General features: G+C 44.9%; 21 protein-coding genes across 21 annotated transcripts; 12 read left to right on the plus strand and 9 right to left on the minus strand.

Annotated features, from left to right (window-relative positions):
- Positions 1 to 27747: 27747 nt before the first annotated feature.
- HRG_09548 (uncharacterized protein) lies at positions 27748 to 28086 on the plus strand (the record flags this gene model as incomplete). Its single annotated transcript, XM_044868019.1, has 1 exon — positions 27748 to 28086. The coding sequence occupies one exon, from the start codon at positions 27748 to 27750 to the stop codon at positions 28084 to 28086; it is 339 nt and encodes a 112-aa protein (XP_044716600.1).
- Positions 28087 to 28765: 679 nt separating this feature from the next.
- Positions 28766 to 30909, minus strand: HRG_09549 (KRI1-like family domain-containing protein; the record flags this gene model as incomplete). Its single annotated transcript, XM_044868020.1, has 2 exons — positions 28766 to 30654; positions 30708 to 30909. The coding sequence occupies 2 exons, from the start codon at positions 30907 to 30909 to the stop codon at positions 28766 to 28768; spliced, it is 2091 nt and encodes a 696-aa protein (XP_044716601.1).
- Positions 30910 to 31446: 537 nt separating this feature from the next.
- HRG_09550 (ras family domain-containing protein) lies at positions 31447 to 32276 on the plus strand (the record flags this gene model as incomplete). The annotated part of the gene is made up of 4 exons (XM_044868021.1): positions 31447 to 31521; positions 31591 to 31654; positions 31714 to 31965; positions 32011 to 32276. The coding sequence occupies 4 exons, from the start codon at positions 31447 to 31449 to the stop codon at positions 32274 to 32276; spliced, it is 657 nt and encodes a 218-aa protein (XP_044716602.1).
- A 617-nt stretch (positions 32277 to 32893) lies between these two features.
- HRG_09551 (pre-mRNA-splicing factor 38B) lies at positions 32894 to 35810 on the plus strand (the record flags this gene model as incomplete). The annotated part of the gene is made up of 6 exons (XM_044868022.1): positions 32894 to 32934; positions 32993 to 33102; positions 33163 to 33840; positions 33901 to 34503; positions 34603 to 35104; positions 35165 to 35810. 6 exons carry the CDS (start codon positions 32894 to 32896, stop codon positions 35808 to 35810), a joined length of 2580 nt encoding a protein of 859 aa, XP_044716603.1.
- Positions 35811 to 36694: 884 nt separating this feature from the next.
- On the minus strand, positions 36695 to 38454 carry HRG_09552 (major facilitator superfamily domain-containing protein; the record flags this gene model as incomplete). Its single annotated transcript, XM_044868023.1, has 4 exons — positions 36695 to 37709; positions 37769 to 37975; positions 38053 to 38092; positions 38145 to 38454. The coding sequence occupies 4 exons, from the start codon at positions 38452 to 38454 to the stop codon at positions 36695 to 36697; spliced, it is 1572 nt and encodes a 523-aa protein (XP_044716604.1).
- A 1905-nt stretch (positions 38455 to 40359) lies between these two features.
- Positions 40360 to 41660, plus strand: HRG_09553 (glycosyl hydrolases family 18 domain-containing protein; the record flags this gene model as incomplete). The annotated part of the gene is made up of 4 exons (XM_044868024.1): positions 40360 to 40439; positions 40511 to 40797; positions 40864 to 41087; positions 41148 to 41660. 4 exons carry the CDS (start codon positions 40360 to 40362, stop codon positions 41658 to 41660), a joined length of 1104 nt encoding a protein of 367 aa, XP_044716605.1.
- Positions 41661 to 42074: 414 nt separating this feature from the next.
- HRG_09554 (3' exoribonuclease family protein) lies at positions 42075 to 43060 on the plus strand (the record flags this gene model as incomplete). Its single annotated transcript, XM_044868025.1, has 2 exons — positions 42075 to 42241; positions 42343 to 43060. 2 exons carry the CDS (start codon positions 42075 to 42077, stop codon positions 43058 to 43060), a joined length of 885 nt encoding a protein of 294 aa, XP_044716606.1.
- A 272-nt stretch (positions 43061 to 43332) lies between these two features.
- HRG_09555 (ADP-ribosylation factor family domain-containing protein) lies at positions 43333 to 44039 on the minus strand (the record flags this gene model as incomplete). Its single annotated transcript, XM_044868026.1, has 2 exons — positions 43333 to 43922; positions 43991 to 44039. The coding sequence occupies 2 exons, from the start codon at positions 44037 to 44039 to the stop codon at positions 43333 to 43335; spliced, it is 639 nt and encodes a 212-aa protein (XP_044716607.1).
- A 1015-nt stretch (positions 44040 to 45054) lies between these two features.
- HRG_09556 (sodium/hydrogen exchanger family domain-containing protein) lies at positions 45055 to 47331 on the plus strand (the record flags this gene model as incomplete). The annotated part of the gene is made up of 5 exons (XM_044868027.1): positions 45055 to 45100; positions 45166 to 45195; positions 45290 to 45436; positions 45509 to 46165; positions 46226 to 47331. 5 exons carry the CDS (start codon positions 45055 to 45057, stop codon positions 47329 to 47331), a joined length of 1986 nt encoding a protein of 661 aa, XP_044716608.1.
- Positions 47332 to 47948: 617 nt separating this feature from the next.
- Positions 47949 to 52752, minus strand: HRG_09557 (myb-like DNA-binding domain-containing protein; the record flags this gene model as incomplete). The annotated part of the gene is made up of 9 exons (XM_044868028.1): positions 47949 to 48155; positions 48201 to 48746; positions 48822 to 48961; positions 49004 to 51008; positions 51078 to 51169; positions 51221 to 51451; positions 51536 to 52350; positions 52461 to 52613; positions 52691 to 52752. The coding sequence occupies 9 exons, from the start codon at positions 52750 to 52752 to the stop codon at positions 47949 to 47951; spliced, it is 4251 nt and encodes a 1416-aa protein (XP_044716609.1).
- A 1304-nt stretch (positions 52753 to 54056) lies between these two features.
- HRG_09558 (g-patch domain-containing protein) lies at positions 54057 to 55091 on the plus strand (the record flags this gene model as incomplete). Its single annotated transcript, XM_044868029.1, has 1 exon — positions 54057 to 55091. One exon carries the CDS (start codon positions 54057 to 54059, stop codon positions 55089 to 55091), a length of 1035 nt encoding a protein of 344 aa, XP_044716610.1.
- Positions 55092 to 55412: 321 nt separating this feature from the next.
- On the minus strand, positions 55413 to 58439 carry HRG_09559 (UDP-glucoronosyl and UDP-glucosyl transferase domain-containing protein; the record flags this gene model as incomplete). The annotated part of the gene is made up of 1 exon (XM_044868030.1): positions 55413 to 58439. One exon carries the CDS (start codon positions 58437 to 58439, stop codon positions 55413 to 55415), a length of 3027 nt encoding a protein of 1008 aa, XP_044716611.1.
- Positions 58440 to 59275: 836 nt separating this feature from the next.
- On the minus strand, positions 59276 to 61142 carry HRG_09560 (yap-binding protein; the record flags this gene model as incomplete). Its single annotated transcript, XM_044868031.1, has 2 exons — positions 59276 to 60271; positions 60321 to 61142. 2 exons carry the CDS (start codon positions 61140 to 61142, stop codon positions 59276 to 59278), a joined length of 1818 nt encoding a protein of 605 aa, XP_044716612.1.
- A 1074-nt stretch (positions 61143 to 62216) lies between these two features.
- On the minus strand, positions 62217 to 65705 carry HRG_09561 (DNA polymerase family A domain-containing protein; the record flags this gene model as incomplete). The annotated part of the gene is made up of 3 exons (XM_044868032.1): positions 62217 to 63750; positions 63808 to 65473; positions 65537 to 65705. 3 exons carry the CDS (start codon positions 65703 to 65705, stop codon positions 62217 to 62219), a joined length of 3369 nt encoding a protein of 1122 aa, XP_044716613.1.
- Positions 65706 to 66926: 1221 nt separating this feature from the next.
- Positions 66927 to 68214, plus strand: HRG_09562 (zinc finger, c3HC4 type (RING finger) domain-containing protein; the record flags this gene model as incomplete). The annotated part of the gene is made up of 2 exons (XM_044868033.1): positions 66927 to 67956; positions 68015 to 68214. 2 exons carry the CDS (start codon positions 66927 to 66929, stop codon positions 68212 to 68214), a joined length of 1230 nt encoding a protein of 409 aa, XP_044716614.1.
- A 422-nt stretch (positions 68215 to 68636) lies between these two features.
- On the minus strand, positions 68637 to 73928 carry HRG_09563 (nuclear pore complex scaffold nucleoporin; the record flags this gene model as incomplete). Its single annotated transcript, XM_044868034.1, has 6 exons — positions 68637 to 68693; positions 68761 to 69182; positions 69241 to 72714; positions 72765 to 73004; positions 73071 to 73682; positions 73739 to 73928. The coding sequence occupies 6 exons, from the start codon at positions 73926 to 73928 to the stop codon at positions 68637 to 68639; spliced, it is 4995 nt and encodes a 1664-aa protein (XP_044716615.1).
- A 606-nt stretch (positions 73929 to 74534) lies between these two features.
- On the plus strand, positions 74535 to 86875 carry HRG_09564 (cullin family domain-containing protein; the record flags this gene model as incomplete). Its single annotated transcript, XM_044868035.1, has 15 exons — positions 74535 to 74574; positions 74629 to 74676; positions 74734 to 74770; positions 74834 to 76225; positions 76276 to 76304; positions 76413 to 76613; positions 76667 to 81131; positions 81188 to 82589; positions 82647 to 83634; positions 83700 to 83709; positions 84161 to 84368; positions 84420 to 84617; positions 84711 to 84785; positions 84845 to 86754; positions 86818 to 86875. The coding sequence occupies 15 exons, from the start codon at positions 74535 to 74537 to the stop codon at positions 86873 to 86875; spliced, it is 11061 nt and encodes a 3686-aa protein (XP_044716616.1).
- Positions 86876 to 89161: 2286 nt separating this feature from the next.
- HRG_09565 (uncharacterized protein) lies at positions 89162 to 90967 on the plus strand (the record flags this gene model as incomplete). Its single annotated transcript, XM_044868036.1, has 1 exon — positions 89162 to 90967. One exon carries the CDS (start codon positions 89162 to 89164, stop codon positions 90965 to 90967), a length of 1806 nt encoding a protein of 601 aa, XP_044716617.1.
- Positions 90968 to 105974: 15007 nt separating this feature from the next.
- HRG_09566 (PIF1-like helicase domain-containing protein) lies at positions 105975 to 108514 on the plus strand (the record flags this gene model as incomplete). Its single annotated transcript, XM_044868037.1, has 3 exons — positions 105975 to 106639; positions 106736 to 107103; positions 107187 to 108514. The coding sequence occupies 3 exons, from the start codon at positions 105975 to 105977 to the stop codon at positions 108512 to 108514; spliced, it is 2361 nt and encodes a 786-aa protein (XP_044716618.1).
- Positions 108515 to 109480: 966 nt separating this feature from the next.
- HRG_09567 (FDF domain-containing protein) lies at positions 109481 to 111753 on the plus strand (the record flags this gene model as incomplete). Its single annotated transcript, XM_044868038.1, has 4 exons — positions 109481 to 109598; positions 109667 to 110628; positions 110674 to 110730; positions 110803 to 111753. 4 exons carry the CDS (start codon positions 109481 to 109483, stop codon positions 111751 to 111753), a joined length of 2088 nt encoding a protein of 695 aa, XP_044716619.1.
- Positions 111754 to 112158: 405 nt separating this feature from the next.
- Positions 112159 to 113741, minus strand: HRG_09568 (FAD binding domain-containing protein; the record flags this gene model as incomplete). The annotated part of the gene is made up of 2 exons (XM_044868039.1): positions 112159 to 113380; positions 113467 to 113741. The coding sequence occupies 2 exons, from the start codon at positions 113739 to 113741 to the stop codon at positions 112159 to 112161; spliced, it is 1497 nt and encodes a 498-aa protein (XP_044716620.1).
- Positions 113742 to 140576: the final 26835 nt, after the last annotated feature.

A 140576-nucleotide genomic window follows, 5' to 3' on the forward strand; every position in this document is an offset into this window, starting at 1 on the left:
TAAGCTACTAGTAAAAAAGAATCTAGTTTCTTAGACTAGTTTTAGAAATATAAAAGCCTATATAAGTATAAGCTAAGGAGTTTAAAAGTAAGCGATATAAGAAAAGAAGTAAGAAGGATATTAGTTATTATAATTATAGAAAATATATAATAAAGTAATATATATAATTAGATAATCTATATAACTATAATAGGGATTAATACTTATAAGGGGAAAAGATAAAGAGTTAAAGAGGATATAGAGGAAATTAAGATAATAAGAATAGTAAAAACTAGCTTAAAGATTATTCTTATATATTATAAATATAAAGTAGATTTAAATAAGAAGTTTAATAGACTTATAAATAAAATTATTAAAGAAATTATATATAAAAGAATCCTAATCCTTTTAAACTACCTAATTAACCTTATTCCTTAACTAAGTAAGAGACTTAGTATAAGATATATAGATATAGCTTAAGGTATAAGAAATACTAAATTCTAGACCTTAAAGAAAGTATAGAGTAATATAAGACCTTATAAAGCTATAATAATAGTTATAAAAGTAGCTAAAGATAATATAAAGAATAATTTACTCCTCTTTAAATATTTATAAGGAAAACTTATAGTAGCTTTAATATAAGTTAAAGAATAAGATAAAGAATGCTAAGTTAAACTAATTAATCTTACTTACTTTACTTATAAAGAATCGGATTATAAGTACCTTAAAGTCTAATAAGTATTAAAAGAAGTTAGGTTTATAACTAATATAATTAGCGTAACGTAACTAGCTTAAGGACTATTTAATTAATAAACTTTAGAGGTAATAAGACTAAGGAAAGACGAATTTATTATATAAAAAGTAGTACTCTTCATAAGATACTAAAAGATAACTTTAAAGGACCTTATAGCGATTTCTATAATATATATAAATATAGTCCTTATACCCTTTTATATACTTAAGTATATATAAGACCTACCTTATATTTAAGTATATCTTAGTAGCTAGAAAGCTAAAGTTCTAAGCGCCTTAATTAGTACTAAACTTAAAGGAAACCTTATTACTAAAAGATATATAAATATATATAAGCTTAAAATCCTATTTATAAGAGTATTAACGATAGTATATACTAGGTCCCTTATAAATATAGTTAGGGAGGTAGATATTAATCTCTATCTAAGTATAGCTTAAATACTAATCTATTTTTATATTAAACTAGATAGAGTCTTAGTCCCCTTTATCCTAGGCATACTATTTATTAAAGCCGCGCGTATATTATTTAATTAATTTTTAAATAACGGCAATATATAAGTTAAATATTAAATTAGTACTATCTAAGTAATTATATTAGCTATAGGAGCTATTAAATAAGAGCTCTTAGATAAGGTCGATATTATTATAAAAAAGATATAGCCGCTTATTAAATATAAGCGATAGCATTAATTAATATATATAAAGTACGCGATATACCCCCTTAAGGAGGCTAGGTTAATCTATCTTAGGATACCTAGACTACTCCTCTCTTATAAAGGGATAATAAGTTCCTATACTAAAACCGCGCTTAATTATACTAGCGGGACTCGAACTATAAGCCTTTAGGTAATACGCGTTAAGGTAGCTAGAAGAAGTACCTATATAGTTACTAAGAAGTTCTTAAAGGGGTAACGCCTCCGCCTAAGCTTATAACTATTATAAAAAAGATATAGCCGCTTATTAAATATAAGCGATAACGTATATAAAGTATATAATAGATATAGTAAAATCCTTTTAGATTATAACCTTAATAGTTAATAAAATTATATATAAAAGACTAAGGCTTAAGGAGACTATATAGGAAATAGCGACTTAGCTCCTAAGAAAAAAGGTTTAAGCTTTAGTAATAAAAGTTAAAGAAGATAACCTAGGAGCTACTTAATAATTATAAAGAAACCCCTTTTTAGATATCTTAATAGCTAAAATTCTCTTACTAAGAGGTAAGATCCTTAGTTATAAAAGGGGCGCTAACTAAGTCCTTAACCTAGCCTATACTAGTATAAATAAGCCCTTAATAGTATTAGTATAATAGTAATTAATTATAGATAAAGGAGATAAAGCGATTCTAGCTATTAGATTTAAAATAATAAAAGAGATTATTAAAGTTATAATTATAAAGGCTATAAGAGAATTTAAGAAAAGTATTATTAAAGCTAGAAAGAAGTTTAAAAAGATCTAAAAGGTTAAAGTTAAGATAGGGAGGAAACGACCTATAAGATTATATAATCTAAGAGTTAATAATTTCTTTAAAAAAAGTAAATAAGATTAACTATATTAATAATACTTAATTAAACGGCTTAATATTAAAAGGGGACCCTAATTAAAAGAAAACTATAAAATACTATTAAAGATAAGATATAGCTTAGACCTTACTTAGAATACTTAATAGGAAAATACTTAAGTATATAAAAAGGAAAGCGGCTAATATAAAAGAGACTTAAAGTAACTTACGAATAATCTAAGGGCTTTCTTATAAAGGTAGAAATCCGGATCTTTAATAGTATTTTTTTTAATAAGAAAGTAGCGTTATCCTAGGACTTTATAAAAAGAAGTAATATTAACTTAGCTATAGCCCCCTTATAAGTTATTAAGATAATAGAATATAAGGTATAGTAAGTAGCTTTAATTTTAATCTTAAAAGTAATAAAGTAGAAAGTTATTAATATCCTTAAAATTAAACTAGAAATAAGAGTCCTTAAAAAAGGTATAGGCCTTATAAGAACCCCTTTTTCCTTATAATAAAGAAAGATAAAGGACTACGCTTAATTAGTTTTACGATATATATAAATACTATTATAATAAGAGATATAAACCTACTATTAAATATAAATAGGTTTAGTAACTACTTCTTAGTATATAAGATCCTTTCCCTCCTAGACCTTTTTTTAGGCTATAATTAGATCTCTCTTAATATTAAAAGCTAAAACTTAACGATATTCGCGATACTTATTAGCTTCTTATATATATATATATTCCGTTAAGGGGCTATAAACTTAGTTAGCTAATTTATAAGAATAATATAAAGATTCCTATAAGACGTTATATTAAATATCTATAAGAATTTCCTTAATAATATAGGTATTAAGGGGCCTAATATAATATATAATAATAAAGAGGTAGCGCTAAGAGTAAGGAGATTTATCTTTAAATACTTTATTAACCTCGATAAAATCTTATATAACGTTAAACTTTCTAGCTATATTATTATAATAGCTAAATTAAAATTCTACTAGTAAGTAATTAAAGCTATTAGTTATATCTATAAAATAAATAAAAGGTGCCTTATAAATTATAAAGTTATTAAGATTAAAGAATAGATAAGATACCTAAATAAAATATATATTAAAGCTTTCCTTAGTATTATAAGATACTATTAAATCTAGATTAAATAGTTTACTATCTTAGTAAAACCCTTTATAGACCTATTAAAGAAAGAAGTTTATTAAGAGTAAGGAGATAAATAAGTAAAAGTAATAGCTACCTTTAAGAAAGCTATTATTAATTAAGTCTTTTTAGTATCCCTTAATATTAGCCTAGGAAGAAGAGATATTATTTTAATATATATAAAAAGGTATAAGCAATAAGCGTAGAATCGGGTAATCGATAACGTAAGCGGAAAGATTAGTCGAAGGAGTATAGGGTAGGATTTCGTCCGGAATTTATAACGAGTATATAAGGGGCTAAATAATATATTAAAAGAATAGCGTTATAAAGGATGCTTATAAAATTTACTTATTCTATCTACTACTCCTAGGGAAATCCTTTATCTTTTATAGACTATTGCTCGCCTACTAGTAGACTAATTAGTTAGCTTTCTAGTATTTTCTATAGTGCTTAAAAAGCTCTATCTATAGTATGTCTTCCTAACTTAGTAGGTAGTCTAATTATAACGTAATAGTTAACGTAAGACTATAGGTTCTAGTATAAGTAGTAGATTTAACTAGAATATTCTATACCCTACCTATTCTCGTATCGCGGATATCTTTAGAACCGCTAAGCTAAAATAGGCAATATAGTATCCGTTCTACTCGTAATTAACTTATATATTCTTTGTATATTTTATTTTATTAGGATAGGCTTATCGTTACCCGCTTTTCCTAAAGGAAGGTATAGATATCTAGTAGAGGTCTTTATCTTTAAGGGTTATTCCCTTAGACTATATTATAGAGCCTCTTTTTACTAGCTTATTTTATAGAGCCTCCCTATACCTATTATTTCTTTATAACTATAAAATAGGAATATAAGGGTATATTCTTATAATATATAATACTAGTTTACTTAGCTAAGAAGTAGTCTTAATATAAATTATTAATAGAAAGAAACGCCTTATAAGGTTTAAAAGTAAAACGTAGTTACTAATAGAAAATAAATATAATATAATAAAGAGGGAGTATAAGGCTATATTAAGTATACTTAAGAGACTAAGAATATACTTATATAATATATATTTTATCTTAGAAACTAATATATAAGTCTTAGTTAATTAACTAAAAGGTACCCTTAAAGATATCTTTAAAGCTATAGTAACTTACTAGATAAGCTATATTTTCCTCTTTAACTTTACTATATAATATATCGAAGGTAAGAAGAACAGTATAGTTAATAGACTCTTAAGAAAGCTTAAAGGACCTTTTAATATATTAAATAAGGAAATAAAACGCGATATTAAAGGGTTTATAGACTTTTACTTAAATATAGTATAAGGGACTAAGCTATAAGGGGACTACTTAAAGGAATCGAGGATAATTATAGACTTCCTTTAAATATTAAAACGGCCGGAGGGCCTTTTTAAATAAGATTATAAGAAGCTATACTTAAAGAGTTTAAATTTCTATATTAAAGATTAAAAGCTTTAGTAACTCCTTAAAAAAGAAGAAAGAGGACCTATATTAGTTATAGACGACCTAAAAGAATAAAAAAGGTTTATTATAAAGTACTACGTATAAATAAGATATAAAGGATAATAAGATATATATATATTTATAAAGAATAAGTATTAGTAGGCTAGCCTTTAAAACGAAATTTATAATATAATCTCTTTTTATAAAGAATACTAATACTTTATAACTAAGAGACCTTAAGAAGTTATAACTATAATTATACTTAACTATCTTATAAGTAAAGTTTACTTTAATAGCTAATATATACTATTTAATTATAGGTATTTATATATTATAAAAGTATAAGATAACCTTACTAAATAAGTAAAAGTAACCTTAGTTAAAGAAATTACTATAGGAGCTATAATTAAATTTATACTCTTTATTATTTATAGGTATAGTATAATACTATATACTATAATCGATAGAGGGCCTAAAATAAAGGAAGACTTTAAGTATATCTTTAAGGATATAGGTATTAAAGTTATTTAAACTTTAGTATATAATTTAAAAGTAAACGTAGTAGTAAAATAAAGGTACTAAAGGTTAATAATAGTACTTATAAAATAAGTAAAGAAAAAGGGTAAGTAGATTAAATATATTAACTAAGTAATCTTTATAGACTAAATAGTAGTTAAAGAGTCTTATAAAATATTAGCTTTCTACCTATTATATAAATAAGAACTAGTACTACCTCTTAAGGTAAAATACCTAACTTAGCGACTAATTAATTAAGATAAAGTAAAGATAATAAAGTAAAGATATAAGAAGAATTATTTAAAGTATATATATAAGTTTTAGAAAGGAAAGAAAAAGATATAAAAGAAGCTAAGAAAAACGTAATAAGATACTAAAATCGATTAGTAAAGAGGATAGATAAAGCTAATAAGTTTATAATAAGGAAAGAAAGCCTATAACTTAAAGACTTTATCTTACTATTTAATATAAGATAATTAAATAATCTAAGGAGGTAAGCTAAGTATTAAATAAAGTAGAACGGTCCCTTTTAATTAGTATTACGCTTAAAGTAGTTTAAGGTATATAAGATTAAGACTTTAAATAGAATCGTACCTAATAAGATAATCCTAAGAGAGTATTTAAATAAGTTTAAAAAAGATAAAGAAGGTTAGTAGTACTTTACTAAGGATAATTAGTTACTCTAGGATAAGATTACTCTTAATAAGAGAAGGAAGGAAGAAATAATAAATAAAGTAGATACTTTACTACTCTTATTAAGTAAAGAAGCCTTAGATTAAATAGTACTATAGTTATAATAACTCCTTAATAAACCTTAAAAGGATTAAAGCTAGGAAGAGGAAGAAGAGTAACTATAAATACTTAAGAAAGGCCTAAGGTATATAATTAAGGTTTAGCTACTATAACTTAAGAAAGTAAAAACGGATCTCTATATATAAGCCCTTACTACGCTAATTTAATAAGAAAAGAAAGAGGTAAAAAAGAGCTAGGAAGGAAAAGGTAGTAAAAATAAAAATCTATAACTATTATAAGAAGTATACTAGAACCTAACTAGTAACTAAGGTACTATCTAAATATCTAATCGAAGGATAACTATAGTAGCTAAGATATTTATAAGCGCTATACTTATTATTTTACTTTTTTAAATTTTCTACTTAAAGTTCCTTAAGTAAATAGAGATAATATTTCCTACCCTTCCTTAGTAATAACCTACCCTTTACTATATTAAAGAAAACGAATAAAGATATAATTAAAAAATAAAGTAAGAAAATAAATATTCTTACTACCTACCTCCTTTAAGAATAGGATTTTTTACTTTATAGATAAGGATGTTTATTCTTTATTATAGAAAGGGAGACTAATTATAGCGAAAATAAACGCGCTTATAAAATAAATTTTAATATACTTTTAACTTACTAAATTAAATATATATAACCTTAAGAGAAAAGAACTTTTACTATTAAAGATAGTAACTAAATAAAGCTACTTACTTTTAGTAAACCTATTATAGACTATTATAAAGTAAATTTAAAGACTATTTAATTATTACTTAAGAGAGAGCTCGTTAAACCTATATAATCTCTTTTAAGTAAAATAAGTATAAGGTTAATTTCCTCCCTTTCCTTTAAATCCTTAGTAAGACTAAAAGGATTAAGGATATTATAAAAAAGATAAAGGGCGGTCTTATTACTAATATACTTATCGTAAAATTTATTAGTCTTATAGTTAGTATAGAAATTATAACTATATATATAGTTAGCGAATCTATTATAATTATAAGTAGCCCTATAATATTTAAGGAAGTACTACTATTTATAAATAAGCGCCTTAGTTAAATCTTAGATATAGTTAGTATAAGAGCTATTAATAGTACTTAGATAAGAGATATACTTATTAAAAGGGAATATAATATACTTATAAGCGGAAGTTATAGTTATTTAATAAGTTTAAATATATCCTTAATAAAGGCAAAGGTTATAAGTTTTATATAAAGTAATTAAGACTACTTAAGAGTACTCTTACTACCTTAAACTAAGCTAAGAAAAGAAGTATTTATATAAATAAGTAGTTTTTATAGGGATATAGGTTACTAGCTAATATTTATATTAAAGGATATAAAAGACGATTTAATTATACCGAGCTAGTATACTTTTAAGAAATTAAGAGAAAAGAGAGCGATTATATACTTTAATCCTAATAATATTAAGAGCTTTTAATAGAACCTATAATAAAAAGGCATTTTCTATATAAATTAAAAACCCTTAGTAACTAATATTATTTCTATTATAGACCTAGGTCTTAAAGTAACTATAGATCTATAAAAGAAAACGATTAAAACGAGCTAAGCGAGATTAAATAAGTTAGATAGTTATTACTTAAAAGTACTTTATATAAAAAGGAAAGACCTTAGTATAATAATTTTAAGTAAGAAGAGTAATAGTAATAATAGAAGGTTATAAAAGAGTAGTTAAAGAGAGGTTAATAATATCTTATAGCTTTTTAGTTCTAAGAATAGCGGTCTTATAAGATATAATAAAAAAGAAGAAGTAGTTATAAAAAGAAAAGATAAAAGGTAGTAGTATAGAAAAATAAAGAAGATAAAGAAAAGAAAAGAAAGAAGAGGAATAAAAAGAGTAAAGAAAGGAAGAAAAAGGTAGAGAGTAAATAGCTCGTTAATTAATAACTAGTAAAAGAAGCTATTTAAGCGTAACCCTTAAATATACCTAAGATATTACTATTATAAAGGCCGGCTAAAGTAACTAATAACCGTATGCTTTAATAACTATTTATTCCTCTTACTATACCCTCCTTCTTCCTTTTTTCTTCTTCCTTCTATATATATATACTCTATATACTTCCCTACTTATAATAATCCCCTCTATTAATATAACTCTTATATATATATATATAACCCTCTTAGCCTCTTAGCGTTATAACTTAAAACTACTTACCTTAACTATTTAATCTTAACTTCTCTTTCTTTTTTACTTACTCTACCCTTTCTTAAGATATAGTAGCGAACCTAAATAGTATCCTAAGCCTAGCTATAAACCTCCTTAAGAATACTACTATTTTCTTTAGCGTATTACTATTTAAGAGTAAGAGCTTTATTTTACTTACTTATTATAGTAAAGTTAAAGTAAAAGGTAGTAAAGAGCGCTTATATACTAAAGATAAGGAAAGGTTTATAAACTAAGACTAATAAGACGTTTATAAGTAAAAGTAACCTCCTTAGTATATTTATAGAGATCGTTAGTACCTAATACTAATAGGCCCTATTAAATAATAAGATAATACCTTTAAAAACGCTCGGATATTATATAAGGGCGTTAAAAAGATAAATAGATTTACTAGGAATAAGGCCTATTAAAAAGAGTATATCGTAGATATATATAACTTTCTTTATAGAGCTATTAATAAATAATAAGCTATAAGCTTTAGCCTTAATATAATAATTAAGATATTAATATAATATATTAAGAATATATTATACCTCTTACCTTACTTACTATTAGTTTATACTAACTATTAAGGGGAATCTATTAAAGATATAAAAGATAAATATATAAAGTACTTTAAATACTTAAATAATAAAGAGTATTTAATTAAGTTTACTACTCTTACCTTTAACCTTAGTTGCTTTATATATAAATAAAGGTATATAACTAAAGTTATTAACTTTTTAGTAAGACTAAATAAAAAGGGACTTTATTAAGGAGCCTTCTTTTAAAACTATAAGGAAGGAAACTTAATTATTTTTAATACTTAGAAAGAGGGATAGTATACTAAACTCTATATATTCTTAGAAGTATAGTAGTAGTTTCTTTATATCCTTTAAGTTCCTTATAACTCTACTTATATACTAGTCTTTTATACTACTTAGTAAGAAGGGTAAGAATATAGCTACTTATTCTTAATAATAATTTAATACTAGGTTAAAAGTATAGTTAGGCTATACTTTAAGATAATTAAGTAGCGATACTTAAAGGTTAAAGTAATTTTAAAGTAAAGGTATAAAGTAATATAAGAAGCCCTATAAATAAATAAAATCTTATACTAAGACTAGTATTTCTTTAAGCTAGATAAGAAGATAAGTATAAAAAGCTATATTAATTAGCTAATATATAGAATCTAAGCTATTATAGTAAATAAACTTAATTATATATAAGTAATATTATAGAGTAATAGAGTTTCTTAGTAGTTTAATAGCGGGGTTAAATAACTATAAAGGATATTATTTAGTTAAGGTTTAATAACTTTTAGTAGAGTTTTTCCTATAAGGATTTATAAGTATAAATTAATTTATTAATATAACTATATTATCTAAGGAGATTAAGAAGAATAAGACCTTTAAGAAGTCTTATAGGCAGTTAACCTCTTAGCAAACTAACTTAATTACTTAGGCTATATATAGTTTCTTTATAAAACTCCTCCTTAAAAGGACCCTTAACTATCTAATTACGTTAATAGGAATTAAGAATAAGCCTAGACCTTTATTACCTTAAGTATTAACTAAATTAAGCTCTTTATTTAAACTAAGTAGCCTTTCCCTAAGTAACCTTAAGATAGGATCCTTATTATAGAGTCTATAAAAGAGAGAGCTAAGCGCCCTTATTAGTCCCTTTATCTATATAGAAATAACGCCTTTATTCTCCCCCTTAAATATATAGCTAATTAAGCTTACTCCTTAGCTATTACTAATAACTCCTTTAAATATATAAAGAAGTAAAAGACTTATAACTATACCCCCGCCGATAGCTTAATAAGAAGCTAGTAAGGAAGAAAGGTAGATAGCGCGGCTATTAACTCGCCTTAGGACTCTAAAAGTACTAGGCGCTTAGTTAATTACTTTAAGGCTAAAGACTTTAGTAACGCTTATAGCGCGCCCTATTACTTCTTAGAAATAAAGTATAGTAATAGCCTCTTTAGCTATAGTCCTTATAAGGTTTATACTAGGCTTTAAACCCTCTTAGGTTAAAGGAGTTAAAAACTTAGGAATATATTAAAATTACTACTAGGATTTTAACGACTATAATTCTATATATTTATATAGGACTACTAGTAATACGATAATAATTAGTCTATAAGACTTTATAGTTTATTTAATTTAGCTATACTTAATACTATAAACTAGTAAAGACGCTAACTACTTTATTTCCTAAACGCCCTTAAGAATAATAAGTATAAATACTTAAGAGCGTATATAAGAAGTAGTAGATAATTATCTAAGGAAAGAAATATATAAGTAAAGATAGGAAAAAGCTAAATAAGTAGCTTATAGGTAAAGGGAGAAATAAATAATATAAAGGGAAGGGATTATAATAAAAGAAAAAAGTTCTATTAACGGTTTATTTACTTACTTATATACTTAGAAAAAGAGCCTTACTTATTATTATTACGCCCTTCCTATTAGTATCTTAGGTTAAAAAGTCGCTAAAAAGGAGTATAATAAGTAAGATCGTACCTTTATAGATATTAGCCCGTTAAAGGGATAAGACCCTTAGCGCTCCTTATTTAACTTCCTTTTAAGTATACTTAAAAGCTTTATAAAGGCCTAAATTACTTAATTAAGTATCTTTCTTAAATATAATTAATTTAAATTTTTATTTTTCCCTTTTAAAGTAAAGGCCGCTAGTTATATAACTTTAATAAAGATAAAGAGGTATAAAGTAAAGAAATCTTTAAGACTTATATTAATAACCTAAGACCCTTAAAGCTATATATAAGACTAGTAATTAAATAATTATATAGTTAATTACTTTATTAATCCTTAGCTATATACTATATATACTTTAAATATATACCTTTATCCTTATTAAACTATATAAAATATACTTATAATAGCCTATACCCTTACTATCTATACTTTATTTATCTAAGCTATATCTTTTATATAAAAGGTATATATTTAAATATTAAAGGTATAATTTATAGCTAGCGCGACTATTACTTTAAAAGGTTATCTTAATACCCTTAGTAATAATATATTTAACCTTCTTAAGCTTATAGTAGCGCTAAGAATTTTAGTAGCTGATTTTATTATATATTACTAGAATTATAGCTTACTATCTATAAAAACTCTAAGAATTATAGTACTCTCCTTAAGTTAGATCTCTTAGCCTTTAATTAAAAACAGCCTATTATTATTATATATAATAGCTTATATAGAATAAATAATAATTATATTATTTACTTTAAAGGTTATACTACTATATACCTCTTACTTAAGTATATTATTAATAGCTACTTAAATACTATCTTAGTTTACTTCTATAGTAAGCTTAGTTACTTAAGCTAAGTAATTATTTATAAATATAATCGAGCTAGGTTTTACTTTAATTCTTCTTTAAACTAGGTCTATATTAAAGAAAAGGAATAAATTTAGTAATAGTAGTAATCTTTAAAGGAGGCCTACTTAAGGTAGCTCCTATTATTCTAATATATACTTATTAACTATAAATAAGACTATTTACTTAAAATAAAAAGTATTTATCTATCTTACTAGTTTAGCTAATATCCTTTTTAATTTTATCCTCTTAAGTAGTCTTTCCTTATAAAATCTATTATAAGCGCTTATAACGTTAAAACTAATTAAGCTAAGTACTTTATAGTTATACTAAGCCTTATAAACTTATTCTTATAGTAGTAGTAGTATATACTTAGTAAATTATTACTTTCTTACTTTAAAGTAATTTATAGGTAAAAGACTATAAGTTTTTACTATATATAAGATATACTTAGCTATAACCGCTTTAAGTATTTTACTAAGCGTCGATAAAAGTAAGATTAGTCGCTATACCTTAACTATTATATAGTTATCTTTATCTAGCTTCTTTAATAGGATAAATTTTAAATTTTTCTATTAATAAGGTACTATACTATCTTAAAGAGATATATTAAAGGGAGTAAATATTTAATCCTTTACTACTAGCTAAAGTTACCTTTATACTACTATTAGAAGTTTATTTTCTTTAAGTACTTTTTATAGTTTCGCTATTATAACCTTTTCCTTAACCCCTCTTAAATTTAACTTAAGTATAGGTATTACTTTATACTATAGTCGCACCCCTTTATCTTTAACTCTTATAAGTAAAGGTAGAAAGAAGGTACTAAGTAGCTTATTTACTTAGTTTACTTTATCTTTAGTTATCGATCTATCCCCTTTCTTTAAAGGTAGTACTTTATTACCTATAATTATTATAAAGCGTAGCTTAATTTCGTAGTTCTCGGAGATATCCCTTAGTATAAGGGACCTAGGAAGCTAAAAAACAGATTTTAAGGAAGGAGCTAAAAGGAGGTGCAGAGAGGAGGTAGGGGCAAGAGGGGAAGCAGAAGTAGCGATAGCTTCCTATAGAGGTAGCGAGAGATAAGACGGATATGCCGGCAACGGCTAGAAAGGAGGGGAAAAACCGGTAAATAGCTCGGTAGTTAAAAGGATATTAGTAGCTTCTTTAAGTAGGATCTTCTTTATTAATTAAGATACTAGATAGGTATAAAGAGGGGCGTTAGATAGGGGAAAGAAGGATAATTAAGGTAATATAATAATTACTCCCCTACCGTAATTACTGCTCCCGTAAGAATTAAATCTCTCTACCCTACCTATCCGACCCCTTACTTTTAATTTTACCTTCGTGCATTTTTATATACTTCTTATATCTCTCTTCGCGAGAGTTATAAGCCTAGGAGGAATAGTATTCCTATACCTTTCGGCTGCTATAAAAGGCACCCTTCTTATATCCCTCGTAGCTCCCTTTTACCCCTCTTACTAGAAAAGCCGATTTTTAACCGACTTTTCTACCCCCTCTCTCCGCAACGATAATAAAATTCGACTCCTCTACCGTCCCTACGGTCTATAGGACGATTCTTATAGAGCCCTAAGATTAGGATAAGTAGGTAAAGGAGCTACGGGCTCGTATAGATAGAACTATTTATAATTTAGTCTTCTCTAATAAGTAGGACCCTCTCGAGCCCCCTCTTCGTCCTAGGGTAACGGAATTTATAGAGGGAGCATCCCTCTTCTCCGAGCTAACCTCCGTATAATAGAGAACTTTTTCTGCTGCCTTAGGTAACTACGAGAGTCACCGTAAGGAATACCTTTACGAGATAAAGCTACTAACTACCGTACGTATAGTAATAACGGAATCCGTTAGTGCCGTAAAGCTAATTACTCTTTAAGAGGAAGAGACTCCTAAGTAGTAGCTTTTAAAGCTCGAGACCTTAATAGCTCCCTCGAGAGGTTATATAACTAACCGTATTAGGAAGACCTATACGGCCTACTTAAGAGCTTTTTCTCCTAGGAACCTACTAGCTTCTTCGTAGCTAGCTAAGTAGGAAGAAATCCTTAAGGAAGCTAACTAATACTTCCTTATAGAAGCTCTTTCCGGCTAGTAGCTATAGGATATATCTCTGCTAATAAAGCCTATTAGTAACGGTTACTCGACTATCTTTCGAGAAGCTAGCCGGGAACTAGATAAAGAAGCTACTAGAGTATAATAGCAAGCAGTCTTATTCCTTCGTAGCTAGCACTCGACCTAGACGGCTCGACCTATAGCTGCTGCAGCCCCTATTACTGCGGCCCCCGCTGCTGCTGTTACGGCTGTTGCTCCTTCGGCTCCTCCTTCCTTAAGAGCCTTAACACCGTTATTAACGGCTGCCCCGGTCCCGGCCCTGGCTCCGCCTCTTACTCCGGGCCCTGCCCCGGTCCCGTTAGTTAGACAGGCCCGACTAGTCCCCTAATAGACCTTTTAGTCCGTTAGTCGAAAAATTAGGGAACTAGTCGAAATCGAACCTCTTCGTTAAAATTAGTAATAAGGGGTAAAAAGGGGAGGTTTTTAAGTAGACCTTCCGGATTAGGACGAGGATTCCTCGAAGAAATAAAAGACTAGACGACGAAACGGCTGCCTAGTATATAAATCCCTAGGTCATCGATTATTATAATACTAGTAGGTCTTTAAGGAAAACCGACCTAAAGGATTTAACCCTTTAAAGAGGCTATAAGAAACGATATAATAGTCTCTTAAGGAGGACCCCTCGCTATAGAAGAAGATAGACGAGATTTAGGTTACTAAGAAATAGCAGCTAACGCCGCTGCCCTTATTTAAGCCGTAAATTCGAGGAAAAATCGTTAGTATAGCAAATCTAGTATTCGTCTTCCCTAAGGATTAGTAAGACTAACCGTTAGGACCCTCCGACTATCCCCTACGAAAATTAGCTATCCTTAACTCCGGTGCTTCCCTTAATATCTATAATATACTCTTACGATTCCGGTCCTTTAAGAAGGCATAGAGGGAATACCTTATTACCGGGGAATTAACCGTACGGATAGAGGGGTATAGAAGGGTAAATTTTACGATAAAATTGCCTAATAGGTCTATACGAATTCTTCGACGAAAAAGGGTAGCTTTTTGCCCTCGATTTTTAACGAGCCTAATTTCCTTCCGCTTTCTTTAAAAGGAAGGGATCTTCTAGGATACGACGTCTAAGCCTATAAGGCTAGTCTAGAAGAATTAGACTATCGGGCTTATCGAGGAAAATTTTTATTAATTTATTCTCGAATTCCGACCTATCCTTAGGAAGGAATCTCTCGAGAAGTTAGCTTTCCCTACTTAAAGGAGGGTAGGTTTAAAGGACCCTCTTCTAGCAGCCTAAGGAAACGGTCTTCTTTAGCACGCACGACTTAGTTACCCGGGCCCCCTAGCTTTATATAAACTAGGATAATAATAGGGCGTACGAATAAGGGGCCTAAAGACTATCGAATGCGAATACTACGGCTAAGGGAAGACTAGGAGACGAATTTCTAAACGAACGCCTTTACGGCCGGACCAGCCGTATAAGGAAATTTAGGTCGACTAAACTAACGTCTCTAGGGATTAAGAAAGCTTCGTTAGGGTAATGTTTTTTATAGACGCCTTTTTAGGGATGGTTTTCCCCTATTTCTTATAGACCTACCTAAGTAAGTATAACTAGTCTACCCTCCGGGACTTCGTTAACTAGATAAAATCCTACTTTAGCTATAAGGTAAAGAAGATATAGTCTAACGGAGAGCTATTTACGAAGGATATCTTAAATTAGCTTCGAAAAAGGGCATTTTACCCCTCCTATTAGCACCGAATACCTAGGCCTAGAACGGAGGGGTAGAAATATTAGGGGGTGCTATAATAGAAAGGGCCTATACGATAAGACTTACTATAAGGCTTCTATACGACCTTTAGAGGGAAGTCGTTAAGACCGCTTATTACCTTTAGAACCGGACCCCTAGAAGGACTACCTAAGGAATAGACTAGAAATCCCCCCTTAAGCTCTTTATAAAGAAGAGGGCCTCGCTAGCCTACCTTCGTGCCTATACCTATAAGGCATACGTAATAACTACTAATATATAGCTAAAAAGGAAGAAGAAAAGAAAGCTTAATCCGAGAGCCTTTATTAGTTACCTCGTTAGTTATAATTCTACGAATATCTTCTAGATCTAGATTCCTCTTCTATAGAAGGTTATTTCGACTAGGGATATAATTTTCGACGAATCTAGCTTCTTTAACGGAAAGAGGGATTAATAGCCCCTCTTACTCTCTTAACGTTAGCTAATTTAGAAGATCTAAATTCCCCCTTCCTAATAGTCTTAAGAAGAGGTCCTAGATAAGGAAATAGAAGAAGAAACCGACGTTAAAGTAGTCGAGGATAACGCCGACTTTAAAGAGGAAGCTACTAGATTAGATAATCTAAACAAAGAAGGAGACTATAGGAAAGCGGTAGAGCTAGAATACGCCTACCTCCCTATGCCTCCTCTTACGGAATAAGAAGAAGATCTAAAAGTAGCTTTTTTAGTTAGTCTTCCTATCTCGACCCCTAAGGGGGTAGGAAAGGCACCTCTCTTAAAGGATTACTTAGCTGCCTTTTTATCCCTGCTTCGAGAAGTAAAGGAAGGTATAGGGCCCGATATAAAAAAAGACTAAGCTTTCCCTTATTTCGATCGTTTTTCCGACTTCTACTTAACGCTAATAAAAGACGGTTCCTACGGAGCGTTTATAGCAGGCCGGCTCTTTAAGCTATAGTTATTAGCAAGGAAGGTATATAAAAGAGACCTCCCGGACCTACTAGTAAACTAAAAGTAGCTAGAAAAACACCCCTTTAAAGACTAGTTTTTCTAGGCCTAGAAAGACTACCTAGCCTTATACGAGGAGATAGGGTCTTTTAAAGAGGTCCTTAAGGAAAAGGCAAGAGGAAAATAGGTCCTTAGCTATAAGTAGGTCTTTATCTATAAGACTAATAAATATAGCTTCCTTTAAAAGTATAAAGCCCGGCTAGTTATTTATAGGAATTAATAGGAAAAGGGGGATTTACCTACTAGGGCAACTACCCTAGTAGGGATGTCTTTTCGGACCCTTATAGCTATAGTAGTAGAGTTTAACCTCGAGCTCGATTAGATAGATATAGTTAACGCCTTTATTAACTACCTTCTTAAGGAAGAAGAAGTTATCTATATACGACTTCCTCCTAGTTTCTAATAACTAGGAAAGGTTCTACGGCTTAGGAAAGCTTTATATAGACTATAAAGATCACGCCTTCTTTAGCAATAGCATTTAATAGGTTCCCTCGAAGCCCTAGGCTTTACGAAAGTCCCTTAGGAACCGTATATAATATAGAAGGGTAAAATTATAGTCTTCTTCTACGTCGACGATATTATTTAAGCGTACCTAAAAGAGGAAGAGGCTACTACTAAGGAGGCTATACGAGGCCTATAATAAAAGTATAAGATAACTAAGCTAAGGGAGCTAAAGTAGTTCCTAGGGATATAAATCCTTCGGAATAAGTCCTAATAGACTATCTAGCTTACCTAAGACGCCTATATCGATAAGGTCGCTTATAAATTCCTCCTTAATTCCCTCGATAAGAAGCTTCCCCCTATACCTATATTAGACGAAGAGCTTTTACTTAATCTATCTTTTTAAGCTAGGGAGTAAGAGAAACTCTAATATTAATAGAAGGTAGGCTCCTTGCTTTTTTTAGCTATTTCTACTAGACCGGATATCTCTTTATAGTCTCCTAGCTAGTTAGGCATAACTAGAATCCTAGCCCTAGGCATTAAGAAGTAGTAGATAGAGCTATCCTTTATCTCTATTTAACGAGATTATATAGTCTACGCCTAGGAGGGCTAGAAGGGAAGAAATAAGCTATAGAAATCTTCCTTTATTCGAGCGATTCGTCCTTTATAAATAATTCCTTAGATAGAAAGAGCTTATAAGCGTATATTATATCCCTTTTTAGAGGAACTATTGCTTAGAGAGCTTCGAAGTAAGCTACCGTTACGACTTCTAGTATAGAGGCAGAGCTACTAGCTCTCTTAGAAGCGTTAAAAGAAGCGATTTTCCTTAGCCGGCTACTAATATCTCTATAACTCTAAATTCCGACCCCGTTAGCTATAGAATACGATAATATATAGACTATATAAATTCTTACGGAAAATAATAAGTTATTGACCTAGCTACGGTATATCGATATTTACTAGTATTAGTTATACTAAGAGGTCTAAAGGGGACTTATTTCCGTCCGTTAGGTTCTAACGGTATTAATAAAAGCCAACGGTCTTACGAAGCCCTTACCTAAGTAGAAGCTAGCTGTCTTTTTATAGTAAATTAAGCTAGAAGACGTTTAAGAGAAGCTATCCTTAAAAGCCCGCTTTAAGAGTCTATAAGAGGAGCTAATAGCACGTAGGAGGAAGGAGATATCTATAGCCGAAGAGAGGAATTAGGACTTATCTTAAAGGAGGGCCCCTAGCTTAATTAGGACTTATTCTTTTTAAAGGCCCCCTTTTTAGGGACTTATTCTTAGAGAAGCCCCCCTTTCTTATAGGACTTAATTTCCTCCTTAAGGCCCCTTTTCCTAAAGTAAGTCTAAAAGAGCCTAGGGCTAAAACCCGGATTTCTTAAGTAAGGGATAAGTATAGACTAAGACCTCCTCTATACGCTTACCGGCCTAGGTATTTAGCTTTACCCTTTATATAAGGGCAGGCTATAGCTAAGGGGTATATCGTAAAGCGTAGCCTAATTTCGTAGTTCTTAGAGATATCCCTTAGTACGAGGGACCTAGGAAGCTAAAAAATAGATTTTAAGGAAGGAGCTAAAAGGAGGTATAGAGAGGAGGGTAGGGGTAAGAGGGGAAGTAGAAGTAGCGATAGCTTCCTATAGAGGTAGCGAGAGATAAGACGGATATACCGGTAACGGCTAGAAAGGAGGGGAAAAACCGGTAAATAGCTCGGTAGTCGAAAGGATATTAATAGCTTCTTTAAGTAGGATCTTCTTTATTAATTAAGATGCTAGATAGGTATAAAGAAGGGCGTTAGATAGAGGAAAGAAGGATAATTAAGGCAATATAATAATTACTCCCTTACTATAATTACTGCTCCCGTAAGAATTAAATCTCTCTACCTTACCTATCCGACCCCTTATATTTAATTTTACCTTTATGCATTTTTATGCACTTCTTATATCTCTCTTTACGAGAATAATACTCTTATTAGCTTTAAGATATTTAGTTGCCTATTAAATATTAGTATTATTAAAAGGAAAGTTATCTTAATATACTTTCCTTTAATATCGAATAGTATTATAAAACTCCTTTACTACTTCTTTAATATACTATTTAAGGTCTAGTCGCGCTTAGCTTTCTCGCTATTATATCCTTACTTAGTTTTACTAAAACGTATATATCCGCTAAAGTTATATAAGATCCTTAGTTTACTAACGTTTTATAAATAGTAACGGCTATACCTAAAGGGTTAGTTTATAGATAGCCCTTAAGATAACTTATATTAGTTAATCTATCTTAGTTTAAACGTCGATAGCCTAAGTTAATAGTTATAGATTATCTTTTACCTAGGCTTATATAATATTCTAAAGGGCGTTCTTTAATAAGAGTCTTAGCTTTATACTCCTCTTAAGTATTAAAATAATAAAAGTTATTTAAATAGCTTTATAGATTAAGCTATAATTAGTTAGATATAAAGTATATATTATTACTTTATCTACTAACTTTAATATTATTAATATTAAGTTAATAATACTCTCTTAATCCTTACCTTACTATACTTAATACGTTTTAAGAGTAAGCTCTTAAAACTATACTTATTTATTAGATTAATAATTAGCTTTACTTATTATAAGATACCTTATAATTAATAATCTAAGTACTTATAATAATATCTACTTCCTTTTAGGAAGTTACCCTTAACTCTTTAAGGGTCTTAGTAAAAGAAAGAACCTAGAAGCTACTAAGTAAACTCTAGGAAATTACCTAGAAATCCTAGAAATTATAACTAAGCGGATTATATAAATAATTTATAGATATTTCCTATAGATATATTATATAGGGAATATACTATAATTTCCTAAGTAATAATAGCTTGTTAGGGATTATATTAATATTTCCCTAAGAAGTTACTATAAGATTATAGTAAGGATATTATAAAGACATACCTATACTTAGCTCGGGAGTATACTAGGAAATACTACTAATACGCTATAATACTATTATATAATTATAAGGTTAAGATATAACTCGGTTAAAGCCCTAAGTAAGGTCTTATACTTATTATAATATATATAAAGGATAGAAAACCTATTAGATCCTAAGTAAGTAAAAAAGAATATAAATAGTTATTACTACTCTTAATTTAACTTATAAGACTAATAGCTAGTTTATATTTAATATATATAATAAGGTATAATAGCTAGTCTATATAATAGGTTTAATTATATATAGTTATTATAAAGTATAGCTTAATTTTATAGTTCTTAGAGATATCCCTTAGTACGAGGGACCTAGGAAGCTAAAAAATAGGTTTTAAGGAAGGAGCTAAAAGGAGGTATAAAGAGGAGGGTAAGGGTAAGAGGGGAAGTAAAAGTAGCGATAGCTTCCTATAAAGGTAGTAAAAGATAAAACGGATTAACTAGTAACAGCTAAAAAGAAAGGGAAAAAACTAGTAAAAAGCTTAGTATTTAAGAGGATATTAATTCTCGTAAAAAGAGATATAAGAAATATATATAAAATATATAAAGGTAAAAGTAAAAGTAAGGGGCCGGATAGGTAGGGCGGAGATATTTAAATCTTACGGGGGCAGTAATTATAGTAATAGAGTAATTATTATATTACCTTAATTATCCTTCTTTCCTCTATCTAACGCCCTATTTTATACCTATTTAGTATCTTAATTAATAAAAAAGATCTTAGTTAAAGAGACTATTAATATCCTTTCGACTACTAAGCTTTTTACTAGTTTTTTTCCCTCTTTTTAAGCCGTTACTAGTATATCCGTCTTATCTCTAGCTACTTATACTTCCCCTTATACTCCTACCTATCTTTCTATACCTCTTTTTAGCTCCTTCTTCCTTCTTTTATACTAAGTGTTTTTAGCTACCTTAGTCCCTTATAATAAGGGATATCTCTAAGAACTATAAAATTAAGCTATACTTTACGATATACCCCCTTAGCTATAGCCTGCCCTTTAAGGGTATAGTTAATATAGCTTCAAGCTAGTAAGCGTATAGAAGAGGTTCTTAGCTCTATACTTCTCCCTTTACTTAAGGAAAGTAAGGGCCCTTTTAGGTCCCTAGGCTCTTTTAGACCTACTTAAGAAATAGGGGCCTAAAGAGGGGAAAGTCCTATAAGAAAGGGCGCCTTCTTAAAAGGGAAAGACTTAATTAAATAGGGGGCCCTTTAAAGGGAAAAACCTCTTATTTTTCTTTAGCTATAGATATTACCTTTTTATACGTACTATTAACTCCTCTTAAAGACTCTTAAGGCGGGCCTCTAAGGATAGCTTTTCTAAAACGTCTTCTAGCTTAATTTACTATAAAAAGATAGCTAGCTTCTACTTTATTAAGGGCTTTATAAGACCGTTAGCTTTTATTAATATAGTTAGAACCTAATAAATAGATATTAGTCCCTTTTAGACCTCTTAATATAACTAATACTAGTAAATATTAATATATTATAGCTAGGTTAATAACTTACTATTTTTTATAAGAATTTATATAGTCTATATATTATTATATTTTATAGCTAATAAGGTCGGAATTTATAGTTATAGAGATATTAATAGCCGGCTAAGGAAAATCGCTTCTTTTAACGCTTTTAAAAGAGCTAGTAGCTCTACCTCTATACTTAAAGTTATAATAGTAGTTTACTTTAAAGCTCTCTAAGTAATAATTCCTTTAAAAAGGGATATAATATACCCTTATAAGCTCTTTTTATCTAAGGAATTATCCGTAAAGGACGAATCGCTTAAATAAAGGAAGATTTCGGTAGCTAATTTCTTTCTTTCCTACCCTCTTAAGTATAGACTATATAATCTCGTTAAATAAAGATAAAGGATAGCTCTATTTACTACTTCTTAATGCCTAGGGCTAGGATTCTAATTATACCTAGCTAGCTAGGAGACTATAAAAAAGATATCCGGTTTAGTAGAAATAGCTAAAAAAAGCAAGGAGCTTACCTTCTATTAATATTAGTATTTTACTTACTCCCTAGCTTAAAAGGATAGATTAAGTAAAAGCTCTTTATTTAATATAGGTATAGAGGGAAGCTTCTTATCGAGGGAATTAAGGAGGAATTTATAAGCGACCTTATTAATATAAGCGTCCTAAGTAAGTTAGATAGTCTATTAAGACCTATTTTAAAGGATTTATATCCCTAGGAACTACTTTAGCTCCTATAGCTTAGTTATCTTATACTTTTATTATAGGTCTTTTATAGCCTCCTTAGTATTTACTTCTTCCTCTTTTAAGTAGGCCTAGATAATATCGTTAATATAAAAGAAGACTATAATTTTACCCTTCTATATTATATATAGTTCTTAATAGACTTTCTTAAAGCCTAGGGCTTTAAGGGAACCTATTAAATACTATTACTATAGAAGGGGTAATCTTTATAGTCTATATAGAGATTTCCTAAGCTATAGAACCTTTCCTAGCTATTAAAAGCTTAGTAGAAAGTATTTATAGATAACTTCTTCTTCCTTAAGTAGGTAGATAACGAAGGCGTTAACTATATCTATCTAATCGAGCTTAAGGTCGAATTCTACTACTATAGCTATAAGGGTCTAAAAAGATATCCTTACTAAGGTAGTTACCTTAGTAAGAAGATCCCCTTTTTCTTACTAGTTCCTATAAATAACTAGCTAGGCTTTATACTTTTAAAGGAAGCTATATTTGTTAGTCTTATAAATAAAGACCTACTTATAGCTAAGGACCTATTTTCCTCTTACCTTTTACTTAAGGACCTCTTTATAAGACCTTATCTCCTTATATAAGGCTAGGTAGTCTTTCTAGGCCTAGAAAAACTAGTCTTTAAAGAGGTGTTTTTCTAGCTGCTATTAGTATACTAGTAGGTCTATAAGGTCTCTTTTATATACCTTCCTTACTAATAGTAGCTTAAAAAGCCGGCTTACTATAAATGCTTTATAAGAACCGTCTTTTATTAGCGTTAGATAGAAGTCTAAAAAACGATTTAAATAAAAGAGAGGTTAGTCTTCTTTAGTATTAGGCCCTATACCTTCCTTTACGTCTTAAAGTAGGAATAAAAAAGCAGCTAGGTAATCTTTTAAGAGAGGTGCCTTTCCTACCCCTTTAAAGGTCGAGATAGGAAGACTAACTAAAAAAGCTACTTTTAGATCTTCTTTTTATTCTATAAGAGGAGGCGTAGGAAGGTAAGCGTATTCTAGCTCTACCGCTTTCCTATAGTCTCCTTCTTTATTTATATTATTTAATCTAGTAGCTTCCTCTTTTTCTTTAAAGTTAGCGTTATCCTCGACTACTTTAATATTAGTTTCTTTTTTTATTTCCTTATCTAAGGCCTCTTCTTAAGACTATTAAGAAGGGGGAATTTAGATCTTTTAAATTAAATAACGTTATAAGAGTAAGAAGGGCTATTAATCCCTCTTTCTATTAAAGAAGGTAGATTTATCGAAAATTATATCCCTAGTTAAAATAACCTTCTATAATAGAGGAATCTAGATCTAAAAGATAATTATAGAATTATAACTAACGAGGTAACTAATAAAGGCTCTAAGATTAAGCTTTCTTTTCTTCTTTCTTTTTAGCTATATATTAATAGTTATAGTATATACCTTATAGCTATAGGTATAAAGGTAGGCTAGTTAGGCCCTCTTCTTTATAAAGAGCTTAAGGGGTAATTTCTAGTTTACTTCTTAAGTCTTAATAAGGGTCTCTAAGTCCCTATAGTCCCTTAGGCCCCTAGGGTCCCTTAGGGTCTAGTTTTAATAGTAATAGGCGGTCTTAATAACTTCCCTTTAAAGGTTATATAGAAGCCTTATAGTAAGTCTTATTATCTAGGCCCTTTTTATTATAGCACCCCTTAATCTTTCTACCCCTTTATTTTAAGCCTAGGTATTTAGTGCTAATAGGATAGGTAAAATGCCCCTTTTTTAAAGCTAATTTAGGATATAAATAGCTCTCTATTAGACTATATCTTCTTTACCTTATAGCTAAAGTAGAATTTTATTTAGTTAATAAAGTCTTAAAAGGTAGACTAGTTATACTTACTTAGGTAGGTCTATAAGAAATAAAGGAAAACTATCCTTAAAAAAGTATCTATAAAAAATATTACCTTAATAAAGCTTTCTTAATCCCTAGAAACGTTAGTCTAGTTAACCTAAACTTCCTTATATAGCTAGTCCGGCTATAAAGGGGTTTATCTAGAAATTCGTTTCTTAGTCTTTCCTTAGCTATAGTATTTATATTCGATAGTATTTAGGCCCCTTATTTATACGCCCTATTATTATCCTAGCTTATATAATACTAAGGGGCCTAGGTAACTAAGTTATATATACTAAAAAAGACCGTCTCCTTAAGCTATTAAAAAAGGGTCCTTTATAGTAAATCTATTCCTCTTAGTAAGGAAAGCTAACTTCTTAAGTAATTCCTTCTTAAGGATAGGTCGGAATTTAAGAATAAATTAACCGAATTTTTCCTTAATAATCCTAATAGTCTAATTCTCCTAGACTAGCCTTATAGGCTTAGACGTCGTATCCTAAAAGATTCCTTCCTTTTAAAGAAAGCGGAAGGAAATTAAGCTCGTTAAAAATTAAGGGTAAAAAGCTACCCTTTTTTATCGAAGAATTTATATAAACCTATTAAGTAATTTTATTATAAAATTTACCTTTTTATATACCTCTATCTATATAGTTAATTCCCTAGTAATAAGATATTCTCTTTATACCTTTTTAAAGGACCGGAATTATAAGAGTATATTATAGATATCGAGGGAAGTACTAAAGTTAAGGATAGCTGATTTTTATAGGGGATAGTCGCAGGGTTCTAACGGTTAGTCTTACTAATTTATAAGGAAGACGAATACTAGATTTACTATACTAACGAAATTTCCTCGAATTTATAATAGCGGCGTTAGTTACTATTTCCTAGTAATCTAAATCTTATCTATCTTTTTTTATAATAAGGGGTCCTCCTTAAGAGACTATTATACTATTTCTTATAGCCTCTTTAAAGGGTTAATCTCTTTAAGTCGGTTTTCCTTAAAGGCCTATTAGTAGTCTTTTAGCTAATAAGGCTTTTTATATACTTAGTAGGTAGGTCGATTCCTCCTTATACGTTATCTCTTTAAGGAATCCTCGTCCTTTTTTAAAAGGTCTACTTAAAAACCCCCCCTTTTTATACCTTATTATTAATATTAATAAGGTTCGATTTCGACTAGTTCCTTAATTTTTCGACTAACGGACTAAAAGGTCTATTAGGGGACTAGTTAGGCCGGTTTAACTAACGGGACCGGGCCTAGAGTAGTAAGCGGAGCTAGGGCTAGGACTAGGGCAGCCGTTAAAGATAAGGTTAAGGCTCTTAAAAGAGGAGGAGCTAAAGGAGTAATAGCTATAATAGCGGGGGCTATATTAATAAGGGCTATAGTAGCTATAGGTCGAGCTATCTAGGTTAATTACTAGCTATAAAGGAATAAGACTACTTATTATTATACTTTAGTAGCTTCTTTATTTAGTTCTTAGCTAGCCTCTTAAAAAATAGTTAAGTAATTATTATTAATAAGCTATATTTATAGAGATATATCGTATAGTTATTAGCTAGAAAGAGCTTTTATAAGGATATATTAGTTAGCTTCCTTAAGGATTTCTTCTTACTTAGCTAGCTACGATAAAGCTAGTAGGTTCCTAGTAGAAAAGGCTCTTAGGTAGGCCGTATAAGTCTTTTTAATATAGTTAGTTATATAGCCCCTTAAGGAGGCTATTAAGGCCTTAAGCTTTAAAAGCTACTACTTAAGAGTCTCTTTTTCTTAAAGAGAGATTAGCTTTATAGTACTAACGGATTCCGTTATCGATATATATATAGTAGTTAGAAGCTTTATCTTATAAAGGTACTACTTTTAGTAACTCTTATAGTCGCCTAAGGTAGTAGAAAAAGCTCTTTACTATATAGAGGTTAGCTCGGAAAAGAAGGTAGCTCCCTCTATAAATTCTATTACCCTAAGAGAAAGAGGGGGCTTAAGAGGGTCCTACTTATTAAAGAAGACTAAATTATAAATAGTCCTATCTATATAATAAAATCCTACTTTAGCTATAAGGTAAAGAAGATACGGTTTAACGGAGAGCTATTTATATAGGATATCTTAAATTAGCTTCGAAAAAGGGGCATTTTACCCTTCTTATTAGTACTAAATACCTAGGCCTAAAATAGAGAGGTAGAAAGATTAAGGGGTGCTATAATAAAAAGGGCCTATATAATGAGACTTATTATAAAGCTTCCCTATAACCTTTAGAAGGAAGTAGTTAAGACCGCTTATTACCTTTAGAACCGGACCCCTAGGGACCTTAAGGACCCTAGGGAACTAAACTAAGGAATAGACTAAAAATCCCCTTTTAAGCTCTTTATAAATAAGAGGGCCTCTCTAGCTTACCTTTATACTTATAGCTATAAGGTATACGCTATAACTACCGATATATAGCTAAAAAGAAAGAAGAAAAGAAAGCTTAATCTTAGAGCCTTTATTAGTTACCTTATTAGTTATAATTCTATAAATATCCTTTAGATCTAGATTCCTCTTTTATAAAAAGTTATTTTAACTAAGGATATAATTTTCGACGAATCTAGCTTCTTTAATAAAAAGAGGGATTAATAGCCCCTCTTACCTTTATAACGTTAGCTAATTTAAAAGATTTAAATCTCCCCTTCTTAATAGTCTTAAAAAGAGGTCCTAGATAAGGAAATAAAAGAAGAAATAAACGTTAAAGTAGTTAACGATAACGCTATCTTTAAAGAAGAATAAGAAGAGGAAGCTATTAGATTAAATAATCTAAATAAAGAAGAAGACTATAGGAAAGCGGTAGAGCTAAAATACGCTTACCTTCCTATACCTCCTCTTATAGAATAAGAAGAAGATTTTAAAGTAGCTTTTTTAGTTAGTCTTCCTATCTTAACCGCTAAGGGGGTAGGAAAGGCACCTTTCTTTAAGGATTACTTAGCTACCTTTTTATCCTTACTTTAAGAAGCAAAGGAAGGTATAAGGCTTAATATAAAAAAAGACTAACCTCTCCTATATTTTAATTGTTTTTCTAACTTTTATTTAATACTTATAGAAGATAGTTCCTATAAAGTATTTATAGTAGGCCGGCCCTTTAAGCTATAGCTATTAGTAAGGAAGGTATATAAAAGAAACCTCTTAGACCTACTAGTAAACTAAAAGCAGCTAGAAAAACACCTCTTTAAAGACTAGTTTTTCTAGGCCTAGAAAGACTACCTAGCCTTATATAAAGAGATAGGGTCTTTTAAAGAGGTCCTTAAGGAAAAGGTAAGAGGAAATTAGGTCCTTAGCTATAAGTAGGTCTTTATCTATAAAGCTAATAAATATAGCTTCCTTTAAATATAAGGAACGGTATTCCTACTATAAATAAAGCAGCTATTATATACTCTCTTAATTATATAAGCTAATAAGTTATATATTAATTATAGATAAAACCCTATATTATAGAGTAAGAATCGCTCGTTATTTTATATATTATTATATATTAAACGGGTTACTAGTTATTATATAATCGGGAATCGAAGAAATAGAGCTAGCTTAGAATACTAGCTAAGACCTCTTAAGAATACTAGCACGACTAACCTCCTTTAAATATAAATATTAATAGATCTAAGATACTTCTTAATATACTTAAGGTATTACTAAATTCCTTAGTCTTAGGGCTATATAGTAGCCTAAATCTAGTCCTAAAAGGATCTTTTATTTACTTATAATTATCTCGTCCATGTCGCCCATAAGCGCCGCCACAGTGCACCACTTCACACAGCAACAGCAACAGCAGCAACAGCCGCCGCCATCTAGCCAGCATCCCTTCTTCTCCGCCGACATGCTGCCGATGGACATGCCGCAGCAGCAGCACCGGTTGGCCAACGGCTTCGCCCCGCCCCTTAGTCGGCAGCTCTCCTATAGCGCATTCTCTGTGGACTCGCCCGACAGCGGCGGCCTGGCAGACGGGTGCAATCACCACGCAGGCCAACACCCACTTACGCCGGGCGCGATGAGCGGCTTCGGGGGGCAGGACGCCTCGGGCTGGTTCGTTCCGCTCACCATGAATGGTCCCGACGCGAACCAGAGCATGGGCATGGGGGGAAACGCCGTCGATCCCTTCATCAACATGTTCGGCATCACGCCCAACCAGCTGGATGCCCTCCAGTACACTCTATAGGCGACGTCGTGTCCTCGGATCCTCGGGCAGTGGTTGACTGACCTGGCCGTGGACCGGCAAGTAGACAAGGGGGATGAGTGGGAACAGGAGAGGAGAGCGCCATGCCGCCATCTCCTCTCGCTTCCTTCATTTTGACTCCCCCCTTTCCCCCTTTTTTTGGAGTAAATTTGTTTGCGCCGCGCATCGAGCGAGATTTAGAGTCGAGTTAAAAAGCAGAGTTGAGGGGCATCTTGTTTACCACATCGCCGAGTTCAGCGCGTGTACAGAAATAAGGACGTTGGGTGCATTTTTACGAGCCAAGGATGGAATTTGAGAAGACAATACCCAGGGAGAAACATTGATCTTGATATCTGGAACGGGGGCGAATTTGGGGACTGCGCAAAAGTTGAGACCGTGTACATGGTGTTTGTGCCATCTTGGGGGCAGGGCGTGTATATAGACGAGCCCGATGGATGGGCGATAGGGACAGATGTGTGCGTACAATTCTCTGCTTGGTCTAATCTCTGCCTGATCAAAGTTATATGTATGTCTGCCTGGTCAAAACTATATGTATGCGACGAGTACTGAGACTGGGCAAACCGAGAGGACGCGGGGTTAGGAAAAGTCGCCCCTGAGCGCCGTGCCATGGGCGCTGCTCAATTTCCTCAACAGTACCTTGGAGTAGGGAGGTAGGCGACGGCTAAGCATCCTCAGCCGCCACACCGCCCTTGCCCTTGGACCGCTTTCTCTTCTTCTTGCGCGCGCCGCCGACATCGCCCACGACGTTGCCCTGCCCTTGGCCTGCGTCCCCCCTCTTCGACTCCTTGGCGGTGCCCTTGCTCCTGCTAGCGCCGCCGTCGCCGCCGCCGTCGCGCTGCTGCGACATCTCGGCGCCCGCGTCGTCGGCGTCGGCGGCCACGCGCTCAAAGCCGTACGTCGGGCCGGCGGCCTCAAACTCGCGGCCAAACGTGCCGCGGCGCCACTCGCGGAGCCGGGCCTTTTTGCCGAGGCGCTTGCGGTCGCGCCGCTTCTTCTGCTCGTCGCGGAACGACGCGAGCTTCTTGAGGCCGGCAAAGTCGTTGAGCGCCTGGTCCGACGGCGCCAGCAAGATGTCGCGCGCCGTCAGGCCAAACGATTGCGGCGACGTCTCGCGGTACCGGAACGCCGTGGCCGCCGGGGCCGCCGACGACGCCGACGCCGACGCCTTGCTCAGCAGCTCGTGGTTGGTGAGCTCGAGCTTGGAGTCGACGAGCGCCTCGAGCCGGCTGCGCTCCCGGCGGGCTGCCTGCTGCGTCTCGAGCCGGGCGCGCTTGTGGTCTGTCGTCTTGCGCTTCTTGGGCGGACGGTCTTGGTCGTCTCCGCTGTCATCGTCCCCTTCCGCGTGCTCGCCCGCGTTGTCGTCGTCGCTGAGGGCTATCGGCGGCCTGGCCTCGTCGTCCTCAAAGTCGGGGATAATGTCTTTGATGTCAATGTCGTCGTCCCACTTGGGCTTCTTGGGGCCCTTCTTCTTCCTGCTCGCGCCGGATTCGGCCTCGTCATCCGACTTGGCCGCTCTGTCCTCCATGGCGTAGTAGTCGTCGCCGAACCGCCTCTTCATCTCCTCCTCCCACTTGTCGTTGTCCCAGGCGTCGTCGAGAAACTGCATCCACTCCTCCTCCCGGAGTTGCTTTCCTACCGCGCCGGCAGCCTGCTTGACCATGCGCAGCTTCTCCCCGGTCTCCTCGAGCTTCAGCTTTCGGAGCCTGGCCTTTTCCTCGCGCCTCTGCCGTTTCCCCTCCTCCTTCTTTTCGCGTTCGAGTTCACGTTGACGCTTTCTGCCGGTCTTCTCTTCACGCCTCACGGATCGTGCGGCCGCAAAGTCTCGGGCGTAGGATTTCAGAACCTCGTTGCTCTTGGCGGGATCTTCGAACCGCATGTTGTATGCCTGCTCCCATTCATCGGCCATGTCGTTGTCGTCATCGTCGTCTGACTCGAATGCCTTCCATTTACCGCCCTCCTCGGGAATCCAGGCCCGCGAAGCCAAGAAATTAGACAAGAAGGTCTCTGGGTTCTTGTTGGCGTTGGCGACGTCCAGTTCAGACATCTTCAGCGTCGTGGCCCTCGAGGGATGGACCCCGTTGGAATTGGCTTTTGCCGACTCCTTTTTCTTCATGAAGCCATCGTCGTCGGAGCTCTCGTCCTCTTCTCCATGTGTGGCATGGATTTCGGACACGATTGATTTCCTCAAGGCATCTTGCTCCTCCGCGTACGTCCGTGGGGAGTCTTCCTCGTCGTCAGAAGCACCGACGTCGCCGCGCAGGATTTTTTCTCTTTGGTAGTCGCGCAGGTACACGGGCTTCTCCTTCTTCTCCTTTCCTGCGGCCAGAGCCTCTTCGTCGGGTAGCTTGACAAATGTGACGTTCTTATCGTAGACCCGGGGGTCCTTGTTTCGAATCGCGTGCAGAGTAGCGGAGATCTGGGCGTCCAAGTCTTCGGTCGCCAAGAAGCCCTCCTCGTCCTCGGTTTCGTTTGATGAAGACGACTCGTCGCCATCGCTGTCGGCGCCGTCTTTGGCGGCACGGCGTGGGTCTTTCTTGTACTTTTCTTCCACTTTGCGGCCGTCAGAGGATAGTAGTCAGGCAGATGAGACTTGTGAAACTTACGTCTGTGCTGCTCCTCGCGCTTCTTGTTGTGTTCGAATCGCCGAGCGTACTCTTCATTCACCTTGAAGCCGCCCGCTTCTTCAATCTGTGCCCCGCCATCCGAGTCGGAGTCGCTGTCCTCCAGGAGAGTAAGCTTGGGATGCTTCGACCCTGCAGCTCCTGATTCGGAGGCGGGGCGTGATTTGAGAGCACTCGGAGCCATAATTCTGGCCTGGACGTCAGAGGCTTCGATCTGGCAAACACCTGGTGGCGAAGAAGACGGTGCTCGAGACTTGCTTCTCGAGAATTTTTGGCGGTGTGTTTTTTTCTGCCGCCTGTTACTGCGGAGGGATCGTCGGCCAAGGCGCAACTTTTCGCCGTTGGCGTGGCTGGCGGGGGCGCAGTCTGGAGTACCCAGTACTTGCCATTTCGTGGATCAGTTACAGGCTACGCGCCTCAAATGGGAGACCCGCTAGCGCCGAGCCCGTAGAGCAGTGCCTGTAGTAAGCCTTGGACTCGAAGTAGACTCTACTTGAGGTTGCAGGCGTTGAGAACCTCGTCATCGTTGCGCCTCTCCTCCGCGTCTCAAAGGTGACTTCTTACTCAAGCCAGCCTTGCCATCCGCGAGCGTCGTTACCAGCCAGCCAGCGAGACCGCAGCAAGGCCATCGCCGAAATCCCTACCCCTGAGCTCTCTGCCTGGGCCTCGACCCTTTTATCAGCGCGCAGAGTCGCAACTCGATCCGGCCGGCGTTGCAGAGATGGCGGATACGAATGCTCCCAAGCCGAGCAGCAGCGTCAAGCTGGTGCTCTTGGGCGAGGCTGCCGTTGGAAAGGTAGCGTTGCTATGAGCCCTGCCATGCTCGACCCCGAGATTTCGCAGTGCTGATGAACGTTGCATGCAGTCATCGCTGGTCCTGCGGTTCGTCAATAACGACTTCCAGGAGAACAAGGAGCCTACTATTGGTGGTGAGTCCCGCCCATGGCCTCGCATTTAATGCCTGATATGCTGACTGGAACGTGCTCAGCGGCCTTTTTGACCCAAAAATGCAACCTGCCCACCCGGACAATCAAATTCGAGATCTGGGACACGGCGGGCCAGGAGAGGTTCGCCTCACTTGCGCCCATGTACTACCGAAATGCCCAGGCCGCCCTCGTCGTCTACGACCTCACTAAGCCAACCTCTCTCGTCAAGGCCAAACACTGGGTCGCCGAACTGCAGAGACAAGCCTCGCCGGGAATCGTCATAGCCCTGGTGGGAAACAAGCTCGATCTGGCTGGCGAGTCGGCCCCCCCCGAGGGAGAGGATGCCGATGATGGCCAAGGTTCTGGTGACGCTCGCAAGGTCTCGACGGAGGAGGCCCAAGCCTACGCCGAGGAGGAGAGCCTGCTATTCTTCGAGACGAGCGCCAAGACGGGCCACAATGTATCCGAGGTCTTCACGGCGATTGCAAACGCAATTCCTGAGACGTCCCTGAAGTCGGCGAGGGCGGCCGGCGCTAGTGCGGCCGCCACCAGGGCAGGCGAGGAGCAGAGAGTCAACTTGGGAGGGCCCCGGGACGCGGGAGCCAAGGACGGCTGCGCCTGCTAGGGCCACCGCTTTCTTTATACTATGGACCAGGTGCGGCTGTTTTCTTCCTCGACCCCTGTTTGCCCTGGCAAGTAGTCGATGGCGTCCAGCGCCGAATCGGGGATTTCGGAGTCAAGCTTGCGTTTTGGGAGTCATCAAGTCATTGTTTGCTCTTTTAATGTCGTTCGTCTCGTTAGATATGCAGCTGTTTGGCCCTGATGGCTGGGCTTGAAATGTGACACGGGACACGCAATGAACGCATCTGTGTTCAGTCAGTGTTGATGACAATAGCCAGCCAGTGATTCAACGTCTGTTGGTGCCCGTCACTGCTCTTCCTGCCTGGCAGACTTGCCGAGGACGCAGATGGCGCTCACGTGACCCCACCCGAGCTCCCTCTAGACAGGCCCGCTTTTCATCGAGCGCGTCAAAACTCCTCACCTCAGACATCCTCAGCCTTCTCTCTCTCCCAGCAAATTCGCCCGTCGCCAATCACTCGCATGCTCTCCAGTGCCACAAATCATTACCGGTCACGTTTGTGACGTGGCCAAACCTGTCACTCCGAACCGAACCCCCAACAAACATCGCGCCTCCACCCATGCAGTCGAGGTAGCGGGCCCGAAAACCCGGCTGCCGACGACATGGCTTCGTCCATTTCAGACGCTCAGGCCGAGCTCATCAGGTGCGCTTCTCGGTGCCGACAGACTTGGAGCTTGCATAATGGCTGACAGTCCCTCCAGCTCGCTCTCGCCCGACGACATTCCCATTAAGCTTCGATGCGCCATCTGCAGCAAGCTTGCCGTCAACGCCTTTCGCCTTCCCTGCTGCGAACAGGCTATTTGCGAGACGTGTACGACTAACGAGAAGCTTTGGTACCCCCAGCACTTTTCTTTTTCTAACACCTCGCTAGGTCAATCCAACCTCCCACCTTCATGCCCAGTCTGCGAACATTCCCCTCTGGCTGCCGAGGATTGCAACCCAAACAAGTCGCTGCGCACTACGATCCGAGTCTTTCTTCGCACGGCCGAGAAGAAGAGGGAAGCAAATCGTCCCAAAGAACCCAAGGCTTCTGCCCCAGCCACCCCCGTTGATGCCGCGAAAACGTCTCTGCCAGTCGCAGAACCGAGTGCCAAAGAAGCAGCTGCTAAAGACGACGCCAATGGAACTGCACCTGCCCAAGAAGCACCTGCAGCCTCTTCTGTGCCAGATGCGACTCAGGGCGCTGACAAGGCAGCTGCCACGCGGCCTGATACTGAGACCTCGTCGGGCCTGCCAAGCCAAAAGGAGCAAGAGTCTGGTGACGCTCAAGTCCCACAGCAAGGGGATCGTCATGGTCCATCGGGCTCTGCAGCTGAAGAAGCCCTCGAAGCTCGTGTTACCAATGGCCCCGTGGATCCGAAGCAAGCTGCAACAGACGAGGCCAAAGTCCCCGAGGGTGAGGGCACCGACCACAACAACTACGGCATGGACAGCGGCTTCTCCAACAGCATGGTGTTTCCCGGGTCCGGCGACTTCAACCAGATGCAAATGATGATGTCCATGCAAAACGGGATGGGCGGCAACTCGTTTGGCGGCTTTCCCATGATGGGTACGGCGCCTCCTCCTTGGCGCCTCGACCGCCTTCGCGCAAGAGCTAACGCATTTGCAGGCATGGGCATGGACCCGATGACGATGCAAAGCATGTACATGAACGGTGGCTTTCAAGGCATGGGCATGAACGGCATGAACGGCATGAACGGCATGAACGGCATGGGAGGCTACGGAGGGGGTTTCGGACAAGGCTCCAATAATAACTGGAACGGTTCACAGTCGTGGAGTTTCGACCAGAATAATTACAATCAAAGTGGTCTCGGCATGGGCACCGGTGATTATGGGAGCTTTAACGCAGGATTCCAGACAGGATACAATCAAGGCAATTACGGTCAGTTCAATGACTATCGCCGCAACAACTTCGGGCGTGGTCGAGGCCGCGGCCGCGGCTACTATAGCGGACACAGCCGAGGCGGATACCACCAGGACGGCGGCATGGCGAACCCCCAGGACCAAGGTTACCAGTCACAGCATGGACCCGGCCACTCTACTCAAGGACAGCTCGTTTCAGACGCAAAGGGAGACGGCGAACCGGCAGGCGAGCACGCTGTCGGCCTTGCCAGACAGATTGGCGACGAAGGAAGCCAGGGCACGGGACAAAAGCCTGGACAAGGCGGTGATGCAGACGTGGCACACGGGGACATGAGCCAACCTGCATCCCGTGAGAACCTAGGCAATGAGACTGCCGGAACCATGTCCCATAACAAGGGGACCGCCACCAGCGAGCGTGGAACCATCCGCTCAGTCTTATCTACGCCAGACGTGCCCATCAACGCCCCGACTGGCCCCAAAGCCATGAGACAGGGCCTGCCGAACACCAGCCTCCACCATCTCCGAGCTCGGGGCTACCAAGTGGACGCCGCGCCGGCCTCGGCGAGCACGGTAGGAGCCGAGGAGCAGGCGGCCGCCGATGGCACTTCTCGTCCAAGGAGTAGATCCCCTGACCGTGAGAATGAAAAGACCACTGGCTCTTCGCGTGACCTCAGTCGAGGACGATCCGTGGGCCATGACGTGCCTGACCTGGGCAGTCGCGACGTCCTGCCCCAAAGCCGAGACCGCTCGCGCTCAGGGTCACGCAAAGGTAACAGGGCCCAGAGTCGCAGCCGCAGCCGCAGCCGCAGCCGCAAGAGCTCTCACCGGGAAAGGCGTCGCCGTTCCCCTTCGGCAGACGTCGGCGAAATGGACGACAGCCACCGCCGCAAGAAGGCGCGAAGCAGCCGACGACACCATGACGACGAGCACCGCAACCCAAGGGAGGACAAGTATGCCGAGAAGTCGCGGTCCGCGTCCCCTGACGAGTCTAGGAAACCAGTCCATCGCAGCCACAAGGACCGGGAGCACGACAGTCGGAGAGATCGAGACAGACATCGTGAAGATGACCGCCAGAAGTCGGGCCACCGATCTCGCCGCTCCCATGATCGCGACCGCGAGCGTGATCGTGATCGTGACTATGAGCACTCACGACGTCGTGACAGGGACGGCGACCGCGACAAGGATCGGAAGGAGCGCAGGGAGCGACAGAAGGGAAAGGACCGCGAGAGGGATCTTCGACATGGCAGCAGCACCGCGCGTCCTTCGGTCAGCCGCAGATCGTCGTCGCCGGACAAGGCGCTCGACGCTCCGAGCGGCCCACGCGGCCAGGGCGGCCGGGCCTCGGGCTCTCGCGCATCGCATGACCACCGCGCCGACCGCGACCAGCACGACTCCCACGGAGGCGCCGGCAAGGTCGGCACGGCCAAGGACGCGCACACGCTGGAGCGCGAGGCGCGCAATCGGGAGCGGCTGCTCAAGGAGGCCCAGCGGATGGCAGGCTTCGCGGGGCTGGCCGGGTCGAAGCGCGGGCGCGACAGTGGCGACGACGGCGGGCGCAAGGCGCGGCGGCCCAGCAGGCGCAGCGAGGCGCGGGACGGGGACGAGGAGCGCATGCGGCGTCTCGAGGCCGAGCGCGAGGGCGGGCGGTGGGACTAGTACGACCATCGTGAGGGTCGCTCGCGGGGGCATCGCGTGGGTCGGCCCTAAAACAGCAGCAACAGCCACCTACCACTCGGCAGTTTGCGCGCACTCTTCGGTTTTTTCCTCCTCTTCGTTCACATCTTGTCTCTCGCATAAAAGGAACAAGGGAGAGGTGGCTTGCGCGCTCGCGTGCGCTTTCGAGTGTAACTATAATCGTCATCTGTCTTCACGACTTCGGAAAGGTGGGGGCGGTTGTCTGAAAGGGGAGAAGAAGCCTGGTTTGATGGCGGGTACCGCGGATGATTTGGGAGGTGAGGGGAACCCTGGACGTGACGCTGTCTGTCCCCCCCTTTCCCCGGGTGTCAGTAAGAGGAAGAAAACCGAGGACCGGTGGAGCTCACCCCGTCTACGGTCAGCAGATCAGTGGAAACGCAGGGTATGCAACAATGGCCATGGTCTCGATTGGCCGGCGAAAACAACGGAAACAAAAAGAGAGAACGACAAAAAAAAAGACGATACCCCGGAGCAATCTCTACCCCTGATGAAGCCCAAGGGAGTCGAGGCCACAGGACGGGACGGTTCGAGAGGAGGGGTTGCTGAAGACGGCTACGGGGTGCCACGTGGCGCGGGAGACACACGAGGTTGGCCATCAAAAGTGTGCCAGCCTATAGTAGCCCTATGCTGTACCTGGTCCTGAGAGGAAGATGTAGCCCTTGTAGGAATAAAGAGAAATACAAGACAAGAAAGGAGAATAAATGGCGTCGAGGACTAGAAAAGCCATCCTGAAGTTTGTACTTTGTTCAACGAAGATTATGCAGCCGACAAGGGTATGGGAGGAATTTCCAACACAAGAGAAAGAAAAGAGATGTCGAGTGACTAGCACGTGTAAGCGGCTTGTTTCAAGCCGCAGAGCCAAAGGGTGCATGTCCAGGGCAGTGAGATCCCAAGGGGCAGCCTCCGTCCAGACCCCGCGCGCAAGCAAACGCGGGGTCGGTGTCGTCATCGGAGGCCTGGGCTGTCAGCCCTGCAGGGAAACGTACAAAGAAAAGAGGTAGCAGGGTGGTTAGGGAGAGAAAGGCGGCCAGGCCAAGATATGGCAGCCCCATCCAAGCGCCCTCGCTCTTCATGCCGGCAGAGAGCATGCCGGCCAGGGCAGGGCCAGCGAAGAGCGAGCCTAGCGCCTCGGTCATGCCGATCAGGGTCTGCAGCTTAGCCGTGTGGTGGGCGCTGACGAGGTAGGCGGCCAAGGACCTGCACACGGCCGCTAGTCCGGCGCCAAGCGTGTTGACGACTAGGCCGGTGACGACGACGTAGATGCGGTCGCTGGCCATGAGCAGACAGCCAAGCGTGAGGGCGACGGCGGAGGACTGGGCGAGGACGCGGTCCTTGGCGGCTCCAGACCGTCCCTTGGCCGTGGCTCGCGACAGGAGCATCGTGGAGAGGCCCGGCAGGATGACGAGCAGAAGCAGCATGTTGACGGTCCCGCGGAGAGAGAGCAGGTAGCCGGCGGCAGCGAGCGACCATTCGAAGCGCTTGCTGACGTACTGGACAAAAAACTGACTTGTTGCCGCCATCATGGGCATGGGGGCAAGGAAGGTGACGAGGAGGACGGCCAAGGCGGGCTGCCTCAGCAAGTCGAGCGACTCCTTGAGCTGTGCGACACAACGTCGAAGGTGCCAGTTGAGCATGGACCTGGTTGTGTCGTCGATGGGCTCTTGCTTGTCCGCATCTAGCTTTCTCGGGGACAACGTCTCGGGAATCAGCAGCAGCATGGCCGCTCCAAGAAGCATGATGCCGAAGCTAATGAGGTATGGAACCCATGGAGAGGTGATTTGCATGAGACCCGACGATACGACAGGTCCAATAAAGGACCCCGCCAGGGTCCCAAACATGATGGCGAGAAACCCCGATGCCCTAAAACAACGCGTCGAGTTAGCTTCCGGGCGGCCATGATCGGGGAGATGGAGACATGCCTGTGGTCATCAGTCGTCACATCGGATACGGCGGAGTGGAGGGCAGAGATGACGACGCATCTCCCGCCACCTATGAGAAAGAATGCCGGCGAAAAGAGGACGGTATGGGGGAGCAGCGTCTCTGAGCGGTAAATGACAAGGGCGTTCCATGCCGAGGAGAGGAAGTAGCCGGTAATGAAGAGTAGCAAGATGGGTTTTCGTCCGATCCTGCCGAGGCCCGAGTCAGCTCTTGCTCATGTTCCCAGCGACGAGTGAGGGATTGGAAGAAAGGAGGAGATGGTTACTTGTCGGAAAGGGCGGCGTATGGGAAGGCAACCAGCAGACCTGGCGGGTGTTAGTGGACGCGTGCTGATGGCGAGAGAGGAAGACGACGAACCAATGGCGGCCTCGAGGGTGTCCATGAGGCCTTTCAAATAGGCAAGCTCGGACTGGACTGAGTCTGCCTTGCATGATTGCTCGTCGATGGGAGCTTCCGTGGCATTGCGGACGGTGTAGCGACGACAAATGGCGTCCTCGAGTAGCCTGGTCGAGGGGACAGCGCTCAGAGAGTCGGAGCAGGACAGGAAAAGGACGAGGAGGGACAAGAGAAGCACAATAGTCTGTGGTTTCCGTCCTCGACATGATGGCGGCACTCGGGCATCATTAGGCGGCGACTGGCTGCCGAGGAGGGCGGTGGTCTCGTCCATGGCGAGCGTGGTGGATCTATGATGCAAGGAGAGAGCTCAAGTACTGGGGCCGAGCGGGATGCAGACGGTAGGACGAGCATTGAGGACTCTTTAGTCAGATGGGTTTGGTATAAAAGCGCATGCTTGAATGTCTTGCACGGCAAACGCGCGCCGCCGTAGAAACGGCCTCCATGCCAGCGACAAAGAGGCCTGTCTCAGGTTGGTTTCTGGCTGGTCGGGACATGCTCAGCAGCAGTGCCGAAGAGGTTGCAGGCCAGGGTCATTGGGCACAGGGCGCCTCTCATGTCCTTGCGGGCAGAGACGGCTATTCAATCGAGAAGGTAGAGCGAAGACAGGGCGAAAGGGCTCGTGGCCTTCCATTTTTGACAACGGGCGTTGTGTTCTCTCTCTCTGTGGCTTGCGGCCGCAGCCAACCACGGCGACCCTTGCTAGAGGGCGGGCGAGCTCGAGGGGCTGAAAGATGTTGGATGAAACGGTGGTTTCCAAAGATAGGTCCTGCACGTAAAGGGTGCGAGGTGAGACAAGTGGTCAGGCCGACGACGACGCGGGCCGTCCCCCGTTGTCATCCGCCGACGAGGATGCAAGATAGACGTGACACATGACACCCGTCACTCGAGCTTTGCATCATGGCATGACTGCATGGAAAACGACAGGACGGCACGGCAGCGGTTCCATCGTCTCGGGGACCTGGGGCGCTGTTGATGCGGGCCCAAGACGCTGCGTGTACAGAGCCTAGTGGTGGTTGCAGTCCGTTGACATTGCCGATGCGAGGATGATTGGCCGACGCTTCGAAAAGGGCGGAGAATGACGAGTGGTGATAATGGCCGAGTTGCTTGTTGGCCGTAGGGACGGGCGGTGAGAAAGCGAGGTGAGCTGGCCCGTACTGTGCCACACTGTACATAGCACTGTATCAGCGTGGGGGTTGGAGGAAGGCGCCGAGGAACGCTCTCTCCCCCTCTCCCCCCCGTCCTCGGCTTGGCAAAAAGGGATTGTGCGTCCGAGGCGCACATGCAGGCGGTTTGACGACATAAGTTAAGTACCTACTGTACTGTACTGTACTTTTCTTGTTTCACAGACACGTCTTGCCTCTCGTATTTCGGGGCCGTTATTGGAAGCAAATAACCCGGTCAGAACAATGATGCCGGGTTGGGACTGCGGAATATCAATTCCATTTCGAATACTTGGTGGTTGAGGGCTTGAGGCTGAAGACGAAAGCCCAAAAGTCTAGACGCCGCCGTTGGTCAGTGATGGGCTAGAGTAAGCGGCCGCGGTCTCGATATGGTTCGTCCGCGAGAGAGAGAGGGATCGCCCCGGGAACTTGTTAGTGCAGTTCAACTTCAGAAGTTCAGGCCATCCCACAGCTGCCACAGCATCCAGCAAACAGGGGAAAAGCTGGTAGGTAAGCATGCCGCGGGGGCGACTCTAAACCCTCGACTTCCTCTAAGAACATGAGATGCAAAACAACCAGTCAAGCGTGGCCGCCAGGCTTCCAGAAGCCTTGTCGTCTCATCCATGCGCCTTCTTGTTAGCTGCCGTGCGTGATTGACGTCCCGGAATTCAATAATGCGTTCGGTCGAAGTGACCGGCGAGTTCCCTTCTAGCTCCTGATCCAGATCAATGAATTCTTCCCCATCCCGTGCCCCTATAAATGCCCGAGTCCCATGCCGGAGACTCTCGAAAAAGAGAGGGAGAGCAAGACACACACGCATACTCTCCCTAATCAACTTCAAGCCTTGACGGCCTAATTCTCTCTCTCGACCTCTCTGGCTCGCAAGCCTCGACCCTTCTTTTCACCTTGAAACAACCAAAATCAAACTCTCACACTACTCACTTCCCTTGAGCCTGCAAGGCAGCGCCACCCTTCGTCGTCGCCCACTCTCATTCAAGCTCCATACCCCAACCGCGATGCGCTGTTCCGCGTCGGACGTCTTGGCTGCAGCCACTGCTGCCTCGGCTGGCCCGAGATACATCATGTACTTGGACCAGTGAGTTCACCATCGCGTCTAAGCAAGCAAAACTTGCCAATCGTGCCGGCGTCTTTCTGATCTCGTCTCAGATACCACCTCACCACTCTCCCCCCCAAGGACATCACCGCCGGCGTCAACGTTGTCATCACGGCCTTTGCTCCCTCCGCCACCTTCAACAACGGCTCCGAATACACTCCCTTCAAGCCTCTCAATGAGATCCGCGAAATGTTTGACAGCGGAACAAAGGTGTGCATGGCCATTGGCGGCTGGGGCGACCTCGAGGGCTTCGGCATCGGCGCTGCCACCGACGAGTCCCGCAAGACCTTTGCCAAGAACGTGGCCAACACCGTCGAGAAGCTGGGCTATGACTGCGTGGGTGAGTTGCTGGCCCAAGCCCATACGTCTCATCCTCGCCCAGCATGCCCGCTGACCCCTTTGACAGACGTTGACTGGGAGTACCCCGGTGGCAACGGCGAGGACTACAAGAACATAACCAACGATAAGAAGACGAGCGAGATCGAGTCGTATCCGATGCTCCTGTCCGAGATCAAGCAGGCCATTGGAGACAAGGAGCTGTCCATCGCCGTGCCCGCCAGGAAGCCCGACTTGATTGCCTACACCGCTGAGCAAATGCCCAAGGTCAACGCAGCCGTCGATTTTGTCAACGTGAGTGACGAGCGGCTTCCAGAGCGAGCGGTCGTTGGCTGACAGTGTGTGCTCCATCAGGTCATGACGTACGACATCATGAACCGCCGAGACAACGTGACCAACCACCAAAGCTCCGTCGTGGACTCCAAGGCAACAATCGAAATGTACATGGAGCTCGGCGTGAATGCCAGCAAGATGAATCTCGGCTTCGCTCTTTACGCCAAGTTTTTCGAGACAGACGGCGAGTGCACGCAGTCCGTCGGCTGCCCGACTGTTCTGCTCGAGTTTGAGAACGGCACCGACACGCAAAAATCTGGGGCCGTAACGTTTGAGACGCAGAGTTTCAGCGACCCCGCCTTCGCCGAGGCCCTGAAGAAGGGCAACCTGGACTCTGAGCGTGGAGGCCAGTGGTACTGGGACCCGGCGACCAAGAAGTACTGGACCTGGGACACGCCCCAGCTCGTGACTCGCAAGTTCAACGACATCGTCAAGCCCATGCAGCTCGGCGGTGTCTTTGCCTGGAGCATGACCGAGGACAGCAACGACTGGGGTCACATAAAGGCCATGCAGGCGGGCGTCAAGGAGCTGTGAGGGTCGGTGCCGTTAGGACTTAAGGCGATGCCTTCAATGTGTATTTAGAGGGAAAATTGCGGACGCGAGTTCGACCCAAGGACAGCTTAGCTTGTAAGCCATCTTGCGGTTCCTTTGCGAACACAACAGTTGTTGGCATGTCATTGCTCCCAGGACGTCGAGTGAAATGTGCCGATCCGAAATACGCGCTTCGTAAGTTGAGCCTCAGTTGAGGTGGTCCAGGATTGTATCTGGCTATCTGCCCGTGTTCTTTCCAGAGGCAGTGGAGAGTGGGTCCTATCGAGTTGTCGAGCCACACCGCCCGGCAGAATTATCAGCCGCCATCACGATCTCGGACGCAATTCACCGAGATGCCAAGCGCGGACCAGAGGATCTTCGTCGGCCCAATTGAAGCGCATCTTGACAGGCGCCGCCATGCCTCGCGAAGCCTCGCCCTCCCTCTCGGAAAAGACCTTTGTGTCAAGGGCCCTGGAAGAAGGGCTGCGCCTGGACAACCGCAAATTCGACCAGTTCCGGCCGCTGCAGCTCGCCTTTGCCGACGATGAATATGGCGTCGCAGATGTCCGGTGCGGCAAGACGAGGTGTGTCCCGTCATGCTATTGTCCGTTCATATGGAATGGTAGTGGGGGGAGAAAATGAAGGAGGCTGTTTGCTAATCACACCATCTACCCCTCCCCTTCAGAGTTGTGGCCAAGGTCTCAGCCGAAGTGACGGTCCCCTTCACGGACCGCCCCTTTGACGGCGTCTTCACAATCACCTCGGAGCTCGGCCCCATGGTGGCCCCCTCCTTCGAAGCCAACCGCCCGACCGAGACCGAAGTCCTGCTGTCGCGGCTGCTGGAAAAGACGATACGGCGGTCGGGCGCCCTCGACACCGAGTCGCTGTGCCTGGTTGCGGGACAAAAGTGCTGGTCTGTCCGCGTCGACGTGCACGTCCTCTCGCATGACGGCAACCTGCTCGACACGGCGTGCCTGGCCGTCGTCGCGGCGCTGCGCCACTTCCGCAAGCCCGAGACGAGCATGCAGGGCGAGACGCTGACCGTCTACACGCCCGCCGAGCGGGAGCCCGTGCTGCTGAGCTGGCTGCACTCGCCCTTTTGCGTCACCTTTAGCTTCTTTGGCGACGGGGGCGACGCCGTCCTGCTGGATACCACCTGGCTCGAGGAGCAGCTGAGGGTCAGCAGCTGCACCTTCAGCCTCAACAAGCACGGCGAGATATGCCAGGTGTCCAAGCTTGGGGGCAGCGACATTGACGCGCCGATATTCGTACAGTGCGCCCAGACGGCGCTCAACAAGTCCAAGGAGTTTACGGATCTGGTAGACAGGAAACTGGGAGATGACGACAAGCGGAGAAACAAGGGGGGCCTACTGGCAGAGCTGACGGCGGAGAACGAGAGGTGAGAGGGGGGCCAAGCGTCTCCCCCTCCCCCCCCCTCTGTTGGCCGAGGCGCACCATGGTAGAACAAAATATGAGGCATGACGATACCCCCCAAACCAAGAATATCAACGTCTCTATGTGCCGGTGAGAAATGCAAGTAGTCGCCATAGCTGGCACCGCCCTTGTCAGTCGCTAGCGGCGACGACAGGCTAGAAATCTATACATCCAAGACGCCGCGCCAAATGTCACTCGACCACGCACCCGCCCAAGAGGGCCCGTAGCACATCAACGGCCGCTACCTCATGACTGGCGGTCGGGACTCCTTATTCCATTGGACCCTCGTCCGTACCCAGTCGACGGCCTCTCTAACACCGTCTCCCGTCAGGGCGCTCATGGACAGCACCCTCGAGTCGCGGATGCTGCTGGCTTTGTCGCCCTCCATGACCTTTTTGACGAGCCCCTCCTTGATGCGAATCGTCTCGACGCAGTCCTCGCAGTCCTGTTTGTTGGCGAGGATGAGCAAGGGCACGCCCTCGGTCTCCGAGTGCTGCAGCACGTCCTCGAGGACGAGGCGGCACTCTTCAAGGCGGCCGCCGTCGTCGCCGTCGAGAGAGCCATCGCCAATGTCAGTGCTGTCGATAATGAAGACGATGGCGTGGCAGCTGGCGTAGTAGCTCTGCCACAGGTTGCGCAGGGACATCTGGCCGCCGACGTCCCACAGCTTGAGGTACATGTCCGGGAGGGTGATGGTGGAGACGTTTTGGCCGACAGTCGGGACCGTCTTGAGCTTGGGCTCGGCGGCGTCGGGGATAAAGAGCGACTTGACCTGCTCGTGGAACGTCGTCTTGCCAGCATTGTCGAGGCCGAGGAGGATGACGGAGTACTCTGAGTGAGGTCAGCGGCGAGGGGCAAGGGGCAAGGGGCAAGGGGCCGAGGCAGACGGGCTGGCGGACCTTCTTTGCTCGTCGCATAGAGGTAGAGGCCCCTGGCGAGGTGGTACATTTTGGGCCTCGATCCTCGCCGCGGACCGTTTCTCGTGGCTGTTACCGCTGCTGCCGTTGCCTCCTCGGCGACGGCGTCATGGGGGTTGCGCTCGGGGCGACTCAATGGATCGGAGGCGTCGGCGGTGGCAGCAGTAGCGGTCTTTGCTGGTGGTTCGCGATGGGAGAGTCCAAAGACGTCGCGAGTTGAAGTTGTGGCGGAAGCGCATATGGCTCTACGGAGTACCTACGGAGTACGTAGTAGGCGCGAAGTACTTCGCAGGTACCAAGTGCAAGTGCCTCCAGACACGTGGGATGAGACCATTGTACCGGATCGTACGAGCACGGCACTTTACGTGGGGGCCAGGTACACGTGTAGGTAAGCTGTCAAGTGCAAAGCGCAGGTTCACCCGTAACGGTAATACCTTATAAGAGACCCCATCTCCTGGTTTGAGATGAGCACTGAGTAACTATACGAATACCCATTTCAACAGCACCATTCGCTCCCGCTGTCGGGCTCAACTCCGCCTGCCCCTGTGCCGTGCTTCCTTAGCGGCCTGCCTGACCGATGAATGGCCCGAGGTACCTCCTGCTTGACAGAGGTGGTCGTTGCACAGAGCATGTACAGTACCTGCGCTGTACCCTCAGTTACCCTGCCGTGCCGTGTGTCCGGTAGCATCGGGACGCTTAGCGGTTATCTGTACTAGTGACGAGACCTTGGATTGTTAGCGGGTATCCGTACGTAAACAAATGTACCCGAGCTCGTATCCGTACCTGCTTGCTTGCTCTCAAGGACAGAGTGTCGGCCGAAGAGACTCGACAAGGGTCCTTTCTTTTCCCGACCTCAAACCAGCGCCGCAACAAACTTGCACACTTTCTCAGCCGCCCTCTCCGTCCGTCGGCTCCCGTCGAGAGAGCCTGGCGCCCGCGACCAAAACCCGTTTCTCGACCGTCGTGTTCAGCCGCCCCATGCACCCAGCACGGGTCCCGCCGTGAGAGAGGCTCGCGCACGAGCTTCATCCGCCAGATTCGCGACGATGCTGTCCTCTGCCCGGGTCGCCGACATGGGCCTTCGGCTCGTCGGTGCGTTTACCCTCGCGCGAAGCCCGCGCCCGTCTCCTGCTGACAGCTCCTTTCTTCCTCGACAGGGCGCGCGGCCGAAGAGTCTGACCCCGAAGGTTCGTCGCAGTCCCGGAACATCCACTTGAAGATGGAGGCGCTTCAGCCCAAGGTCGAGAGACGACAAGACTCGCGCTGACGACTCCAACGCAGGGGGCGACTCGGCGCAAAAGGAGCTCTTCGCCGCCTGGGCCCTCTTCATCTCCATCATGCTCCTCATCGCCGCCTTCTTCACCAGCTACATGCTCCAGATGAAAAAGGTCACGGCCGTCCACGAGACCGTCATCTCCATCTTTGCCGGTTCGCTCCCGCACTCCCCCTCCCCCTCTCGCCGCCTGCCGCCTCGCTGACCTCCGACTCTCCATGCGCCAGGAATGATTGTCGGCCTCGTCCTCCTCGTCACGTCGGGCGACTCGATCCGAAACCTCATCAGCTTCGACTACCAAATCTTCTTCAACCTCCTCCTCCCCCCCATCATCCTCTCCTCGGGCTACGAACTCCACCAGGCCAACTTCTTCCGCAACATCGGCACCATCCTCACCTTTGCCTTTGCCGGCACCTTTCTCTCCGCCGTCGTCATCGGCCTCATCCTCTGGCTCTTTACCCAGATCCCCGGCACCCTCAAAATGACGTTTGTCGACGCAATCTCCGTCGGTGCCACCCTCTCCGCCACCGACCCCGTCACCATCCTCGCCATCTTCAACACGTACAAGGTCGACCCCAAGCTCTACACCATCATCTTTGGCGAGTCCATCCTCAACGACGCCATTGCCATTGTCATCTTCGAGACGGCCCAGAAGTACAACAAGGGCGAGGCCAGCAGCTACGGCATCCTTAGCTTCTTCGAGGGTACCGGCATCTTCCTGCTCGTCTTTTTCGGCAGCCTGCTCATCGGCGTCGTCGTCGGCGTCGGAACCGCCCTCCTCTTGAAGTTTACCTACCTGAGGAGGCTGCCCAAGATTGAAAGCTGCCTCATTGTCCTCATTTCCTACGCCACCTACTTCTTTTCGCATGGCGTACACATGTCTGGTAGGCCCCCTGTCAACCTTGCACCGTCATCTCACCACTCTCGACTGATGTGACCGAAAGGAATCGTGTCGTTGCTCTTCTGCGGCATCACTCTCAAGCACTACGCCTACTTCAACATGTCGAGACGCACGCAGCTCACCACGAAGTACATCTTCCAGGTCATTTCGCAGCTGTCGGAAAACTTCATCTTCATCTACCTCGGGCTGGCCCTCTTCACGGATAATGCGCTGCAGTTCCAGCCCCCGCTCATCATCGTTACCGTCCTCGCCGTCTGCGCCGCTAGATGGGTCGCCGTGTTCCCCCTGTCCCGGGCCATCAACTGGTTCATCCGATACCGCGCCCGCCGTAGGGGCGTGGAGGTCAACGACGAACTCCCCTACAACTACCAGGCCATGCTCTTCTGGGCCGGCCTCCGGGGCGCCGTTGGCGTCGCCCTGGCCGCTCTTCTCACCGGCGAGAACTCGTACGCCCTCAGGGCGACCGTCTTGGTCGTCGTCGTGCTCACCGTCATCATATTTGGCGGCACCACGGCTCGCATGCTGGAGATTCTGGGCATCCGCACCGGCGTCGTCGAAGAAATCGACAGCGACGACGAGTTCGACATCGAGTCCTTTGGCGGCGGCATCCAGGCCAAGCGATCGGGCGCCGCCCTTGGATACAACCCACGCCGGAACGGCAACGTGGCCCTCAACAACCTCGAGGTCCGGGGAACCCGCTCCGCCTCCTACGTGTCCGGCCACTCGTCACCCCTGCCCGGCAGCCTGAGCCGTAAGAACTCAAACGGCCGCAGCCAGGACGACGAGTTTGAGCGTGCCGACCTCCTCGGCCGTAGCCAGACCGAGGACTCGGACCTCGGCAGCGACATCGACACGTCCGACCTCCCTCCGCCCGCGCGTCGTTCCCCGCACTCGCGCACCAGCCCCAACCACCCGCCCCCGCCCGACAGCGCCTTCATGAGCCCGTCAAGCGACCCCCCCGCCGCGCCGCCCATCACCGCCACCGGCGCCATCAGGCAGCTGTTCAGCGCCGAGGACCCGGCCGGCCTGTTCCGCCAGCTGGACGAGGACTTTATCAAGCCGCGGCTGCTGCTCCACGGCGACGGCAGGGGCGGGGGAGGAGGAAGTGGAGGGGGAGGGGGAAGTGGCGGCGCAGGGGGATCAAGTTGAGAGGATGACATACCCCCCTTCAACCTTTGACCTTGCACTCCTCTACTTGTGTAACCATTATGAATCGGCATGTCGGCATGACTACTGGGTGGACCGGAACACTGCGCGGCTCGTGGCCCGAGGCCCACCGTCTGGCGTTTTGTCCCATCTTTTCTCCATGTTCTTCTTCTTCCATAGACAAATACATGGCAGTTCTTTCTTCAGAGGCCGAACCAGGGCAAAGCAGGACTAAGTGAGACGGGGCGAGTTTTGGTTGGTTTTTGTCTTCGTTGCTGGCTCGACGACGCACAAGTCGCACGAGCAAGGAGCAGGGGGCCGTGGCACGTCCCACGACGACGCTGCGTCCCGGGCCAGTCGTGTCGATTTTGAGCCTACATGTACTCATCCATCCTAACTATGTACAGAAAATCCACCCGCTTTCTTTACAGTGTCGGGCGTTCTCTTCCTCTCTATATATCCGTGCCGTCCATGATCGGCACAGCTCCAAGACCGTATTCCTGTCTATTGCTGTCCCGCCGCAGAAAATCAATTGACCAGCAGAGATCAGGACACCGAAAAGGGGTAGCAAGAGGCGAGGATGTGGCTTTCAGAGTCCAAAATCCCCTGTTGGGGGGCCCCTACTTGCCCACGGCCGAAGGCGTCGCACTGCCGCTGGGTGCGCGTTGTTGAGACTGCACCGGGCTCGCAGATGCAGCGACCGGAGTAGCCACAGGAGGCACGGGGGTGCTCCCCTTTGTGGCAACGTGTTGCTGAAACTGCGGCTGCTGTTGCTGCGGGGGCGTTGGCGCCGGCGGCTTCTGTTGAGGTACCTGCTGACGCTGCTGCTGTTGAAGAAGATGGTGTTGATGCTGCTGGAGCCGGATTTGAACCTGATGCTGCTGGGCCTTGGGTGGTTGTTGACCCTGCTGTTGCTGCTGCTGCTGCTGCTGTTGCCGAAGCAGCGCCGCATACTGGTGTGGGCTTGTCGTTCCAGCAATGCTGCTGGCAATGCCGGCCTGGCCAGGTGAGCCCGCCGCAGCATTCATGGCGTTTTGCCGCTGCGCCATCATGGCCCGCGTGAGGTGCTCCGTCGCGAGCTGCCGCGCCTGCTCCGAGGTCAAGTTTGGGTTCTTGGCCCGGAAATTCGTTTCCATGTGGCTGAGCTGCACAGCGATTGCCGGGGGGAGCTGCGGATGCGCACGCTGTCCAGGGGAAGGGGTGGTGGCCGCGGACGGCATGTGGAGGCCGTTCGCCTGTGTCGCACCAACACTGTTTCCGTTGGTGGCCGCAGCAGCGTACGAAGCCATCATTGCCTGCGCGTTGTTCATAAAGGTCTGCTGGCTGAGGCCGTTGATACCGTTCCGCAGTGGCGGCGAATTGTGTTGACTCGCCCCGCCAGGGGTGCCGGGATTGCCCTGCTGCTGCTGCTGCTGCTGCTGCGGTTGGTGTTGCGGTTGGGGCTGCGGCTGCTGATGGTGATGCTGCTGCTGCTGTGCTTGTTGAATCTGTACGGCGGCGCGCTGCTGCTCTGAGATTCGTTGAGCTCGCAGCATCAAGCTGGCGTCCGGCTGCTGATTAGGCATCGCCAACCTATGCTGTCCTTGCGTGGCCTGCACCTGCGTCTGTGGTGTACCGTCCATCTGCGTGGGGGCTGAAAGGCCGCCATTCATCTGAGCCTGGACACCGGCGGCACCGACTCCATTTGCGGGAGCCTGCATCGGCATGCGTGGCCGGTTCTGGCCGGCCGCGACCGCAGCAGCGGCAGCGGCGAGCTGGCTGGACATGGGACGAGCAGCCCCGTTCATACTGGGGTTGGCACCAGGATGGTTTGCGTTCTGGCCAGGCATGCCGGCCCCGGGGGCTCCGGTGGCCTGAGCAGCCTGGGCTTGTACTCGGGCCTGCATGGCGGCTCGTCGCTGTGCCTCTTGACGTTGCGCGTACTGCGCCATCTTTTCTGCCAAAGCCTGGTCCCTTTCCCAGCGCATGAGGCTGTAATCCCTAGGTGTCTTGGCCGGTCTCTGGGACATGGCGTCGTTAGTCTTCTTGTTGGCGCTGTTCTGCGAGGCAGAGTGCTGTTGCTTCTGGATCGCAGTCTCTCGCTTCTTTGCAAGCTTTCTCATAGCATCGAGCATAGTCAGGTGCTTCTGGTTGCGGCGCCTCTCCACTCTAAGAGGGATGGAGGGCCGCCGGCGTATCGGTGTGACGGCACCACCAGAGGCACTGGCTTGCTGTGCAGCCAGTTGGTTCTGCTGGGCAATGACGCGCTGCGCGGCCTCGATCCTGCTGTTGTACGCCTTGAAGTACTGCGTCTTTTGCATATCGGCCGGGAGGCCCTCGAGGTTGATCCAACGCTCGAAACACTCCCACGGCGTCCGCCTCTCGGCACCCGCCGCAAAAGAGGACTTGGTTGACAGCATGCTTGAGATGAGAGACCAGTTGTACGAGTACTCCCGCACGAGCCCGCGAAGCTCGTCGTCTTCAGCCACTGTCCATTGAGAGGGGCTGCGAGATTCGTAGAAGCTTTGAGTAGGCATGGTGTGTTCGGATGGAGGCCGGAACTGGTGACCTGCGTGGAGGCGATCGCGTATGTGTTTCGACTCGGGGTTGAACAAGGCGACCTCGCCGGTTTGTGGAGGCAGCTTGACACTGTGCACCAGCTGGTCCCGAACAAACTGTCCGTTCTTGTCGTCGTCATCATCGTCCTCGTTCTCATAGTCATAACGACTGCGCTTTTGTGGAGGGCGATTGGCTGCCAGCTTCATCTCTCCCTCGACGTACTTGCTCAAAGGCAAAGCCAGACGTCGCCAGTGCGCATCTGGATCGAACTCGTGACTCGACATGTCGGACTTTGGTACCTTCAAAGGTGACCCGTACATCGGCAGCTCCTCCAGCAGCTTGTCCGAGGCTGCTGTCCTTCGCAGCCCAAACACGACATCGCCCTCCTGGAGGGCAAATATTGCAGACGGGGCCACCGTTTCGACAAAGTCCTCGACGAGGTCGTCGACATTCCTCGGTGACTCGACGTCGCCAGATGACACGAGATCCGGCGTAGGCTGGTTCTCGAGGCCGCCCTCACCCACGTCGACCATGGGCGTGTCTTGCTCGGCGACTTGTGCCTTGAGCGGAATCGCAGCTTCGACCTGTAGATACTTGCGTTCCTCAGGGCTGGCTTCATGCCATTCCGCACAAGCATAGGCCAGGTTTCGCGCAACCGCCCTTTTCCATTTCCGCTCCTCGCGGAAGTCGGTGCGCATCCACTTCATCTCTTGCAGCAGCAAGTCCCAGTGGGAAGGTGGCCGTGTCGGTTCCGGACAGCGTTTGGGCTGTCGTAAGGACCACTTGTCGTGCTGCTGCAGGTGATACACCCTCCTGAGGACTCTGCAAGCCTGGTGGTCCTGTATCACGAGGTGGGCGTCCGGTGTGGAAATGGTCTTGTTTGCCTGGAAGAGGATCCTTTCCAAAGGCTGCATCCATTTTGATGATCCAGTAAAGTTCTGCACGAAAAGAGGAGTGTAGTAGTCGTCGGATGCTTGAAACGTCTCTTTGTGGCCAGGAACCAAGGCCTTGTCATCAACCCGCTTGGGCTGCTTCCCGAACAGTACCGTCGACGCATGGTTCTTGACCCTATCTCTTCTTGCCGTGCCGGAGTGTCTGGCTCGAGAGGCCGGAGATTGGGGGGTCGAAGTGACTGGGGTAAGCTGGTCGTGTGTCCCCTTTGTAGTTGCATCTCGATGTGCGCCGGTCGGCAACCGTGATAGCCCTCCAACAATCTCGGTGACAGATTTGAGCCGCATAGCACCAGACGACACACGGGTCACGGGACGCTCCGAGTTTTGTGCCTGTTCCCTGGGCTGTGGATCTGCAGTGGAAGAGCTTGCGGGCGCATCACAATGCGGTAGACGTGCTCCACTAGGAGACAGGATTGCCTGCTCGAGTACCTCGGGCTTGACTTCGTGGGCGTCTAAGTCCATCGCATCTGGAGTCTCTTCATGGCTGTCTGGCACCTCAGTCGAGGGAGGGCGGACAGCCGAGGAAGATGAATGACGTTCCGGCTCGCTCAAGGTAGGGGTTGACTTCGGGATATCCTTGGTGACGGCAAGTCGACCCATGTCTGCGTGCGTGATCTCTTCGGAGGTGCGAACTGCGGTACAGAATTCGGATGCATCCTCTTGCTTGGTTGGTGCAGAAGACTGAAGCGATTCTTGCAACAGCTGATCATTTGCACTTGATCCTTGGTCCTGGACATCTGTGACACTCGCCGGGCTTCCGGCTTCGTTACCCGCAGCAGATCCCTTTCTCCCGACCACATCGGAATAGCGAGGACCGTCCCGTTCTGGACTAGTATCTGTAGATGCGTCGTGCACAGCGGGAGTCGCCGCACTGGGAGCTGTCGAGCCAGGGGTTGACACGGCGTCGGGAACTCGGGGAGGGTCTGCAGGGAGCTTGATGGAGAGTGGTCCGTTGTCCTTGGCGGCAGCATTGATAGCTTCGACGTCGAGCGCACCGTTCACACTTGCATCACCAGAGTGCAAGCTCGTGGGTGCATTGCTGGCTGCGTCTTCCGAAGGCGACCCTTTCGTCCCTGGAGGAAACTTGACTTGCGTGTGCCGCTTCGTGGCGCTGTCCCCCTTTGCCACCCCGTTCGGTTCGCCGTTGGGTCTGGGCGTCGCTGCATCGCCGGCATCTTTTGTCGGGGGTTTGGAGGTCGCAGCGGGCTTCGGGGCGGCTTCAGCAGGTCGGTCGGGCGTAACAGGGAGAGACGGTTCTCGTGGCTGGGTCATCGGAGTCGGCGTCGCGAGACTCGCAGGCGACAGACTCTCTCCGGCAGTAGCAACGACCGGTGCATTCTTCGCCAACGCTGCGTCGGGAGTCTGTGCTTCGCCTCGGACCTCTGATGAATCCTTCCGGGCGATGGAGCCTGGTGCATCCAGCAAGGCACAGCCAGTCGCAGCGCTTACAGACTCGGCTACGAGTCGCTTCATCCTCTCCAGTGACATTCGGGGTCTTGAAGGAATATTGAGCTCGTTTAATGCCTTGCCCCTGCGAAGTGGTCAGTGGGGACATGCATCATGAGTGTATAGCAAGTTGCAAAACGCGCTGGCAGTGAATAAGGCAAAGGCGGCGGGCGAAATAGGGTTCGCGTGACGTACTGGAGAATGTCGCTGGCTTGTAGGAACTGCCATTCCGCTGGTGTGGCGGCCGGCGCGTCGGGGTTGGCGAAGCCATCGTCGGGTAGAGGGTCGACCTGGGATGCGACCGCGAAAAGCTCGCGCAGCTTGCGCTTTCGCGATGTCACGATTGCACTGAGCACCATCAGCAACCCAAAAATGGCATCATTCGAATCGGAAAAATCCGCTCTTTCAAATGGGCAGCAACTTACCTGCACTCATTGCGCCTGGATTGGAGGATCCTTGACAAGTCGGCGTACCCGACCTCAGTCATAGCATCGGAGGTCGCGACATTCGTTTGAGGGCCAAACGGATGCACCAGGAGACAGAGCAGGAGGAAGGGAGATGGAGGAAGGGGAGAACAGCGATGGAAAAGGTGGTGGTTGAGAGACTATTGACGATTTTTTTGCTGCTCTCTGTCGTCGCTGGTCGAGGGTGTCGCCAGCTGGGGGGAGGGAGGGCAGCGTTCAAAATTTGCCAGGCGGTGATTTCTAGGTTCGGGGGGTTCATAGGGGCGCTGTTAGCGGTTGGGTTGGCGGTGGCATAATAGGCACAGGGGGCGCCGCCCGACACGGGAGCTGCAGAGAGGCGGGGAGGGAGGCTAGAGAGGCAGCGGATACAGCGGCTGTTGCGGGGAGGCAAGAGCCACTGCGAGTACCACTGCACTTACGGAGCACCCAAGGCGCTAGTAAACACGCTGCGCCTCATGCGCCGACCTGGTGCTGCTAACCTACTGGGAACGGCGAGTGGCTTGAGGCGCACTGTACGGGTCGAGGCGCACCTAACTCGCGCGTCGCGCTGAGCGTGCGCCTGTTGTTATGACCCGGCCTAGTCGCAGGCAGCTCGGCGAAACTCTTCCCGCCTGTGCGTGACGAGCAGCTCACACTGTATATCCCTGCATGCGGCCGCGGCTTGGCTCAGCGAAGTTAACTTACTGTACGTCCGTGTCCCGAATACGTAAGTTACAAAGCACATGAATTTTCTCGTCTTTTCTTTTGATGCATATCATAACGAAAAGCCCACGACGATTGCACCGGCCGACTCGCTCTTGGCGACGACGTGAAAGTAAGCATCATGCGACAAGAAACATGGCCTCACAAATTGCATCATCGATGTCCGGAAAGTCGTCCTCTCGTGGACTCCCATGTGGTAGCCGACATCGGCGGGATACCTGGACTGCAAGAGAGTGTACCTGAGACGGCGCCTCAAACACGCTGTCTGAAGTGGCCGTAAAAATAGGGCCAAGTAGATCCGCATTCTGACCGAGTAGAAGCTCCTGAAGCATTAGCTCGACCAGCCACAGAATGGAGCGCGCAGGCTTGACTTTAGCCGCATCTGAACGCCACCAGCCACTCGGCGAGGCGGGATTGATAGGCGAAAGGTACCTCCGTACCTTATCCGTACTTTTCAGCGCCTCAAACTGTGCAGCTCCAAGAGCTGTAGCCTAGAACGTGGCTTGAGTATCTTATCGATTCCAAGGTGGATCTCCTTATAATCTCGCCCACCTCCTTCGTAAGTTCCCAGGAACGTCCACTCTCTCATTGCACCTCACAACGACAACGTCGCCCATCCATCACCATGTCGGACCACGACAAAGGGCGCGTCGCCATCAAATTCGCCCCGGCACCCTTATACAAGAAGCCGCCTCCCCGTTCCGGCGCGTCGTCCACCCTCGGCAAGCGGCCGCGCCCCCATGCCTTTGGAGGCCATGATTCGGACTCGGACAACGACGAGCACCGCCACCACAGAGGACAGCACGAGTTCATCACGGGATTTGGCGTCGACGGCGCTGAGACGGAGCGCGAACGGAGAGACAAGGAGGCGGCGAGGAGGGAGTTTATCATCCAGAGGCAGCCGAACCGCGACTGGAGGACCGAGGTGAAAGCGCAGAAACGCGGCAAGAATCTGCTGCCGGAGGAAGCGAGGCAACAACAAAATGGCCATGTCGTCGAGAGGGAGCCTGCAGATCAAGACAAAGAAATTCAGTGGGGCTTGACGGTCAAGGAGAACAAGACAGAGGAGAACCATGACCGACCCGCCAGCAGCCCACGGGAAGAGAGCCCGGCGAAGCGAAACGGCCACAGCCAGCAGTATCCAACCCCCGCGCGCACCGCCGACGAAGAAGCCATGGACGCTCTTCTGGGACGCACCCCGACGGCCAAGAAAACCATTATCCAGCCCCCGCTCAACGAAGACGACGCCTACCGCCGCGACGCCGCGGCTGCCGGTGCCGAGTCCACGCTCGACGACTACGAGGCCATGCCCGTCGAGGAGTTTGGCGCCGCGCTGCTCCGCGGCATGGGTTGGAACGGTGAGCCGCGCGGTCCGAAGCCAAAGGAAGCGCGCCGACGGGCCAACCGCCTCGGCCTCGGCGCAAAGGAGCTCAAGGAGTCTGAGGACTTGGGCGGCTGGGACCAAAAGGGCGGCAAGAAGAAGCGGCCCCGACTGGACGAGTACCGCAGGGAGGAAAGCAGGCGCAAGGAGAGCCGGAGGAACGAGGACAGCTACAAGAGGGAGCGCGAGCGCGAGCGGGATGGGTATAGAGAGAGGGACAGGGAGAGGGATCGGCAGAGGGACCGTCATCGTGATCACGACCGCGACCGACGGCGTTGAGGGTGGGAAAAGGGCGCCAGCACTTGTTGCCCAGGCACGCTGCGTTTCTGGAAATGAGCGGGCGGTGTTGCATATAATCGGATTCACCCTTTCTCGAGGAGGTACGACACATCACGACCATGATTTGATTCGCTGGGACGGGTTTCTCCAGCAAGGAGTTGGGGCAAGATTTTGTATTCAAGGCATGAATGCTTCGGGGGTATATACAAGCTCACCCAAGGCGCCTGGACGTCTATAAATGCATACTCGTGTGCTGCCGTCTCGCTCTGCCTGCCGTCTCTTTATCAAATCGAACCAAGTGTGATGATGCGCTCTCGAGCCTCACTCATTCATCTTCTCGCACGCGCCCACGACCTCGTCGAGGTGCGTGCCAGCCTTCAGCTGCGCCAAACACTCCCGCGCAACGTCCACGTCCTCGAACATGAGCCCCATATCCATCCGCACGCGGTCGTACCGGCCGGCCAGCCCACGGCGCTGCTGATCGATGACTTTGCGCTTGAGCTGGCGCATGACGCGCCATCCAGCCACGACCTTGTCCTCGAGGCTGCTGGCGTCGCCGCCGAGCTCGCGCCGCTCACGCTGGCCCTGGGCGATGCGCGCACGGCGCACACGGGCCTGGGGCCGCCGCCGCCGCCGCTCGGCCTGCTTGACCAGGCCCTGCAGGGTGAAGCCGAGGGGGCTGACGACGGCCGACGTCGACTTGAGCACCAGGCCGCCAAGCCCCATGGCCGTGCCCTTTGCGAAGCCCGCCATGCCGCTGGCTCGGGCGCCGCGCAGGGGGAGGCGCACCACGCCCGTGACGCCGTCGTAGATGCCGTGCACCAGCTCCTTGCGCGACGCGATGAGGCCTGATCGGAAGCCTGTGATGCGCATTGGTCGTCGCACCGTGTCGTCCCCGTACAGACGCGGGGCGTTGTGGAAACCCTGAGCCAGCGCGAGCGTCAGGCCCGCGGGCGCCTTGGTGATGGCCCACGCCGTTTTCCCCACGCTGGTTGCGATGTCGCTGAGATACTTGTCCGGGCCGGGGCCGGTCATGGGGGCATCGGCGATGGTGTCCTGGGAATCTTCCGAGTGGCGTATGTTGGCGGCGGCGGCCTCGCCCTTGTGCTCTTTGTTTCGGCGGTGATTGCTTCGCCTCACGTGGATCCTCTTCTTGGCCGTCACGCCCAGTCGATAGGGCATGCCGCCGATGCCGCGAAGAATGCCCTTGGCCGTGCCCGTCAGCGAGCCCGCCACGCCCGTGACGGGCTCGCCGGGCCCTTCAAAGTCGTTCCACTCTGCGTGCCGCAGCAGCCGCAGCTTCTTCCAGCACAGCATTCCGCTGCCGACCAAGATGTCCGCCGCCAGCGGGCTCAGCCGCACGTGCGTGTCCTTGAGCCTCCACGCCGCGATCCGGTCCCGCAGGATGGAGCAGCGCATGCTGTTGGGCCCCTGCAGGTTGAGGTGGCTATGAACGGCCTTTACGGCGTTTTGCGCGCCGTCGCCGTCGCGCTCAATCGATGCCGCAATCGTGCCCGCGGCTTGCCTGGCGTCCTCAGTCAGGCAGTACTTGATGCCGTCGGCCAGCTTGTCGGCGTCCAGGTACTTGTATGGCACGGGCTCCGGTCCCGCGCCCGCGCTCGCAACCATGCTGCCCCAGAAATGCTGGTCACCGAAGAAGGGGACAATCATGGTCGGCAGCCCGCACTTGAGGGCGATTGCCGTGGTCCCGGCGCCACCGTGGATCACACACGCCTTGACCCTGGGGAAGAGCCAGTCGTGCGGCGTGTTGTCAAGGAGGAAGACGTTTTCGGGGGCGTGGTCGCCTCCAAAGCCGCCCCAGCCCTTGGACACCAAGGCGCGGACGCCCGCCTGTTTCACTGCCTCGAAAATCATGATGGTGAAGCGATCGGGATCGTCCACGACGATGGAGCCGAAGCCAATGTAGATGGGGGGCTCCCCTGCGTCCAGGAACTCTTCGAGGTCTTTTGGCGGCTTGAATGCCGAGGCCAGGTCGAGGAAGACGAACCCGGACACGTTGATTTCGTCTCCCCAGTCCTTTGGTTTGGGCACCAGGCTTGGGGACCACAGATACGTGAAGGGAACGTGTAGACGGTATGTCGCTCCCGGGGCCCAGATTGTCGACACAGGGTCCAGGCCAAGTGTCCTGACGCGAAAGTGGTTGACGAGGTCCCCGAGCCCCTGCCAGACCATCATCTCGACGAGCGGGTACGAGATGAAGTTTGTATAGCCCGGGTCCTTGTTTGACTTTTTGATGCTCGCCAGCGGATGCGGAAAGTCTTGAGTAGGGGTGTAGGGGAAAGTGAAGATGAGATGCAGCGGAATGCCCAGCGCCTCGGCGCAATGAATGTGTGCGAAGCTTGGCGGATTCGCAATGATGGCATCCGCAACAAAGTCGTCCTGGCCCTCGTCGCGGACCGCCTTGGGATCCTGGCCCTTTAGTTGCTCGCCGTCCGAGGCGTTGATGCAGGCCCTCCAAAAGCCCTCGAACATCTCGGCCATGGCATCTCTCCGCCTCCCAATCTCCCCGGCCCGGACCGTCTCGAGCGAGGGGATCATGCCCGGATTCTTGACCATGAAGGACATGAGCTCTGACGGGTCGCCGCCGACGGAGAAGAACTCGAGCCCCGAGTCCTTTTCGACAAAGTCGCGAAAGGCCGGGTGCGTGGCTATGCGCACGCGGTGCCCGTAGTCGTCCTTGAGGACCTTGCCGATGCGAAGAAACGGCTGCGCATCGCCGCGCGAGCCAATGACCATGATGACAATGTTGAGGCGGGGCTGGGGGTCGATGTTGGGCGCGGTGCGCGGCGAGGCCTCCTGATTCTCCCTGGGAGCGGACTCGGCGCTTGGTGTCTCCTTCATGCTCTTTGCCTTTGATATACTCTGACGAGCCGCGGTGCCAAGCGCCTTGGCAATGTAGCCCGTGTTTGCCGTCTCGTTGATGGTGATGCGAAGCCGACCGTCCTTTTTGATCTTGCCCGAGGTCTGGTAATTGGCATTGCCAACCGAGAAGCGGCGGTACCGCTGGCCGTGGTCCACCAGAGCCTCCTTTCTTTGCATCTTGCCCGAAAGGCTTTCGGTTCGGTTGCGGCCAAGCTTGCGGGCCCGGTCATTGTCACGCTGCTCGCCGGGCCCGTCCTCGGACGAGTTGGACGTCTCGGTGAGGCATCCTCGGAGGCTCCCATCGCGAGTTTCTCCGTTCAGGTCCGTCGTCCCATCTTCCTTGGCCGAGGGAAGCGACGGCGAGGACTGCGACGCGGCGCACCCGAGCGGCTCTGTAGTGCGCAGCTTGGTGCGGGCCGACGGGCTCGTCTGAGATCTCGCTCCGTCCAAGCAAGCTCCGGGCATGGTAGACTCCTCGGGGGAGTGGATAGGCGGCGGCACGCGCTTGGGATACACGACTTGGCCATCGGGCGACATGAGCAGCGACGCGTGCCGCGGCGAGTCGTTGTCCGGTCGATGCCCGTCTACAACGACGACGCCGCCGTCGGCCGGAGCCGCCTCGACATGTCCCATGACGACTGTTCTCGGATCGCAAACCGCGCGAAGGGAGCCGCTGACACGCCTTCTTCGTCGTCGCTGAGGCCCGCGAGATGGGATGTATTGGCTTTGTCGGATTGGCCGGGGCGAGGGATCAATATCCCGCGTAGCAGCAGCGACCGGCGGGGCCGTTGCCAAGTCAAGTAGAGTTATGTACGTATATGCATGCGTGGCGTGCATGCAGGCCATGTCGTGTCATATGCAGGCACCGGCGTGGTGTAGACTGTAGAATGCTGTCGAGTCTCTCCTTATGTATAGGTACTGTAAGCATCTTGACAAAGTGTGCGTGGTGGCCTGCAAGCTTTTCACAACAAGACGGCAGGAGGCATGCCAGATCGGATATCAAGGATGGCAATCACGGCATGACATCACCGCCGCAAAGCCTGGTTCCATCCGCCAGCAATGGATCCGCAGCCACATGTCTCGGCCTGTGGCGGTCGGCTCGCGCCGGCCAGCCCTCGCGTCACTCGGCCCCTGCACGTCCCATGTCGGAGGCCCAGACGGCTTTGAATCAATTTCGCCTCCCTTCCCAATCGCCATCCCTCATCCACATCGATTCCATCATCCGTTTGTTAAACCGACGCCCGTGACACGACGGCCCTTGACCGCCAGCCTTCCGACACTCGTACATACATGCTACATATTCACTGAAGAGGCACCCGTCCCAGCACGTCCGTCAGGATACCCAGCTGCATCAGACTGCCCGCGTCCGCGTCCACTCCCTCGACGCCCTCCTTCTCCACCATCGCCGACAGCCTCTTGGCCGCCTGCAGCAAGGGGTCGACGTACCGATGCTCAATGGCCGCCGCCATTCCTGCCGGCGCCAGGTCCCTGTACTCGTCACCCCCGTACAGAAACAGCGCAAAGTTGGCCACCTGCAGCAGCAACGGCGAGCTTTGCGTCCAAAACTCCAGCAGCGCCTCCCCGTCGGCGTCCGCCAGGTGCGTCAAGTCGGGAAACATGGTGTACTGGAGCGACTCCAGGCACTCGGGGCTGCTGAACCTGCCCTTGGACCCCGCCTTCTTTGCCGCCACCATTTCCTCGCGCAGCCACGAGACAGCGCACGCCTGTAGCGACGAAAACATGCAATTCTCCAGCAAGTCTTCCAAGATGGTGAGCCTGTCGTCCTCGTCCGGGTCCGTGTGCAGGACAATCCCCGCCATGACCGTCGCTGCATTGCGAACACGCAGGTTCGGATGGAAGACGGAGACAAGAGTCAACAGATGATGGTAGGCCATGAAGCCCGGCCCTGAGCCGTCGGCGCCTTTGCCTGTGCCTGAGCCTGCCGATATGCGTTTTTGACCATCGAGCCATATCGCAATGACAACGAGCGCTTCGATTGTGCCGGGATTGCTCGTGACCTGTGCCTGCGGATCCTCCTCGCCCAGGTATTTCTTCATCAGCAGGTGGTGGTCGGGGAACATGTACATGTCGGGTCTCGGCTGGTCTGCGTCGAAAACATCTCCGGCGAAGATGCAGTAGGCCAAGAGGCATAGCAAGCCACCCGTCGACAGCTTGATTTCCTCTGGCTTCTGGGGGTCGACGTCGGCAGATAAGGGATCTCTGCGGATCGGCCCTTGCAGAGCATCGTCGAGTCTGGGGAGGAAGCCATAGGGAAGGTCCAGATCGCCAGCGGCTGCCTGAGAGTGTGTCAGTAGCGCCCACGCGGGGGACGGGGTGTGAACTGACCACCAGCTGTCCGACCAGGGCATCCCTGGCCCGTAGCTCGTCTTGTTGCTTGAATGCTTGCATCATGGTGATTCTGCCGGGCACTATCCTCTCTGGATACGTAAACTCAAGAAGCCTCGAGGCCCATTCCAGGCCGTTGGAATTGACGTAGGCCTCGATGACACATGTGATGAAAGACTGAAGGAGACGCTTCATGGCTTCGGGCTCGTTTGCGTTTGGGGAATCGGAATGGTCAGCTTCTGGGTCTGGCGCACTGCTTGTCGAGTCGCCTTGCTGGAACGGCGTTTCCAGCAGGGTGCTCGACTGTCGGGTCGGCAGCGGCGGACGCTTCTGGCCCGACATGGAGCGGACGAGGGCGATGACGGCGGCGGTGGCCTCGGCGCTGGAGGGATCGTAGGAGCGGTAGACGGTTTCGAGAGTCGTGTGCAGGAAGCGCGAGGGTGCCTTGACCTGCAACCTCGAGTGAAGGATGCCGAGCATGCCGCAGAGCGTCACAAACGCCCTGTCCGCCTCGGCGCCCTCGTCCTCGGCGCCGGCAATGGCGTCCATGACCTGGAGCACCTTGAGGATGACTTCGCGGGGGTTGCCGAGGCGAGCAATGCTCCTGAGGCACTCGTCGCTGCCCGGCACGGCAATCAGCATCTCCACCAGGTCCCAGCCAATGTCGCCTGTGAGTTCGACATCTTCCAGTATCTCCTGAAGCGCGGGGAGGATATCGGGCGACAGAGACTTGTCGATGATTGTGAGGTAGGTGAAGCGGTCGGTGGCGGGAGGCTTGGACTCCTTGAGCCGCTGGATGGCTTGGTCGGCACTCGTCATCATACTGGCGACTTGGAGAGCCGGAGGCCTAGGCGGAGTTGCACGTGGCCAGCGGCAGCTCAGGGCGAGTGCGGAAAATCGGGAGACGGGAGGGAAGCTTCAACCCGTCGTCATCCGTGCTGGACTGCGTGGTTCGGAGAGTGACGATGAAGCTGGGCCTCGAGTGACGTGCCTCGGATGACGTAGGCGGCAAGCGCAAGTGGGAATGGGGCGCCGGTCGAGGGCGTCTCGAGCGTCTCGAGGGAGGCTCTGATGGTGAACTGATTCCAGAGTACGGATCGAAGGGTGGAATAGCCGCCACGGTTGGTAGCACGCAACAACGGTCAGCGAGCCAAGTCAAGTCAGTCAATGAAGTTACGGAGTATGCATTCATCGTCCCGGCAAGCAGCATCCCCGCCCGCTTTTGCTCCTGCCTCCACTGGACAGGGTACTAAGCAGGTACCTCGCGACGCCTCATTGCTGGCAGCGAACGACGGCACCAAGCCTCCCGGACTGGCCATTGTTTGAGGTACCCACTGGTTTCCCATCCCAACCCTGCCGTTGATGCCTGCACAGCCGCAGTACCTCAGGTACCTGATACGGAGTACTCCGTTACAGGAGGGTGCAGTGGAATCTCTGGCTGCCCGCACCTGACTGTACGTAGCCGGTTCGGCAGATGGCAAACGCCCGAAAGTGCCTGCCCGGGTAATTACGTCGTACGTGTTCATACAAGGGCGCCTTGGACAAACAGAAATCAAGCCGTCATCTTCAGACTCCGTCGACCCAAAATCGGCTGCAGTTGGAGCCTTGCGTGGATAGCCAGATACACGAGTCCGGCACAGAACCCTTGGAGCATAATGTGCGCGCCCGCCGAAACCAGTCATCTGTCCACCATCCCGAAACGCCGTCAGCCTCCCCCGCCATCCCAAAGCCATGCGATACAAACGACTGCGAACCTTCAAGGAACTGGCTAGGACAGTCCAGGACAGTCGAGGGAATTGCCCTAGTCGCCCAGGATAGATCGGTTGTGCCAAGTAGGGGAAACAAGTAACATGAAAGAGAAGAAATGGGGATGCAAGAGAAACCCAGGCAAAAGCTTCACACCCTCGATGTGGACCGCGTGCCTTTGCCCGTGTTTCGCTCCCACGGCCATTGGCCCCGCTCATCTTGTCCATTGCGACGTCGCCAATTCAAGGCCTCGGCCACCGACATTGGCTCCCCTATTGGCATTAGCTGTGGGTGAGCATGATACGGCAACACGTTGTTCAGCGCCTTCTTGCTCATGCGCTTGTCCTTTGGCGGCGCCGCGGCATCGACCTTTCTGAAGCCCTTGACAATCTCTCGCAACTCGTCGTCATTCGCCACTTGGGCCTTGATAAAGGCCAGGCTGTCACCCGACGCTTCCTGCATGGCCTGCATCACCGGCATGCGGGGGACGTATTCGATGCCGTCCAGCTGAGGCGCATTTTTCGCACCGGGCACCACTGCCGGATCCAGCATGGCCTCGTGGCCCATGTCCAGCAGCGTCTTAATGTCCAAGCTCTCGCCCGGGGCAATCGGCGTCGTGTGGCTCGGCGTCACGCACTCCATATCGACTTCTTTGCGCAGGACGTGGTCAATGTCCACGGCGGAGAAATAGGCGCAAGACTGGGGCAGGTCGTCGATACCCGCCTGCTGTGCAAACATGGCTCGTGTCCAGACGTTGGCCACTTGGAGAGCCATCGCAGCCCTGTACTTGTCTTCGTCTTTGACCAGATAGCGGATCTCGTCATGCACCGTAATGGCCAGTCGGGCTTCAAGCTTGTACCGCCGGATGAGATAGTTCATCGACACAATCAGGAGGTGGAGGTAGTCGACGCCCGACGACTGGATCGCCCAATTGATGCGCGATGTCAAGTACCCGCCCTTGCCGATGAAGCGGCTCATGAGCGCCTCGGTGATTCCGGCGCCCAGCACCGGCGTCCGGGGCCTTTCCTGCTCAGCAAACTCCTCCAGCTTGTTGAACACAAATGACTCTGTTCCGCCGCGCCAGAATGGTCGCTTGTAGAGGGTCCGCCGCGCCGTCTTGGTCCCCTTGGTGTTGGCGTACAGCCTCGACGCCGTCTCCATGGTTTCCTTTTCCGACAGCCCAGGGTTGAACTGTCGAAGAAGCGTTGCGGCAAACTTGAGCCCCGCTCCGTAAATGCGCCCGTAGTTGAAGACTTTGGCGTCGTTTCTGGAAATGCCCAGGATGGACGCCGTTCGTGAGTGCAGGTCTGTGCCGGCAGCCTTGGTGCCCTCCAAAGTCATGAAACCGACGGCATTGCCGCCGTGGAGTTTGAAGGTCGCGTCGCCCACAAGGCTGGCAATCCACAGTTCCTGCGAATCGACGTCGGCGCCGACAAAGCAGTAGCCTTCCGGGGCCTTGACCATGGCCTTGAGCTCGGAGCCCACGCGGTTCTTCTTGGCATTGCTTGCGGTGAGCCACGTGTTTTCCACCGCTCTCCTGGTGATGGTGCCCATGGGGATGATCTGTGGCAGAATGAACCCCTTGGTCTCGGCTGCAGTCTTCTTCTTCCGGCCTCTCTTGGGCTTGGGCTTGGGCAAGTCGTCCTCGTAGACAACCATCTGAGACATGATGCGGTCCCGAGCACTGATCCAGTACGAGCACGAAGCGTTCATCTCCAATGCTTCCTTAGCATAAGGGTACGCGGATGACAGGGTTCCCTTCTCAAAGTAGGCCAGATAGCCCTTTGCCATGGGATTGGCACACCGGGCAGCCGGCCCGTCCTTGTGAGGAAGCTTGAAGTAAGCGTGGTCTCTATCGTCGCGCAACGCAGCATCTGTTTCGTCGAAAACACACGCCGTCATCTGCGCCAGTGTATACTTGGTCGATTCGGCCCGCGGTACTCTGAATGTCCAGCCGTACTTGTCAGACCAAAACATGGGATGGTTGTCCCATGACATTTTCAGGAGCAAGGGCGCAATGCGGGTTCGCACGGTGATGCCGATGGGCGCGTCGTTCTTGGCGAAGAGGTTTTTATACCACGTGGGCATCCCAGGCATCTTTTGCCGCGCCGCCGGCCTCGGCGGATCGTCCTTGCGCTTGCCCTTTACCATGCGCACCTCCTGGCTAGACCAGTCGAGTTGCTTCATCCAAGGGTCACTCGCCCATTTTTCTGGGTCGTCTTTCAACTCGAGCGCCTTGGCGGTGAGACCAACCAGCCTCTCTCGAACGGCGTCAGAGAGCTTGTTGTAAGTTGCTTCTGCGTTGGCAATGTACATGTCCCAGGTCCGGTCGACCGGGAGGATGACGGAGGAAAGGTGTCGGAGTGCAGCGAAACTGACCGGGTGTGGGCAGACGTCGAGAAAGTTGGGAAAGACAATCTGATAGATGCGATGCGTGATGGAGACATCGGCAGCACAGTAGTCCATGAGCGAATCAAGATCAGCCAAGACGCCCTCGCGGTCCAGTTGCCCAAAATCATCACGCTTGGCCTTGTCGATGGAGACGTCGAGGTGAAACTTGGCGACATCCCGCAACGAGTTGATGGAGCTTCGTTCCACCCAGAGCTCTTCTTCCTCGTTCATGCTCCTGTTGCTCAAAAGTTCGGCGAGCTCATTGTCCGGTGTCTGGGCGACCACTCTTTCTCGCAGCTCGCGATTCTTTCTGTGTTTCAACCAAGTTGGTCGCTGTTGCGAGCACATGCCGTTGACTGCCACGTGGAGCGACATGGTGTCGAGAAAGGCATTTCTGGACTGCTTGAGGTCGTACTCCTCCAAGACTCTTGCTCTGTCGTAGCCAACGTTGTGCCCAACAATGATGCGTTCCTTGGTCGGGTCGCCCAGGGGAATCAGTTGGCGGTCATTCTGGGACTCGCCAAGTAGCCAGGGAGATAGCCAAGCATACCAGGCCTCGGGACTAGCTGCGCACGCCATGACGGAGAAGGGGCTCTCCTTCCACAGTGTCTCGGTATCGAAGCAGAGCATATCCTCATCCGGCGCGTCGACGGCCTCTGTGCGACCGTCGGGATAATACTTGATCCAGCCGCTCCGCCGTACCCATTTTCGAGGTTTTGGCGGAATGCTGGAGCGAACGAATTGCTTCGCAAGGGTCAGGTACGGCTCTGCGCAGTCTGTTCCGAGCTTGTGAAAGTGTTCGTCGAGGGTTCGGCCTTGCAGCGGGGGGAGGTCAAAGGCGATGGGATCCGAGTCATCGGCGGTCTTTCCGAGCAAGTCGTGCCGTCTCAGGTGGTCCTTTGACAGCTTGACGAGCTCTTCGGGAGGGGGCTTGTTGCCGTCGGGGAATATCTGGTTGAAGACGTGAGAGCTCAGCTGCTGCACGCCAATCTCACTGAAGCGCGACTGGGATGCAACTAGGTGCCACGATGTTAGCGGATCCATGGGTGACAGCGGAGGCGAAAGGACGTGGAACACACTCGCGAGGCTTCCTCGACTCTTCGCAATTGCGCCTTTGGTGACATCGGCCAGCCAGCGCACATGCGCCCTCCTGGCGTGGCGACGCCATGCCTGGTGGCGGGCTATGCGGACGAAGCTTGACGTCGCGGCATGCTGGATATGACCAGCGGCGGGAGCGAGAGCATTCATGTGCGAGAGTGTCACATGACGGCACGGCGACTAGGTGCCCGGGAGACTTACGGCAGCTTTAGCTACCAGGGCCGAGTTGTGAGGAGGCAAGGGGCGAATAATTCAAGCGTCGTCGCGATGCGCCGGACGGAGTTTGCGATGACTTGCACGATTATGTCATCCTAGGGGTTTCATGCACTCAGCCTTCAAGGTGGGGAACCTCAAACACCCGGGAAACCCTTCCCAGGTGGCCGGATTAGGCGTCAGGGCGCTTCGCCTTGCACAATAGCAAGGTACATAGGTACTTGATAAGCAGGCCTCGCTTGGTCGCCCTTTCGAGCTTCAAGTCTGGGCCATTACTGATGTGGCTGGCTTCTCTTCGGGACCAGGCTTATCAACTGGGCACAAGTATTTATGTGCTTTCGTGTACTGTAAGTTGGGCCGGGTAAATAATAATGAAACTTCACCTGGACGTACTCTTTTTACCTTGTTATGCTTTGGCATAAACATCATGTTTGCTGATCTCTTTGCACCGCACTGGCTGTGGGTAAGTACGTACTGGTAAGGTACCAGGTACCTAAATACAGCAAGTCACTGGCTCTACAGTACAGTATGCTGCCTCCAGTTCAACGAATGCTTGGGTCCCGCTTGCTCGTGTAGTCTCGTCAGGTGTCAGCTCTGGGTATTATTTACCTACCTACTTCTGTTTACATAGTACTGTTGATGTTCAGTTTGGACACTGTCGTTCTACGTACCTCGCCTTGCCTACCTAAGTACCTAGGTACCTTATTAGCGGTACCTCATCTTAATACCTAGGTACCTACCTACCTACAGTACCTGTTACCTATTATTACCAAGGGAACCCTTTGCGCTAGGCCCCGCCACCAACGCAAGTCAAGGCGAGCGGTGCTAGCTAGGGAGGTACTCATCGTCACACGTAGGCATGTGGCCACCCGCCAACCCGTAAACGGTACACCACTATTAATTATCAATCGGGACAAACCCCATCGGGCTGAAGGCACAATTACTCGGCACTCCATGCCACGAATTCCCGCCTCATCACGGATACTCCTCGCCCAGCTCTGGAGCCGCCCATCCCTTTGCCTTTTCCACCTCGAGGCGGGCCTCGACGCACCCGCACTTTGCTCTTCGCCGTCCGCTCTCTTCCCCCGACCGTCTGCCCTTGTCTCGCTTCGCGTGCCAACGCCCGACGACGCGATCTCGGCGGCTGCGGCGGCTAGGATGGCGACAGCTGCAGGGCCAGCCGATTCATCATCCACCGGCCAGCCTGGCCATGAACAGCCGCTGCTGCTGACTGCCGCCCGAAGCCCCTCGATCCCGCTCAGAGACAGCTGGCACTCGGTCCTGCCACCGCTGCCTCGGCAACGCTCGCCTCTCGTTCGCTCGTCCTCGCCCCGACACCTCTCCGCTGCATCCTCGCCCCCGGCCACGAGGACGACACACGTTTCCCTCGACTCCAAATTCTCAACGCCCATCGGCCCGCGAAGCCCATCTTCGGCTCAGCCGCAGTCCCATCACTTCGATAGCGACTTCAACCCTCCCTTCGATTGGGGTGATGATAGCGCCGACGAGTTCCCCCTCATCATGTCTGCTAACTCCATGCACGACGCACCGTTCGACGACCAACTCCTCAGCGTCTTTGCCGACAACGATTTCTCCTCACCCTCGAGCTATCCGTCCTTCCTGAACCCACTTCCCGCCACAAGCCCGCAGGCAGACCAGGACTCGGGTCAGCACCAACTCGCCACCACGCACGATACCGGCTCTGGCCCCCACTCCCGCCGTCCCTCGCTCTGCCTTGGGTTCCTGGCCTCTCCCTCACGATCCACAACTCGCAGCGCAGGAATTTCCCAAAATACGCTTTTTACAAACGGCTTTGGCGATCAAGATTTGTCGTCCGAGGGAGCGCAGAGCGTCGGGATGCCTTCTGCCTCGTCCCGAGACGTCTTGAATGCTCTCGACCGAGCGCCCGCTCCAAAGAGGCGGCGGTTGTCCAGGACTGGAAGCCGTCAGGCACAGCTCGAGCCGCTCGCTTTACCAATCCCGCCAGACGACGACGATCTATTCGCCGACAACGAAAAGCTCGAAGAGCTCGACGACATGAACGGGCTGACCACCATCGACCTGACCGAGGCCAATGAGGTCCCAGAGGAACTGAAGAAGCCCAAAGTAGACAACCGGGTCAAGATCTCTGCCTTCCAGTGCGCAATCTGCATGGACGATGTCACGACCCTCACGGTCACGCACTGTGGTATGTGCCCCATCACCAGTCGCCTGTTGGGGCCCTCGTTAACCCTGCCACTCCAAAGGCCATCTGTATTGCCAGCAGTGCCTTCATTCGTCGCTCAATGTGGATTCGACAAAGGGAAAATGCCCCATGTGTCGCACCAAGATAGATATGAAGTCCCGCTCGTCGTACAGCATGAAGACCAAGGGGTTCTGGCCGCTCGAGCTGAAGCTCATGACCACAACCAGCAAGGGCAAGCGGAAGGCGGCTTCCACGCCGTGATGGCCATCGGCAGGGGAGATGTCAGATCCAAGCATGAAACAGGCGCATCGGAGTTTGACCTTGGCAAGGACGATTTCGAAGCATCGCTGGCTCCGCACTCACGGTTGAGCTGGCAATTCACCAAATGGGCCACATTGGCGAGCATTTGTCTATACTCCTAACCAGCGATATCCGGGAATTCTGTCCCGCAGACAAACCATTTACAAGCCCACAAGTCTATCCCCGGAATCCTTTTGCCGACTCGGCAGGCGGACTGATCGAGGTTATTCTGCTGTTGCCCTCCCATCGTAGATGAACAACCACGTGCCATCGACTTTTATCCCAACGCCAGCAAACCGCGCGGCCTGCAAATTTCCTTGCTCCCCTGACAGTGGAGCCGCCTTGCGAGCCCATGCTCCTGGCCATCTGCGTCTTTTGAGATCTCAATGAAACAAAGCCTGATTTGCCTTGCTCGATCCCGATGTGACTTCGTCCTCAAACTGTCTTTTCATTAGGGCTTGGTCCCGACGCTGCTGGGAAGGAGAAGCGACGATGCTGCCAACTTACCTCCAAAAACCCCGTCGCGGCAATGACAACCATAAGCCCGTCCGCCAGCTCCCCAATCCGCTCCTCCAGCCCCTCGCTGGCGTGGGCGCCGCCAATGCCAGCGCTACGCTTCAGCGTGTGGGTCACGAGCATCCGGTGGTCCGTCAGGAATTTGCGCCCCTGAACAGCGTTGTGGCTGCCGCGGCTCAGGAGTGCCGCGGCAATGATTCGGACAACCTTGGCCAGCAGGTCGTAGTGCTGCTCGAGGGCACGCGAATTCTGCGAGTCGCTCTGCAGCTCGGGATCGGCAGTGAACAGGCCCGATGTCTCGAGGGTGCGGAATACGTTGGCATAGAGGATGTATTTGGCGCCGGCGCGGGATTGCGAAATCTCAAGCAGGAGTGCAAGACGGGCGTTTTGGTAGTTTTGCTGGTCGCCGTGGCCTATCATGCGAAGCGTTAGCTAACCAACTCCAAGATGTCCCAAAAATTCGAAACCCACCAGACGCGAAAGCTTCGTGCCACTCCTGCATAATGTTCCGAAGGGAGTCGACGAGAATGCCGATAAAGTTGAGCCGGTTGAGCGTTTCTATGACGTGGTTGTCGTCTTCTTGACGGCCGACATGGACCAAGGCATTGAGGAGAATGAAGGCTGCAGTTTGGCAACTGGCCTGACTGCAGTAGGCATCATCACATATGACGTTGATGAGCCTCTCTCCATAGACTTGAATGGTCTTGGTAGTCTTGGGCCGACTCGAACTCAGGGGTCCCTGCTCTGACATTCCCGTGAGATACCTGTAGCAGATTTCGTAGTAGACCGATCTCAAGACCGGCGAGCCGGCCCACTTGCCGATAGCCTGAAGGCATATCTGGAAGAGTTGGTAAAGTTTGTCGCTGACAAGATTGCCGATCGCTTGGCTCTGCTTGTCGCCCGCATCGGTGGCTGCCAGATCAAGCCTGAAGAGAAGCACTCGAGCCAATCTGGCCAGTTCCAAAGCTTCCTCGGGGCGGTCTGACGCAAAGGCTTCGAGACTGGGGAGCACAGCTTGGAGTGCCTGCAGGAAGAAGGAAGTCTGCGCCGTTCCCTTGAAATCATTGCATTCAACCATAATCAATAGCAGCCGGGTCCAAGACTTGAGCACCTTGAGGCACAGTGTCGCAATCTGCTTCTGCCTATTAGTTGACAAGAGGAATTCCAGGATCATGGCCTCTTCCTTCTCAATGGCCACCAGGTCTTGGGCCGCAATTATGGTCCCTTGTCCCTGCTGCTCGCCTCGTTTGAGGAGAAGGATTTCTTTTGCTCGATCCACGTTGTAAACGAGATTGGAGTCGGCATCAGTCTCCAGGCAGGAAGAAACATCCAGGTCCTTGTAGAACTGAAGGGGCGGCGGCGGAATGTCCCAGAGGCCCTCGGGAAGGAGAAAGTCGAACAGGTCAAAGGCTGTCGGCGTCTCAATCGTTTGATTGCCATCGCCAACAACTTGGCCGTTTAAGGCATCGTATATTCGTCTCTTAACCCCGGGCATGCGACCTTGCGATATCATGCAGAGCTCCGTGGCAATGTATTCCAGAGTCAGGCTGCGCAGCGTCAGGAAGTCAACCAGTGTCGGAGCACCATCCGTCACGGGGAAATGCACCACGGATATGGTCTGCTCTTCCCACGGTAGGTCGGGCCGAATGACAGATTCGCGGATGAGGAGGTGGAAAAGGAACTCGTTTTCTCGAAGTTCGTTGATGACGATTGTGGCAGAGAGAGGCGAGGTCCAAAGAATGTGCAAGATGCGCATCGCTCGCGACTTGAGCGCGATGAGCCACTGTCTCATTCCCGACGAGTCTCCGGAAGGAATCTCGAGCAGCAGCCTCACCAGGCTGTGGAACAAGGATGTCCGGGCCACAAACGCACCGTTGTTTTCAACAGAAAGAGAGTCGACGCCGCATTTGAATCCCAGGAGCAGATGCGCAATGGTGGGCTCCTTAGGACTCAACTGCAGACACTGCAAGAGGAAGTCGAGGATGTAGATTTTCGTGATGTAGTTTGGAGAATTCGCTTCGCGGCGAGACTCTAGCGGGGCCATGAGCTCGGAGCCGAATGATCTCGAAATCGCCTCGTGCTCTCCATTCGCTTCCAAAGCGACAATGGCCTTATTGCGATGCGCGAGTCGGCTCGACCCCGTCCAAGTAGCTGCGATTTTGGAGGATGAAGACATCTTTTCCAACAGCTTTAGGCATGCCAGTGTCAGATCAGGGTGGCCAATCCCGCAGTAGACCCCGAGGTCCACGACGAGATTGAGTCTTGTCACCAGCCCGTCCTGGAACGACGCGTATGCTGTGTGGGCAATTGGTAGCCGCGTCTGACTAGCCTGGACCTTGATGAGCGGCCTGACCAGGTTCTGGTAGGTCGCCTCTAGGTCGAGGACTTTGGTGATGACCTCGACTGCACGCAGAATTCCCAAGATGAGTGGTGAGTCGGGAGCAGCGCTGCCAACGTCTGCCGCGTCTTGATGGATCGTGCTGAACAAGGCCCTCATCACCTTGTCGTTGAACATCCATTCCATTACCCGCGCAAAAGGATGCTTGCAAACGTACGTCGCGAGATCTGTGGCGGCAATGACGGAATCAATCTTGAGATTCGTCTCGTTTGCAATGACAATAAGATCTTCGTTGAACGTAGCCAAGCACGTGAGAATGAATTCGAGGCAGCTGAGCCTCAACGTCCGGACCTGATGCTTGTCCTGGAGATCGTGTGACTTGTTCGCCAGGACCAGGCCCATGACAAAGTCCACGTACACTTCAATTCCAGGATACCGAGAGCTCGATCCGAGGTTCTCCGGAAACGGTAGAGAGTCATTCAAGGGACTACTGTCTCTTGCCGGGGATACCAACGCCAGCAGCAGTTGAATGAACGATTCGGGGTCCTCAAAGCCGGTGCTCATCTCATCCAGGATGCGTTCCGTGGACACGAGAGTAGTGGATTGTGATTGTCGCATATGTCCTGTGGCGGGACTAGCATAGCCCCCGGTGACCCAATTCTCCAGGCAACTCCACATCATATGGCTCTCCTGGGTTGACTTGCGGGCCATGAGAGCCTTCAGTGCCATGAAGGTGCAGCCTCGCAGCCGGGGAGGTATCGGGCTGCTTGCCAGTTCGTAAAGCATATCAACAAGGCTGTGTCCCGGATTCTGCAACAGAAACACCCGCGCAGTTTCGCTTTCGGAGGCGAGCTTTGTCATCAGACGAAGGTAAGACTCAAGCATCATGGCAGACTCGGGCTCCGTCTCCATTTGTTCATGGGCCGACTTTGCACCGCGGTATCTCATGGGCTGGGTGGTTGTTGGCTTTTGCCTGGTCTTGTCAGAGAAGAAGTCGAGTTCTTTGAATATTTGAGTCCAGGTCAGAGATTGCGATCTTCTCAGCTTCCCCGAAGATTGATGACCCTCGTCGAGGAGGAATTCGTGGGCCGCGGTTGCGCACTCTTCGTTGCCTGATATTGCCTGCAGCATCTCACAAAAGGCCGTCACCAGCGGTGTTGACGCTCGTCGAGACGCCCAGTGCATGAAGCCCGCGAGGTTGCTGTCCGGATCCGACCAAAAGCTGGCGGCCGCATCAGGACGCCCTTCATATGAGTAGGCAATGGTGAGCAAGAAGCGCTCGAGGTCCAGGTCTTGTTCGTGAGCCTGGCTCAGCTGCCGTTGCTCGTCTTCGTCAACGCGAAGCTTTCTGAGAACATCGGGCAAGTTGGATATGAAAGCATCGACAAAGACCTCGAGCTGCGTCATCAGGCACAGCTGAAAGAAGCCCGAGAACTGAATCGAGTCTGACGGGAAAGCAGAAGACTTCCTCTGGAGCCAGTTGCGCATGCCCACGCGGACCGAGTCATGCCATTCCGGCGACTTGACATCGCCAGCGACCGAGAGCAGGAAATCGAAAGCACCATCCTTGAGCGAGTCGAGGAACTGCTTCGACCGGTGGCGATCCTCTGTCATGGCTTAGCGTCACTCTGCATCTGCACTGGGGTGAGCCGCTTACCCTCGTCAAGGTCAGTGTTTGGCGGAATGGCCGATTCGGGCGGATCATCCAAGTAGAAACCACTGTATTCTGCGAGCCACCAGGCCCGAAAAGCAGCATGCAGTTGCGGTAGTGGCCACGTAGAGTCGTCTGCGGGCGGCAATAGCTTATTGTTCAGCTCCCGAACTCTGATGAGATCGTAGCCACCTTCTGTCGACCCAAAAGCCGAGATATAGGCACCAATGGCAGGCACAAGATGCACTGTGAGAATGGCATGTCGATGAGCTTACGAGCGACCAGTGGAAGATGGGTGAGGGAAGAACGCACCTAGGAGAGCATCATATCTATCTGCTTTCTTGAGAGTCGAGACGAATTCTAGAAAATCCGACACCTCTGCCTGTCGCTTCTCGATGCAGCGGCAGAGGATGACGCCGAGCAGTTCGTGTTGCTGCATCAGGCTGAGACGTGAGAACTCAATCGTCTCCATCTCTTCGGTCAGTCCAGCAGCAACCCCTTGGTTCAAGGTTTGTGCGGCCGCAATCTTGTCCCCAAGATTCTGCAGCAGGGCTTTGATGCGCGCCATTGCGGACATGCAATTCGATACATGGCGTTTCGCTCCTTTGGGGCCAGCTTGGAATAGTCGCCCGGCGACGAACATCTTGATGCTTTCAAGCGCGCTGGACTCGTCGACATCTTCCTCGGCGCTGTCGAACTCGAGAAGCAACCTAAGAGCATCGAGGAGATATTTCCTTTGCTGGTGAAAGCGGATTATGCCGCACTCGAGGAGGGTGCGCCCCAAGACGGGGGGGTCGTCTTGGGAATCGAGGAGGCATCTTGCCGCTTGGAGCTCGTCGAGATCGATTTCGTCGGACAACAGAAGCACGTCTTGTTGGAACTTGTCGTTGATGGTGTACTCGCTGCCGTCCAAAGAGATCTTGCCTGATTGGAGTCAACACCTCGCTGCTTGTGCAAGTCAATCTAGCTGTGCTCCATACCTGATTTCACCATGCTGCGGCTCTGATCTTTCTTGGACGGATGCTCCCATAGCTTGTCCAACTCCTTCTCAAAGGTCTTGACGAGAAAGTCGTTGTCTAGGCTCTCGAGCCCGTCCCCGTACCCGCCGCTGAGCGCGACGAGCTCTCTGTGGAGCGCCTGCAAGGCATCCAATGTTGTGAATTCGGCCATGTTGGCGAGGGAGTGCTATCGCATGGTGAAGGCCGAGGCGGCGATAGATATCAAGGTCACCGGGCGGCGACAGGCGCGCAGAGCGGTACCAATTTGCAGCCTCTTGTCGTGTCGCGATGCGCGAGAAGAGGCGTTGTCCTTGGTTGCTGCAGCCTTGCCGCGCCCATGCGTTCTACTGGTGCGGTGAAGCTGTGGGCCAGAGCTTTGAATGCCATTATTGCGGGCCCAGACAAACATTCAGCGGGCGGTGTGCATTCTGCCGGCTTTATTTCTAGGCAGGTACGAATACGAAGTACAAAGCACAACCTTGCTCAGCATCCCGTCTCTACACAGCTTCGTTTTCCGTCTTGACGTTTCATAGAGCCCTGCCAACTCGCGCTGCACGGGTCACTGAAGCTCGACCGCTCACAAGCACAGCCGCCTGAGGCCATGGCATCGTGTCGTCTGACAGCCTCTCCTGAGCCGGTTGCCTTGGTGTCTGCCTGTGTGGTGATACGACCACGGGGAGAGTAGCTGTGAAATCGTGACGCCGAGAGACGATCCGCTGCAAGCCAGCGGCTCATTTTCTGCAGCAAGATTAGTAGAGGAACCATGTGCCGCTGAACGATGGCATCGACCCAGACATCGACCGTAAAGCATCTCGCCAGTACGCGTAACCGGTCGCGGCATCGTGGGTCGATCCAGCGCTGACTGCCTACAGGAGATATCAAGACCGGCTCTCTCAAAGACCGCGAGAAAGCCGTAGACGGTAGGCCCTGCCGCTTGCTCCTACGCTTGTGACCGCATATCCTGAGTGGCTCTCTAGACTTGACCCATCTCCTCAAGAATAGAGCCGTAAACCTGTACGTTCCAAGGGCCCATTGCTCTGGCAAGCTTGAATCCTGACGAGAAGCGATGGACAACAGCTCTGCACTAGAAGACAAGGGCTACCATGACATCTTCGAAGCCATCTTCAGTCTCGTCCTCTGCGAGAAGCCCGTCTTTTACGACAAGAAGAAGACTCAGCCAAAGCGCAATGGCGCCGCCTCACGACTTTCGAAATGTGCCGCTGCCGTCAGAGTGGCTGCCGCCCGGGGCGTCTCCAGGCTCGGACGGAAGACGTTGCTCGCCCTCATAGACCACATCACCCAGGTGCTCCCCGGCCCAAACGAGGACTTTGTGCAGCCGTTGGTCCAGGACTACGTCAAGGCTCTGGCAGAGGTCCTTGCTCGTCCGTCCCACGTCGAGTTCCTTGCGAGGAAAAGCGCTTCATCATGGCAAGGCTGTGTCGACTTCCTCCTTGACATGGCCGAGTATAGTCTCCCGAGCGATGCACAGCCCCATGCGTTGCCCCTAAGCCGCGACTCGCCTGCCGCTGCCTCCACTCCGTGGTCGACATCAAGGTCAAATGGTTCCATCCCAAGCCAGAAGCGTGCCAATCCGCTCGAGGGAGGGCCGCTTCGGGATTCTCTCGAAGGATTGAGCCACCTGGTTCAAGCAGCCAATGCACCTGTCGCGCGGCGATCCCAGGATATCACGGATTTGGTCTTGGGGGTGTTGGGAATGAAGCACCTCAGCCTTGGTTCCACGCAGACAATTTGTTTTGCCATTGCGAACAGCACGTTTGCCGCGACTCAGGCCGACGACTTGGCTTTTGCAAACACCCTGGTCAAAAATCTTTTGCCTCTCATGAGCTATTGGTGGCGTGCCGACAAGGTCTCCCAGGACGAGCTCATCAGAGCGTTGAGGAATGAGATTTCTCGAACCGTTATCCTCACACATCTGCACGTTGAGCACTTAGCCGTCACCACTTGGGACATTGGAGTACGGAGCGACGTGGAGGAGCTCATCGAGCGTTTGTGGCTTGAGTACTCGAAGCGAGGCGAAGCCTTTCGGTTACAGCTCAATGATCTCACGTTCAATGCATCGGCATTCCCGGACGATTCTTTGCGACTCGGGCTTTTCGGGCTACGCCAGTACAATGCCGAGGGGGAGGGCCACTGGGCCCTGGTCCAGAGTCTGGCGCTATTGGAGGCCATTCTGCTTCGACCCGGGAAGAGGCAACCTGGCCCTGGGGATGACGGCGTCGAGCCTCTTCAAAAGAAGCGACGATTGCGGGAGAACTCGAGACGTCTGAAACTCAAGCTCAAGTCAAAAGACGTTGGCATCCAGAGGACGACTCTGCAGCTGGTTCCATTCCTGGTCGCTGCCAACGCATTGGCATTGGAAGAGCTGACCGAGCTGCTCGTCGAGTTGGCTTCCCGTGTCTCGGACAAGAATGCTGCAACGGTATCTTGGGCTCTGATCGCTTGTGCAAGGTACTGCTCCTGTTGTCCTATATACCCTTCAAATCGCTGACAGAGTGAAGTTGCGTCTCAGTGCCTGGCTTGTGTGATGGTCAGACAGATGTATGGAGACAGCTATGGCATGCGGCTTCGAGATCCCTCAGCCTTGCAGCAACTAGTCGTGCGTCTTGCCTGTTACTGCACACCATACTGGAGGCAGGCATCCTGCCGTATCACTCGCTTGCGGAAGACATCAATAGCTTCGTCACTATGGCCGATGTCAACGGGCCTGCAATCCTCTGCGATACATCTCTGTCATTGATGTCGTGTCTTTTCCACGAACGAAACATCCGGTTACCAAGCGTCAGCCAGGCTACGAGCAGCCATATCATCAGATGGGTCTTTTTGAAGTGGAACCCTAGTGAGTCTCCCCAAACCGCTACGGCGACCAGAGACTAACACAAAAGAACCCAGATGAGTTGGCGTACGCTTCCTTTCAGTCGCTCCATGTTCGTCCATCTCAGTTTGTCAATCTGCTCAGAGCATGCTGCGGAGCGCCGCCCCTCTCTTGGAGCAGTCGACATACTGTTTCCGGCTCGACACTCAGCGAGGCCTGGAAGCTGCAACGCGAAATTGCACGCTTCAGCGAGTACCTTTTGCTGCTTGACCACAGACTGCCTGATTCCGAGCCTCATCGGCGTGACCATTCGCGGGCAACAATCAAATCCTCCCCACTGGCAAACCCGGGCAATTTCTATTCGTCAAGGAAGCTTACGTTGGAGCTCCTATTCCCGAAAGTGGATGAGCTGATCGACCTGTGCGACTCCTGGACCAAGAAAGCGGGAGAAGGTGGCAGCCAGATATCTCTCGAAAGATTTCAGAGCCTTTTGTCTGCTTGCATAATGGGCGCCATGCTTCTACCTCAGGTGACCGATTTGAACTCTACCCAGTCATCTACCGTAGAGGCAAAGTTGGTCGATATCGCCAGCAGGAGTTTGGCGATTGCGCTGGATTCGGTTGAGCCGATGGCGTCGACGCACCTGGTCCTACGACTGCTGCGTTCTTGCATACCTGATCTCACCACGGAAAACTTGAGCAGGCTTCATGACGAAAATCTCGGTCTCCTCGGCCTCGTGACTACAATTGCGGCCTCGCTGGAGCACAAACAGTTGGGATTCAGCTCGAGCAATTCAGACTCCATGGACGTTGATGATGAGTTTGATTCACAGAACAGCAAGGCCACCATGACATCGGCACTTGCGTCCATACCGAGACAAAACATTCAAATGTCTACAAGTCCGCGAGCCTTTTACACCGAGACGAGGATTCGCCTCGCCCTCCTGCGAATTCTTTATAATGACGCAAGCCAGATTGGCCTCGTCCCCGACAGGTGGCTTGAAGAGCTGTTATCGATGTCCGACGATGATCTGCTGTCATGTCAATGCTTGCTGGTCGAGGTGACCAAGTCAGATCTCGCCATGAGCCCAGAGAATGCATTGAACCTAGTTCAAAGACTAGGCGTAATCATTAGCGACTCGGAATATCAGTGCTGCGAGGTTGCGCTCAGTGCCTGCGTTGAGGTCGTCGATGGCCTGCATCAGGTCTGGCTTAGTGACAACCAGGAACTCGCAGACAGGGTAGGCGACCTCTACAACTACTTCATCAAAGTCTGTCTCTCTTCAAACCTGTTTTCTCCGAGGGCTCAGATGTCGATGGCCCGCTTGCTCTTCACCCTTCTCAATGCCGATTCGGCGTATGGCAAGAATCTCGGACTTGATTCGTGTCGAACCTCGCTCTTGTACATTCTCAGCAGCGGCAAGATGATGGTCAAGTACTTCATTGCCGACAGGATCGCTGGGATCTTTGAACTCTATATTCTCCTCCTGCATGACGAGGTCTTTGTGGACGTCTTGGATAATCTGCCTGCAAACCCCGATGACACAGCGGGCATCGCCTTCAGGCTGCTGGTTCTTGCAAAGCTGGCATGTCGCTGGCCGACTTTGTTGAGGCGGTGCATATACCATATCTTTGAGACCCCCGGACGAATTTCTCAGGCGACGGACTACGCAAAATGGTGCTTGGCGGATGTTGCCCACCACTTGAATATTGATTCGCCAAAGGAGCTGTTCCAACTCTTCTCACGTCAGCTTCTGTACACTTGGATGGAGAATGATTCCTTGCAAGACATTCCATTCTCCATCTTCGGCTTCGACGAGCTGAGAAGCTTGCTTCGCTCTGCTCAAGCTGAAACGATTGGGCTGGCTATAATGCGAGGGCAGGAAACGGCCAGCGCAGATCTGACTCGAATTCTCGGGTCAAGCGACGTGGAGCTCCTGCAACGCAACTTCGCGACCGCACTTTCGTACTGCATGGTATATGGCGATGCTTTCGGCGACTCGGGCAAGGCCAAAGGAGAGGATCGGATCAGGAAAAGGCTAGGGAGCAAGCTATATATGGAAGCGTTCTACATCAACTTCATCGATATTGTCGCCCTCTTCTTCGACCTTATTGATCAGGAAGACTCTCCTGAAAGGGTTTTCCGCAGACATCAGGACCTTGCGTACGCCGCCGACAATCTGGAGGCAATCAAAAGCATCTCTCACTCGCCAGCCAACTTGCCGCCCAACCAGCAGCCAATGTTTCGGGCAAAGTATGTAATTCACAACCTCTTCAGGCTCTGCCAAGGAACCGAGTTTCAATTCCACGACCTCTGGACGCCAGCCTTGGTGGCATCCGTCACCAGAAAGCTTTTCAGCACTGTCCACCCTGCCCTGGGATCGCTACACGCCTGCTCGGTTCTCCGAAAAGTTCGACTCGTGGTTTGCTTGGCCGGACCCGTGGCACTAGAGTCCTACTGCCTTGAGATGCTTCTCAACTCGATTCGCAGCTTCATTGTCGACTCAGAATGCGCCGATGATGCTTTGGGATTAAGCCAGTATCTGCTCGCTGGAGGGTCTCAATACCTGAGTCACAATCCATCCTTCCTAGCCGGCTACGCTCTGTCTACTTTGGCCTCGCTCAGAGTTTTCCTTGAATCAAGCCAGTCCAGCACGACGCAGGAAAGCCAGTTCAAGGCAACGATGAGCAAAGCCCAGCGATTCCATGAGTGGTTCCGCAAGTATTTGGCCGAGTATACGTCGTCCGCGTTTTCCAGTCACGGTCAGGCAAAGTCTTTCAAATCTGTCACCCACTCCGCAGGGCACATAAGGTCGTCTGGAAATGCAGAGAAGGGCACTTCGGAGAGCAAGCTGCTTTTGGACATCTTGAAAGACGGCGCATCAGGCAAAGGGCTTTTGAACGAGTCGTCTCGTGAGCTCGCCTTGAGATTGCTCTGTGGCGACTTCACAGTGCCTACAGTCATCGCCGATGACATTGTCGGGGGCGACGAAGATGCAACTCTTCTTGCTGGCGCTGTGTGGAGGAGCTGTGAGGCACAGAACCTCAGTCGCAATTACCTGTCTTGGTCTGGGCGGGTTCTTGGACGGTCCTTTTCGGCCTCGGGGGAGATTCCCCAAGGCATTCTCTGCGAGTCGCGGCTCCTACAATACAAGAAAATGGCCCCTCCGGGACCCAATGGATCTGAGATGGGTCTGCTGCATCTCCTCCAGGATCTCACTTCAGATCAGGATTCTGTTGTTGCCGGCCTCTCGGAGGCCGCTCTGAGGAGTGCGGTATCTCAGGCAGCGCTGCAAGAGGATGAATCGCTAGTGACCGCTTGTCAGAGAACCTTGTCTGAAGCCCTGTTCCTTGCCTCGCAGTGGGGAGCGCATCGCGCACCCCCGTCAGAGGCGGCGGTAGCACCCGCTTCTGAGGAGGTGTCGTGTGTCTGGACAGAAGACATCGCGTCCAACCAGTGGCTGTCGCAGCTCAGCGTTCACTTGGCAAAGTCTGTGCCTGATTCCATTCTTCTTGCCGTGCTGCCCCCTATCCTGGCGCGATTGAAAGGCTTCGCCGACAAGGCATTACCGTTCATCGTCCATCTGGTTCTATTCTTTGAAATGAAGCAGAATCAGACCATGAAGCGCCACTTGTCTGCGGCGGTCAAGGAATGGCTCAGTTCGCAAGCTCCCATGGCCAAGGACAACCTGAAGCTGCTGCTCAACACCATTCTCTACCTGAGAACCCAAGAGTACCCGAGAGAATCTTCCATTGAAGATCGGTCACACTGGCTCGAAGTCGATTACAGCGCTGCGGCCTCGGCAGCATCGCGTTGCGGCATGTACAAGACTGCTCTACTCTTTGCCGAGCTCGTCACCTGTGACAGCACACGAAAGTCTCGGAGGTCGTCTACATCCAGAGAAGCGGACATCAACGAGACGCTCCTTGCCATATTTGAAAACATCGACGACCCAGATACATACTATGGTCTCCCCGAGGACGCGAGTCTTGCCAAGGTCCTCGCTCGCGTTGAGTACGAAAAGGAAGGCTCCAAGAGCCTTGCATTCAGGGGCGCGCAGTATGACAGCCACATTCGTCTCCGAGATCCGGAAGCGGACTCGGATGCTCAAGCCCTCGTGGGGGCACTGGGCACCCTGGGTCTGTCAGGACTGTCCCACTCGGTGCTCCAAACACAGCAAGATCTCGGATCCTCCAACGCAGCACTGGAAAGCACTTTCCGAACTGCGAGGAGGCTCGAGATATGGAACTTGCCTGCGCCATCGTCTACGGAGCATCACGCTGTTGCCGTGTACAGGGCCTATCAAAGCATGCATCAAGCCACAGACCTCTCGGCAGTTCGGTCAGCAGTGTATGATGGCTTCAGTCGCATCATGCAAAGCTTGACGGGTGACAGCGCCAACGCTACAGTGCTAAGAAGCCGGCTGGCCGCACTGGCGGCTCTGGCCGAGCTCGACGATCTCCTGAATGTCACCGACACTGCCGAAATGAACAAGGTTTTGCAAAGCTTTCGAGATCGCAGCCAATGGATGAGAAGTGGCATGTAAGTTGTTGCGTCGCCGCCATGCGTCCAAGGCGGCAATGTTAACAGAGCTCTAGGTACGACGACGTAAGCCAGATCTTGTCCTGTCGAGAGACGACAACCAGCATGTTGAGTCAACACGCCTCGATACTCAGCAACGCCAATCTCCCCGTGTCTTCACTGAGGCGTGTGCAAGTCGAGGCGATGCTCATGGCATCTGGTATATACCGTTACCACCAGGCGACGCAGGAGTCTCTCAACATCTCGACGGCGCTCAATAAGCTGATACCTCTCTGCAAGGACCTGAGCCTGCATGTAGATGCAGCAGTCAAGATCGAGATCGCCAACTCACTGTGGGATCATGGAGAGATGAGCACCAGCATCCGATTGCTCCAGGGGATTGACAAGGATTCTTCCCTTGGGAAGCAGACGATCCCCGTCAGCCGGTCCGAGTTGCTCTCCAAAATTGGCCACAAGGTCTCGATCGCGCGCCTGGAAAAGCCGCGAGACATTCAAAAGTCGTACCTTGAGCCGGCACTCAAAGAGCTCAAGCGTGACAATACCCTTGCCAAGGAGACGGGCGCCGTCTATCACCAGTTTGCGACCTTTTGCGACGAGCAGCTGCAAGACGCAGACGGCCTTGAGGATCTGAAGAGACTGCAGAACTTGAGGAAAGGCAAGAGCGACGAGGTAGCTGATCTCAAGGCGCTCATATCGTCGACACGAGACTCGCAGCTCAAGAATCGATATCAGCAGGGCCTTGCCAAGGAGAAGCAATGGCTGGATCTGGACGAGCAGGAGCTGCGGCGCGTCGAGCAGACGCGGGGCGAGTTTGTGCGGCTCAGCTTGGAGAACTATCTGCTGTCCCTGGCGACTTCTGACGAGTACAACAACGACGCACTGCGGTTCACGGCGCTATGGCTGGAGCGGTCGACGGAGGATGCCACCAGCAAGGCTGTGGCACGCCATCTCGAGCTGGTGCCGACGGGGAAGTTTGCCAGCCTCATGAACCAGCTGACGTCCCGGCTCCAGAATCAAGAATCAGTTTTCCAGAAGCTGCTCTCCGACCTCGTCGTCAACATATGCGTCGACCATCCCTACCACGGCATGTACCAGATCTGGTCGGGGACAAAGGCCAAGGCTCAGCAAAAGGACGAGGTGGCTGTGCTGCGCGTGAGGGCGACGGAAAAGGTTGCCCAGCGGCTCTACAGCACCAAGTCTGTGGCCAACATCTGGTTGTCCATCGATAAGACGAGCAAGTACTACCACGGGCTGGCCATTGACAGGAACCCGAGCAAGTACAAGTCGGGCGCCAAGGTTGCCCTGAAAGACTCGGCAGCCGGGCAGCATCTGGTGAACTGCCTGGCCAAATACCGGGTCCCGCCGCCGACGATGCACATCGGCGTGTCTGCCACCAAGGACTATTCCAGCGTGCCGCACATCTTAAAGCTGGAACCGACAATGACGATTGCATCTGGGGTGAGCGCGCCCAAGATCATCACAGCCGTGGGCAGCGATGGCAACAAGTACAAGCAGCTGGTCAAGGGCGGTCACGACGACCTCCGCCAGGACGCAATCATGGAGCAAGTCTTTGCCGCAGCATCGTCGCTCTTGAAGCTGCACAGAAGCACTCAGCAGAGGAACTTGGGAATCCGGACGTACAAGGTCTTGCCGCTCACCGCGTCCTCGGGCTTGATCGAGTTTGTCCCCAACACCATTCCCCTGCACGAATTCCTCATGCCGGCGCATGAGAGATACTACCCTCGGGATCTGAAGGGGTCCCAGTGTAGGAAGGAGATATACACGGTCCAGAACAAGTCTACCGAGGCCCGCATCAACACGTATCGCAAAGTGACGGAGAGGTTTCGCCCGGTGATGAGGTACTTTTTCATGGAGAACTTTATGGACCCGGACGAGTGGTTCACAAAGCGCTTGGCCTACACGAGAAGCACGGCGGCGATATCGATGCTAGGCCACGTCCTCGGAGTAGGCGACCGGCACGGCCACAACATCCTGTTGGACACCAAGACGGGCGAGGCGGTGCACATTGACCTGGGCGTGGCATTCGAGGCGGGGAGGATTCTCCCGGTACCGGAGCTTGTGCCCTTTCGACTGACCCGAGACATTGTTGACGGCATGGGCATTACGAAGACGGAGGGCGTGTTCCGGCGCTGCTGCGAGTTCACCCTGGATGCCCTTCGAGAGGAGCAGTACTCCATCATGACCATCCTGGACGTGCTGCGCTACGATCCGCTGTACACGTGGTCCATCTCGCCGCTCAGGCTGGCCAAGCTGCAGAAGGCGAGGCAGGAGGGCGACACTGGGGCGGAAGACGCAGAGCAGGGCGAGGCAGAGACCAAGAGGGGCAAAAAGGGGGCAGGGCACTTCAACGAGCCGTCGGAGGCGGAGCGGGCGCTCGAGGTGGTGCGGAAGAAGCTCTCCAAGGCGCTCAGCGTGACGGCGACGGTCAACGATCTGATCAACCAAGCCACCGACGAGCGTAACCTGGCGGTTCTTTACTCTGGTGCGTGCTGAACGAAGCTTTGGGAGAGTGTGAAGGCACTGGCTGACTGACGTTGTTTCGAACAGGCTGGGCGGCGTACGCTTGAGTGGTGAAACGAGGCTCGCGACTCGACGGTTCGGGTGGTGAGGCACAACTACATCATCTGCGGTGGGAGGGAGACGCAGCTGATTATGGGAGTGGACGTGTAGACATGAAGCAAGCTACCACCCATGAAAGGGAGCAAGGGGAGAAAAAAGAGTCAAAGCGAGGATGCTTGCTCGAGGGGTCGAGATACAGTGCCGGAGCTAACATACATAATGGAGCGATTAAATCCGACGTTATCTAATCGCGGGGCATAGTGTACGTAGCACTGGTAAAAAGTACCTGGAAGCCATCCATCGTCGAAAGTGACATAACTTGACCACTTCGCAACGCGTCCGCCAAACTTCCCTTACGCGTATTCTCTCCGTCCCGCTTGCCCTGTACTCAACTGCCGACCGGAACTGTATAGACGCTGCATAGAATCGACGACAGCTGGCCGTTGCAGAGCCCCGCCCTCACAGCGACCAGAGCTGGCGCCACCCTCGGCACTGGCCTCGGAACGCCTCCATCGCCGCCCCATGCAATCCGCGCCCGCCAATTCCTCCTCCCGCCGCCGGCCGCGCCTCTCGTCGTCTGCTTCGTCGTCCTCGTCGCCTGCCGCGTCCCCCGTCGTCGCGTCCAAACGCCCCCGCTTCGCCGACACGCCCGCCATGGCCAGCGCGCGAGCCAGGGGCAAGCTCCCAGAGACCATCGACCTCACCCAGCGTCCGTCGGCCTTCCAGCCCTACAGCGGCGCCAAGAGGCTCGTCATCAAGAACCTGCGGGCCCTTAGCAACCGGGACGCCGAGGTCGAGGAGTACTATGCCCGCACCGAAAGGGAGCTCGACAGCGCCCTCGCCGCCGTCTTCGCCGACGGCCGCCCAGCCGTGCCCCTCGAGAGGCTATACCGCGGCGTCGAGGACGTGTGTCGGAGGGGAAATGCCGAAAAGGTGTACAAGTTGCTCTCAGAGCGCGTCGACTCACACCTCCACAAAGCCGTCTTGCCCCGCATAAAGCGTTCGGGGGGCAGCTCGAGCGTCGATGTCTTGAGGAGTGTTCTGGGGGAGTGGAAGACCTGGAGCGCCCAGGCGGTATGCCATTGCCCCTGATTACCCCTCAGCTGCGTCACTCTTCGCTCACTCGGCCGCAGGTGACCATTCGCTCGACCTTTAGCTACCTGGACCGAACGTATCTACTCCGCGAATCTCTCCCGTCCATCAACGACATGACCATAACCCACTTCCGGAGAATGGCCTTTCTCCAGCAAGACGCAGCCTTGAGTAATACGCCGGGAGCCCAGGCTGTTGCCGGCATCTGCGAGATGGTTGAATACGACCGCCGAGGCGATCCGCGGCTGGACTCGCATCTCCTCAAGGACTCTGTTCGCATGCTCTACGTCTTGGGAGTGTACGTCAAGCACTTTGAGCCACGGCTGCTGCAAGAATCGGCAGCATACTTTAATGACTTTGGCGAGTCTTGGAGCGCCTCGAGCCTCAAGGAGTATATTTCGGCCTGCGAGACTCTGTTGCAGAGGGAGGACTACCGTTGCATCGCGTACAATCTCGAGAGCACCACAGAGAAACAGCTAATGGACTCGGCGCATGCCATTCTGATCGAACACTACTCGGACAAACTGTTGCACGGAGGAAGCTTGTCGCATCTCTTGTCAGAGAAGGACGTCAAGTCGATGAAGGGGCTATACGACCTGCTACGGCTATCGGGCATACAAAAGAAGATGAAGGCGCCGTGGGGAGACTACATCCGGACCACTGGCGCTTCCATCGTCTCGGACAAGGACCGGGGCGATGAAATGGTCCTTCGGCTCTTGGATTTGCGGCGATCATTAGACCTCATGATCCGCGACGCCTTTGACAAGGACGAGGACTTTTTGTGGGGGATGCGGGAAGCTTTCGGCAAGTTCATGAACGACCGCTCAACAGCCGCCTGCTGGGACACGGGGACGTCCAAGATCGGAGAAATGACGGCCAAGTACATCGACATGCTCTTGAGGGGCGGCCTGAAAGCCCTGCCCAAGGATCTCCTGTCCGACGTCCAGGACAGGGCAGCGGCCGAGAAGCAGGGCCAGGCAAGCAGCGCCGATGAGGACGCGGAACTAGACCGTCAGCTGGACCAAGCCCTGGAGCTGTTCCGATTCATCGAGGGCAAGGATGCGTTTGAGGCGTTTTACAAAAAAGATCTCGCCCGGCGGCTGCTCATGGGTCGCAGCGCAAGTCAAGACGCGGAGCGCAACATGCTGACCAAGCTCCGAGGCGAGTGCGGCTCCAACTTTACGCACAACTTGGAGCAAATGTTCAAGGATCAGGAGCTGGCCAAAGACGAGATGGAATCGTACAAGCAGTGGAGCAGTGCCAACTTGGAGCGGAAGCCAGCCCTGGACCTGCACGTCATGATTCTGTCCGCCGCCGCGTGGCCGACGTATCCAGACGTGCGGCTGAGCCTGCCGGACGAGGTCGCCGGCCAGATTGAGCGCTTCGATGGGCACTACAGGACCAAGCACACGGGGCGGGTGCTGACGTGGAAACACTCGCTGGCGCATTGCTCCATCAAGGCGGCGTTTCCCAGGGGAGCAAAGGAGCTCCTCGTCTCCGCGTTTCAGGCCGTCGTCCTCATGGTGTTCAACAGTGTCCCCGACGACGGGTTTCTCACCTACGACCAGATATCCACAGCAACAGGCCTCCAGGGGGGCGAGCTGGAGCGGACACTGCAATCGCTGGCCTGTGGCAAGGCCCGGGTCCTGTCCAAGCATCCCAAGGGGCGCGAGGTGAAGCCGACAGATACGTTCACATTCAACAAGGGCTTCGCAGATGCCAAGTACCGAGTTAAGATCAACCAGATCCAGCTCAAGGAGACAAGGGAAGAGAACAAGGCGACGCACGAGAGGATCGTGCAGGACCGACGGTTCGAGACGCAGGCCGCAATCGTGCGCATCATGAAGAGTCGCAAGCACATGGGGCACGCAGAGCTTGTAGCCGAGGTGATCAATCTGACGAAGAAGAGGGGTAGCGTCGAGCCGGTTGCAATCAAGAAGGAGATTGAGAGGTGAGTCTTGTTCGTGAGCTGCGTGGGGATCGACTGAAGCGCTAACACACCCGCCCTCTGCAGTCTCATTGAGAAGGACTACCTGGAGCGGGAAGACAACGGGTACACGTATCTGGCATGAGGAGAGGCCCAAGGCCGTCGGCCGGTGGATGGTGTCGTCGGGTTGCCCGAGGACGTGATGCAAAGTCACATGGGTCCTCTGCACGGAGACGCGGTCTCGATGAAGGCAATAATACGAGAAACAAATCCAGAACCAGATGTGCGGCGCAGAGTTGCGTTTCAGCTCCTGCGAGGAATCTGTACGTAATTGGAAGCCTCACTTTGTCGTCTTCATCTCGGTCGCCTTTCTGGCCCTGAGAGCTTCGCCCCATGGCTGGGCGTAGCGCCACAGGTTCACTGCATCACCTCTAACCCACAGCACAGCAGCTGGGCGGTGAGACGCAGGCTGCCACACATGTTGCGGGACGCTTGCACGGCATTGCGTGTGGGAGACGCGTTCCAGGGGGTTGTTGGCGGCCAGGCGTTGAATGGTACTGGCAGATGGGGTGTTGAGAGCGAGGCATTTACCAGCCCATTCCATCTGGCGGCTGCTCTCATACTCTTCGGTTGACCCTTTGGAGACTTGGCTTTTCTCATACAACCATGATACAAGGATCAAGCGTAAGAAAAGGGCTGTTGTGTGTCCAACAAGGCCTGTAACTAAGGCCTGTAACTGCACAACCCGCAGTTGGGGGGCAGCGAGGCAGGCGATCGTCCCATTGTACAGCCTGCCATGCCAACCTCACCAGCCTCACCCACCTCACTCACCACCCTTCGGGTTGCACGACGCACGATGACTGCTTGTGAGGGCGATGGCGTACAGGACATCTCCGGTGCCGCGACACAACCAAGTCGCCGCTGCCGTGTCGCCCCGGGCGGCGCTGCCATGGCATGCTAAATCTCCGATCTGGGCTCAGCACAGTCAAGTCGAGGGCCAGTGAGCACTGCGTTGGCGGGCGGCCGTGTCACGTGTGCGTAACCTACACCGGATGCTCGCCCGAGTCTCTTTCCTCTCCTCCTTGCTGCTCGGGCTCGAGGAGTCGAGACACCTTCGACCGCAGGCTCCTCGTCGTCTGAGAGGCCCCATTCTCCCAGCATCGCGCCAAGTCGACATTCGGCGCCGCGTCACACCGCACCGTCAGCATTCACCTGCATCTTCCACCATGGATCGACTCGTCGCCAGCACCTCCGATTGTCCGCTCCGCCTGGCACGACGAGAGATGCACACCAGAAACTAGTCGCCGCGTGAGCCAATCGCCCGCGCCTCCTGCGCCACCCTTCCCTCCGGCCTGACCAAACGGATGTCGAGCTTGCCCTGCGGCAAGGCAGCCTCTCCTCCCCTCGGGCAAACCACCATTGGCGAATCGCAAACGACGATGCCGGCGGGATTTTCTCGAACCAGGAACACTCGAGTCAGCCAGAGGGACCGCAGGTCGTCGGGCGAGGCAACACCCCTCAGACATCAGGCAAGGCAACTCGGTTGCCTAGCTTCGCGCCGCGAGCTTGAGCCTCCAACTCCCGTGGCCATTTCACCAGATCGACATCGACGCCCCTCGGCAAAGACGCTTGGCCGGTAATGCTTGTGCCCCTGCAGTCTTGGATCAGAACGGCTGCCCGAACCGCTCGCCGCTGCTTCTCCACCCCCTTGGACTGGCTGACATGTAGGAAAAGGGCAAACTGCTGCGGGAATGACTTGCATGGACACTCAATCGGCCATGCACACACCGAGAGCAGGGCCCTGTCTGTGCTCCCCGCACATCGCCTGCAGCAGGCCGTGACTGACACATCTTTCGTTGCACCCGGGATATAGCTCGGTCATCGACGGGGGTTCGACTCCTTGGGGGAAAACTGCACTTTGACGTCGCACTTGGCATCGTCGGGAGGCGTAGCAAGGGGGCAAATGGAGGAGAGGAACCCGATGTGAGAGTTGCGACATCCTTTCTCGCCTCTTAAAGGCGACAGACCAAACCCCCCCCTTTTCCTCATGTGCCGACGACGTGTAATGGCACACCTGCACCAAGGCATACACATGCCTGATGCCTGGTGCTTGACCGCCTCATTCTTGCTGCCCTCGACACGACAGCAAGACGTACGCGGGGCGTCAGGAGGAGCCGAGCCCTTGGAACCGCATACGCTCCCTCCCCTCCCTTAGCTTGGGTCTTTGTATAGGTAGTCGCCCAGCCCCGTTTGACCCGGCGAGCTTCGTCTTCTATTACAACCAACACTGACTACCCTGGATGAGCCAAAGAAACAACGTCACCACATGGCTAACCAATTCCATCCCGCTGCGGGGCAGTTCAACGACAGCCGTGGTGTTGTCCCTCGACAGCACGGCACCAACCTCACTCAGCCGCCGCCGCCTGCTCCCATGCCTCCCGCTGGCCATGCTCAACCTGCTCGAGACCCACGACTCGGCGGCGGCGGCATGATGCCTCCTCCTGCAATGCCCGCCCATCCCCCCCCCATGCCCAATTTCCCTCCCCCTCTGAACGGCCCGCAACAGATCCCCTCGCAGGGCCAGTTGCGCTGGCAACCGCCCGCGCGCCATCGGAGATACGGCCTCCAGACATCCGACATTCGAAACGAGAACCCGACAGAGGCCGATGCTCGCCACTGGCTCTCGAGTTTCGTGGTCATCCGCATGGAGAAGAAGGACTGTTCCAACGAAGTCGACGAGGAAGGCTACCCACTGCGGCCTACCTGGCGACGCATCGAGGCCGTGGAGGAGACCGCCATCTCCCAACAGGAGGCGACCCGCAAGGCTCGCGAGTTGATGAAGCACGGCCCGCCTGTGGGCGACAAGAAGAGCGAGCTTGGCCCGGCAGTTCAGCGTCAGATTGAGGTAGCTCAGTGGGAGCTGGAAGAACGGGAGCCAGATACACGCTACCACTACGTGCTCGTCCAGCTCGATTCCAAGTTGAGAAGAATCCAGGACAGCTCGTCTTTACGCTTCAATTTCTCGGATAAGAACAAGAAGAGCAAGAAGTGCAAATGCACGCTTGTACAGGCAAAGTGCAACTGCTCGCCTCTGCAGACGAAGTGCAAATGCGCATTTGTTAGGACAAGGTGCAAATGCGGGCTTGAGAGAACGAGCCACGAGCCAAAATACGAAAGGGTCTCCGTCACGACCTACTTCGAGAGGACCCCAAGACCCAACGAGAACGCCTTGGCGATGCTGCAGGAGGAGCAGAGGTCGAAGCAACAATCCAGCATGCCGGCCGGTCCCTTTGGATCCAGGCCTCTGCCACCTCAGTTTGGCCAACCGCCGACGACGGGCATGCCACCCTTCCAACCGCCGATACAGCCTCGGCTGCCACCTCCACCGCCGCCTCCGCCGCCGGCGCCACACCAACCAGCGGGGAACACCGGTACGGGAGACCGTCACAGACATGGAAATCCAAAGGCCGAGGTGACAAGCCCGACGCGGGCAGACGTCAAGGGCTTTTTCGGATCCCCTCGCGACTCACGGAGCTCCTTCTCATCCAGAGACCCCTGGGAATCTGAAAGCGGCGGGTATTCGACTGCTAGATCTTCCTCGGGTTCCAGTTTCCGCCGCTCCTTCGATGGAAAGGGCAGGAGCCCGAGCCGACACCGCATTCAGGAGCGACAGGAGTACTTTGGCGTGGAGGTCCCGCGTCGCCACTCGAAGCGAGACCAGGAATATCTGCCCGCGGCCCATCCTCAGCGAGTCCGTCAAGGCCCGGGCCTACGAGTCCTGACTCCGGCAACGGACGTCGGAATAGTTAGGGAATCGGCCTATATTGAGGACAGAGACGGCGGGGCGAGGCTGAGAGGCCTTCTTCCCAAGGTGATTCAGCGTTCGCCACCGTTGTTCCGCTGTTTGCCCGAGCACGAGGCCCGCAGGAATTTGTTTGCCGAGGACCTGGACCAAATGCGATATCGTCTGTATCGGACACGTCTGGACGACGAGGACCGCCTCCAGCGCGACTCGAGGCTTGAGCAAGAGGCTCGCCACGACTGGCTGCGTGGCGACCTCGACCGGGGCCAAAGGCTCAGCGACAGGCTGCAGCGGGATTCGGTCGAGAATCTCCGCCGAGTCGTCAACCATAGTCGAGAGTCTGGGCGTCGGAGAGAAGAGCCTTGGGAGACGGGGCGTGAGAATCCGTTTTCGCGGGTGAGAAGGCCACCGCCGGTTTACGAGTCACGACGTTGAATCCGACGAGAACATAAGTCAGCACACCTAGCTTCCGGCACCCCCTACTTCCGGCACCTCCCCACATCACCATCGCGTTAACTACCTACTATATCGTAGCCGCGTTTTCTCGTGTATCTCTTATTTAATAATTATAAAATAAATATTATTCGAATTAGCGATGCCTCGTTTTTCTAAATATACCGAAAACTAGCTCTAAGAAGCGCTCGAAGCTATTAATAATAGTATACCTTAGCTCTAAGCTAGTCGTAAGTAGGGTATTCTAAGAATAACCCTTTAGACGCGTCTTAAAGGAGCCCTACCTATAAAGGAGGTAAAAGAGGCATCTTAAAGGCTTAGTTAAGAGTAGGAAAAACACTTCTATAAATAGGTTCTTACCTAAGCAGCCCTTAGGCTGCCTCTAATATATTATTAACTTAGGGAATTCGCCGGCCGTATTATCGTAGCTAGTAGAGACCCCCGCCCGCTTAGAAAATACTAGGTTTCGAGCTTTTTAGCCCGAAACCTAGAGATTAGCACGATTAAAGGTAAATCTCTTAATTCTACCTATATTAACGGCGCCTCTATTAACGGGATTAAGGAAGAGTATTACTATTTATATAATAGTATATTACTATTTATATACTTAACTTATTTTTAAGATATATACTAAAGCTAGACCGCCCCGCTTATTTATACTACGCGTGCTTAGTAAGTACCTATACTACTTAAATACCTATACCTACGCCTATACTTATACCCGCGCCTATACCCGCCTATATATATATATAGCCCGTATATATAACCTATATATATAACGACCGGTGTTATTCTTAAGGGATAAACCTATCGAGGGGTTTATATTAGTAGATATAATAGGGCGTAGTATAAATAATAATAAGTATATTATATTAGTAATAAGTTAGAGGTTATAGACTATAGACTATAACTAAGTAATTAGAATTAAAGATAGAATTATAATAAAGATCTATATTAAAAGCTAGAGAGCTATTTATTTAAAGGAGTAAAAGTAGGTAGCTATATATACCTATAGAGACTATTCTTAGATTACGGTCCTAGCTATAATCCCTTTTATAGCTTACTATAGCTTACTTATAAGCTATGATCCTAAGTAGTAATCTATCTATATAAAGCTTACTTAGTATAAGGAACGGTGTTCCTAATATAAATAAAGTAGCTATAATATACTCTCCCGATTATAAAAGCTAATAAGTAGTATATTAATTATAGACAAAATCCTATATTATAGAGCAAGAATCGCTCGTTATTTTGCATATTATTATATATTAAACGGGTTGCTAGTTATCGTATAATCGGGAATCAAAGAAATAGAGCTAGCTTAGAATGCTAGCTAAGACCTCTTAAGAATACCGGCACGACTAACCTCCTTTAAACACGAATATTAGTAGAACTAAGACACTTCCTAATATACTCTAGTATTACTAAACTCCTTAGTCTTAGGGCTATACGGCATCCTAAATCTAGTCTTAAAAGGTTCTTCCGTTTAGCTATAATTATCTATATAAGATAGTATATCCGCTAGTAAATAAATAGAGAATTATTAACTTTAACACCTCTTCTATATACTAATATATTACTAATAAATTCTATTAAAAATCCTACCTTATACTCCTTCTTCCCCTCTATTATATAGCCTTATATAATTCCTTAATTTCCTAAAATTCCGCTTTTGCTTATATACCTTAAGAGGTTATAAGCCCGGCTTACTCCTTTTAAGCTAGGAAATTAACTTATACCTTTGAAATTCCTTATCGAAATACCCGATTAAAATTCCTTTCGAAAATCCCCCTAATAACTTCTTCTACCTTCCTACGCTCTTAAACTCCCGTCTAGACTTCTCGATCCCTATAAACGAAATAATACCGAATTTATATAAAATAGGTAGATAGAAAGAATATAAATTCTCTAGACTTAAGGGAAATTTAAATTATACTTTTTAGACTACGAGGATAAGAGCTATCCTTACTAAGGAAAAGCTTATCGCTACCTTAGAGTAAGAAAATTATATAAAGACTATAGAAGCTTTATCCTAGATTTTTCTTTAAGTTAAAGATAGCCCTTTAATATAAATTAAGCATTTAATAAATACTAAAGCTACTTAGGATAAGCTTATAAAGCTATATAATCCGTCGAATTTCTCGTCGAATTATTTACTTATAAAGTAGCTCTTTAATCTTAGTCCCTTAGGCTTTAATTTAAAGAAATGCCTTTATAAGGTAAAGGAAATCTACGAGGATTTAAAATCCTATAATATAGAAATTCTAGAAGTTATCCTTATAGCATAGATTCTTAATTGCCTTAATAAGGAATTTAGAAGCTATATTATAAATATTACGTAGAGCCTTAAGTATAATTCTACGGCGTTTACCCTCGAATCCTTAATAGCTAGTCTTTTAGACGAAGCTAGAAGAATAGAGGATATAGATAAATCTTTAGAGAAAGCCTTCTTAATATAAAGGAAGCCTTAGAAATCCTATAGAAATTCTATAGATACTCCTTATTATAAGGAATATAAAAAACCAGGGCATTTTATAGTAAATTGCTATAAATTATACCCGAATAAGGCTCCTACTTATTAGGTTTTAAATAAAGGAAAAAAGGACGATAGGACTTAAATTTCTAAGAAGAGAAAATCTTCTTCTTTATCTTCTTCTTCTAAGAAGAAATCCCCTTCTAGTAGTATTTCTACTACTAATAAAAGAAAGAAGGCTTAAATTATAGAGCTAGAGTCCGATTCGGACAATAGTAATAAGGTCTTAAATATAGCTTCGTAAGAAAATATAGACCTAGATATCGACCTTATAGACCTTTCTAAGGCTCCGACCCTTATATAAACGTCTAAGGACTTAGAGGTAATTTTAACCTTTATAAATACCCTTATAGTAGAAGCTAATAAAGACTCTCTTTTAGGACTTTTAAAAGCCTCGATTCTTAAAATAAAGGAATTAGTTTTAAAGGTAAGAGAAGGAGGATTTCCTAGTTATAAGAATAAAAGGATCTTTAATTTTATAATACCGGAGCTACTAGGTATATAGTATTAAATAAAAATTTCCTTATTAACTATAAAGAAATTAAGTCTAAAGTTTGCTAGGGAAAAGCTTCCTTTATATTAGTAAAAGGAAAGGGGGACTTAGTATTTAAGTTCCCGTATAATAGTAAAAGGTATATCCTTTAAGACTGCTTTTATATACCTAAATTAAGGGTAAATATACTATCCTAATCTTATTTTAATAATACCTATGCCTTAATAGGAGGAAATAAAGTCCTTTTATTAGATAATAAGGCTAAGGTCCTTACTAAAGGATTTCTTAGAAATAAATTATATTATATTCTTATAGAACCTTTATTAGAAAGCTAATTAATCCTTATTACGTCTTTAAAAGCAAAGGATATAGATTTTTATACTTAGCACTTACGCTTAGGGCATATAAATAGTAGGGCTATTTTAGAAATATTAAAAGATATAATAAGGATATAAAATGCCTCTAGAAGAGGAAAATAAAATAAGGCAATGCGAAATATATATTAGAGCTAAAGCAACGAATAAGGTTAATAAATAACCTTCGTATAAGTCTTAGTCTTATTTAGAAAAAATAGTATTAGATATTTAGGGGCTAATTAAAGTGCCTACTTATAATAAATATTACTATTATATTTCTTTCCTAGACGTAGGAACCCGATATCTAGAAATATACCTTCTTCGAAAAAAGGGAGAAGCTCTAGATAGGTTCCTAGAATTTAAAAATAGGGTAGAAAATAACCTTAAAAATACTAGGATTAAAGAAGCATTTTCTAATAATGCTAAAGAATTTATATATAAAATAAAGCTCTATTGCGAAAAAGAAGGAATTACCTTTAATTCTAGTCCTCCTAGGACGCTGGAATCTAACGGTAGAATAGAAAGAATAAATCGTACTATATTAGAAAAAGTACGAGCTCTTTTATTTACTACTAGGCTCTCTAAGAGAAAGATTACTATCTCTAGAGATATTACTATACTAGAAAATAAATTTATAAAAAATCTAGAAATCTCTAGTAGTAATAATACCTTTAATTTTAATTCTATTCCGAATAAAGATAAGCTAGAAAGCTATATCCCTATAGAAGAAGCTATTAGAGAACCTAGAGATAAAAGTCCCTCGCCCTCTATAGAAGAAGAGTCTCTAAATAACGATCCTATTCCTACTACTAGTAAAATAGTAGTAGAATTACCTAAGAAGCCGGAAGGGTTCGATTCTAACTATATCGAATACCCTAACGTTAATTTATTTCTAAACTACGATTTTATAGAGTTAATTCTAGCTAGTATAGAAAATTAGGATCTAAAAATTCTAAAGACCTATAAATAGGCAATAAATAGCCCTAAAATAGCATTTTAGAAAGATACTATAATTAAGGAAATTATCTAGCTAATTAAATATAAAACTTAGGAATTTTCCTACCTCCTTAGGGATAGGGAGGCTATAGGAGGCCGCTAGGTCTATACTATTAAGAAGGATAGTTAAATTAATATAATAAAATATAAAGCCCGTTTCGTAATATAGGGATTTAAGCAGATCTATAGCTTAGATTTCCTAGATACCTTCTCGACTACGGCTAGACCTAAATCTATTAGAATTCTGCTTATTTTAGCTATTATCTATGAATTTAAAGCTTTATAAATAGATATAATAAATGCCTTCGTATATACCGATATAGATAGCGAAGTATATATCGATCTTCCTATAGGCTACGAAGAATACGCTCTTAAAGATTATTATTTAAAATATAGATTAGCTTATAGAGCTAAAGGAATTAAATTAACTAAATTCCTAGACCTATATAAAACCGGTTAAATTAAAGCAAAGCTAAAGAAAGCATTATATAGCCTAAAATAAAGTCCTAAGCTCTAGTATAATTATTTAAAAATTATACTAAATAATCTCGGATTTCTTCCTCTTTTAATAGACAAAGGAGTATTTATAAATAAAGACTATAGTATAGCCTTAGCAATTTACGTCGACGACTTTCTTATAGTAGGGCCCTCTAAATCTATAGTAAAAGAAAGATTATTTAAAGAATTATCTAAATTCCTAGATTTTACTATCTTAGGAGATATAAAAGACTTCTTAGGTCTAAATATTATAATAAACCGAGAAAATAAAGAGCTATATATATCCTAAGAAAATTATACCTTAAATAAATTAAAGGAATTTAATAAAGAAGGTTTAGGAACTTTAAATTTACCCGCTATAGTAGGCTTTAAGCTTATAAAAGTAAAGGAATTACCTTTTAAGGAAGATATATTATAATTTTAGAAAGAAATAGGATCTATATTATACTTAGCCTTATTTACTAGGCTAGATATCTTATATTCTATAATTTCCTGCGCTAGATTCGCGGCTAAGCCCGACTAGATGTATTTTAAGGCTTTAAATATAATTTAGAAATATTTAAATAAATTCCCTAGCCTAAAGATTAAATATAATTGCAATATCCCTTTACCTATCTATATATAAGGGTTTTACCGACTCTAGCTAGGCGTCGGATTTAACGGACGGAAAATCCTTTTCCGGTTATTATTTTTATATATATAATAATATAATAAGCTAGGCTTGCTCTAAGTAGAAAGCCGTTGCCCTTTCTACCTATAAAGTAGAGTATATTAGCCTTAGAGAGGTAAATAAAGAAGCTATTTATTTAAATATGCTTTTTAAAAATATTACTAAGGATCTATCTATTAAGATTCCTAATACTATACCTCTTATTTTAATAGATAATACTACTACTATTAAATTAGCAGAAAATCCGGAATTTTATAAAAGGTCTAAGCATATAAGATTAGCCTATTACTATACTAGAACTAGTATAAGAGAAGGGGAAATTAGAGTTTTTTATATTAAATTAAAAGATAATATAGCTAATATTTTTATAAAGGAATTAAGACCTAGATTACTCTATAAATTTAGAGACGGTCTATCCTTAATATAAGTTCCTAAGCAATTAAAAGGGGTTTTAGATATTTCTTATGCTTTTATATCTTTCCCTACTAGGTTTTTCCTTTTAGGTTTCCTAGAGAAATATTTACTAGGTTTTTATCTATTAAGATTTTCCTAGCAATAATAGGTTTTACCTTATATAAGGTTATCCTATAAATAATTATTATAACTATAGATTTTTCCTACTATAGGTTTTTCTATTAGTATATACCTAAGGATTTTATTTCTTAAGAAAGAATAGATTTCTATATATCTTATTAAGGTATAAAAGTAGTTTTCCTAAATTAGGTTTTTACCCTATATATATACTACTATAAATAAATTAGTAAAGAGTATATAAATCTACTCTTTAAGGGAGGCTATAAGGAACGGTGTTTTCCTATTATAAATAAAGTAGCTATACTATACTCTCTTAATTATATAAGCTAATAAGTAGTATATTAACTATAGACAAAATCTCATCCTATAGAGCAAGAATCGCTCGTTATTTTGCATGTTATTATGCATTAAACGGGTTGCCGGTTATCGTATAATCGGGAATCGAAGGAATAGAGCTAGCTTAGAATACTAGCTAAGACCTCTTAAGAACACCGGCACGACTAACCTCCTTTAAACACGAATATCAGTGGAACCAAGATACTTCTAGATTCACTTAAGGTATCACGGAATTCCCTAGTCTTAGGGCTATACGGCAGCTTAAATCTGGTCCCGAAAGGTTCTTCCGTTCAGCTATAATTGTCTATATAAGACAGTATGTCCGCTAGTAGATAGATAGAGAATTATTAACTTTAACACCTCTTCTATATACTAATATATTACCAATAAATTCTATTGAAAATCCTACCTTATACTCCTTCTTCCCCTCTATTACGTAGTCTTACGTAATTCCTTAATTTCCTAAAATTCCGCTTTTGCTTATATACCTTAAGATTAGCGGGAGGTAGGCGTTCTCTATAAGCTACTATATAAAGGAGAGCTAAGGTTAAGGTTATTAGGGTATCCCTCGTTAGTACCTATATTAGTATTATTAGTACGTATATAAGTAAGAGGTCTTAGTAGGGTTCTAGAACGGTCTAGATTACCCTATTGTTATTATTTATATCTTTTAAAGTATTATATAAGGATTATAGTTTTTTAACTAAGTCGCTAGTATTAAGGGTCGTAGGGCTAATAATAAGAGCTTAGGGGTTTTTAGTATTAGCTTATTACTTTTCCTTTACTACTAGTAAAGGCATTATCTAATTATTTATTTCCTAGTAAGTCTATCGCCTTATTAGGTCCCTAACTCTATCTATTAAGGTAGTTACTACTTTAATTATTAAATCCCTAGATTTTTTTTCTTCTAAATAGTACCGTCGTCCTTTAAATATTCTCGGCTTTATAAAGCTACTCGTCGCCGTATAAATAGAACGGAATAACGAGTTTACGCCTTAGAAACTAGTTTTAATAGGGACGAGGGTATATACCTAAAATATATATAGTATATAGCTAAGGATTAGTAGAGTAATTAACTATATAATTATCTAATTATTAGTCTTATATATAGCTCTAAGAGCCTTAAGTTATAAATATAAGTCTTAGAGATTTTCTTTACTCTATACCTCTTTATTTCTACTAAAGTCGTATAAAAAGCAGTATTTACTTTAAAGGGGAAAAATAAAATTTAAATTAACTATAATTAAGGAAGATACTTAATTAGATAATTAAGGTCTTTATAACGCCTTTAAGTATACTTAGAAGTAAGTTAAAAGGGGAGTACTAAGGGTCTTATCCCTTTAACGGGCTAATATCTATAGGGGTACGATCTTACCCGTTAAAATACCTAGGGAGAGAGGGGACCCTAGTAATACTAGCCTAAGAATTCTTTTAGCCTAGCTAGTTAGCAATAGTAAAGCAGCTCGTCGCGAACTATAGACTATATAAGAGGGGGTATATATAGAGGCAACTTTAAAAGGGACTCTTAAAGCCCTTACTACCGCCGTCCTAACTATTTATATACCTATCGATAGACTTTATAGTCGAACTACCGCTAACTAAGATAGAAGGCGTAAAGTACCTTTAGGTAATTATAGACCGGCTAACGAAGGCGGTAACGCTTAAAGTAATACCGATAATAAGGGTAGTAGTATATATAATAAGGTTTTTCTAGGCTTACTTCTACTTCTATAGGATACTAAGGTCGATTATATTAGATAGAAGGACGAACTAAATAGAAAGCTTCTAAAGGGAATTCTATAGATAAATAGAAGTATAAAGGAAGTTAAGTTTAGTATACTACTTATAGATAGATAGGTCGACTAAGCGCGCGAACTAAGAAGTATAGGTATACCTTTAGGTATATATTTACTATAGCTAGGATAACTAAGGAGCGTAGCTACTATACGTATAAGCTATACTAAATAACTATATAGCGTTAATAATAAGTATAAGCCTATTCTTCGCGATATATAGATACGATATTAAGCTAGTCTAAATAGCGAGGGAGGAGGGGCCGCTAGCGCTAAAAGTAAGAAGGGCGAGGGAGCTCGCCTAAAAGATAAGAGAGGTAACCGACTTCCTATAAACTACTATTATCGCGGCGTAGGTAAGATAAGAGGAGATAGCGAACTAAAGGAGAGCCTTAGCGGAGAGGTTTAAAGTAAGCGATAAGGTATAGGTAAATATAGCTAAATATATAACTAACCAGCTATATAGGAAGCTCGACTAGCTATACTAAAAGTATATTATAATAAAGGTAGTAAGCCTATATATAGTAGAGCTCGATATACTAAGGAGGGTATATAAGAGGCTTTACGTAGAATTTCTCCGCTAAGTAGTAAAGAACCTACTACCTAGATAGGTAGTCGATAACTATTAACCGCTACTAGTAATTAAGGAGGATAATAAGCCTAAGTATATTATTAAAGAGATTTAGTAAGCGCGGTAGAAGTAAAAGGGGAGGGGTAGATAGTAATAGTTACTTATAAAATAGTAAGGGTATATAAACCTATTATAGTACTTACTAGACGACTTCTAGGAGACGGAAGCCTTAAAGGGATTTAAGAGATAGTAAGGAAATATAAGGGAGAACGATAGAGGAGGGGCGAGAGAAAGGGATAAAGAGGAGGGCGGAAGATAAGGAAGGGGAAATAAAGGATAAAAGGGAGAGAAAGAAAAGGAGGTAAGAGATAAGGAACGCTCGTTAAAGAATAAGGAAAAGATAGAAAAGAACTATAGTACTAAAGGGAAATAATAAAGGATAAATAGGGGATAGATATAAGATAGATAGTAATAAAAGATAGATAAGGACTAAGATAAGGGTAGGATATAATAAAATAAGATATAGATATAGTAAGATATACTAAGGATACCGACTTAATTTTAACTAACTATAGACGCTCCTTAACTACCGCCTAATTACTTTAAGATATTAAAGTATATCTAGGCCTAGTATATAAATATAGTAGTATAAGTAAGCTTAGTATACTAAAATAATAGTTAAAGATAAATAATAAGATAAAGTTAAAAGAGGAATAAAGTATATATATAAGGGTCGCTTTAATAGTTATTAAATATCTTTTAAGATATATAGTCTTAAAAGGCATTAATAGCGGCGATCGTATCCTTAGTATACTACTATTATATTAGCGTTCTATTAAATAAAGTTAAAGGAGAGTAATAAATAAGAAGGTAGCGTAATTTAGCGTAGGTATAAGTAAAGTAGTTATAAGTACGTAGCGATACTTAATTTTAATAGGCACTATACTATATCTTAACGCTCGGCGATATTATTCGGCCTATATAGGCGAGATAAGGTAGCCGCCGTATAATAGTACTATAGGTCGCGCTACGCTTACTAAGAGATATAAGCGGATACGTTAACTAGTATAAAGGTAGTAGAGTATAGTCGCCTAGCGTACTAGGAGGCGGGGTACCGCTACGCGGAGTAAAGAAGCTAGCGGGCGTACGAGGGCCTATAGTAGTTATAATATAGCGCGGCGCGGCGATAGAAGTTAGGTAGAGTAAGGGCGCGCGCGCGAAGGGAGTAAAGCTTAAAAGAGGAAAAAGAAAGAAAGAGGGAGAGGGGATAGAAAAGGGGTATTTATACGCGGTAGGGCACGTATATAGTTAGTAAAGTATAAGGGTATATACGTAGAGGAGGGAAGGATAGGGTAAAATAGGTATATAAAAGGGCGGTATATAAAGGGATAGGGCGAGCGTAAGGCGGAAGGAAGCGACCGCGCGCGCTAAGAAAAAGGGGATAGCGATAATAGAAAGGCAGTAAGAGAGGAATAGGAGCGCTACCGATAAAAAATAGAGAGTAGGGGTAGTATTATAGGCTATGCCTATAAAAGGCTAAGGCTATACTATAGCGACCGTATTAAAGTTAGGCTAAAGTAGACCTATATATAAATAAAGCTTAACCTAAACTTAGGCCGAATAGTACCCGAATATAGGTCGAGCTAGGGACTAAGGAAGATAGATAACTATTGCGACTAAGATAGAGTTTTCCTCTTTTCTCCTTAGCTTTAGATAAATAATTATTCGGCCCTATACTACTATACTAAGTATACGCCGGCCCTTAATATATAAGAATAGTTTTCCTAAATTAGGTTTTTACCTTATATATATACTACTATAAATAAATTAGTAAAGAGTATATAAATCTACTTTTTAAGGGAGGCTATAAGGAATAGTATTCCTACTATAAATAAAGTAGCTATAATATACTCTCTTAATTATATAAGCTAATAAGTAGTATATTAATTATAGATAAAATCCTATATTATAGAGTAAGAATCGCTCGTTATTTTATATATTATTATATATTAAATAGGTTACTAGTTATCATATAATTAGGAATCGAAGAAATAGAGCTAGCTTAGAATACTAGCTAAGACCTCTTAAGAATACTAGTACGACTAACCTCCTTTAAATATAAATATTAATAGAACTAAGATACTTCTTAATATACTCAAGGTATTACTAAATTCCTTAGTCTTAGGGCTATATGGCATCCTAAATCTAGTCTTAAAAGGTTCTTTTATTTAGCTATAATTATCTATATAAGATAGTATATTTACTAGTAAATAGATAGAGAATTATTAACTTTAATACCTCTTCTATATACTAATATATTACTAATAAATTCTATTAAAAATCCTACCTTATACTCCTTCTTCCCTTCTATTACGTAGTCTTATATAATTCCTTAATTTCCTAAAATTCCGCTTTTACTTATATACCTTAAGACTTAGCTTATATATACTCTAGGTAAGCTAAGCTTAAGTAACTTCTTATCCCGACTATTATTCTAAGCCGCTTTATTATATAAACTTAGCTAGCTCTTTTATAGCCCGCTAACTATAGTCGTAATATAATATCTCCCCTCCTTTTAGTCTTATCTATAAGACTTACTACTACCTTAGCCGCTATATATAAATATACCTTTATTACGCGTATATATATTCCTTATTTATCCTTTTTATTCCTTAGGATATACTACTAATAGTATATTTAGTTATATATTAAAAGATCGTTTTTATAAGACCCTTAAGCGTATTCGTTTAGCTAAGTCTATTAATTATCTTTATTTTAACGTTATACTATATTCTTTTTATTTATCGCGCGGCTTCCGCTATAAAATACTAAAGAAAACTTCTAAGTATACTAAATATATATAATAAGGTCGTTCTTACGATACGTTAAGTATAGCGATTAGCTCTTATAAGTAACTTTATTATCCTACTTATTATTTATAGCTAATATATTTTATAGTATCCTAAATAAATCTAGAGTTTAATCGATTAAATAAAAAAGAAGAAATTACTAAGGAGCGAATATTAAAAGCTTAAGCCGACCTAAATAAAGCCTTAGCTTATTTAGCGCGGCTTTACTATTAAAAGCGCTAGCTAAAGATAAAAGGTACTAAGATAGTCTATTAGGGCCTTTATTCCTTAAATAACCTTAATAAGGCTAAGCGCTAAAAACCTACTAGTATTATAATAATTAATAGCCTAGGGATTTATAGGCTAGGTAGCCGTTTCGTTATTTTATCCTTTATTTCTTTAAGGAATCCTTATCTTAATTTAGAAGGTCTGCTTAAAAACCCCCCTTTTTTACCCTTTATTACTAATTTTAATAAAGAGGTTCGATTTCGACTAGTTCCTTAATTTTTCGACTAACGAACTAAAAGGTCTATTAAGGGACTAGTCGGGCCGGTCTAACTAACGGGACCAGGGCAGGGCCTAGAGTAAGAGGCGGAGCTAGGGCTAGGACTAAGGTAGCTATTAAAGATAGTATTAATACTCTTAAGGGAGGAGGATCTAAAGGGGCAATAGCTATAGTAGTAGTAGCGGGAGCTATAGTAATAAGGGCTATAGTAGCTATAAGGGTAGTAGGTCGAGCCGTCTAAGTTAAGTACTAGCTATAAAAGAATAAGACTACTTACTATTATACTTTAATAGCCTCTTTATTTAGTTCCTAGCTAGCCTCTTAAAAGATAGTTAAGTATCTATTATTAATATACTTTATTAATAGAGATATATCCTATAGCTACTAGCTAGAAAAAGCTTTTATTAGGAAGTATTAGTTAGCTTCCTTAAGGATTTCTTCTTACTTATCTAGCTATAAAGAAGCTAGTAGGTTCCTAGTAGAAAAGGCTCCTAGGTAGGCTATATAGGTCTTCTTAATATAGTTAGTTATATAGCCCTTTAAGGGAGCTATCGATATCTTAAGCTTTAAAAGCTACTACTTAGGAGTCTCTTCCTTTTAAAGAAAGATTAGCTTTATAGTATTAACGGATTCCGTTATTACCGTATAAGTAGTAGTTAGTAGCTTCGTCTTATAAAGGTATTCCTTACGATAACTCTTATAGTTACCTAAGGTAGTAGAAAAGGCTCTCTACTATATAGAGGTTAGCTTAAAGAAGAGGGAAGCTCCCTCTATAAATTCTATTACCCTAGGATAAAAAGAGGGCTTAAGAGGGTCCTACTTATTAATAAAGACTAAGTTATAGATAGTTCTATCTATACGAGCCTATAGCTCCTTTACCTACTTATCTTAATCTTAGGGCTTTATAAGAATCGTCTTATAGACTATAGGGGCGTTAGAGTCGTTTTTTATTATTATTATAAGGAAGGGTAGAAAAGTTAGTTAAAAATCGGCTTTTTTAGTTAAAGGGGTAAAAGGGAGCTATAAGAGATATAAGAAAGGTACCTTTTATAGTAGCTAGAAGGTTTAAGAATTATATTCCTCCTAGGTTTATAACTCTTATAAAGAGAAATATAAGAAGTATATAAAAATATATAAAGGTAAAATTAAAAGTAAGGGGTCGGATAAGTAAGGCAGAGATATATAATTCTTATAAGGGTAGTAATTATAGTAAGGGAGTAATTATTATATTACCTTAATTATCCTTCTTTCCTCTATCTAACGCCCTTCTTTATACCTACCTAGTATCTTAATTAATAAAGAAGATCCTACTTAAAGAAGCTACTAATATCCTTTTAACTACCGAGCTTTTTACTAGGTTTTCCCCTTTTTTCTAGCCGTTACTAGTATATCCGTCTTATCTCTCGCTACCTTTATAGGAAGCTATCGCTACTTTTACTTCCCTTTATACCCCTACCCTCCTTTCTATACTTCCTTTTAGCTCCTTCTTTAAAACCTATTTTTTAGCTTCCTAGGTTCCTCGTACTAATAGATATCTCTAAGAACTACGAAATTAAGCTATACTTCGCGATAATTTTATCTATATAAAGCAGGACTTTAATAAGATTACCTATATAGCTAGTAGCTTAAGTAATTAAAATTATTCCTTAATATAGGCTATAAAAGTACTATTAACGCTAGTAGGATTAAGAGATCTACCTTTAATAGTACTAATCTCTAGGTTCTAGGCTAAAAGCCTAAAATCTATTACTTTTTAAGTAGATAGGTATTACTACTAGCCTTAACAATATGGCTAGCGAATTCCTTAACCTAATAATACGTTAAAGGTAGCCTAAGGGCGGCCTAGGTAAGAACCTAGTTAGTAATATATTTTTCCTACTCTTAGCTAAGCTTTTAATATACCTCTTTTAGCTCCTTAATAGGTAGAGCCCCTTTAAGATATATATAGAGGGTCCTTCTTAGAATATCTTACTTTCGACTAGTATAAAGCTAAGGCATCCTATTTTTAATAGCTTTAAGTACTTCTTAAAGCTAGTTTTTAGTATACTTAAAAAGCTAAGGTATTATTAATATAAATAGTATTTATTTTATAATTATAAGGTAAGAGATATACGAGAAAACGCGGTTACAATATAATATATTTAACGACGCGATAGTATTATAGAGAGTGCCGGTGTTAGGGTGTGCCGGACTTTAGGTGGGCTGACTTATATAGCTAAAAGTGCGTTGTGATGTGTGCGGGCGGGCGCAAGCGCGGGTGCGGGCATTCAGGCGGTACGGATACTTGCCAGCCTCGCGCGGTACAAGTAGGCGGGGCAGGCTGGCGCTGGTAAGTGCGATTAGAGATACGTATAAGTGCGATTAGTTCTACTCTTATGCACGGGGCCATGCGCTGGTGACTAAGCAGCCATTAAGATCTGCCTGCCTAAGCGCGTGCGTGCAGTTGCCAGGACGCGACTGGCTGGTTGGTTCCGCTCCCCACGTCAATCGTGAATAAACGCTGATGCGTTGACCACGCCTTCCAAACACCAGAGTGCCCCGACGCCGGCGGCGACAGCGACAACAAGGACGACGATATGCTACTGGACCGGATCACATCGAGCGCGCATTGAGACCCCTCGTCGCCCCCCGCCGAGGCCGCATTCACTGGCAGTGCTCGTCGCCCTGTCCCCAAGCCCTCCCCCCTTGCCAGAATCTATCGACTCCAAGCCCCCCTCGCCAGGCCGTTTATGCCGGCTGGTTTGCCCTGCCTGTCTGTCCGATCCTCGCCGACGTCGTGCAGTGCCCTGCGGAGAGCCAGCCAGCTCGCCCATGTCCCGACCCCGTTGCAGCCATCACAAAGAGTGACCGGAACCATGCTGTCGAGGGGCAGAGACCAAGGCACAAGCGGCGGCAAGGCGCCCGCCTCGCGTAGTGGCCTGGCCCAGCAACCATTTCCGCCAAGCAGCCCCGGTGCGCCAAACGGAAACATTCGAGACCAGTTCAAAAAGCTAGGGCACACGGGCTCGGGCGCAGGTCCCGCGTTGGCGAGGGTCGCACAACCTCCTTCCAAGCCAATCCACCGTCGGCCTGTAAACATGATGCCGGCCAGCAGGGCTGGATATGGGGGACAGCTCCAGTCGCTGTGCGGCAACTCGGACTCGTTCAAACAGAATACGTCTTCCTTGATCGACCTGACGGCTCCCGATGCCGAGGCCAAGGCCGCGGTGCCCGTGTGGTTTGCCGAGGACGACTTCAGCGATGACGAAAACCTTGACCTCGACTATGAGGCTCCCACGGCCCTACCAGTTCTTCCACCCTCAAAGCCCCTGACCCAAGAAAGCATGCCGCCGCCCCCTCCCCCCTCCCATTCAGAGGCGCCGATTCCGTGGTCGTCCTCTCCTGCATCTCATTTGCTCCCTCCAAAATCACAGCGGCCGCTTTCCGACGGAGCGAGCTTGGCAAACCCATCATTCCTCAAGCGCGAATCATCCGGCGAGAACGAGGTATTCGAGATCCCTGCCCCCAAAAAGGCCAAGAAGCGAGTTCTGCCGGCTAGCTTCCGGCAAGATGAACATGTGCCCCAAGAGATGCCCTTTGCCGCCGGAGCCAAGACCCCGGCCTCAAAATCACGCAGTCTGTGGGATACGTCTGCCAGTGCCATCAAGGAGCAGAAGAAGCAGCTCAAAAGTCAGCGGAATCAGCGTCTTCCCGGAGGAGACACTTCAACAGATGATGCTCGGGAGGCCGAAGCAGCGCTCGCGGCCAAGCCCGTTGCCATCTCCCTGAGTAGCGAACAGCGACAGGTTCTGGACTTGGTGGTGAACAAAAAAGCGAGTGTTTTCTTCACGGGCCCCGCCGGTGCGGGAAAGTCGGTGCTCATGAGGGCCATCATTAGCGAGCTGAAACAAAAGTATGCGCGAGATCCTGAGCGGGTCGCCGTGACAGCATCGACCGGGCTGGCCGCGTGCAACATCGGGGGCATCACTCTTCACAGCTTCTCAGGTACGTCATCTCGGGCACGAGAGCGGTCTGCTGTTCTGAAGCCAACGTCCTCATTGCCGCCAGCATTACTCACATTCCATCAGGCATCGGGCTCGGCAAGGAGGAAGCCCCCGTCCTGGTCAAGAAGGTCAGGCGGAACCCCAAAGCCAAGAACAGATGGCTCAAGACAAAGTATCTCATCATCGATGAGATTTCCATGGTGGACGGAGAGCTCTTCGACAAGCTCTCGCACGTTGGGCGGGTCATCCGCAACAACGGCCGGCCGTGGGGCGGCATCCAGCTTATCATTACGGGTGATTTTTTCCAGCTGCCACCGGTCCCCGACCACGACAGAAAGAGCGAGGGCATCAAATTCGCTTTTGATGCCGCCACGTGGAGCACGTCCATCGACCACACCATTGGCCTCACCCAGATTTTCCGACAACGCGACCCCGAGTTTGCTGCGATGCTCAACGAGATGCGCCTGGGCAGAATCAGCCACAGCACGGTGGAGGCTTTCAAGGCCCTGTCAAGGCCGCTCAAGTTCGACGATGGGGTCGACTCGGCCGAGCTGTACCCCACGCGAGCTCAGGTCGACGGTTCCAACGAGAGGCGGCTGCGGGAACTGCCCGGGCAAGTTCACCGGTACGAGGCCATGGACGTAGGAGACCCGGCCATCAGAGACAAGCTTTTGGGGAACATGATGTCGCCCAAGAGCCTGGACTTGAAAGTCAACGCGCAAGTAATGCTCATCAAGAACTTGGACGATACGCTTGTCAACGGGTCGCTGGGCAAGGTCATTGCCTTTTCGGACGAGAAGACGTTTGAAATGACGAGCGTAAATTCCTACGACAGCGATATGGACGATAACATGGCCAGAGCCAAGAGGAAGCTCAAGGGCTTCAGCCGCGACGCCGACGTGTCCTCGTCCAACGGACGGAAGTTCCCCGTGGTGCAGTTCGTGTCGACTGGCGGCGTGCCGCGCGTGATTCTGTGCCAGCCGGAGGAGTGGAAGGTGGAGCTCCCCAACGGAGAAGTGCAGGCGAAGCGGACCCAGCTGCCACTGATTCTCGCGTGGGCGCTGTCGATCCACAAAGCCCAAGGCCAGACGCTCGAGAGGGTGACGGTCAACCTTGGGCGGGTGTTTGAAAAGGGGCAAGCATACGTCGCCCTGAGCCGAGCCACGTGCCAGCAGGGGCTGCGGGTGCTGGGCTTTGACAAGTCCAAGGTGATGGCTCACGCGCGAGTGGTGGATTTCTACGACAAGCTGTACTCTGTCGAGCAGCTGTCGGCGAGGCCGGGCAACATTTCGGATTTTATCGCAAACAGGAACGGGACGCGGCCCGAGGCCTTGGCGCGGCCCGGCAAAGGCGCTGCCAAGATCATCGACCTGGACGACGACGAGGATGCAATGGCGTCGTGTGGGTATTGATAGGTGTCAGGACAGCGAGCGGCTTATGGACATGTAGACATTGTGGCAACAAGGGAGAGCGCAGTAGTTGGCGTGGCTCGCCGAGTGAAACCAAATACTAACAAGCTACTGCGCGTGTATGTACGTCCAGAGGCGGATTCGCGGGTGCTAAAAAAAACGCGGGTCTCGCCCGCCAGTCTGATTGAGGAGCAAGCTTCCGCATCACCAGCCTTGTTTGTCTCGTCTTACAGACGCAAAGTTTACAAGCCCAAAGTGTGATGTATTATGGATGAGCTCATCAGGAAGGCGTCTTGGCAAGGACGGAGTACGAGTACGGCACTCCGTACGGAACAGGTTGATCCACCCCGGTAAGTACCCCTTATCGATAACGAAAAGGTCGACTGCGGCAGCGGCGGCGGCGGCGGCGTATTGACGTCTTGGCCCTCGATCAACCAACCCCGGGCCGGCTTCCAGCACTACGACTCTCCCTGCCCTGGAGCCACTCGTGGTCCACGCCATCCTTGGAAAGCCTTGTCGCATCCTCCGAGCGGCGACACACTCTCTCGCGCCTTCTCTCCTGCGAAAAAGCGCGTTCCTCGCGAGGCTCCCCCTTCTCCAAGCTATCTCGACTTTACGAGGCAGCTCCTGCGGACCACTCCGCAGCGTGCTGGCTTCGGCCTGAAAGCTGCCGACCGAACGCCACTTTACCGGTCACGACTCGTCAGTGACGCGCTCGGGCGTGTGTTCTGTGTCCGAGAGGAGGGGAATCCTCTGGCCGGTCTTTGAGGTGACTGTCCAGTTTTCCTCCGAGGCGGTTGCGCCTCGGCCGGATACTTCTCCTCCTTGTTGGTCACGGTGCACGCTGTGGCGGCTTGGTCTCGTTTTCTTCACATTCCGAGAAACCCGGCGACCCTATCCCTCGTTCCTACATCGGGACCGGCTGCCGTTGGGCTCGGCAAACGCCTAGGCCATTCAAACTGTACCGAGATGGCGAGCCAGTTCATCGGGCTGCGCATGAGGGTCATCCTCAAGGACCCGCCAGGCTATCGTCTGACTGGCATCGTGAGGGATGTCGAGGCGGGCAACAGCCTCACTCTAACAAATGGTAGTCGCGCCATGCATTGCGTATTGTCTCTCGTCTCACTCTTGCTGATGCTGCTTCTTTACCTGCAGTTTACAATTCTGCCACCCAAGAGCGGACAGGCCAGGTAAAGATTGTGGCGTCCAACATTGCAGACCTGTCGGAGATGGCGCGCGGCCGAGTGTCTCCCACGTCCTACACAGCTCCGGCACCCGAACCAATCCCCGCTCCCGCGTTCACTCAGCCTTCCTCGCAGGCTACATTCATCGATCCCGCCATTCTGAGCATGGGCCGCCGTCCAATCTCGAGCACGCCAACCGCTTCGGCCCAGCAATACCGGTCTGATAAGGGTGGCTGGCCTATCCCAGAGCCCGAGCCAGTGCCTTCCCCCCAGCGGGAGGGCAGCCAAGCTGCCAGACGGCCTGAGCAGGACCTGCTGGACTCGATTAAAGGTCTCAAGGTCGACAGCCCATCTAGGGAACAGAGCAATGGCAGGCAGTCAGGCGTGTACGAATCTCCGCTGCAGAAGAAGAAAACTCGATCTCGGCATACGAAGCAACCAAGAAGCCATGGGGGCGAACAAGCTGCCCACGAAATCGACGGCACGCCAGTGGCCAATGTGCTGAGCGCCCACGGAAAGGGATGGAGACAGACGCCCATCCTGGAGAGCACCGCTTCGTTTCAGCCCTTCAACTGCCTCAAGCGCCAGGGCAAGGCCCGCAGAGGCCTTCAGGATAACGGCTGGGCCTCGGAAGATGTCACGGAGGAAATGGGCGACTTTGACTTTGAAAACAACCTGGCCAAGTTCGACAAGCGAACCATCTTCGACCAGATGCGAAAAGAGGACCAGGTCGACGACGCGAGCCGCCTGGTCTCCCACAATCGCCGCGCCAAGCCGGGGACTGCGGGGGGCAAAAACTTGCACAGTTCGGAGAACGTGCTCGACATGCCATCGAACGCGGCCCAGCACAACGACTTCTGGAACAGCGAGGCCGATGTCGGTGTCAACGAGGAGGGCAGGCTAAGCGGGAGAGAGAACAGAAATGGGCAGGGCGCGCGGCGAGCCGACAGCAAACCCGTGCCATCTCGTCGTTCACAGTCTCGCAAGGCCAGCAACGTCATGGGCGGCCATCCCCTCAGCCGGGTTAACTCCACCGTACGTTTCTCGCTGTCGGAAGAGGTGCTCCCTCCCCGGTTGTCGGACCGCCACGTGACTGACTCTGGGCAGCAACAAGTTCAGCAGCCAGGGCTCTACCTGGTGCCCTCAAACCGTCGCCTGGAGACCATTTCTACGCTCCAGATGCTCAACCTGGAGAACATAGCGGCAAACGAGCTTGGCTTCAGCGAGAGCCTGATGGCGGAGAATGCGGGTCGCGGCATCGCGGAGGTGGCAGTGACTGCCTTGGACGACCCGGCCATGAAGGTTCGCTTTGGGCTTGCGGTGGCCGGCTCATCGGCCGACGCCTCGTTGAACAGCTCGTCCATTGTGATACTGGCCGGCAACAGCAAGTCGGGCATCCGTGCGCTGGCAGCGGGCCGGCACCTGCGCAACAAGAACATGGATGTCATTGTTTGCCTGGTCGGCGTCGAACGCGAACGAGACTTGCTCGAGGATCTCAGGCGCCAGATGCAGCTGTATCGAAGCTTCGGCGGCAAGGTCCTCGGCAAGAACGACTTTTTTGAGCATCTGCGCAAGAGCTCGGCTTCTGGATCTCCCGTCTCGGTCTCGCTCATCATCGATGCGCTGCTGGGACTGACCATCTCGTTTGAGGAGCTGAGGATAGGGGATCAGGCCACCGTATACGAGTTGATGGAATGGGCAAACCGCAACGAGGCGTTTGTGCTCTCGGTCGACGTGCCGACGGGAATCGACCCGACGACGGGCAAGATTGCCATTATTGACGGAGGCCAACTGTACGTCAAGCCCCGCTACGTCGTGGCGATCGGGGCGCCCAAGCGCGGGCTGCTCGAGGCCGTGACGCCGCCGACGGACAGCGACCTCGAGCTCCGCAACAACAACAGCAACGCGGCACAAGAGGACGAGTGGCGGTTGTTCATTGCGGACATGGGGCTGGGCAGCGCGGTGTGGAGAAAGGCCGGGACCAAGGTGCGGAGAGGCATTGACTTTGACGGCAAGTGGGTGCTCGAGATGCGATGCCGAGGTGCCGAGGTCGAGTGAGAGACGGTCGGGGTGTCTGGCGATGCCCGGCCGAGTCTCGGGCCTATTTTGCTTGCCCTCTCTTCCTGGAGGCGGAGACAGGGCTAGAAGGGAGAGGCAGGGAGGGTCTCGAGATGTGTTTTCTTTTTTATCTGTTGAATTGGCTGAATACCAGAGGATGCTCTCAGGGGTACATCTAGGGAGAGGCCGCATATACCCGTTTCCTACTTTAGCATTCACGCATCATGTAAGTAGCTACATCGCATGCCGCGGCTCAACAGAGCATGGGCTGTCAAGATAATTGCCGAAGCGCAGGTTGTGTTTGTGGTCGGCGAAGAGTCGGAGAGTTGGGAAAGCACCAAGTTGGAGTTTTAGGTGGACACGAGATGCGGCAAGATACCAACCGCCACGTCCAACCGCCAGTCTTCACGAGAGCGCCCGCTTCGCCACAACGGCCTTGGTGGCCCTTCTCCTTTGCCTGCAAAGCGGCCCGCGAGGCTGGCAGGCGCTCTCATCCTCGCGTTGCTCGACGAAGCAACAGCAGCAGCAGTAGGAAGGGCCAACGTGCCGAGCCCTGGCCCTGGCCATCAGGTCGTCCCAACCGCCGGCCATGTCCTTCATCACGTCAACCCCCCACATAAAGTCCTGCCAGGGCCGGTCTGCCCACAGGTCCGGGTTGCGTTGGAGGCCCTGCTCGAAGCCAGCCGTGGCGCGCCGGATGGCGTCGTCACGCCGCCTCTGCTCCTCCCCGTCCGGCAGGTGGAGGCTCGTGCCCACGGCGGCGGTGCCGGCCTGCATCTTGTCGCACCTTGCCTGCCTGGCCTCCTGGTAGACGGCCAGGGCGAGGCCGACGCTGCCGGTGCAGGTCAGGGCCGTGACGAGCGCCCCGGCGTCCTCGATGGCGTTGGCGGCGCCCTGGGCCGTGTACGGCAGCATGGGGTGGCAGGCGTCGCCGATGAGGGCCGCCCGGTCCTTGGCCCAGTGCTTCAGGGGTGCGTGGGTGTACAGCATCCACTCGGTCAGCTCGCCGTCGGGCACGCACGACAGCAGCTCCTGCATCAGGGGGGACCAGCCTCGGCAAAAGTCGACGACCTCGGCCTTGTCTCTCTGGACGGTCCAGACACCCTGCCGGCCGTCGCTTGCTGGTGGGACAGGACCGGCCGGGTGGAGTATCACCAGGTTGTACGCCGAGTGGTGTCTGATGGGGTAGCCCATGGCGTGGCCACCGGGTCCTATCCATCGCACGGCGACGTTCTGGTTGAGGAGCTTGAGGAGCTTCTCGTGCGTCGCCAGCTTGTCCCTGGGGATGAGCATCCTGTACGCGGCCTCCCCGGTCGGCGTGAGCCGCTCACTGTGGCCCTGTGCGGCTGCTACGTGGCCTCGGACGGCCGACCGGATCCCGTCGGCCCCCAGGACCAGGTCTCCGTGGTGCCAGGTGTCGTCTGCGGTCTGCACCCGCGGCGCACCGGTGGTGTCGACGCGCATCACTTTCTGGCCCGTCTTGATCTGGCAGCCAGCGCGCTTGGCCGCCAACACGAGAATCCTCTGCAGATCCCCCCGGTGAATGACAAAGACGGGTGCTCCGTACCGGCGTCCGGCACTTGGCATGACTGGTGCTGAGCCCAGCTCTTGGTCGTCTGCGTACCGCCTATGGCCATGGCCCGCTTAGCAACGCGATAACACGCTCGCCCGTCCCCGGAGAATGGGGACAGGACACAAACGAAGAATGCCTGCCTTTGAGATATCCGCTCCAGCATGTCCGCATCTTTCAAGACGTCGGCGAGCACGCCGAACCTGTCGAGGACCCTGGCCGCGTTGGGGGCTATCTGTATGCCTGCCCCGGTTTCTTGGAATCTCGGGACCTGCTCCAGGATTGTAACTCGGTGGCCTGTGAGCTGGAGACCGAGCCCAGCGGTCAGGCCGGCCATACCGGCCCCGACGATAATGACATGAAGGGGCCGGGCGGCTTGTCGGTTCGCGAAGAAGTGGCTTCTCTGATCCGAGTTCATCACGACGAATGGACGCTTTCCGAGACGGAGCAAAGGTATGGGAGCAACGAGATTGAGCGAGGATGAAGCTGACCTTTTTCTGTGATAATTCCTCCTTTCTTTTCTTTTGGCCCCCATCTGACCCCCTTTTCGTTGTCTTTTTGACTCCCGTGTCTGATAAGCAGACGGCGGTATTACTGTTTTGCCAGGGGCCACTTGCGCGGCCTCCGTCTTTTCAAGGAGGTCTTTCCCATGGCCTGACACAACCGTGTGAATCCTTGGGGGGAAATAGCCTGGTGAGGAATGCTGCCGTCGTCGTGCCACTCCGGCTGTCGGCGACGAAGATTACACATGTGAATGGGCGCTGACGGATGTCGAGACATTGAGTCACACCAGATGGCAAGCTTGGCAATGGCCTTGTGTTGCACGGGTCCTTGCCGCCGGTAGTACGGATACATACACACACCCCCTGAACGAGGCACAAGCCAGCTTGGCAAACGGTTGACGAGCGGCTCCCCGTCCGCGGACCACTGAGAGCGAGAGACGACAGTGAGATGAGCCAATGGCCGGCGGCGTGCTGGGTCTCGCTCCAGACCGAGGGCGGAGGCTCGTGCTACGCTGATGATTGATCAGATGTGGCTCGTCTGCTCCTTGTCACGGCTGGCGGCCGGCCATAGTCCAAAGAGGTCTTTTGCATGGAGAGACGGGCGACACACGGCAAGCTCGCAAGCAGGCGGACGGATTGGCTCTCCCCATCCCGTGTCGGCTAGGGTGGCTGACGAGGAGGGCTTGGCGATGCCTCGATCGCATCGAGAGTTGTCCGTCTGTTTTAACTCCGAAGCATTCACCCTCGGCCGATGGCATGCAGGTCTTCCCCGTCTCCATCTTATGCCGCCACACGGATGCTATTACCCGTTGGCTAGGCCCTGCGAGGGGTGTGCCCTTGAGTTGGGCAGAAAATAGCCGGACGTGCCTAAAGGGTCCGGACGCCCGAGACTATACCTATTATCGTAGCTACTTTAGCTTTAGTGCAAATTTATATTAAAATAATAGAACTCTTAATACTTAAGGCGCGTTTTAATATCGCAATATACGATATTTAATCTCTCGACCGCTTTAAGGGCAGTAAAGCTAGTTCTTAAGTCTCGCGATGCCCTCGCTTAAGGGCGCCGCCGCGAGACCTATAGACCGCTGCCTAATCTGGTCTCTATACGACGCGCGGTATAGCTCTTTAGGGTGCTTAAATCGATAGTATTCTCGCGAAGAGAGATGCGAGAAGTATATAAAAAATGCACGAAGGTAAATTTAGAAGTAAGGGGTCGGATAGGCTAGGCAAAGATATTTAATTCTTATAGGGGCAGTAATTATAGTAAGGAAGTAATTTTTTTTTATATTATTACTTATATATAGCCTTTAAGGGTATAGCGAGGCTAATAAGGGCCTAGGCTCCTATTAGTAGTCCTAGCTAGCTATAGAGCCTAGGGGCTTATAAATAATTAAGGAAAGGGTAGCTATAAAGGTAAAGATAAAGGAAAGGTTAGTTTAGTTCCTCCTACGTAGTAATTTTCCCCTCTAAGGGCCCTAGGGCCCCTAGGTTACTCGTTTTTAAGCTACTTAGCCGTTCTTATATCTATTTTAGCTAAGAAGGTTAAAAGGGCTTCCTTTCCTTCCTTAAAGCTATAGAGAAAAGGTAAGCTAAGGGCCTCTTTTTACCTTATAGAGGTCTAATAAAGGACCTCTCTTTCCCTCCTATAGTTCGGGCACCTTAGGATAAGGTGCCTAGCTATATACCTTCCTTAGCTATAACGGTAGTTATCTCGGTCTACCTTATTAGTCCTTTTTAAGAAGGAAAATAAGAAGCTAGCCTTAAAAAGGAGCTAGTAAAAGGCTAAAAGGGTCGGCCTAGGCCTCCCTATAAGGTCCTTATTTAAGCTAAAGGCTAAACGGGGGGTCTTTTAAATAGATATATTCTACTTACCTAGGCCCTTAGCCTTAGGGCCTTTAGCTACCTTAGCGGCCTAAAGGCCCTTTTAATAGTCCTTAGTAGCTTACTAGACCTTTCTTTATATATAGCTAATAAAGACTAAAGAGGTCCCTTAAGTAAGAGCCCTTAAACCCCTTTTAGCTAGCTAGTTAGCTAGCTCGTTATTAAAGATCCTTAGGTAGCTAGGGCACTAGTATAGCTATATATTATAAAAGGATTTTAGGCTAGAAAGAAGCCTTTTAATATATATAGCTAGGTCTAAGAAACCTAATACCTTCCTTATAGCGGCTTAGCTATTTATAAAGATATAGGCCTCTATAAGGGGGTTAAGGGGGCTAAGCTTTAAGGGCTAAGGCCTCCTAGCTAAGTCTTTTAGGACCCTTAGTATTATAAATAGCTCTATATTAGTTACTTTAATTAAGGGCCCTAGGTTCTTATAGTATACTTTAATAAGCTTATTTTCTAGGCTTAGTTTATAGAAAAGTAAGCGTTAGTCTCTATAAGGGACCCCTTAAGGTACTTATTAAAGCCGTTAGTATAAAAGGCTAAGGGCTATAGCCTAAAGTCTTTTAAGCTAGCTAGGCTAGCTAAGAGGTATTAGTACTACTTCTTAGCTAAGGGCTTAAAGGCCTTAAAGAGAGTAAAAGAGCTATATATAAAGCTTAATATAGCTTAAGGCCCTTAAGTTAAAGCCTAAGTTAATAAGGTTATCTTATATAGCTAGGTTATAAGCCTATCTTATAGGGTAACTAAGTAAGAAGTATAAGGTTTAGAAAGCGTAAGAGAAGTATACCCTTTTAAATTATACCTTTAGTAGCGGTAGGGCTACTTTAGCTTTTAAAGCCTTAATAAAGGATCCTTTAAAGGCCTTTAAGATCTTTAAAAGAGCTTAGTTTTAAAGCCTTTAAAAAGGCTTTATAAGGCTCTTAGGGGTCTTAGGCCTCCTATACTAAAGTTAAGCCCTATAGTTTACTATAAAGGTTATATAAGCTTAGTAGAGCTACTTAAAGGCTCTAAATAATAGATCTCTTTATATAAAAGTTAAGTAAGATAGCCCTTTAAAGGTAGCTTATATAAAAGCTACCTTCTTTTTAATATATTATTTAAATAAAAGCTTAGAATTAAAAAAGACCCTTAGCTACTATACTAAGGGCTTTACCTTAAAAAATAAGCCTTTTACCGTTATACCTTTTAAAATAAGCTACTTTTACTTATTAAAGTAAATAAGTTTTATCTTAAAGGGGTTAAAGTAGACCCCTTAGTCCTTAGCTTATTTAAATAAGTTAGTAGCTATAGCCTCTAGCTACTAAATATTCTTCTTAGCTAAGGTTAAAATTATAAAGATACTAAAGTTATTTATATAGGATAGCTAGTACCCCTTAGCCGCTAGTATTCCCCTTATATATTCTTAAGGTATATAACTAAAAGCGGAATCTTTAGAAATTAAGGAATTATATAAGACTACGTAATAAAGGGGAAGAAGGAGTATAAGGTAGGATTTTAAATAGAATTTATTAGTAGTATATTAGTATATAAAAGAGGTATTAAAGTTAATTATTCTATCTCTATCTACTAGCGGATATACTATCTTATATAGATAATTATAGCTAAACGGAAGAACCTTTTAGGACTAGATTTAGGCTGCTATATAGCCCTAAGACTAAAGGATTCTATAATACCTTAAGTATATTTAGAAGTATCTTAGTTCTACTAATATTTATATTTAAAGGAGGTTAGTCGTGCCGGTATTCTTAAGAGGTCTTAAAAGGTCTTAGCTAGTATTCTAAGCTAGCTCTATTCCTTCGATTCCCGATTATACGATAACCGGCAACCCGTTTAATATATAATAATATATAAAATAACGAGCGATTCTTACTCTATAGGATAGGATTTTATTTTTAATTAATATATTACTTATTAGCTTATATAATCGGGAGAGTATAGTATAGCTACTTTATTTATAATAGGAAAACACTATTCCTTATAGCCTCCCTTAAAGAGTAGATTTATATACTCTTTACTAATTTATTTATAGTAGTATATATATAGGTTAAAAACCTAATTTAGGAAAACTACTCTTATACCTTAATAAGATATATAAAAACCTATTCTTTCTTAGGAAATAAAATCCTTAGGTATATACTAATAGAAAAACCCTATAGTAGGAAAAATCTATAGTTATAATAATTATTTATAGGATAACCTTATATAAGGTAAAACTTATTATTACTAGGAAAATCTTAATAGATAAAAACCTAGTAAATATTTCTTTAGGAAACCTAAAAAGGAAAAACCTAGTAAGGGAAAGATATAGAAAGTATAAGAAATATCTAAAAACCCCTTTTAATTACTTAGGAACTTATATTAAGGATAGACCGTCTTTAAATTTATAAAGTAATCTAAGTCTTAATTCCTTTATAAAAATATTAGCTATATTTTCTTTTAATTTAATATAAAAAACTCTAATTTCCCCTTCTCTTATACTAGTTCTAGTATAGTAATAAGCTAATCTTATATACTTAGACCTTTTATAAAATTTCGGATTTTCTACTAATTTAATAGTAGTAGTATTATCTATTAAAATAAGAGGTATAGTATTAAGAATCTTAATAAATAGATCCTTAGTAATATTTTTAAAAAGTATATTTAAATAAATAGCTTTTTTATTTACCTCCCTGAGGCTAATATACTTTACTTTATAGGTAGAAAGGGTAACGGCTTTCTACTTAAAGTAAGCCTAGCTTATTATATTATTATATATATAAAAATAGTAACTAAAAAAGGATTTTCCGTCCGTTAAATCTAACTCTTAGCTAGAGTTAGTAAAACCCTTTATATATAGATAGGTAAAGGGGATAATATAATTATATTTAATCTTTAGGCTAAGGAATTTATTTAAATATTTCTAAATTATATTTAAAGCCTTAAAATATATATAATTAGGCTTTACCGCGAATCTAGTATAGGAAATAATAGAATATAAGATATCTAGCTTAGTAAATAAGGCTAAGTATAATAGAGATCCTATTCCTTTTTAAAATTATAATATATCTTCCTTAAAAAGTAGTTCCTTTACTTTTTTAAGCTTAAAGCTTACTATAGCGGGTAAATTTAAAGTTCCTAAGCCTTCTTTATTAAATTCTTTTAATTTATATAAGGTATAAATTTCTTAGGATATATATAGCTTTTTATTTTCTCGGTTTATTATAATATTTAGACCTAAGAAGTCTTTTATATCTTATAAGATAGTAAAATCTAGGAATTTAAATAATTCTTTAAATAATCTTTCTTTTATTATAGATTTAAAGGGCCCTACTATAAGAAAGTTATCGACGTAAATTACTAAGGCTATACTATAGTTCTTATTTATAAATACTCCTTTATTTATTAAAATAGAAAGAAATCCGAGTTTATTTAGTATAATTTTTAAATAATTATACTAGAGCCTAGGACTTTATTTTAGGCTATATAATACTTTCTTTAGCTTTGCTTTAACTTAACCGGTTTTATATAGGTCTAGGAATTTAGTTAATTTAATTCCTTTAGCTTTATAAGCTAATCTATATTTTAAATAATATTCTTTAAGAGCGTATTCTTTATAGGCTATAGGAAGATCGATATATACTTTACTATCTATATTAGTATATACGACGGTATTTATTATATCTATTTATAAAGCTTTAAATTTATAGATAATAGTTAAAATAAGTAGAATTCTAATAGATTTAGGTCTAGCTATAATCGAGAAGGTATCTAGGAAATTTAAGGTATAGATCTACTTCAATCCCTATATTACGAAACGGGCTTTATATTTTATTATATTATTTTAACTATCCTTCTTAATAGTATAGACCTAGCGGCCTCCTATAGCCTCCTTATCCTTAAAGAAGTAGGAAATTCCTAAGTTTTATATTTAATTAGCTAGATAATTTCCCTAATTATAGCTTCTTTCTAAAATACTACTTTAAGGCTATTTATTGCCTATTTATAGGTCTTTAGAATTTTTAGATCCTAATTTTCTATACTAGCTAGAATTAACTCTATAAAATCGTAGTTTAAAAATAAATTAACGTTAGTGTATTTAATATAGTTAGAATCGAACCCTTCTAGCTTCTTAAGTAATTCTACTACTATTTTACTAGTAATAGGAATAGGATTATTATTTAAAGACTCTTTTTTTATAAAGGGTAAGGGACTTTTATCTCTAGGTTCTTTAATAGCTTCCTTTATAGGGATATTACTTTCTAGCTTATCTTTATTTAGAATAGAATTAAAATTAAAGGTATTATTACTACTAGAAATTTCTAGATTTTTTATAAATTTATTTTCTAGTATAATAATATCTTTAAAAATAGTAATCTTTCTCTTAGAAAAGTCCTAGAATTTATATATATTTTCTAAATAGCTTACTATCATTCCCTTAAAAGCTCTATTATCTAGCTTATCTTTAAGGTCTTTATTCTTATAATATATAAGGCTTCCGAAGGTCTTAATTTTATTTAAGGTCTTAAAAGGTAGTATTATATTATCCTTCTTTTTTATAAGACTTTTAAATCCTATCGTAGAATACGGTAATCTATTATATAAATAGGTAGCTATTAAAATAGCTTCTTCCTATAGGTACTTAAGAAGCCTAGTAGTAAATAAAAGAGCTCGTACTTTTTTTTAATATAGTACGATTTATTCTTTTTATTCTACTATTAGATTTAGGCGTCCTAGGAAGACTAGAATTAAAGGTAATTCCTTCTTTTTTATAGTAAAGCTTTATTTTATATATAAATTCTTTAGTATTATTAGAAAATGCTTCTTTAATCCTAGTAATTTTAAGGTTATTTTCTACCTTATTTTTAAATTCTATAAACCTATCTAAAGCTTTCCCTTTTCTTTAAAGAAGGTATATTTTTAGATATTAGGTTCTTATATCTAGGTAAGAAATATAATAGGAATATTTATTATTAGTAGGCACTTTAATTAGCCCTTAAATATCTAATACTATTTTTTTTTAAATAGAAATAAGACTTATATAAGGGTTATTAATTAACCCTATTCGTTACTTTAGCTTTAATATATATTTTATACTATCCTATTTTATTTTCCTCTTTTAGAGGTATTTTTATATCCTTATTATATCTTTTTAATATTTCTAAAATAGCCTTACTATTTATATGCCCTAAGCGTAAGTACTAGGTATAAAAATCTATATCCTATGCCTTTAAAAACGTAATAAGGATTAATTAGCTTTTTAATAAAGGTTCTATAGAAATATAATATAATTTATTTCTAAGAAATCCTTTAGTAAGGACCTTAGCCTTATTATCTAATAAAATAACTTTATTTCCTTTTATTAAAGCATAGGTATTATTAAAATAATATTAGGATAGTATATTTACCTTTAATTTAGGTATATAAAAGTAGTCTTAAAGGATATACCTTTTTCTACTATATAGGAAATTAAATACTAAGTCCCCTTTTTATTTTACTAATATAAAGGAAGCTTTTCCTTAGTAAACTTTAGACTTAATTTCTTTATAGTTAATAAGGAAATTCTTATTCGATACTATATACCTAGTAGCTTTAGTATTTATAAGAATATACCCTTATATTCCTATTTTACTGTTATAAAGAAATAATAGGCATAGGGAGGCTTTATAGAATAAGCTAGTAAAAAGAGGCTCTATAATACAGTCTAAGGGAATAACCCTTAAAGATAAAGACCTCTACTAGATATCTATACCTTCCTTTAGGAAAGCGGGTTAGGATAAGCCTATCCTTACAAACAAAAATATGCATAAAATGCATAAGTCAATTACAAGCAGAACGGATACCCTATTGCCTATTTTGGCCTAGCGGTTCCGAAGATATCCGCGATACGAGAATAGGTAGGGCATAGAACATTCTGGTTAAATCCACTACTTATACCAGAACCCATAGTCTTACGTCAACCATCACGCCACAATCAGACCACCTACTAAGTTAGGAAGATATACTATAGATAGAGCTTTTTAAGCACTATAGAATGTGCTAGAAAGCTGACTAATTGGTCTACTAGTGGGCGAGCAATGGTCTATAAAAGACGAAGGGTTTCCCTAGGAGTAGTAGATTAAACAAGCAAGTTTGCAAGCATCTTTTGCAACGCTATTCTTTTAATATATTATTCAGCCCCTTATATGCTCGTTATAAATTCCAGACGAAATCCTACCCTATACTCCTTCGACCGATCTTTCCGCTTACGTTATCGATTACCCGATTCTACGCTTATTGCTTATACCTTCTTATAGTATTATATATAAAATTAAAGATCCTTTTATTCTTATAACTAGGAAATCCTCCTTCTCTTACCTTTAAGACTAATTCCTTTATTCTAGGAATCGAGGCTTTTAAAGGTCCTAAAAGAGAGTCTTTATTAGCTTTTACTATAAGGGTAATTATAGAGGTTAAAATTACCTCTAAATCCTTAGACGTTTATATAAAGGTTAGAGCCTTAAAGAGGTCTATAAGGTCGATATCTAGGTTAATATTATTTTCTTATAAAGCTATATTTAAGACCTTATTACTATTATCTAAATTAGACTCTAGCTCTATAATTCGAGCTTTCTTTCTTTTATTAATAGTAGAAATACTACTTAAAGGGGATTTCTTCTTAGAAGAAGAAGAAGAAAAAGAAGATTTTCTCTTTTTAGAAATTTAAGTCCTATCGTCCTTTTTTCCTTTATTTAAAACCTAATAAGTAGGAGCTTTATTTAAGTATAATTTATAGTAATTTACTATAAAATGCCCTAGTTTTTTATATTCCTTATAATAAAGAGTATTTATAGAATTTCTATAGGATTTCTAAGGCTTCCTTTATATTAAGAAGGCTTTCTTTAAAGGTTTATCTATATCCTTTATTCTTCTAGATTTATCTAAAAGACTAGCTATAAGGGATTTAAGGGTAAACGCTATAGAATTACGCTTAAGGCTCTATATAATATTTATAATATAGCTTCTAAATTCCTTATTATAAGAATATACCCTTATATTCCTATTTTACTATTATAAAGAAATAATAGGTATAGGGAGGCTCTATAGAATAAAGCTAGTAAAAAGAGGTTCTATAATATAGTCTAAGAGAATAACCCTTAAAGATAAAGACCTCTACTAGATATCTATACCTTCCTCTAGGAAAGGCGGGTTAGGATAAGCCTATCCTTATAAACATAAATATATATAAAATGCATAAGTTAATTATAAGCAGAATAGATACCTTATTGCCTATTTTAGCTTAGTAGTTCCGAAGATATCCGCGATACGAGAATAGGTAGGGTATAGAACATTCTAGTTAAATCCACTACTTATACTAGAACCTATAGTCTTACGTTAACTATTACGCTATAATTAGACCACCTACTAAGTTAGGAAGATATACTATAGATAGAGCTTTTTAAGCACTATAGAATATACTAGAAAGCTAACTAATTAGTCTACTAGTAGGCGAGCAATAGTCTATAAAAGACAAAGGATGTCCCTAAGAGTAGTAGATAGAATAAGTAAGTTTATAAGCATCCTTTATAACGCTATTCTTTTAATATATTATTTAGCCCCTTATATACTCGTTATAAATTCCGGACGAAATCCTACCCTATACTCCTTTAACCTATCTTTCCGCTTACGTTATCGATTACCCGATTCTATGCTTATTACTTATACCTTCCTATACTTATTAAGGTAATTAAGAATCTATATTATAAGGATAACTTTTAGAATTTCTTTATTATAGGATTTTAAATCCTTATAGATTTCCTTTACCTTATAAAGGTATTTCTTTAAATTAAAGCCTAAGGGACTAAGATTAAAGAGCTGCTTTATAAGTAAATAATTTATTAAGAAATTCAACGGATTATATAGCTTTATAAGCTTATCCTAAGTAGCTTTAGTATTTATTAAATACTTAATTTATATTAAAGGGCTATCTTTAACTTAAAGAAAAATCTAAGATAAAGCTTTTATAGTCTTTAAATAATTTTCTTACTTTAAGGTAGTAATAAGATTTTTCTTAGTAAGGATAACTCTTATATTTATAGTCTAAAAAGTATAATTTAAATTTCCCTTAAGTCTAAAGAATTTATATTCTTTCTATCTACCTATTTTATATAAATTTAGTATTATTTCGTTTATAGGGATCGAGAAGTTTAGATAGGAGTTTAAGAGTATAAGAAGGTAGAAGATATTATTAAGGGGATTTTCGAAAGGAATTTTAATTAGGTATTTCGACGAGGAATTTTAAAGGTATAAGTTAATTTCCTAGCTTAAAAAGAGTAAGCCGGGCTTATAACCTCTAAGGTATATAAGTAAAAGCGGAATTCTAGGAAATTAAAGAATTATATGAGAATACGTAATAAAGGGGAAGGAGGAGTATAAGGTAGGATTTTTAATAGAATTTATTAGTAGTATATTAGTATATAAAAGAGGTATTAAAGTTAATTATTCTATCTCTATTTACTAGCGGATATACTATCTTATATAGATAATTATAGCTAAACGGAAGAACCTTTTAGGACTAGATTTAGGCTACTATATAGCCCTAAGACTAAGGAATTCTATAATACCTTAAGTATATCTAAAAGTATCTTAGCTTAGTTCTATTAATATTTATACTTAAAGGAGGTTAGTTATACTAGTATTCTTAAGAGGTCTTAAGAGGTCTTAGCTAGTATTCTAAGCTAGCTTTATTCCTTCGATTCCTAATTATATAATAACTAGTAACCCGTTTAATATATAATAATAATAAAAATAACGATCGATTCTTACTTTATAGGATAGGATTTTATCTATAATTAATATACTACTTATTAGCTTATATAATTAGGAGAGTATAGTATAGCTACTTTATTTATAATAGGAAAATACTATTCCTTATACTTACCCTTTAAAGGCTAGCTAGATCTTTCTATTAGTAAGGAAGTAGTTTAATTAGCTTATAAGAGCCTTAAAGAGGTTTAAGTCTTTTAAGACTCTTATAGGCTATTACTTTAATATAAAATTAAAGGCGCCTTTTATATTTAATAAGAAGGTACTAGTAATAGCTTTCTTATTAAACTCTTACCTTTTTAAGATATAATATAAAAGGAGAAAAGCTATATTTATAGCTAACTACTATTCTTATCCCCTTAACTATATAGGATTTTAAAGCCTAGCTATATTCGCTAAGTAGCTTAGCTAAGTAATATAAAGCCTTTTAAGGACTTTTTTAAAGTAGTTAAGTAAACTTATAACTTTATAAGTATCGCGAAGTATAGCTTAATTTTATAGTTCTTAAAGATATCTTTTAATAAAAGGGACCTAAGAAGCTAAAAATATAGTTTAAAAGAAAGAGCTAAAAAGAAGTATAAAAAAAATAGTAAGGGTAAAAGGGGAAGTAAAAGTAATAATAGCTTCTTATAAAGCTAGTAAGAAATAAAATAAATATACTAGTAATAGCTAGAAAGGAAGGGAAAAACTAGTAAAAAGCTTAGTAATTAAGAGGATATTAATAGCTTCTTTAAATAGGATTTCTTTTATTAATTAAGATACTAAATAAGTATAAAAAGAGGCGTTAAATAAAAGAAAGAAGGATAGTTAAAGTAATAAAATAATTACTCCCTTACTATAATTACTACCCTTATAAGAATTAAATATATCTACCTTACCTATCTAACCCCTTACTTTTAATTTTACCTTTATATATTTTATATATACTTTTTATATCTTTCTTCTTAAGAGTTATAAGCTTAGGAAGAATAAAATTCCTATACTATTTAGCTACTATAAATAGTACCTTTCTTATATCCTTTAAAGCTTTTTTCTTTACCCCTTTTACTAAAAAAAACCGATCTTTAACTAACCTTTTATAAGGGCTTTTACCTTATATAAGCTTAAACTAAGGTCTAAGCTAAGTTTATATATAAGTAGCCTCCGCGCTTATATAGGCTAGGCCTATACTTCTTTTCCTTTTCCCTTTTATAGATTATTAACCTTCTTTTAATAGACCGTACCTAAGCCTATACCTCTACCTACTCTATAGTAGTATAATTTACTTTTTATTTTACCCTCTTTATATCCCTATATATAGAATAGCTATCTTTAGCTGCTTTTAAAGCTAACGTTTAATTACCTAGTCTAGCTAAACCGCCCGCGCTAATATATATATACGCGAAATATCTATACTCTTATAGTCGTAAAATTAAAGCGAACGTAATACTTAGTTTACCTAGGTAATTAAGAGCCTCTTATAATAATAGGGCTCTATATAACTAAAAGCGGTACTACTATACCTTAGTAAGTTTAATAGCTTCTCCGCGGAGCTTAAGCTATAGCTACTTTATATAAAAGTAAAGCTCTATATTAATAGCGCCGTAATAAGGGATATCCGCGCTTAATTTAACTATCTTTACGCGAGCCTATCCTTACGCTTATAAAGGTATCTCTTACTATTTATATATACTAGTATAAATAGACTAGCCGACCTCCTTATAAAGCTCTATACTAATTATAGCGAACCTAATATAGCTATATTAGTAAGCTAGGAGCTTATAATACTTTATTAAAAGTAAAGTAAAGCTATTCTAGCTTACTTTATATAGTTTAAAGAGGTACTTTATCGAGTAAAGGTATATAGCTAGCTTAATATAGTAAAGTATAATTACCTTATTATAAGCTTAAATATAAATTAGTATACTTATCTAAGTAAAAGGTCTATACTACTAAATATATATACTAATCTTATTTACCTTCTTTATAAGCTTAGTAGTAATAAGTTTCTTTTTTTATCTTCTTCTATAGTATAAGAAGAGGATAACGCTAGTAATACTATAGATATCTCTATCTCTACCTTAAGGACTAAGGATAGAAAGAGGTAGTAATAGGAGGGTTACTATATAAGCTATAGTAGTAAATCCTATTAGTTTTTAAAGTACCCGCGCCTCTTAGTATAGGTAAACGTACTTTAAGTAGTAAAAGGGTATACGTACTAAGATAGAAAAGAGGTTAGGTTCGACGATAGTAACTTTAGTAATAAGTAATCTTAGTAACGCCTTTATAGGCTTTATTAGCGTCCCTTTATATATAGTAGTAGCTACTATATAAATAGGACGTATACTTATAGCGACTAAAAGAGCGGCTAAGATATAAGAAGGCCGCTAATATAATATAACTATAGTAAAAGGGAGTGCCTATATAGCCCTATATAAGAGGGAGTAAAGCCTTATATACCGGAATACGATCCCTTATATTATAGTACTAAGAGCTACTACTATACGCCGATATAAGGGGGGCGGGATACTATAAGCTTATTAAAGCTAGCTACGTGCTATTTTATATACTTTTACTTCTTAGCTAAAAGTTCTAAAGCCTAACTCTTAAGGCGCGGCCCTTACTAATAATATAGTTTATCTAAGAAGCTTACTTAAGAGGGTATTATATATTATTTACTAATGTTTTTTCCGCGACTAAGTATATATAGTCTATATAAGGGTTCTATCCCCCTAAGCGCGGTATTAGGTATTATTTAAAAGCGCGCCTTTTTAAAAGCTAGGTAGGGGTATAATATAAGGGCTTTTACCTTATATAGGCCTAGACTAAGGTCTAGGCTAAGTCTATATATAAGTAGCCTCTACGCTTATATAGGCTAGGCCTATACTTCTCTTTCTTTTCCCTTTTATAGATTATTAAACTTCTTTTAATAGACCGTACCTAAGCTTATACCTTTACTTACTTTATAATACCTTTTTACTTATTTTTCTATAATAATATTAAAAAGTAATTCCTTTACCGCCCTTATAGTTTATAAAACGATTCTTATAAAGCCCTAAGATTAAGATAAATAGGTAAAAGAGCTATAGGCTTATATAGATAGGACTATTTATAATTTAGTCTTTTTTAATAAGTAGGACTTTTTTAAGCCCCCTTTTTATCTTAAGGTATTAGAATTTATAAAAGTAGCTTTCTTTTTCTTTAAGCTAACCTTTATATAGTAAAGAGCTTTTTTTACTACTTTAAGGAACTATAAGAGTTACTATAAGGAATACCTTTATAAGATAAAGCTACTAACTACTATATATATAGTAATAATAAAATCTATAAGTATTATAAAGCTAATCTCTCTTTAAGAAAAAAAGACTCTTAAGTAATAGCTTTTAAAGCTTAAGACCTTAATAGCTCCCTTAAAAGGCTATATAACTAACTATATTAAGAAGACTTATATAGTATACCTAGGAGCCTTTTTTACTAAGAACCTACTAGCTTCTTTATAGCTAGCTAAGTAAAAAGAAATCTTTAAGGAAGCTAACTAATACTTCTTAATAAAAACTCTTTCTAGCTAATAGCTATAAGATATATCTTTAATAATAAAGCTTATTAATAATAGTTACTTAACTATCTTATAAAAAGCTAGCTAAGAGCTAAATAAAGAAGCTATTAAAGTATAATAATAAGTAGTCTTATTTCTTTATAGCTAGTACTTAACTTAAATAGCTCGACCTACTACCCCTTTAGCTATTATAGCCCCTCTTACTATAGCCCCTACTATTACTTTTACTACTACCCTTTTAGCTCCTTCTCTTTTAAGAGCGTTAATACTATCTTTAATAGCTACTTTTATTATAAAAAAGATATAGCCGCCTATTAAATATAAGCGATAGCGTTAATTAACGTATATAGTATACGCGATATACCCCCTTAGGGATATTAGGTTAATTCGTCCTAGGATACCTAGATATCCTAGACTATAGCGGGAATTTTTATATAGGCAGGCTCTATACTAAAACCGCGCTTAATTACGCTAGCGGGACTCGAACTACGGGCCTTTCGGGTAGTGCGCGCTAGGCTAGCTAGAAGAAGTGCGTGCGTAGTTACTAGGAAGTTCCTAGAGGGGTAACCCCTCCGCCCGGGCTTATAACTATCACGAAAAAGATATAGCCGCCTATTAGATATAAGCGATAGCGTTAATTAACGTATATAGTATACGCGATAACTTTAGTCTCGGCCTTATTAGTCTATCTAGCTTAAGTAGTCCCTTAATAAACCTTTTAGTTTATTAGTTAGAGAATTAAGGAACTAGTATAAGAGCGCTACTAAGAGGTATAGGCTAAAAAAGCACTTAGGTATATAGTACTAATATATTAGTAGGGTATTAGTAGGGAATTATACCTACCCCGCTTATATATTATAGACTACTTACTATTTTAATAAAAAAGGAAAAATCCCTCTTCTTATAAGCTTTAGTCTTATAATAAGGAGAATATAATATATATAGCGTAGTACCTCTAGCTATCTCTATTACCTAACTAATCGTACTATAATACGTATTCCCTTATAACTAGTTAAAATCGAACCTTATTAAAATTAATAATAAGGGGTAAAAGAGGGGGGTTTTTAAATAAACCTTTTAAACTAAGATAAGGATTCCTTAAAGAAATAAAAAACTAAACGAAATAGCTACTTAGCTTAAAAATCCCTAGGCTATAGGTTATTATATTACTAATAGGTCTTAAAGAAAAACCGACTTAAAGGATTTAACCTTTTAAAGAAGCTATAAGAAATAATATAATAGTTTCTTAAAAAGGACCCTTTATTATAAAAAAAGATAAATAAGATTTAAGTTACTAAGAAATAGTAACTAATAATACTATTACCTTTATTTAAGCTATAAATTTAAGGAAAATCTATTAATTTAGTAAATCTAGCTTTTATCTTCCTTATAAATTAATAAGACTACTTATTAAGACCCTTTAACTATTTCTTATAAAATTAGCTATCTTTAACTTTAGTACTTTTATTAATATTTATAATACCCTCTTATAATTCTAGTCCTTTAAAAAGGTATAAAAGGAATACTTTATTACTAAGGAATTAACTATATAGATAAATAGATATAAAAGGGTAAATTTTATAATAAAATTACTAAATAGGTTTATATAAATTCTTTAATAAAAAAGGTAGCTTTTTACTTTTAATTCTTAATAAGCTTAATTTCCTTTTAATCTTTTTTAAGAGGAAGGAATCTTTTAAGATATAACTTTTAAGCTTAAAATACTAGTTTAGAAAAAATAAATAATTAAGCTTATTAAGGAGAAATTTAGTTAATTTATTCTTAAATTTAAACCTATCTTTAAGAAAGAACCTCTTAAGAAGTTAGCTTTCCTCACTAAGAGAAGTAGGTCTATTATAAAGGACCCTCTTTTAATAGCTTAAAAAACAGTCTAAATATATATATATATATTCTTAGCTAACCTTTTAAAACTAAGCTTAAAATATAAAATAAGTATATACTAAGAACCCTTATAAATAATATATTACGCCTCTTTAAGTATAGCCTTATATAGCTATTAATAGTTATATAATATACTATTAAAGTTTATAAATTAAGTAAGGTTTTCCCTTATATAGATAGAAAACTCTTTCTTACCCTTACTAATTAAAAGTATATACCCCGTACTAATAAAATATAGCTTAGTATTATAACTATAGTTAGCGGGCTATAAAAGAGCTAGCTATATTTATATAATAAAGTAGCTTAAAATAATAGTTAAGATAAAAAGTTATTTAAGCTTAGCTTACTTAAAGTATATATAAGCTAAGTAAGCCTTATATAAATAGATTACTACTTAGGAGTATAGCTTATAAGTAAGCTAGTAAGCTATAAAGGGGATTATAGCTAGGACTATAATCTAAGGATAGTTTTTATAGGTATATATAGCTACCTACTTTTACTCTTTTAAATAAATAGCTCTCTAGCTTTTAATATAAATCTTTATTATAATTCTATCTTTAATTTTAATTACCTAGTTATAGTTTATAGTCTATAACCTTTAACTTATTATTAATATAATATATATATTACTACTTAAACTACGCTTTATTATATCTATTAATATAAACCCCTTAATAGGTTTATCCCTTAAGAATAATACTAGTCGTTATACTTAGACCTAACCTAGGACCTTAGCTTAGACCTAGGGAGGGCCCTTATAACCCCCCTAACTTAAGGGCTAAAATAAGTACCTTAAAGGCTAAGGCCCGCTTAAAAGAAGCTTTAGAAAGCTAACGCTATCTAAGGACTTTAAAAGGAAGGCCTAGGACCTAAGACTAAGACCTAAAGGATATTAAGATAAAAGATAATACCTAGCTTATATTAAAGACTAGCTTCTTTAGGCCTAGCTTAGCCCTACCTTAGGCTAGCTACTTTTAGCTTAACTAGCCTTTAAAGTAAGTAAAGAAGTAAAAGAAAGCTACCTTTAATAGCTTTATTAGCCCTATACTTATTTAACTTATACTTTAATACTTATAGTAGACTTAGCTTTAGCCTTAGTACCTTTTCCTTAAGGACTAAGCTTAGGGCTTCTTTTAATAAGCCCTTTCAGCCCTTAAAAAGCTTAAAAAATTAAATATTTTTATAAGATACTTATAAAAGGGCTTAAGAAGGCAGCTATAAGGACCCTAGACTATTAATAGCCCTTATAATAGCTCTTATACTAGCTTAAGGCCGCTTAGTAGCTTAAAGCTATTTAAGGAAACCTTAAAGTAAGCTTATAGGCTAAGGTTACTATAAAGAAGGCGCTTAAGGCCCTAGCTAAAAGGAATATAAAAGAGTACTTTTAACTTATTTTAAAGCTAAAAAAGGGATTACTAATACTAACTATTAGCCTTATTACTCTTTATAATAAGTATAATAAAGCTATAAGAGAACTAGCTATATTAGCTTTATTAACTTTAAATAAAAGTAATATAGTTATAATAATAAAGGCCTTATATATAATAAAGAAGCTTTTAAAGTAATAAAAAAAGTAGCTTTTATACCTTAAGGAGCTACCTATTAAATTAGCCGACCTTTTTACTAGCTAAACTAAGCTAGTAGCTTAAAGTATCCCTAACTTATTAAAGACCCTTATCCTTAATACCTTTACTATAAAAGCTAAAACCTTTAGTAAGATAAATATCCTAGGGTAGCTTAGGTAGCTAAGTACCTTAAGCTTAATATAAAAAGTAGGATCTATTATCTTTATAGTCCTTTTAAAGGCTATAAGAGCTAAATACTAAAATAATATCCTTTATATAATAAGTCTATAGATTTAAGTTAAGGCCTATAAGGAATATAATATATATATATAGTATTATAAGTACCTTTCTTTTAGCTATAACCCTTAGACCTATTAATAACTTATTAAGTATACTTTTTACTTAGAAAAGTACTTAACTAAGGACTATAACTACCTTAGCTAAGGCTAGCTAAGGCTGCTTTTACTTTAAGGTTTAATACTATCGCTATAAGAGAGAGTACTTTATAATTAATAAGGTATAATATAGAGTTTATTAAGGAATAACTAAAACTTAATAGCTATAGTCTTTTAATACTTATAGGGCCTTTAAGGCCCTTTAAGCTCTTTAAGCTAAAAGGTTTCCTTACTAATAGACCTTAAAGTAGCTATAGAAAGTACTTATTAAAGAAAAGGCTTAAAAAGGGCCTTAGTTATAGACCTTACTTTTTATAGCCCTTTTAAATAACTAACTTAAGCTAACTTTTACTTTTTAAAAGCTATAAGCTTAAACTATAAGCCTATAGCCTTTAAGACTAGCTTAAGGGGCCTTAATAGGCCCTTACTAGCTAGGCTTACTACCTATAATTATAGGAAAGTAAACTAAAAGATCTTTTTAAAATACTTAGTTAAGAAGGAATAAGACCTTTTTATAGCTATAAAAAGAGCTATAAAAAGAAACGACTTAAAAGGGATAGCTTCCTTTTTAATAAGAACCTTTATAAAGGCCTTAAATATAATAATACTAAAAAAAAGGCCTTATAAGGGATTTAAGCTTTAATAGACTAATAAGCTAACTTACTTTTAAAAAGCCCTAAGCTTAGCCTAATAAGCTTATAAGCTAGCCTAAGATAAAAAGAGATAAAAGAGCTTTAGAAAGGCCTAAGATAGCTTTAAGTATATTATTAAAGCTATTAAAAAGTAATACTAAGAGAGCTTCTTTATAAAAGTAATAAGAAAAGATATCTTTATAGCCTTTCTTTATAATAAGGCTAAAGCTAACCTTACCCTTCTTAGTATCTTATATATAAAAGAAGGGATAAAGTTAAAAGCTAATACTTTTATAAAAAAATATTAAGCCTTTTTAATAACCCTTTTTCTAACCTTAGACCCTAGCCTTAGCCCCTTTTAAAGCTTAAAGAAAGAAGAGCCTCTAAGCTATATAAGTAGTAAGGGTATAGCTAAGTAAGACTAGCTAAAGCTAAAGGACCCTAAGATTAAGAGGGCTATTTTTAGCTCTTTTAATAAAAAGGCCCTTAGCTTAGACTCCCTTAGCTTCCTCCCTATTTAATATATATATAAGTATAAAAGAGAATAAGTAATAAGTATAGGATTAAGTAATCGATACTATAGGCGGAAAGATTAGTCGAAGGAGTATAAGGTAGGATTTTATCTAGAATTTATAATAAGTATATAAGGGGCTAAATAATATATTAAAAGAATAGCGTTATAAAAGATACTTATAAGCTTACTTATTTTATCTATTACTCTTAAGGAAATCCTTTATCTTTTATAAACTATTACTTACTTACTAGTAGACTAATTAGTTAGCTTTCTAGTATATTCTATAGTACTTAAAAAGCTTTATATATAGTATATCTTTTTAACTTAGGGAGTAGTTTAATTATAGCGTAATAGTTAATATAAGACTATAGGTTTTAGTATAAGTAGTAGATTTAACTAGAATATTCTATACTTTACCTATTTTTATATTATAGATATCTTTAAAACTACTAAGCTAAAATAGATAATAAGGTATCTATTTTACTTATAATTAACTTATATAATTTATATAAATTTTTATTTTATTAAGATAGGCTTATTTTAACTCCTTTTTCTTAAAGGAAGCTATAAATATTTAGTAGAGGTCTTTTATCTTTAAGGGTTATTCCCTTATACTATATTATAAAGCCTCTTTTTACTAGCTTATTTTAAAGAGATTCCTTATACTTATTACTTCTTTATAATAAGGAAATAGGAATATAAGGGTATATTCTTATAATAAAGCTATCCTTATAGTTTTTAATAAGGCCTATAAAGCCTTATTTAACTAAAGATACTACCTTAAGGTATAAAAGGAAGCTATAAGAACTATACTTCCTAAGTAAAATAAGCTAAACTATATAAGGGCTTTTACCTTATATAGGCCTAGACTAAGGTCTAGGCTAAGTCTATATATAAGCGGCCTCCGCGCTTATATAAGCTAGTCTTATACTTCTCTTCCTTTTCCCTTTTATAGATTATTAACCTTCTTTTAATAGACTATACCTAAGCTTATACCTTTACGTACTTTATAATAATATAACCTACCTTTTATTTTACCCTCTCTATATCCCTATATATAAAATAGCTATTTTTAGCTGCCTTTAAAGCTAACGTTTAATTACTTAGTTTAGTTAAACCGCCCGCGCTAGTATATATATATATAAAATATCTATACTCTTATAGTTATAAAATTAAAGCGTACGTAATACTTAGTTTACTTAAGTAATTAAGAGCTTCTTATAATAGTAAGGCTCTATATAACTAAGAGCGGTACTACTATACCTTAGTAAGTTCGATAGCTCCTTTATAAAGCTCGAGCTATAGCTACTTTATATAAAAGTAAAGCTCTATACTAATAGCGCTATAATAAGGGATATCCGCGCTTAATTTAACTATCTTTATATAAGCCTATCCTTATACCTATAAAGGTATCTCTTACTATTTATATATATTAATATAAATAAACTAGCCGACCTCCTTATAAAGCTTTATATTAATTATAATAAACTTAATATAGTTAAGTTAGTAGGCTAAGAGCTTATAACGCTTTATTAAAAGTAAAGTAAAGCTATTCTAGCCTACCTTATTATAAGGAACGGTGTTCCTACTATAAATAAAGCAGCTATAATATACTCTCCCGATTATATAAGCTAATAAGTAGTATATTAATTATAGATAAAATCTTATCCTATAGAGCAAGAATCGCTCGTTATTTTATATGTTATTATATATTAAATGGGTTGCCGGTTATCGTACAATCGGGAATCGAAGGAACAGAGCTAGCTTAGAATGCTAGCTAAGACCTCTTAAGAACACCGGCACGACCAACCTCCTTTAAACACGAATATTAGTGGAACCAAAACACTTCTAGACTTACTCGAGGTATCACGGAATTCCCTAGTCTTAGGGCTATACGGCAGCTTAAATCTAGTCCCGAAAGGTTCTTCCGTTTAGCTATAATTGTCTATATAAGATAGTATGTCCGCTAGTAGATAGAGTAAGAATTATAAAAATCTTTAATACCTCTTCTATATACTAATACACTACTAATAAATTCTATTAAAAATCCTACCTTATACTGCTTCTTCCCCTCTATTATATAGTCTTACGTAATTCCTTGATTTTCTAAAATTCCGCTTTTACTTATATACCTTAAGACTTATATAGTTTAAAGAGGTACTTTATTAAGTAAATATATATAGCTAGCCTAACGCGGTAAAGTATAATTACCTTATTACGAGCTTAAATATAGATTAGTATACCCGTTTAAGTAAAAGGTCTATACTATTAAATATATATACCGATCTCGTTTACCTTCTTCGCGAGCTTAATAGTAATAAGTTTCTTTTTTTATCTTCTTTTATAATATAAAAAGAGGATAACGCTAGTAATACTATAGATATCTTTATCTCTACCTTAAGGACCGAGGATAGAAAGAGGTAGCGATAAAAGGGTTACTATATAAGCTATAGTAGTAAATCCTATTAGTTTTTAAAGTACTTATACTAAGAGGCGCGGGTAAATATACTCTACGTAGTAAAGGGGCGTACGCGCTAAGATAGAAAGAAGGTTAGGTTCGACGATAGTAACTTTAATAATAAGTAATCTTAGTAACGCCTTTATAAGCTTTATCGGCGTCCCCTTATATATAGTAGTAGCTACTATATAAACGGGATATATACTTATAGTAACTAAAAAAGCGGCTAAGATATAAGAAGGCCGTTAATATAATATAACTATAGTAAAAGGGAGTGCCTATATAGCCCTATATAAAAAAGAGTAAAGCTTTATATACTAAAGTACTATCCCTTATATTATAGTATTAAGAGCTACTATTATATACTAATATAAGGGGGGCGGGATACTATAAGTTTACTAAAGCTAGCTATATACTATTCTATATACCTTTACTCCTTAGCTAAAAGTACTAAAGCCTAACTCTTAAGGCGCGGCCCCTACTAATAATATAGTCTATCTAAGAAGCTCGCTTAGGAGGGTATTATATATTATTTACTAACGTTTTTTCCGCGACTAAGTATATATAGTCTATATAAGGGTTCCGTCCCTTTAAGCGCGGTATTAGGTATTATTTAAAGGCGCGCCTCTTTAAAAGCTAGGTAGGGGTATAATATAAGGGCTTTTACCCTATATAGGCCTAGACTAAGGTCTAGGCTAAGTCTATATATAAGCGGCCTCTACGCCTATATAGGCTAGTCTTATACTTTTCTTCCTTTTCCCTTTTATAGATTATTAACCTTCTTTTAATAGACTATACCTAAGCCTATACCTCTACTTACTTTATAATAGACTATACTAGTTCTAAGGCCTATAAGGTTATAAGTCTACTTAACTACTTAGGAAAGGTCCTTAAAAAGCTATATACTACCTAGCTAAGCTATTTACTTAATATAGCTAGGCTTTTAAACCCTATATAGCTAAAGGGATAAAAATAGTAGTTAGCTATAAATATAGCCTTCTTCCTTTTATACTATATCTAAAAGAAGTAAGAGTTTAATAAGAAGGCTATTACTAATACCCTTTTATTAAATATAATACGCGCCTTTAAATTTATATTAAAAGAATAGCTTATAAGTATCTTAAGGGACTTAAACCTCCTTAAGGCCTTTATAAGCTTAGTAAACTACTACCTTACTAAAAGAAAGATCTAGCTAGCCTTTAAAAGGTAAGTCTAGCTTTTTATAGACCTAATAATAAGGGTGCCTTAAAGGTCCTTTATTAGCCTTATTTTATTCTTCTTATATATAAGAGGTATATTAGTAGCTAAAGGGTACTAGCTATCTTATATAAATTACTTTAGTATCTTTATAATATTAACCTTAGCTAAGAAGAATATTTAATAGCTAAAAGTAATAGCTATTAACTTATTTAAATAAGCTAAGGACTAAGGGGTTTACTTTAACCCCTTAAAGATAGAACTTAACTACTTTAGTAAGTAAAGGCAGCTTATTTTAAAGGGTATAATAGTAAGAGGCTTATTTTTTAAGTAAAGCCCTTAATATAATAGCTAAGGGTTTTCTTTAATTCTAAGCTTTTATTTAAATAATATATTAAGAAGAAGGTAGCCTTTATATTAGCTACCTTTAAAAGACTATCTTACTTAACCTCTATATAAAAAAGCTTATTATTTAAAGCTATTAAGTAGCTTTACTAAGCTTATATAACTTTTATAGTAAACTATAAGGCCTAGATTTAGTATAAAGGGCCTAAGACCCTTAAGAGCCTTATAAAGCCCTTTTAAAAGCTTTAAAACTAAGCTCTTTTAAAGGTCTTAAGGGCCTTAAAATAATTATTTATTAAGGCTTTAAAAGCTAAAGCGGCCCTATTACTATTAAAGGTATAATTTAAAAGGGTATACTTCTTTAATATACTTTAAACCCTATACTTTTTACTTAGTTACCTTATAAAGTAAGCTTATAATATAGCTATATAAGATAACCTTACTAACTTAAGCTTTAACTTAAGGGCCTTAAGTTATATTAAGCTTTATATATAGCTCTTCCGCTTCCTTAAAGGCTTAGTAGCTATTATAAGACTTAATTATAACTTAAAAGAAAAGAAAGCTAGCTAGGAGCCCTTATAAGCCTTAGAGCCTAAGGTATTTATTATAATAATAAAGGCCCTTAAGCTCTTAGCTAATAAGTAGTACTAATACTTCTTAGCTAGCTTAGCTAGCTTAAAAGACTTTAGGTTATAGCCCTTAGCCTTTTATATTAATAGCTTTAAGGGGTACCTTAAGGGGTTACTTATAAAGACTAACGCTTACTCTTTCTATAAAATAAGCTTAGAAAATAAGCTTATTAAAGGGTACTATAAGAACCTAAGGCCTTTAATTAAAGTAGCTAATATAAAGCTATTTATAATACTAAGGGTTTTAAAGGACTTAGTTAAAAGGCCTTAGCTTTTAAGGCTTAGCCCCCTTAACCCTTTTATAAAGGCCTATATCTTTATAAATAGCTAAGCTACTATAAAGAAGGTTATAGGTTTCTTAGACTTAGCTATATATATTAAAAAGCTATTATTTAGCTTAAAAGCCTTTTATAATATATAGCTATACTAATACCTTAGCTACCTAGGGATCTTTAGTAATAAGCTAGCTAACTAGCTAGCTAAGAGAGGTTTAAGGGCCCTTACTTAAGGGACCCTTTTAGTCTTTATTAGCTACTTATAAAGAAAGATCTAGTAAGCTACTAAGGACTATTAAAAGGGCCTCTAAGCTACTAAGGCGGCTAAAGGCCTTAGTAAGTACTTTATATCTATTTAAAAGATCCTTTACCTAGCCCTTAGCTTAGAAAAGGACCTTATAAGGAGACCTAAGCTACCCTTCTTAGCTTTTTACTAGCTCTTTTTTAAGGCTAGCTTTTTATTTTCCTTCTTAAAAAAGACTAATAAGGTAGACCGAGATAACTATTGCTATAGCTAAGGAAGGTATATAGCTAAGTACTTTATCTTTAAGTACTTAAACTATAAGAGGGAAAGAGAGGTCTTTTACTAAACCTTTAAGGGATAAAAAAGGGCCCTTAGCCTACCTATTTTCTATAGCTTTAAGGAAGAAAAGGAAGCCCTTTTAACCTTCTTAGCTAAAATAAAGATAGAGATAGCTAAGGAGCTTAAAAAGGAGTAACTTAAGGGCCCTAGGGCCCTTAAAAGGGAAAATTACTACGTAAGAGGAACTAAACTAACCTTTCTTTTATTATTACCTTTATAGCTATCTATTATAACTATAGTTTAGTAAACCGCGGGGGACTAGTATATACTATAAGGATATATAATATAAGAAGTAAGGAGTATTAAATAAACTAATAAGCTAATTAAGTTTAGAGCGATAAGTTACTAAAGTACTTTAACGCTTTATAGCTAAGATTATAAAATTACTTTAATACTTTAGCGCTCTTAAGTAATAAGATTACTTAGTGCTCTTAGTAATCTAAGAAAGCTTTTAAGATATATAAGGAAGGAATAAAATACTCCTTTAAATAAATAGCTTAATAGATTTTAATATAAGTATTATAATCTTTATTATAATCTTATTTATAATTTTAATTACTTAATTACTTAGTTATAGTCTATAGTCTATAACTTTTAACTTATTACTAATATAATATACTTATTATTACTTAAACTATACTTTATTATATCTATTAATATAAACCCTTTAATAAGTATATCTATTAAAAATAATACTAGTTATTATATATTAAAAGCTTTTATTTAATATAATATTATATTACTATAAGTAATATTATAACTATTAATATACTTATATAGTAAGAAAAATAAAAACTTCTCGCGAAACTAATATACGCCTATAATAGGTATATATCGCGATTAAAACACTAACTAATACTAAGAATTAATTTAATAGTATTAATTACCCTTAGTAATAATACTATACTAAGGCCGAGGGGTAAGTAAACGTAGTAGCGGCCTTCGATATACTAGGCTCGATTAAAGCGTATAGCGCGAAGAAACGCTACCTAAATTTATATACCCCGATAAGGCGAGTTAATAACCCTAAAGTAGCGATACGATATTAGCCTAAGCGCCGAGCGACCTTATAGAAAAAGTAGTATATAACGAACTCGCGGGCTTTATCCTAAGTATATAGTTTAGTAGGGTATAGGTAGTAGTTAAACGGCTCTTTAAGGTAAAGAGCCGCGCTAGTAGCGCGTTATTAGCGGTGCTCTACGTAGATAAGAGCTTTAAGATAATAGTCTAGGATATAATTAAGGAGGCAGTTAAGGAAGAACTCCGCCTAAGCATCGCTTTAGGCCTAGAGGGCCCTAAGCGAACCTAGGCCGCGGTTATAGCCGAGATTAAGGGACCGACTTAATATAAAGCTATAGTAAAATAGGTCCTACCGCGCTATAAACGCGAGATTATTATAGTTCCTACTAAGGCACCGCCTAAAATCCTAAGCCGCGAACTAAAGGATATAGTAAAGGCAGTAAATATAGCCCTAAAAGCTATAAGCGCTATAGCGGCGAGGCGCCTTTAAAGTAAAGATATCGCGGTTATATTTAATACCGCGGCGAGAGCCTATTAAAGGGACTAAGGCTAGGTTAAGGCCGTGTTTAGACTAAAGGCTATAATCTCTTACCGCGCGTATATAATAGTTATAAAAAACGTCCTTTTAAGGGTAGCGATAGTAAATAGGAAGCAATTACTTTATAAGATTATAAAAGTAAATAAAGTTAAGGTCTTCTAAGCCTAAGCGCTATACCCTTAATCTAAGATATTAACGGCGATAACTATACTTATTAAGGTTAGTAGCTTAAAGGAGGCTAATAGGCTCTATAACCTAAGCTTAGTCCTTAAAGTATAAATCTTTTAATATAAACCCTATAATAAGTCGGTCTAACTATAAAGGTACTATAATTACTATAGATATAGCTATATTACTAAGCGATATATATCGATATAACTCTATAGCTAATATAAAAGCACGGTATATAATAAAAGTAAGGATAAATATAAGGCTAAGAAGGGCGAAATCCCCTATAACTATATCTTATACTAAGGGGACTACTTATTATAGACCTA

Source organism: Hirsutella rhossiliensis (genome assembly GCF_020360975.1).
Source record: "Hirsutella rhossiliensis strain HR02 chromosome Unknown scaffold00013, whole genome shotgun sequence".
In the NCBI taxonomy this organism is placed as follows: domain Eukaryota; kingdom Fungi; phylum Ascomycota; class Sordariomycetes; order Hypocreales; family Ophiocordycipitaceae; genus Hirsutella; species Hirsutella rhossiliensis.